The sequence below is a fragment of the Ambystoma mexicanum genome, chromosome 1q (genome assembly GCF_040938575.1).
Source record: "Ambystoma mexicanum isolate Mex_15411 chromosome 1q, UKY_AmexF1_1, whole genome shotgun sequence".
Lineage (NCBI taxonomy): Eukaryota > Metazoa > Chordata > Amphibia > Caudata > Ambystomatidae > Ambystoma > Ambystoma mexicanum.
In genome coordinates, this window is record NC_090922.1 from 207,890,995 (window position 1) to 208,035,173 (window position 144,179).

Genomic DNA, 144,179 nt, shown 5'->3' on the forward strand with positions numbered 1-144,179 from the left:
TAGAAGCTACTCAAGCCCTGCAATCAGAGCTGAAAACTCAGGTCTATATATATCACCAAGAGATAGGCGCTGAAAAGAACAAATCTGAGAGATTGGAGAAGGAAATGGCTAGATACAAACAGGTTTTGAGGCACCACAAACAGTTAGAGTATGCAAGGGCACCCTCCGACCATGGTTTGATGGCCTCCTTACAGGGACCTCAAGCCAACTCACCACATTATATGCACACAGTGCTGCTAAATACATGCCTGCCACTTTCCAAGAACAGGGAAACCTGAGGCAGCTGGACTGAGCCGGAAGGCCAGTCCCTATCAGATATTGCCGGATATTCATCTTTATCCAGATTTAAAAATACCCTAGCAGATACCAGGAGATCTCCTATGATGAGAAGATCAGGAAGTTAGACTGGCAGAAACATAAGTTAAAAAGGGACCACCTCAAAACCTCAAAAGAGTATTTTGAAAACCTTCACACACTCAGGGAGGTGGGGGGAATTCTCCACCATGCCCAGAAGAAGGGATCAGGAAGATGAGTACTCCCCTGTGCGAAAGAGGGATCCCAAGGTAAGTGACCCAGAGAGCCCACAGTACCCCATGGGATAAAAGACCAGACCAGACCTTGTCATTCGGGGAGGGATTCCCAGTCCCGTGGAGGTAGGGAGCGCCTAGTGGACCGGGAGTGAACCACCAATAGTAGCAGATCTGAGTCAGAGGGCGAGTGGACTCAGGTGTAGCAGAAATAGAAAGCTACCAAACAGAAGAGAGGTCTTTTAAAAGACCCAATTCGGCAAATAAAGGCCATCAGAAGCTTTATGACACCATATCACAAGAATGCCACATACTCTGTCTGGGAGCATCTAGAACTGTATGACCAGATGATGACATCATTTGGCATCAGAAATGATCAGCATTCCATGGAGTTTGCCAAATGGACATTCTCCCCAGAATACTCCTGCTTCTTTGCAGGTTTGGAGGATCAAGATTTCCAAAGATGGTCCACCTATAAGGCAGCTATCTTAAAGCATTTCTCTGTGCACAGGAACCCTTAGGGGGCCGGCAAGGCGGCCTACAATCTGCAGTGTGGAGAAGACCCGGCACCTAGAGAGTTTGTGCAAGAACTGAAGCGGGCATTTGCCCAGACCTCTAGACGGTGCGCACAAAGAGCTGGGAGTTAATTAATACTTATTTCCATGCACTCCCAAAATACATAATGACCCAACTGGTAAGGGACTTCCATGAGCATAGGACCCTGGATTGGGTGATAGAACAGGCCACCCAGATCCATTACGTCCAAAAACCACCTGAGAACAAAGATAACCCCAAAAACCCCAACCCATCTAACACACCCATTGCTGCAAAGGTGGCGGAGTGTTAGTCACTGGTATGGGGAGTGCGTAAAAACAGAGCGGTCCTTTTGTGCTGGGTATTTGCTTGAAGAGCTCCGGTTTGGAGCCTCCACCCGAGCCTCCTTTCTGTGAGGGAAATTAACTCTTTAAACTGATATGACCACCTGCTGAACTGTACCAGGCAAGGGGACCGATCAATCAAAAGAGCGGGGAGAACACACCGCCACGGACCCAACTGTAAAGAAAAGACAAGAGATGAATATGCTAACGGAATCAACCCTGGCTTTCCCCAAAACCATTACCCTTAATAGAGTACCTGAGTGAGTTCCCCTTATGCCGTAAAAAAGGACCTGGAGCAACCTATAAAGCAGAAGAGACTTTAGGTACTAGCTAAATGTGAAAACTGCCCAATGATGGTAATCAAGGAATAATACTTTACCACTGTTGGAGGCGAAAATAGTGCAGAGAATCCCGGGCAACAACGAAAGCATAAAACAAAAAAAAAGGAAGGTTAGTAGGGTAGCTATCCCCGGACGGAACGAGGGTCGCACTGGTTTCGGGATGGTGCACCACAGCAAAGCGTTCCAAAATGCACTTTAGGAATGAAAGCAATGTAATCCAAAAGATGGGGTAACAGTTCGATGAAAAAACAGGACTCAAAAATGAAGAATTGGCCTTACCAGTGTTATTCCCCAGGAGAAGGCACACACTCAAGAGTCCGTGGACAAGTGAAAGATGGTATTCATACAGGAAGCAACTGTAGCAAAGTCATAAACCAGGAGTGCAGGAGCAGGCAAAAGGTCTGGTAAACGAGCGGACAGCAAACAAAACCAAATCACAATCCAGGAGTCCAGGAGCAGTCAAAGGGTCTGGTACACGAGCGGACAGCAAACAAAACCAAGGCAGGATCAAGAATTAGGAGTCCGTGTGCAGGCAAGGTCGGTACACGGGCAGACAGCAAACAATCCCAAGGCAGAATCAAGATTTAGGAGTCCGTGTGCAGGCAAGATCGGTACATGGAGAAAAGGGGAGACTTCCGGAATTAAGGCACAGAAAGTAGCACTTCAGAAAAATGCCGGCTGCAACTATAAACAGAAGCGGTGTTCTGAAGAGCTGCCGTAGGTTAAGTAACAACAAGGAGGCGGAACATAATCGAAAACGAGGCTCCCGTATTAATGCCGGAAACTACAACCCATGTTAGGTTTTCTGGGAAATGTAGTTTATTGCAGCTATTCTCCATGGCAGCTGCCACCGTGCGAAAAAAGGTGCATGACAGCACAGTAGCCCCTTATAAAGAGCATCCACTTTCTTGTTCCTCCTTCTAGCTTTACATAGAGCTCCCCAACTGTCCTTGTTAACGCGGGAGACCGGGGGGGGGAAACGGGGCAGACACCGGGATGTGGGATGAGGCGAATGTCGGGGTGTAACACAGAGTTGGAAAAAAATATATATTTTGCACTTGGAAATGGGGTGAGGGGTATAACACTTCTCCCACTAATCAGCAGAATAAGAGGCAGTGGAGACCCTCTGACCAAACACAATCGGTGATAGCCAGGCAGGGTATCCAACCAACTCTTCACCTGACCCAGCCACCTATATCAGCCCAAGATACAAGGGTAACAGCCCCATCTTGGAATATGTATGGACTCCCCCGGCACAAGAGAGGGTCCAATCAGGTAAGTACTGCCCCAGGAATCCTCCCTCAAAACTTCCCTCAGAAGGGAAGAAATACTCCACCCTCCAACTTAAGTTTCTTTCCCAGATACCCTCCAAGCCCCAATTTCCAGAACAATCCTCCTCTCTCTGTGTGCTTTCAGGACAATAGATCCCAAAATCAGGGAGGAGGGAGACCAAGGACAGATGGTTATCAGGGAAAACCTCAAGACCTGAGCTACTCTGGGAGAAGGGAAAGCTACCCTTTCCAAGAGCAGCAAAGGTATCAATCTAGACCCCCCTATCAACCAGAAAGGATGTCTCAACTGGAGCACCAGGTCCAATTTTTGACACAAGACCTGGGTCGCATGTTGAGGGCTCAGCAGAGCCCTCAAATGGAGATGGCGGCCCAGAACAGTTCATCACCCAGTCCTGGTGTCCCGGAGCAATGGCGGTGAGAAACCCTTGGCAACCACCAGGTTCTAGGGGAGGGGGAGCGGGTGAAGAGGATGCAAAGCCCTAGAGAAAACTTCATTTCTCACCCAAGAAAAACCCCTAAAAAACTCTGAACACAAATTTCCTACCCCCGAAAAGCTGGAACCTAGGGAACAGAGGGTAAGTAGGAGAAATCAAGAGACAAAGAAAGCCCACTTCGTGGAGGAAGTCCGAGTCACCCCGTTTGGAGGGATTGAATCCCTGGAGGATCCATGGAAGAAAATCTTTTCTTTCAGCGATGGAGGGACCCCTCCAAAGGAATAATGGGTCCCAAAAAACCCTAACTGAGACTGAGTAAGTATGGAGACTGATCCAGAGCAACCAATTCTTAAACCCCAACAATGGGCCTCATTACGACCCAGGCGGTAAGTTACCACCTGGGTCGTACCCTTACCACCATGGTGTAAACTATGTTTACACCATGGTGGATGGCGGATTTACCGCCCCATTCCAAGGTGAGTGGGGCGGTAAATCCCCATTTCCCATTTTACCATTCCCATTTTTGCCCCATAGGGCATAATGGGAGTGGGGAAGGCGCTAATTACGCCACCGTAAATTACGGTGGCGTAATTAGCACCATGGTCCCTTAGCGCCATGGATTTTAACGCCTGCAAAAAGAAGGCGTAAAAATCACCATGGCGCTAAGGGACCTTGTAATCAGGGAACCGTCTCCATCGAAGACAAATTTCCATTGCTTTTCTTTCTTTCATATTGTTTCTGTGAGTAAGACCCCAAATCCGATTTTCCCTTTGTGTTCCCACTGCCTGCCACTGGCCTTGCATTCAGAGGAGTCAAGTCAAATTAATGTTTGGAGGGTGAGGTTTGCTGGGAGAAAAGCAAAACCCGGTTTGAAATCACTGGGTGTGTTGAATTGTTCTTTTCTTGTGTTGGTGGGTGATTTACAAGGAATTAAATGTGACAGCAAATCTCTATGTTAGTGCCCTTACAGAAGTTATTTTGTTTTTGTGTTGCCCCAACATTGGTGGCTGATGTAATCTATTTGTGATATTTGGCTAAATAAATTAATTAATAAATATATTCCTAATACACTCCGGACTGGTTCCTAGACCATTGTGGCACTGGGTATTTGTTGGGTTGTGTGCAAGACGGGTTGGAGGTCTTATAAATAAAGACCCTGAAATCAATCAAAGTGCTTTATTGTGCACCACATTCATTGTTGGGGAAAGAGCTCCCTGACTTGGGTGTGACCGTGTAATAAACCCGACAATGCGCCATCTATGACATCATCCTAAATTGCAAACTGTAAAACCTATTGAAGGGAGGGCTTGGTTAAGGGAACATATGTACCTATATTCTACATACGGGTTATCACATAATTGGCTGTCCCTTATCTGGAGGTCACACCTCGAACTACCTCTAAATACATATAATACTGATTATAGCGGAGAAAATGGCATCAGATTGGTCTATGCAACATTGTATAGTAGGTTGTCCTACAGAGCCACTGATTGGTTGACATTCTCACCCAACCTTGGACTTTCGGCTTGCTAGCAGCACGCAAGAAAAACAAAACCCAGGTGCTTGAGTCACATCAGATTACGCCCCGCTTTCCCCATTAATCCATCATCTCTCATCAATCCGGCCATGAGCCAAAGTCTTCTCATCTGTAGTTGACCTTGTAGTCTGCTCACTGTTCTAGGACATTTAAGGGAGTGTAGCACATTGCTATTTTCATCCAAAGCTTAATGAATAGCCCTTGTTTTTGACTTCTGGATCACAGGTGAGGAGACCGCAAATTTGTCCATTTCGAACTTCTATAACTGCTATTTGATTTAATTATACTTGGTGTAATTGCTCCTCTTTGCCTCTAGAGACCAGCCACTCCATCTTGTATAGACTTTATACACTTTTAAGTGTCCAGTACTTGGCTCTTGCAAATGTTTTCACCTCCTTTAATCTAAGCGAAATATGTCTCATGTGCAAGGCTTATCCATCTGCCTCCCTTTGTGCCTTACAATTATTCCTCAAAATAGCATCCATGATCCCAGGCCAACATAGACTCCTCTTTATTTTGCACACAAAGCTGTTCTCCAGCGTTTCCTGATCCTGCATCTTGGTCTGTCTCTGAGGCAGCTAGGTTGAATTTGACACAAGCTAACGTCCATTTTCCTATCATAGCCAGCGTTGCCACGTTATGTTTTCCTCTCTAGCAAGCCTCTATATATCTCATCTACCTAACGTTACTGCATATTTACATTTATAGCTCAGCAAGCTACTTTATCTTCTTTGTATATACGATTACTTTATTCTAAAGTACATTTTTCTCTTGTTGCTTCGGTTACATCCTCACTCTTCAGTATTTTCATATTGTTTTGGCATGTCTTCATATATCTTCTTTATGACATCAGTGTGCCCTCTTCAGAATTCACTTAGCGCTCCATGATGTCGAATGGTTTGTGCAGACATCTTTCCATGCAACATCCTTCTACTCTTTCAGGGCGAGGGTACATTCTGTATGGTTGTCGGAGTGCATATCTTCTCTCGTACACTTGATGGGGTAAAGGGACAATACATGGGGGCCATTTAGGGCTCTTCTCCTGCTGTTCCAATATTACAGCAGTGAGGGGGCAGGAGTTAGGGAAAGCATGTCCACCTGCTCCTCTACAAAAGTGCACTTCAAACAGAAACAACACACAGATAATGGAAGCCTCTTGCTTCAGTTGATTTTTGACACTGACTTGCCAAGGGTTCAAGAGTCAGACAAGCGGTGGACCAGAGGAGCATCTCCTAAGAGAGCCAAGGACCAGAGGAGAGCGAATCACTGGATCAGCCAAGGAACATAGGGGCGATGACCAGTGGGACTCCTAACCAGGGTTGGACTGGGACAAGAAATAGGCCCGGACACCCAAAAAAAAGTGGCCCACCCCTCGCCTCAAAAAAGTGGCCCTCACCTCACGACCCTTGACCTCTTATGACATCATCGGAAGTGATTTCATTTGACCCCACCCCAAAGTGACATCCCGGGAAGCGATGAAACACGACCTTTCAGAAAAAAACATGATATTACAGCAACTTGCGAAAGGCAAAATACATAGTCCGAAATTGATGCTTTTTCTACTCTAAAATTGGTCGTTTATCACAAATATCACTGTGGGCCTCATTACACGGTAGGCGGTGAGCCATGGCGCTATTAGAGCCATGGCTCATGCCGGTAAAATACCGGCACCGCCTTGGTGGAAAGGGGATTTACCGCCCCATTCCAAGGTTGGAGGGGCGGTAAATCCCCCTTCCACTATTGCCCTTCCCCATTCCCATTTCTGCCCCATAGGGCTCTATGGGAATGGAGAAGGTGCTAATTACGGCACCGCAATTTTGCGGTGCCGTAATTAGCTCCGAGGGCCCTTTGCGGGTTGGATTTTAACGCCTGCAAAAAGCAGGCGTTAAATCCCCCAACCCGCAAAGGGACCTCGTAGTAAGGCGGTAAGGATTTACCGGTACCGGTAAATCCTTACCGCCATCCGTGCAATGAGGCCCTAATACATATTTATCACTAATACAACAGCACAGCAACTCTAGGGGGCACCGTGCCCCCTGGAGTGGCGGCACGGCAGCAGCCCCGGCCCCTCAACTTTGCATGCTGCAGCAGCATGTGAATGATGCATGCATCACAATTTATGATGCACACATCATGCATGCAAATAAATCATCAAAGCAATGTAACATGTGTTACCTTGCTTTGATGAATTATGCTGTTGCAGGTATTTTTTTTTCTAAAATATATATATATATTTTTTCAAAATCTTTTATTTTTTGAATTATTTTTTTTTCCAAAACGGCCCAGGCATGGCCAGAAACCGGCCCCCACACCCCATGGAGGATTCCAGCCGGCCACAGGCCGAAAGGCTGAGGGGCCACTCCAACCCTGCACCTAACCACAGAGCTTTGCATGTACCATTGTTTTACAGTCCATTGTTAGCTTTGGCTTTTGACTGGTCCTTATAAGCCGAAAGTATTGCATTCGAGAAAAGCGAGGATATGTGAGAAGAGACACAGAATTTGAGTGTGTGGTTTCATTATTTACAACCCATTGACTGCCCAAGCAATTTAGTTCCCATTCCCACCCACTACTGGCTCCTCCCTCCCTGCCTAAAACACATCCTGATGGGATGTCTTTGGGCTAGCTCTATCAAGCAATAACATCAAACGTTGGTCTGCCAGTGTTATTTATAAATAGTCTGCTGGGAGTTAAGAGTTAATGGTTTAATTACAGCTACAGGTTTAATAAAAATGTCTAAAAAAGTGTGCACCACTTGATTTATATATGTTCCTTGCACTGTGTTCCTGTCTGAACAAACATTGACAAAGTCAACAGTTTTGGCTTGTGTATGGTATTAGCTAGGCATATGCCAAACACTCATATGTCTGGATAATCACACCATGTTCCAGCTGTTGCATCTTATGGTCGTGTAGTGCCATTTTTGCAGTACCTGGCCTATTCCTTGCCTACACAAAAGCCAAATCGGTTGTGTTTGCCAATGTTTGTATTTATTTGGAGTGCCCGCAGCCAGGTGTTTACTGGCAGCTAGAAAGTGTATTGAGGTTAAGGTACAGGTATGGACTTGCTCAAAGAAATGAATTTCTGCTTTGCTCAATTACTCTTACTGACCAATATAAGTAAGAGAAGAGGTACAGTAATGAACAATGAACATTAAACTGACATCTGTCATAGATTAACTTGCTGTACTATTAATGTAGGAAAATTATATGTGTACCTGCTGCCAATGTATAGTGCCCTATACAGTTCACATTTTATTGCCAATCAAAATATTTTCAAACTATATATGTAGTTGTGTGTTGTGTAAATGATTCACAGATAACACGCATAAAAATGTTGTAAAAAGATGTGTGTCAAATAGTATCTTGTTTAGTATGCATGCAGTTGCACCAAAGATTTCTATTTATGAAAATATTGTTTTTAAATGCATGCAAGGGACGAATATAGTGACAATTATTCCAGCAAATGTGTACTCTGGCAACAATGCAAAAAGGTACATAGAACATTGCAAACCAAAAGTCAAGCCCTGACCATCCCCACCCTGTTCTTTCCCCAATCCCACGCTCATCTGCCTCACAATCTCACTCTGTCCTTTTTGGATGCAGCCAGAGTACCCCTAGTTCCCTTTTTCCACGTCCACCGTTGGGTACTATAGTCTTACATTCATAACAGAAAAGCAAATGCAAGTGCCATTTGCTAAGAGATAGAAAGTGGGTGAATGCAGTTGCTCACTCTGGGCATAAGACAACATGTGGCTGTTGTGGTGCTAATCAGTGCTTTAAGTGAGGTTGTAAATTGGCGGGAGGGCTCGCTACACCCCCCAACAAGAGCCCTCCCCCCAGCACTGGCCAGTGCCGTGGAATAGGGCACCAATGGAGCTGAAGGGCACTGGGGAATATTCCGGGGGTTCAGGACAGTGTAACCTACCCAGAAAACTTGGATGCCTTAGGCAGCCGAGCAGCAAAAAAAAAAAAAAACAAGAAAGTTTGGCGCCGTTTTCCCAGAGAAGCAGCTTACCTTACACTTGGCACCAAGGGCGTTGCTAGGGGGGGCTAAGGGGGCTATAGCCCCTGATCTTTTGGTTGTAGCCCCGGATAGAATCTCAGGAGCTACAGCCAAAAGACTAGCGAGCCCCCAGTCCCAACAGTTCCGACAACAGCGTAGCCCCGGGTCTTTTCCAGACCTAGCAACTCCCCTGCTTGGCACACACCAGGATGCCAGATAAGTCAGGGACAAGCCCAAGAACAGGAAGAGTAGGAAGAAAAGCATACTAGAGGCCACACCAAGGTGAGAACCGCTGTCGGCGCCAGCCGGCTAGAGGGGCAGTAAGCCCATGGAATCATGCATAGCCCATGGGCTATGGAAGGGGTTTTTAAGGAGGAAGCTGGGGGCACGAAGACAGTTCGCTTTGGTAGTCCGAATGGAGCACCAACACAACAGTCCTCCTGCGTTCACAGGAGACTTCTTTCTTTTCCCAATCCCATCCAGAAAAAAGAAAAGGGAGGAGAAAGGAGATAAAAAGGGCAACGAACGGGGCCCACAAAGTCGTGGGGAGAAGTTGGTGGCACGGACCAGGTAGATGCCCCCTGGTCCCGGTGCCCAAAAGATAACAGGATAAATACATTTACCAAAATGTGTTGTATGATGTAATTTGTTCAATAAAAACCACAACCTTTTATTGCCAACCACAAGACAATGCCTCAGGTCGTCATTGTGCAACACTAACCAGGGTAATAGGTCAGCCGGCTCTGGCTCCACAGATTATTGCATTCAAGGAGCCATGGTTAAAGAATTGCCTTGGGGGGTCACTGACCTTCCCAAGCAACCTTTTAATCACACAGTTGCTTGGATGCAATGGGCTGCCTGCTGTGTGATGTCCCTTTTATTCCGAAACAGGAGGAGGGCACGGTTAATGGGCTTCCTGCTGCCTGTTAGCTTTTTAGTCAGAAACAAAAGGAGAGGCTGGCCAAACCAGCCCTCCTCTGTTTTCTTAATAAAGGGACATCACACAGCAGGGTTAGCCGATGAGCTGCTCGGTTACACAGCTGACTTCAGGTGTGCGCATTTCGGATTGGAAAAAATAAAAGGCGATGCAACGCTCGGCTAAACGGCTGACTGAGATGGGGTGAGCCCAGGCATGGCCCCAGTACGGAGCCCATCTCAAAGAATGCTGGGGCTTGGCTCCGGCTAGTCCCGGCCCACTTAAAGTTCTGGTGATAACTTTGCAACAGCAGTCCTTTCCTAAACATGCGGACGGTACACTTTATGCTGGTGGATGTTTTGTATTCACTTTCCTGGCTCTAGTAGCGAACTTATTCTCTTTGAATTTTCAACAAACGGGTGTACGCGTGAATGAAAGGCATTTGGACGGGATAAAATAAGTATACTTTTTTTTGTTCTTGGCCCAGCGTGGCAGAAGATGTGGGGTGAGTCCTGGCAGACGTTCGCGCAGCGCTCCGTCTGCTCTGCAGACATAGAGAGTTTTCCCTTGATCCCTTGCAGCAGTGCACGCCTGGCCTGCCAGCAGCCACACCCTCCTCCCTGAACTCCGCTCACAACAGCCTGCCTGCTCTCAGCACCAGTCGCTGCCCGTTGCCGAGAAGCAAGGACCTCGCTTTCCGCTTCTTCTGCCCAGCCAGAGCGAGGTACGTTCTCCCCAGGGATAGTGTCTTGCCCTTATAGAAATGTGTATGCGTGACCTATGACCCCGGATACGTATCTATACGTCCTGCATTGACTTTTCTTCCTCTTCTGTTTGAGCGCTGCATTTTGCTCGTGGTGCGTGGGATACAGTATAACGTTTTCAATATTTGTAAAGTAGAATGTGTTATTGTACATTTACATCAGGAAGGTTTGGAGTCGGGATGTACGCTCCACTCATTTAACATGCACGGACAAGCTGGTATGTAGGTAAGATAGTGCGAGGACGTGCATTCACAGTAAAAAGGGGTGGGGCACGTTTGGTATCTAATCGACCTCCTTTACAAGAAAAGCAGAAGGTTTTTGAACAAATCGAGGAAGGCTGTTCGTTCAGAGTTTAAGACGGGGGTTGGGGTGAAACGTGAAATCAGCATTCGGTTACAGAAAGTGCATCGTCTCTCCCCTCCCAGCCCCCCCCCCCAGCCGTAGAACGTTCTTAAGCTCCGTGAGACTGAGACGTAAAGCGGGGTTGGCTCCATCCTTCCATTGGAGTTGGTTGGACTAAGCACGCTTTTAGCAGTGGCAAAGGAATGCGTTGCAAAAAGACACACTCTAAGAGAGAGGCAACAGATTCCAATGAATGCGCAACCCCACTTTGGGTACCAGCCCAGCTGCATTTCCCCCACCTGCCTATAATTTGGGCCCATCGAGTGCGAGTAGCTTGGGGCACACACAGGAAGACCAGAGATGGCAGGAGCAGCTCGGACAGTATGAAACAGCAGCCTATGTTTCGAAACTCGAATACACCGTCTGCGCCTCTAGTTGCAATCATTCGGGTCAGTGGGTAACGGATTCGTGTTCGCTCTCTCTTTAACACTTTGCTCTGAATCAAAACACAAAGGCACTGTGCATCGGGAATGGTAAAAATAAACATAACTGATCATAACTAATGTTTGTATAGTGCTTGCTACTTTGCTTCACAGAACTGGTGTAGAAATTGGGCGTGTTAATGATGCATAATCTATTAAACCGGCTGGCAGACTCTCCCGCACGTGTTCACCAGAAGTGTGCAGACCTCAGCAACAGGCGACGGAATGCCTGCACCTGAACGTACAGCCATCAGTTAACATTAATGGCTGTAGGGCGGAGGTGCTTCAGATAGATAAGCTATGGTATTAACGCTTGCTTGTGTTCTCTCCTGGGGTAGCCCGTGGCTTAATGGGGGAGGGGAGGAAGCAAACATTGTTATTGATTACATGCAGTGGGGCTTCCCTCAACCAGCAGGGTCCCGCCCGGGATGCTTTGAGGCCAGTCACTGTGCTTAATGTCATTTTGCACGCGGGAGGTGACATCACTATGGCCCTGAGTAATCGGAGGGCTCCGAACACAGACCTTTACCCAATTGTAAGGCCCTCTGCTACGTGTCCCACTCGCTGGCATATTGCTGCTCATGTGTCGTGCATGACAACTGGAGCCAGAGCTGTTTTTTCCCACTGCATGCCGGGATTTGTAGGAACCTACATAGAATGGGAAAAACAAAACTACAGGTCCCAAACTGCAACGTGGAGAACCAGGTCTTGCTCGAGGTGTCGATCATAACGGTGCAACTTGGCAGCTATTTACCCTCCTTCAACCCCACCTCCTCCACACCTTTGCCCAGTGCTCCCTCTGACTCAGAACCCTCATTGTGTTCAGGGATCTGCTCAAAAACTATCTTCTTGGTTCTAGGGAAATTAAAAAGGCCCTGGTGGCCATGTTTCACAGCACCACAAGTGATAAAATGGGAGGTGTCGGGGCAGTTGTCATTTATGCTGATGCTTTGAGGGGGCAGGATTAGTTGTACCCAAAACTAATTTCTGAACACTGATTGGGAGGATTCTGCTCCTGTTTCTTCTTCATTTTTATTGTGTGTTCTCGTTTTGCATTTCAAGTGTGGCAAATCAACTTGCACACGGGCATATCACTGCATGTCTAACATGACTTTGGGCAAACAGAATTCTAAAATATTGCGCTAATACTGGTACATGGTGGATGGTTCTAGACGCAGTGATTAGTAGTTGGGAGTCAATTTTACCCGTCCAAAGTTACTTAAGAATTGTGACGGTAAGTAATGGTGCATAACAAGTTGCATAGTCCACTGATTACTTGCATGTGGTCTGATTATGCATGGTCTTTCACCGTGTCTTGCTAGTATCGTTTTAAAAGCCACCAGTGTTTTTTTTATTCTGCAACACCTCACTTTACTTCTTCGCACTCCTAGGCTTCCATTCACGAGGGGGAGGAACAGAAAGCTACAACTATACACATTTTTCACAACATGGCACTATAACGATTAGTATATGGTTCGGTTGATTTATTATGTGATTTGTAAAAAATGTTAAGTCAACAATACAAAGCAGGGTAATATTTGAGCTGCATTTTTCACTTGTCTGCCAGGACTCCATTCTAGCAATGCCCCCTCAGTGCCACCCTTATTGTGCAGCTGGCCCCTTACCCTGAAATTGTAGCTGAGTGGCCCTCAATTTCCAACGCTGGGTAAATCCAGAGAAAAGCAGGCTTCTAGCACACAGATACTTGGGGTACAGGGAGAGCAGTGGTTGCAGCAGGGGGCAGGATCTACTGGGACCAAAAAAAACATACCCAAGCGGTTTCACTTAAAGACGTGGAGATCCGTTTTGAGAACGTATATGGTTTGAATGCACTCCCTCTACTCCTTACCATATAGATCCTCCAATGGGACCCCAATTACCAGCAAAACAAGAGGTGATGGATGGAAGATTTAGAAGTATTCGCACCCGGGCACGGGCATTCAGCCAATCGGGTGGCTGGAACAGTGGGCGAGAATACACAAAACCTGCATGCTGTTCCAGTACCCGAGGCACTTCCTTAGGCATCTTTTTTTTGTTTTTCAATGCAGGCAGGCAACGGGGAGCCTCTCCCTGTTTCCCCTCCACCCCACTTACCTGCGGGTCCGTTGCATTGCACTCTGGTCCCGCGCTCCTCCCATCTGGCCGCCATAGACATGGAAAGGGGACTTGGTCCTGTTTACGTATGACAGTGGCCATCTTTTTTCTTTTATGTTTCATAGGGAGATCGGCTGCACAAGCAGTGCAGATCTCCCGATGGAAAATTGTGAAAGCCATTTGCACCCCGGACGGACCTGGCCTTTAACGGCCCACAGCCCAAGCTGAGGCCCTCGTTTTGCTTGGACCTGCCTTAGCTCGGGCTGACGGGCCGTTAAAGGCCGCGTCCACCCTCCTGGCACTGCATGAAATCTTTACTCTTAAACCCTGGCATTGCTCTGGGCAACCCTCCAGACCACGTTCTTCGCCTGCCCATAATGCAAAAGATGAACGAGCCGAAATCCCCATGCCCCCCCACCCACCTCCGGGACCAGACACCCTTCCATCAAGGCAGGCATGGTTTATGGAGAAACCCTTACTCGTTTCTTTGACCTCTTTGATTTCCTTTTCACCAGCCTTGCATCAGCCCTTCCCATAATTCACAGGTCTGTTCCTTACCCATGATTCCAGGATGTATAAGTTTTGGGCGTGGCACAATCTTTCGCGGCCGAATTGACCATGGTCAATTCGGCTGTGTAGCCAATTTTGCTGCAGCAAAAACGCCCTAAAAAAAAAAAAACATCACACACAGCCCCCACCCTCTCCCTACTTACCTTTTTGCCGTCCTTGAATGTTTTTACCGTACACTACGTGGGTCGAATCCGACGCCGCAGGGCCCGCTTTTCATTTTCTATTATTTTTTTGTCCCCCGCCTCCAGACCTCCGGAAACAAGGTACATCCCCGCTACCTCCAAAGGCACTCACTTCCAAACATGGGGAACGGGGGACACCACCGCAACCCCCGCTCACCATGTTTGGTAGTAATTACCCAAATTGGTCGTTTCAAAACGAATTTGGCCAGTTGTACCATACGGTCAATTTGAAACGACCAGTTTGGGTGATACCTCATTCCAACCAAAGACAGCGATACTTTACAGAATGACTCCCTGAATATCGTTGGATAGAAAGCGCCAGAGGCCCCTGGTCGCCTCTACTCTGGTCCAGTGTCTTCGAAGTCCTTTTCGAGACGGCAAATATGTCCATCTCTTGACTTCAGAAGAAATGTGTTTCTCACATCCTCTCCCAACGGCCCAAGATGTATTCACTCCAAATGACAATGATGTCATTCTGTGTGGTGTGTGGAATTCTGGAATTTTCGATGATATAATGGCGAGCAGAACAGAAAGATTTCTTATTAAACTTTAAAAGTTAAATGGGATTGTTTGCAGATGTGAGCGTAAGGAGAAGCGCGACGTCCAAAGCGCAACGATGACCCAATAGACGAAGCCTCCAATGTATTTATAGCTTAAAGGCGATGGAGAGGAGGTTCCGAGGCCATCAGCGGCCCAGCAACTCTTTTTGGAAATCAGTCCATGGGATGTCCCAAGCACGCTTCGGAAGGATGAAGCCTCTTTGTAGGTGCACTGATTGCAGGGGTGCCCGTGGGTGGAAAGCCTTTATAGTCTGGGAGGTTGTGCCTCTGTCACGGGAACGTTTTGTGCAGGTTTGGGCTCTAAAGGGGATTGTGTGGAGAGGATGATCGAAGGAGCATGTCAGATTTTTCCTCCACACTGAAACAGTCTGGAGAATTCAGGGTAAAGGGTGAGCTGCGTGGAGAAGGATAGTACACAGAGCTGAAATGAACGCCCCGCCATTACGGAACATGGCCTCTTCAAAGTTGACAGTGATTGGTCTGGGGCAGCAATTGCGGAAGAGAAGAACTCTATGATCAATGGACGCAGGGGGGATCTGGGAGGTGTCAAGGCTGACGGATCAACAGACCACTCGGGACCCTAGGTACAAGGTTCAAACGGGTTCGTTTTACAACTCGCAAAACCAAAAGGTGATGGCTGAAAGGTTTAGAATTAATCTTAACCTCTGGCATTACTCTGGCCAGCCCTCAAGACCATCGTTTTTCAGTCTGCCAAGCCGCTACAGATGGGGAAAGAACATATGGAACCAAGCTGCACAACAAGGCTGAAACATGTCTGGGGTTGCTTGTGTTTCTGTGCAGAGGGGACCTGGCCTAGCACTAAGGGATGGGCTGCTCTGCTCCCATTGGTGGCAGTACCTGACTGATTTGCATATGGCTGGACCCCTTTTGCAGTGGCGCAGACGAGTTAAAAAACGGTGGTGTAGTAGGTTGCCCAGAGCAACGCCAGTGCTTCAGATTTATTCAAAACCATCCACCTATCACTTTTTTAGTTATAATTTTACAACTCGAACAGGCCCAGGGATTGACGTGGACTTGGTCAGTGGATGCAGGGTTTCCAAAAGAAGTCGGAAGTAACTATTCAGCTTGCATGAGAACCGCAGTCAAGCAGTCCATCTCTCCCTTCACTTCCCTGGGGCTCGGCCTACTGGCGGTGAGACTGCCACTCCACGTCCCCTGCCCTTCTTTCTTGGCTTGGTTGGTGCTCGCTGCTGTAGGTCCGCAGGCTCTCCCCACCTGCCAGACTGGTGGGGCCTGGACTTGCTCAGGTGTTGCCACACCTGGGCTGTGTCTGGCCAAAACTCACTGCTGCCAGGGAGCTTAAATATTTATCTCTGGAATGCTGGTTGCCAACTCTGCCGCAGTCATTGACAGCATAGGACAAACAGGCAATCTTCCCACTTTTCTTCCTCTTCTCCCCTTTCATCAGCATCCTACGATGATCGAGTCCTCTTTGCCTAACTTCAATTCTTCCAGGTGTGATGTTTGGCTTTGCATCCCAGTGTGTTCTTTCAGTAGGGTTCTATGTTCTTTCATCGACTGTCATTTTTACGACTGCCTTTATAACGAGTATACAATTATGAAAAAGGACATCCACATTTTCTGGGGGTGGGGGTTCCTGCTCCCAAGGCCCCCCCCACCTATTTTTAACTATTCCTGACCCCCCCAGCCCCTTATCCCCCCCCCCGACCCTCCGAAATTTCGTTGAGCTTTTTCGTAATTCTATACTCATTAAAAAAAGGTAATCGTAAAAATGACTGTCGATGAAAGGACGGTATACCCTCAGTAGGTCTCTTTGATTTTCATTGCTTCCGATTTCTCCCTTAAAGACAATGTGCTCCTTTCTCTCCGCTCTATGCACCCCTCCTTGGATCTCTTTACTCTCTAACACCTTTTCCTTTCACTGTTCTCCTTATCAGCTCTTTCTTTGTTGTCTTTCCGTTCTCTGTTCTCCCTTTCGCATCTGTTCACTTATTCCCTTCTCGCCCTTCAAGTCTTTTCTGCCTTCACTGTTGCTTCTCCATTTCAGATCTACTTCTGCTTTTTGCTCCCTCATCCCACCTCCATAGTTATTTCACCTTCCACCCTCTCTCCTCTCCCCTTTGTGTCTATTCCAACTCTGTTCCTCCCTCCTCTCCACACAGTATCCTTTCCTTTGGCTCTGCTATTCCCTCCTGCTCGCTCTGCTCTGTTCACCTGCCTCCCTTCGTTCGCTCCTTCAAACCCAGCTTACACTGCCTCTCTTATTTGTCACACATCTTCTCTGCAGGGTTCGAAATTGAGGGGAGCTGGGAGCTATCTAGCTCCTGCTTGTAGCCTTGAAGAGCCTGGTTAGGGTTTCTGACACCAACAGAGCTACTTTTGCCTCCCCAAACCAACGGATGCCGAACAAACACACGTATGTAAATGTAACTCTGCATTTGGGACAATCTATAAATGCACATTAGTGTAAGACTATATGATATTTAAAGCTATGGAGCCATAAAAAATTAACAGAATATGTTTGCATCTTACATGGAAGTAAGATGTGCGGATGCTATGTACTAGCACCTTGTTGCCCAGTGGTAGCTCCTGGTAACTGCTTAATCCTGGATACCCAGGAGAATCTTTTAGCTCCTGCTTATCCAATCTCAATTTCGACCCCTGCTCTATCCTCCTCATTTTGTATTAACACAAAGATTTTACACAAAGTTTACACATTTTTCATGTTGACAGTAAATTATGATCAAATAATTGTTCTTTTAGACTGCGTGCATTTGATTGTTTACATATTCAGAGCTTAATTAGCGCAACCTTGGATAAACCCCCCCCCCCTTACAGTTAAGCAATTTCGTCTGGGGACTGTACCATGCAAAGGAGAGAGTAGCAAGCATGAGAGTAGCAAGCATGAGATGCCATTACCAGGGCATTTGAAAGTGCACTTGCCCTATGATGGCAACACCTGGGCATGTGAAGTTCCAGCTTGCGTAGGGCGTGTATCCCAGGCGGAACACCAAGGGTATAGTGGCATTGATTTCCACATTTTGCAGCAAGAAAAAGATCACATGGCGGCCCAGCAAGTGTATGCTCATTTCAGTTCTAGGGAGCGACTGACCTTCAGAATCCCATTTCTGATGCCCCTTTAGTGTCCATCAGTCGCAATGGAATTGGCTTCATGCTAGTGATGTGCGGGGCTCAGAGCCTCTGCTTCTGTGGGCACTGGAGATCAAAACCTGACATGGCTTTTTGGATCACACTTATTTTAAGAAGTGACAAATGGGTAAAATACTTATTTTTTCTTTTTTAAGCCTTTTTGGCATCATTTCAGACTTTTTGGGGCCAAATTTAAAAGTGACACATGTTGTGCCTTTTTTGTTGGTGCAGAATACTATACATTTGGATTGTCAGAATAGGCCAGGACCTAACTGGCCTTGGGTTTCAGTTCAGAGATGCTGAAGGCTGCACGTGGCAAATGATAGTGGCGGCGCCTGTATACACCAAATGGTACCTCTGCATATTATGATTATCTGGTCTACGAGGCTATAACCGGCCTGGTCCTGGAGTAGCTCTGTGCAGGGGCCACACCTGGGGTATAGGAGGCTATAACTGGCCTGGTCCTGGAGTATCTCCGTGCAGGGGCCACACCTGGGGTATATGAGGCTATAACCGGCCTGGTCCTGGAGTATCTCTGTGCAGGGCCACACCTGGGGTATGTGAGGCTATAACCGGCCTGGGCCTGGAGTATCTCCGTGCAGGGGCCACACCTGGGGTATATGAGGCTATAACCGGCCTGGTCCTGGAGTATCTCCGTGCAGGGGCCACACCTGGGGTATGTGAGGCTATAACCAGCCTGGTCCTGGAGTATCTCTGTGCAGGGCCACACCTGGCGTGTAGGAGGCTATAACTGGTCTGGTCCTGGAGTATCTCTGTGCAGGGGCCACACCTCATGTATGTGAGGCTATAACTGGCCTGGTCCTGGAGTATCTCCGTGCAGGGGCCACACCTGGGGTATGTGAGGCTATAACCAGCCTGGTCCTGGAGTATCTCCATGCAGGGCCACACCTGGGGTATATGAGGCTATAACTGGCCTAGTCCTGGAGTATCTCTGTGCAGGGGCCACACCTCATGTATGTGAGGCTATAACTGGCCTGGTCCTGGAGTATCTCCGTGCAGGGGCCACACCTGGGGTATGTGAGGCTATAACCAGCCTGGTCCTGGAGTATCTCCGTGCAGGGCCACACCTGGGAATGTGAGGCTATAACTGGTCGGGTCCTGGAGTATCTCTGGGCAGGGGCCACACCTGGGGTATATGAGCCTATAACCGGCCTGGTCCTGGAGTATCTCCGTGCAGGGGCCACACCTGGGGTATGTGAGCCTATAACCGGCCTGGTCCTGGAGTATCTCCGTGCAGCGGCCACACCTGGGAATGTGAGGCTTTTTATGCACACACAAGGACTGGACTTGCTGTGTGAGGCTGATAATACCGCTCGGCTGGCCTAAGAAGGCAGGGCCCCTGGCATATGTTGCTTCTGCTTTACTGCCTCTGACCTGTCCTTGTGGCCTATAAATGCTGCCCCATGGTTAAAACTATGGTTAACTAATCGTTTCTTCTTTAATGGATTTTTCTTTTTAAGTAAAGCTAAAATGCTTTGGTTTGTTTTTAGATCCGTGATGCCTCTCCCTGAGAGGCCTCGGTTCCAGTGAGGGACTACCCGTGGGCTTTAGAAGCATGCATGCCCCTCTGCTGTTTGTCCCACCGTTTTAGATCTGTCGGTCAGGCTCTTCCCTGGCCAGTGGCCCGACTCCCACAGAATGCGCAGGCTCTCCGCACACGTTTTCGGCTCGCTTAAAGCCCTTGCCTGGAGAGGAGAAATAAAGATAATAATGTGACCAGCTCTCTACACTTCTTTCCCTTTTTCCCCAACAACCTCATTGCACTCCCCTTCCTGCTCTCCCACTTCTGCCCCCTGAGTCTACCTACCTGCATCCTGTTTGTTTATTGTGCTTTGAAGTGGCTTTATGGCACTACGAGGAGGCATCCATGTACGCTCCTCTGCCTCCCTTGCCATTTCCCCACACCACCTTACCTTCACCTGTTGCGCCTTGGTACGGCCTTTGGCAGCAGCCATCTTGCTTCCGCTTACAGCCGAAAGGGTGGCAATGCGCTCGTCTCTAGAACAAAAGACGACGCCGTGCAACACGGGTTCCATTCTCAGCCGGCTGCATAGCAGGTAGAAGCCGCACACTAAGCGCTATATAAATCACCCGCGATTTAGTACAGACTGCTTTCACAGTGAAGACCTTGTGAAACCAGCTCTACTGTGACAAGACCACACAGACCAAGAAGAATACAAACCCACGACTACACACTCAACCCGAGAAGATGGAGTAGTGAGGCTCAAGCCTCGGTATCCAAAAATCACCGCTGATGGATAAAAATCCATCAGCAAGAAGAAGGACAAGTGCTCAGTACAGACTGCTCTGGATGTAGGTTACCATTCAGCCAGACTCTGCCCTTTTGTCAGTTCCTTAAGTGGCACTACAAAATGAGCGGGGAGGGAGTTTTCAAGGGGGGGTGGCCTAAATGCGGGGGTCGCCTGCTGGCCTGTTAAGCCACGCCCCCTTGAGGGTCCCCGGCTCAAAGGGCTACTGGCACCCCTGCCAGGCAGCCTTTTGTAGAGATCAGCACCCTTCTATTGCCTGGCAGGGGACGGCGCCTCGCCTATTCAGCCTTAATGGTGGCGCTGTCCAGGGGAGGGGCAGCGTCACCATTAAGGCTGAAAGGGTGAGGCCTCTGGAAGCTGAGGATTTTTTCCTAAGACTGAAATTCCCCTGATTTAGAAAACAAGGCCTCTGCTTCCAACTCCCTCCCGTTTCTCTCCATAATGGTGGCGCCGGGCAACGGCCATCTCTTGTTTAAAGGGATGCCTTGCAGGTGCGGTGATGCCATTATGGCTGAAAGTCATTTTTTTCTGAAGCCTGAAGCTCTTGCACACGAGCCAGAGCTTCAGGCTTAGAAAACGAGCCTTTTTCGTGTAGCGACTGGTGCTGCCAGGGGAGATTAGTGGGCCCTGGTAGAGGCCCGCCTCAAAAGGAGATTTCGGAGCCGGCCCACTTCTAGCCCTGCCTATTGAGCACTCGAGGCACATTTGGACAAGCCTGCAGCGATGGGAAGCTATACCAGTGACTTCCATGTACAACATGCATTTAACATTCAATCCAACAGGTATATAAACAACTGGATCAGAGATGCAAACTACGGAACTCCTGGAGGAGGCTGGCACTTGGGGGCTGAGCAACGTGACAAGCTTGCGACTGGGGCTCGGTAAGCCAAACTAGCAGCAGGGGGTACTGTGAAAGGTTTGTGCTGTTGCCTGGCACTGCCAGGCTTTGTGGCGCTTACATCGTTGGTGGGCAGGGTGTGGAGCTGCTGGTACTGACTCCCCTTCCCTGTGGGGGGGGGGTCTGGCGGTGGGGGTGCGTTCTGGAATGGCTTTGCCAACGGGCTCCCGGCCTCCCTCCCTCCCCTCCTCCCCTCAGACGTCACCACATTTTAGTGTCTGCTCGAGGTCTTCGCTATCTCCTCGGCAGGCAGTATATTTAGCCCGTAGTGCGTCCTTGTCCCGGGATACCCAGGGAATGCGGCGGCGTGACAGCAGTCACCGAAGGGGGCGCACGCTGCAGGGGATCTCGTGACATCACAGTGCAGTACAATTTGGGAAAGCCTGGGGCCCCCGAAAATAAATACTCCTCTTTACCTACGTGTGTTGCGTCTAGAGCCTCAATATCGTGGGGAGACGCAGCTTAGCTGCACCTCACGGTGAGTGGTTGACCACATTTGAGAGATGTGGGCCTTCCACTGACGTTCTCGCGTGAAAGGTCTCCACACCCACCGCTCACCGGCATAGGATTGTGCATTGTTGCATGGAGCCCAGAAGTAACACCAAATGACAAGTGTTAAACAAGGTAAGTGTGTGTTGGGGTGCTGCAGGGGTCAAGTCCTAAAAATAAAAGTGGGGGGAAGTCATCAACAAACGCAATTGGGATGCGATGTCGCCAGAAAATAGCATGTCAAGGAGAAATATGCAAATTTATTAAATTGGGTTTGCATAACCACCCAAATTGCACAAGACGAATGGCACTTGCCTTTCATAAGATCAACCCACAAAACCAAGAGAGGATACTGTCTTCTGATAGAGTTTTTGGAAACGTTATAAGGTGAGCATGTTTTAAACTCCAAGAACCAATACAGATGTTTCCCTGGAAATTGTAGTACAGAAATGGGACATTTCACCTTTAGTTGTTGGTGACCTTTCATCAGGTTACATAGCGCAGCGGTGAAATCTCCGGCCTGCAAGCAAACCTGACGATTGCAGTACTAGGTCAGCTTTAATTCATAAATTCAAGGAAGGCTTTCAATGTTTCTCATCTTAGTTCGGGGGGAGGTTGGGGGGGGACTGAGTGCACCCTCTGAAAAAAGTGGGTGGACTCCGTGTACCCGTGGCTTTTGCCACGCTCATCTGTAATCCTTCTGCACGCTCCCGAGTGCCCTAAACTCTGGTCAAGTTCCCAGGCTGGTGGTGTGACCTCGCATCGCAGAAGGGCATGCATGCATCGCCAAAGTCCCAGAACTGTTTGATTTTCACCGAGGAAGACGAGAATGTGCTGCACGTTTGCACGTTTGGGGGAGTGCGCAGAAAGACCGTTTGGGCGGGGACCAGCCTCGGACTCCTTATCTAGAATGTTTCCCTCTCCGGAGGGATTCCCGGCCCTGCTGGGTGGAGAAGGCGGGGGTGTCATTTTGGGAATTCCTCGGTGGCCGCATTTATTTATTATAAACCATCCCCGCGAGGCCGGGCTGTGCTTGCCATATAAGGGCCGGGCGCTGCTCCTGGCGCTGCTCTCGCCCCCCGCCCCTCCCCGCTCCCCGCGCAGCCCCGCTGGCCCCTGTATAAACTCTCGCGTCTGTTTACACGTCCCGCTGGAATCTCGGCGTGGAGGCGTTAGAGAGGTTGGTCCTTGGCGTTTCCCGCAGACCCACTGTGTTATATAACTGGCCGTCCATTTCATCCAGCTGCGCCGCGTTTTTGACAACCCATCCTGGCAGTGACGTCAATTAATGTTAGTGGGGCAGAGGGCAAACGGGGGTGGAGGCAGGGGAGTATCCAGCATTGAAAAAGTGTGAAGGGGGTGTGTGTGTGGGGGGGGGGGTGGTTTAGGGAGGATGGGTGGGGACGAACCATGAAAACGTCCTGCTACCCTCTCCTTCCCCCCACAAATGCAGTACAAGTAATTCCATATGGTCTCGTTCGCTCCCACAAACCGCCCACCCCTGCCCCAATCTACTTTTTTGGTAACATTACTGGCTAATGGCACTTTAACACCACAAACCCCCCCCCCAAAAAAAAAACTGCAGAATCGTTACAGATGCAGTGAACTCGTCTATTAGAGCTCTGTTCAAACGTACCTTGCATATGGATTGCACCAACAGAAATTACTTCACAGAAAAGGCCATTGCAAGGAGCATCATCAGCCTTTGATACTTAAGGCAGGGCTGGCCTTAGCGGCAGCAGCACCCTGGGCAGAATTGGCACCCGCCTCCCTGCGCAGCCGTGGTTAACAGGGGGAAGGCTGTTGGGGGGGGGGGGGCAGGAGCGAGACATTTTTTAAACTCCCCGCTCCGGTGCCTGGCTGGGAGTTAATCGCTAGAATAGGGCGCTCATGCATATACATGGGAGCCCTATTCCAATGAAAACCGCCTCGCTCCTTCGTCAGAGCGGGGAGGTAATCTTCTGAATAGGGCGCTGATGCAAAGCGGCAGGTGTTTTGGGGCTCCTGAGGTGTCCTTTTTAGAATGTTAGGGTTCCACTGAATCGGTTTTTGTGGAAATTGTGAGGTAGTGTATTGTGTGCGACAGGCAGACAAGTTAGGGGAGCCTGTGTTCCAATATCCAAGGTGGTGTTGATTATTAAGTGTTGTGCACAAGAGTTTTGCACGTCAGTGAGGCTGACCCAGAATGGGTAAGTCTCTATCGGGTCCTGCTTGAGAGGGTGGCACACTGATTAGTCTTTGCGTCCAGATTTATGACGGCTGTTATGTTGTTAAAATCCAAGTGGCGCATGGCAATGGGAGTCGGAGGACCCTGTCGGTTCATCTGAGTGGTTCTGGTGGGCCTTACGAGTACCAGTCTAGGGTATCACTACAAAATACCCCCACCAAAAATATCACTTTACATATGGCCGTTTGTCTCGCCATAGGCAATATTTTTTGTGGGGATATTTTGTGGGTGCGGGGGTGTCCCCCCGCACATTTTAAAATAATGCAGAGGTTGCAGGGGTTTCCCCCTCAGGGCCATGAGTCAATATTGCCACAAAAATATGGCGATATTTTTGTATCAATATTTTTGCGGGGATATTAACACATGGAATCCCAGACTAGGGTAGCTTGAGGTTGAACGTGCTCCTTGGTCCGGTCCTTATAGGGTTGTAGCCAGGTTTTTGATAGATTTTCCCAAGACTAGGTATCCGTCCTCTTTGCAGAGTCACCTGGGCATTGTGTTCCATAGTTTGGTTGATAGGAAAGGGAATGAGGATCTTCAAGGCACTCGATTGGTCAGCTTCAGAAGGATGAAGGGCCAAGCGCACCCCTGCCAGAATTCCAATGTGTAACTTTAGGTTGCACTCGGAGTTCCGAGATGAAGTTGTGATTAGTCTGAAATAATGCAGCCAGAGATCCTTGGTTTGAAAAAACGTTGCCCACACTCGCCCTGCACTGCCAACCCCATTCTGACTCCTGAATAAAGCGTCCTCTTTCAAACTTGGGGCTTGGCTAACTCGCATGAATCCTGGCCTCAGGACCGCAAATAACCTGCAAAAAACTACAACCTGCCTCGGAATGAGGTCCACTTTGGAAGAACAAGTTACTCCAGCATCGTTAAAGCATAAACATTGGCTACGTTTTGGGTGTAGGTGCGTTAGCTGCATGGAAATAAAAATGTTGCCAAAAACTGAAATTACAATAGATAAGAATTGTGGTAAGGGGAAGGTGCAGTTTGCAATTTCCGTACCTATTTTCTGTGAGCAAAGCTTTTCTCCTGCCCGTGCGCGCATGTTGGCTGTGCGGCACTAAACCTAATTTTTCCTGTTGGAGGTTCGGGCAGGGGCACTTGCAGTAATCCTGCCTATGCAGCAATGAATGATATCTTTTGTGAGGTGAGCTCTTCTGCCCCCAAACTACCGCTTAAGGTTGTATCTTGCTTTTTATGTGCATATTGATTGTTACAAAATATTTGAAGTTGTGGGTCAGCGGAGGTGAGGGGGCCGACTAGAGTGACCACATAACTAAGTGTCACAGACACACCTTTTTCCTTCCTTTATTGAGCCCTGGAACAATACCAAGAATATGGGCAAACAGCTCTGGGCACTAACCCACTGCTGCTTCTTTACACAATGTATAATAATGGCCAGGAGGAAAAGCTGTTGAGTTGTGCCCAGTAAGGGCACAGATTTTCGGGTCCTTGCTTTCGGGACACTTCAGTCGGCGTCTTTGTACTGGCATGTAGTTTTCATTTTAGACTATTAAGCCATGTTTACAAGTGCTATGTCATGATGAGAAATGGTTTACCATCTCACACGTGACATGCTCTAATTTGAGATGTCTTTTAATCTTCTCGGTGGGTTAAATATGCGATAGTTACCTGCACTTAGTTGTCGTTTGAAGGCATGCAGCTTGTTTTGTATGATGTGCATACAAGCAAGAGACTGGATACCTTTAAGGCGAAAACGACACTCATAGTACACATAATAGTTTGCACTCAGCAAGAGAATGTGTTCTTTTAACTGAAACAGACATCACCCCGGGTTCAGCTTCAAATAATATACAGCTAGAGATGGTGTTTAGCAGAATGACATCCTACAGCTGCACTTCAAATAATATGTAGTCAAAAGCAGTCAGTTTAAATGAAGAGATTTCACTCCTTGCCCGGTTCCAAATGATAGGTAGTCCAAGGCATTCTGTTTAATGGATGAGAACACCCAGAGGCTTGTGAGGACATCTGTATGTTGTCGGTGGAACTGTACTCTTAAATATCCCTGATGGTTTGTGGGGACATCTGGATGTTGTAGGTGGAATTGCAGCCGTTGCTCTCCATAATTGTTTGTCAGGACGTTAAAAACATATTACGAATTCAATCTTAGTACCATCGCTTCCTATATTGTCATAAAAAGTACTGAATTGCTAAGCGCTGTCTGTTGTCAGTTACACGTGGTGGTGGAGGGTGGCAGCAAAAGAGTTAATCTGAAGTGCACAGAGAATGCAGGTGATAAGGCGGCTTTCCTCGCCATCACATGCATCCCACAGTTCAGGGTCCAAACATCAGAGCTGCCGGCAGCCCGCTCCTCAGGCACGCACAGGCTCCTTCTCATATGTGAAACTCCATCCCAAACACTCGGAGAGAAAGAAGTTTACACTGTGTCCCAGCAGAAAGGAGGAAATGGCATACCCTGCCAAAGCAGAAAATGAAAAATGCCTGTTCGCTTGACTGTGCCGGCGAGGAATCCAGCGCTCGCTTCTCCACAGCCTTTCACCTCAATCCAGAGGCATTCCTCTGGACTTTGCTGCGCTGCCTGCACTCATTAAGTTTCACATCAAATGTGAAAGCGCTGCGTTTCACGTCTCTGCCCGTGAAATGCCCCAGAACTCCTGATGCCAACTTAAAGCCGAAGGTGCTAGTTATACCCAGCTTGCGTTCTCACATGCACATTGTTCCCAGAATCCTATTGTGTTCCTGAAATGAAGTAAACACGCATGTCAAATGTATAAATGCTCCTACAGCTCAGCACAAGCCAATTTAACAGGTCGCTGTGCAGCAGCATAGGGTGGTTGCTGAGCCATTTTCTAAATAAAAACGCACATTTGCAAAATTGATTTCATTCTATGAATGAATAAAGCCATGGGTTAATTGGCAGAACCTGTTTTTCCCCAAAGGAGCACAGAGGCAAACTGGTTTTCATATTTAAGTAAAATCAAAACAAGCTCCCAAAATGCAAATTACTTTACCTATTTTAAACAATGTATCATTTTATTTGGAAGATGCATGGTATCTTTCCCATTCAAAGATGGCCGACTTGTTTCCAGAGAGCTTCCTTAGAGACAGTCATCCAAGATGGCTGTCTCCATGGAAGAACTCAAACAAAATCAAAGAGTTTCTGAGATGGGCAGGAATGGGTGGGATTAGCCGTAGGGATTACAATGACTAGGGACAGGAAATGGGAGGGATTACAACTGTGTATCCCTCCTCGAATGTATCTCCATTTGAAAAGCATTACAGATCCTCATTCAAAGCCCATATTTGAAGCTCTTCTGTTAATGACAATAGTTTCGGCTTTAAAGGTAGCGCTTTTAGCGCCACCTAAATAGTTCAAACTAAAAAAGGTGCTGTAAAATGCTGCTTACCCATACTTGAGGCGAGGGTGGGGGACATTTCTTCCCCCATAGTTATAATCAAAAGTTGGCTTCCATGAAACCACAGATAGGTTCCCTAAGAACTGCTGTTTGGATAATAAAAGTATTTTCTTTTGATTGGGTATTTTCACAAACAAATAACCCCTTGAAGATATATACTCTGCCATAAATCTAAAAAGGAAGGGCACGCAAATTGCAGGATATTTGGGCGGAGAATCCAACAAAAAACGAAACCCAGCTTTAAAAAAAACCTCTGGAATTTGAGTTTACTTTAAAATATATTTTTTTACTGTTGCATATTAGTTTGTAAGCAGAACATTTAGCAAAAAAAAACCAGCATGCACGTGGGAAGCCTGCTTTTAACATAGATTGGCTCCACCCCAATGATTTCATGGCCCATCTATTACTGTGGTGTCGTCTTCAGGCCAGAAGAAAGAACAGGCTCAGCAAATAAAGGTATTGTAAACGCGTGTGATTGACTGCTAGACACAGGAGCATCTTTAGGACCCATGCTAGTGTTCTTTTTCGTTTAGGGGGGGACAGGCTACCAACTAGGGGGGGCGCAACAGCAATTAGGAGTAATTGCCCCTTTGCTCCCCCCTGGGAACCTGCATGCCCCATCTTTCCACAGCACACTTCGCCTAGTCCAATGTTCTCAGTCACAGAGTGTGAACCACCCAGCTGTGTGGCTTTGGACGGTGAGTCTAGTCCTGTTGTCTAAGAAATTACCCACCTAGACTACAGCAAGTTTATAAGTCATTTCGAAAAAATGCCCCCTTTTTCAGGCTGGGCGATATTGCAATTTATTTTGGTTTTCCTCTTTTGAAAATTGTTTTGCTTCCCTGGGGTGTTTCACCCCTTTCCATTTTCTTCCCCAGCCTCACCCTTTTACACTAACCCTTTTCACGACGGTCCCCAATTTTGTTTAGTAAATTTTTCGATTTTTTTTTTTTTTTTTTTTTTTTTTTTTTTTTTTTTTTTTTAATTTATTTTTATTTTTTTTTAACTGATGTTTTGTAGGAGATGGATGGACTTGCCTGGAACGGGACTAAATCGTGTCATCAACAGGTCATCTGGCATGCATAGGAGAATGAAAGCAAAGAAGGCCTTTCAAACTCCACAATCAGACTCTTTTGGACATTGTTTCATTTAATTCTTTTTTCCAGTGCCGAATTTGGGATTTTCGGCAATTACCGTTTATTGAGTTTAGACCAAGCCTTGAGAAGCAATGGAGCGCTTCACTGAGGTATACAACAGTACAGATGCATAACAGAGCACTTTTCAGAGGTAACAACAGAACAGATGTACAGCGGGGATACGATACAGAGGGGCACAGGGGTGGATGGCGTCTTGCGAGTGAGGTGGCGCCCGCGCAACGCGATCGCCTAAGTGTTGAGGAGGAGAGATTCCTCGAAGAGGTGGGTCTCGAGTTCTTTTCTGAATTGTAGGACTGAGTCTGATGCTGATGGGGAGGATGTTGCATAGTCTTGGGGCGTTGTCAAAGAAGGCTTGTTTTCTGGTCCTTTCCTTTTTGTAGTGTTGGATTTCAAGCCGGCACGTGTTCTGGCTTCTGATTGTGCACTGTCCGCCAGAGATGCCGAGTTTCTCAGCGAGGTATCTGGGTGCCTTATGGGATACTGCCTTATAGATGATGCAGCAAGACTTGAAGGTGATTCGTGCGTGCAGTGGGAGCCAGTGAGGGTTGATGAGGGCCGGGGTAATGTGTTTGTATCTATGTAGACCCTTTATGAGGAATGTGGACGCATGTAGGATATTTCCCAGGAGCACAAGGAAGGACAACGGGAGGCCTTCGAGGAGGGCATTGCCCCCACTCAGGTGGGATAGTTCCAGTGCTTGAATGGTGGATCTAAAGCTGTCCAGCAGGAGGAATGGCTTGACTTTCCACAGAAGGGAGAGCCGTTACCAAGCTGTCTGTTTTCTTAGTTATGTGTACCATGAAGGAGAGGTGTTTGTCAATGTGAAACCCGAGGGACTTGACACAGGAGGTGAGCTCAGGTCTCAAGCCTTTAGGGTTCATGGTTGATGGCCAGGTCTGAATGTCTGGGTGTTCGGTGTTGTTGGTGAGGAGTAGGAATTCGGTTTTGGAGGGATTGAGCTTCAAGTGTGCACTGGACATCAAGACTGGATCAATCATAGGCAGGTTTTGAGCCTGTGGATGTCCATGATGGAGTTGATATTGAGGTATAGCTGTGTTTCGTCAGCATATTGGTGGATGTGATTGTTGTGTGTTGCTAGGAGGGCTCCCAGCAGCTCCATGTATAGATTGAAGATCACTGGGGAGAGGATGGAACCCAGCAGGACTCCACAGGTGACCTGTAGCATTGGTGATCTACAGAGTCCATCTGAACAAACCGCTGGCAGTTGGCAAGGTAAGGCTTGAACCAGTGCAGGACAAGGTTGCTGATCCCCATGCGCTGGTGTAGGATGCCTGTGAGCGCCTGGTAGTCTACTGTGTTGAAAGCAGTTAAGAGATTGAGTAGAACCAGGTGGCAGGGGTGGCCGTCGTCAAGTATGTTGAGGGAGTCGACCACCTGTATGTTTGACGTCTCCGTGCGGCATCTGAACTTGGATTGGTAGGTTTGGAGAAGACTGTTGGTGTTGCTGCAGTTGCACGACTACCACTGTCTCGGTGATCTTACTTAGGAAGGGAAGATGGGGTGATAGTCACCTAGGTTGTCGGGATCCAGAGTGGATTTCTTTAGTAGAGGGAGGATTTTCCCTATCTTTAGGTTCAATGGGAAGCTGCCTTAAGTTAGGGATCAGTTGATGATCACCCGATAGGGGAAGAGAGCTTCTGCCGCAACAATCACTTCTTTGGTCGTAGAGACCTATACCATGACATTCCTACAGTCCAGTTCATCAGCTATGCGCAAGACAGTCCTTAGTGCCCCAAGGCCATGTAAATGCCAGACAAGCACTTTATAAATCCCATGAATCAAAGCATAACAACATTTCTTGGTCCAATGCCAATGGAAACTACACTTGACAACCGTCTTGAAATGCGGCCATTGGTAGGCAGTATCTCTTCATTTCTATGTGTTTGTTAATGCTCCTGCCTCGCTACCACTGCCTACCCACCTTTTTGTTGTGACCATATTCCACGCTCCAGAACCGAAGAATACTTCTATGCCTACTTTTGCAATGGAAGCTTCAATAAATGTCGGCTGACCTGACCCTCTTATGATAATTACCTTATACTGTGAACGCTTCTCGTTCTATAGGTCTTCTGTATCATTAACTCTCCTTCGCACCAGGGAAAGGCGGTCTGGCCAATTAGAATCCACCTTTCCTGGGCGTCATTCTGCCGTCACCGGCCGCAGAGGTTGAAGAAAAAAAGTGCAAACAAAAACCACTGTCATTAAAATAGGAAAGGGACTGGATTCCATTTCGGATGGCGGCGGCCATTTTTAAATATGTTTTTCATGGTGTGCTTGCGCTGACCTCATCTCTCGCCAGAATAAAAAAAGAAAACTATCAGCACCCCGCGAAATCCTGGGGTGCAAATAGCTTTCCACGCTATAAAGCTGTCATTCTTTTGAACTTTTTCTTCTTCCAAAGGGAGATGTGCTCTGCGCAGAGCACATCTCCCGTCGGAAGACAAACAAAAATAAAACTACATGCACCCAAGGTAATCCCAAGGTGCGAGTAACTTTCACTCCCCGGCGGCGGAGCGGACACAGGATTTAACGGCCCGCCAGCCTGAGCTTTGTAGGCCCTTTTGCTCAGGCCGACAAAGCTCGGGCTGGTGGGCCGTTAAATCCCATGTCCACCCCGCCGCCGGGGCATGAAAGTTATATTAATGCCAAAACTCTTGAATTTCCCCACCTCTTGGTGGTTGTATTAACTCTTGCCACCCCTCCATTCTTTAGAGTCCATCTCGTACCTTCTGTCGCTATTTTGCACATCCCACCCTGCATTACATCAATGGTATTCAACATATTTGCCAGTGTTGGGACTATTGTCCAACTCCACTGTCTCCTTGTCTATATACCATTTGATTCCTCCCAATGGTTTAATTTCCCATGCAATGGCCACTTGCGCATCAACACCTTCCCATGGCAAAGGCACGTATGCTCCCAGAATGCCTTCTGGGCAAAAAGCAGTTTTCTTAACCAATTGTTTTTCAATGAATGACTACCGCAATGTGGACATACTACAATGACGTCAAGCAAATCTACTTCTCGGGGGTGCGTAAGGGGCCGCGTGGGTTTGTGTGGAATGCCAAATCTGTAGAAGATGGCTGCTTGGTGCAGTGCCATGTGCGCCTTAGCAGCAGTGGCCTCTTCCTAAGTAGATTAAAGTGAGGTGTGTGCAGCACCCTCTTCCATTTCTCACCCATGCACACACCCTACAGCAACCCTACTCCTGTCATGGAAGGCCACTCTTATCTCTATTTATAAAGTAGCTTAATGGGGCACCCAGGTCAGACAAGTCAAGGATTGAGAAGTATGCAGACTGTGGTGTGCAGTACCCTAGAATAGATATGGGAGAAGGAAAGGAATGTTTAAACCTGTGATAAAAATAGCAGGATTATACTATGGAATGTCATCTGTAGGAATGCCTTCCCATGTACCGGTGATGATAGAATGTGTCTTAGGTCAGCAATGCAAGTGCAACCTTCTGGATGAAGAATTTGCTGGTGCCAGGCGTTCAGCAATGAAGTCCTCGTGTCCTGGCAACGTAATGGGCAAACCCCCAGCACCAAAATACAATCGGAAACCCACCGACGGCTAACAAAGTATGTTCGGGGGTGGGTGGGGGGGTGGTACGAGGCACAGAAAATGGCCAGCCCAGAACAACTGTGCAGATGAAACCGCTCTGAAGTATTTGAGCTCGTCTTAGTCTGAGGCAGAGCAATTACTATATTTCTGAATCCTGGACTGGTGGGAATGTATTACAGTATGTGTTGCTTTGAACTCGTATTACTGCCCTCGGGGCACTTGAGCATGCGATACAGGTCGAGGTGAAGTTGGGACAAAGGGAAGGAGTGTGACGGGTGTCAGTGGGAGGGGAAAATTGGCAGATCACCTTAAAAAAAGCAGGCCTCAGAATTTGCACTTTCCACTAGCTAGTGATAATTGACTCTTGGTAAGTAAGAAAGTGTGCAGAGAATGATGGGGCAAGTGACTTCTTTTTTTTTAATGCCTGGCTAGTAGCTTGCAACCTTAAGGTCAACAGAAAGCTCTGCATGGCGTGAGTTGTAAATCGGAATACTGCGAGAATGGGATTAGAGCCGAGCGGCCCCAAGGAAGTGGTCATTAAGATGTCTGTAGAAAGGCCCTTCTTGTTCCTTGGCTGTGCCGCAAAGGGATACACTCGTAGAACCCAGCAATGAAGTAAGTTGGAGGGAGAGTTGAGGGAGCTGCCAGGGACATGCAATAGTCAACATGGGAAATCCAGTTTCATGGAAGGCCTGGGGGCCGGGCTGAGAGAGCCTTGTATCCTGCGCTGGCCATGCCTGACCCTAGGATTCTGGATGGCTTCACTTGCTTCTGTCCCACTGAACTTCGCCCGGTGAACATTGAGAGTGAATCCTTGCACATGTGTGGTGTTCCCTGCCATTGGGTGTTAGGGAGGCAGAAGGCAGCAAGTGTGAGTATCATGTCGAAGGCCTCCTCGGAGGCACAGCCTTTTTTCCCCTCAATTGCTAATGTGAGTGTCACCATTCAGATTATCTGCCTTGGTTGAAACTTGGTAGGCTCTATAGCTGGGGTCTGCATTCATTGGCTCTCAAGATCTTTTGGACTAAAACTCCAATCTGCCCTCGTCGGCATAAACAATGGTGAGGGATCAGTGGAGTCATAGTCCAAATCCTCTGCAGAACTGCAGGTTGCAGCCCCCTGTTCTGCCTGAATGAAAGGGCGTCTGGGGCGTCAATGGAGCATCTTCTGGTAACATGACCCTAACCGGGACACATCCTATATTAAGCGTCATTACACAGTGTACATGAGGCCACCACATCCAATTCTGTACAGGACTCCTCCACCTGAGGCTCCAAGAGCACACACTTGCCGCATACGTTGGGCTCCATCAGAGGCTGTAGCTCCAAATCCTCAGGATGGATATGTGAAACTAAGGGTAGAACTCCCCAAGCCTCGGTGTAAATTGGGTGTATCTGATGTGAGTCGCAGGCATGTATGGCCTGCGTGAAAAGCAAACATAAGGCTGTGCTACACCTGCCACCATGAGAGGGCTCTATGGGCCCACCTGAAAAGCTGCAATGCCCACCTGACTATCTGGCAACCGCATGGCTCAAGTGTTTGCAACGTTTGGCTCTCCAGATGTTCAGTTCCAGCACTCACATCAGCATAGCGAATGGCAGGAGGTTATTAGAGCAGTGGGTAACATCTGGTGATCCACAGGTTGCAGACCCCTACGCCAACTGTATGACCTTTGTTGGTCATAGGATAAGATGATGGAAAGCTGTGGCTCTTTAAACATGCAATTGGCCTCATTACAAGTATGGAGGTAGCCATGCCGCTATTAGTGTCATGGCTACCCCCATACCAGGTACCGGGTCTGGGTTCCCGGAATGGTGAAGTACTGGGACATTCCGATCTTGGTGGGCCTGGTAATTCCCCTTCCTGGGAATCCGGACCCGGTACATCCCCATTCCCATTCAATCCCCCATAGGGCTGAATGGGAATGGGGAGGATGCAAACAACGGGCCTGTCAATGACGGGCCCGTTGTTTGCATCCTGGTCTGCTTGCAGGACTCGCTACCAGGCGTCCTTAGCGGGTCCCGCGAGGAGACCTCGTAATGGGGCGGTAGAGGGATAACTGGGCCGGCATCTCTACCGGCCCCGTTAAACCTCTACCTCCTAATGAGGCCTAATATATCTAAGGGTTTATATTCAAGGACATTCGATAGTTCAGAAAATGCCCTTAGGTCTACGTCTTTGCGGTTGTAAAAGCACCTGGAAGTGGGTTGGGTGTTTTGCGGTTTTGCTCTTCACTGGTTAGGTCTATTTATTAAGAAAATATTACAGACCCTCACAGTGGATGGCAGAGGTTCTCTTCCTGCTGCTGGATTGGATACATTGTTGGCTGCAGTCGGACCACCCAAATTATGTCCTGTCTGACCACATTGTGGGTTCAACTTCATCAGCCCGTGCTTCGGTTTCCTCATCTTCCAAGTAAAAGGCATTGCTGTGTTGTCCCCTGCATAAAAGTAAAAGTTGCTGGTCGGCACCTGAAATGTTCATAGATTGCGTCAAAGGGTCACTTCAGAAAGTTGTAAGATGTAGTAGACCCAAGCTACTCCTCAATGATGACACCCAACAAGACCGAAACATGTCTGGGGATGCTTGTGGTCTCGTGCAGAAGGGATATGAACTAGCCGTTCGGGCGTGGGACCCAGCTCGATTTGCATATCCTTCTGTAATGGCTCGGCAGGCTGAAAAACGATTGTCTGGAGGTTTGCCCAGAGCCGTGCCTGTGGTTATGATTTATTCAGAACCTTCCAGCCATCACCTTTTGGTTTTGCTGTAGTAGACCATCATGCATGAACCACATTGAAGATGTAATGGAACATGCGCTATAACCATATACCAAATCTAGTCACGGGTGGAGCACCTAAAGCTGCTCTGCGTGGGTTAACGGAGGTGAATGCAAGGTGCACTGTGTTGCAGATTCATGCAAGGTGTAGTGTCTCACTGCTTTTGTAGGTTCATGCAAGGTGCAGTGTGTCACTGCTTGTGTTGGTTCATGCAAGGTGCAGTGCATCACTGCTTGTGTAGGTTCATGCAAGGTGCAGTGTGTTGCAGGTTCATGCAAGGTGTAGTGTTTCGCTGCTTGTGTTGGTTCATGCAAGGTGCAGTGTTTCGCTGCTTGTGTTGGTTCATGCAAGGTGCAGTGCATCACTGCTTATGTAGGTTCATGCAAGGTGCAGTGTGTTGCAGTTTCATGCAAGGTGTAGTGTCTCACTGCTTTTGTAGGTTCATGCATGGTGCAGTGGTTCGCTGCTTGTGCAGGTTCATGTAATGTGCAGTGTGTCACTGCTTGTGTACCAGTCTAACAGCCGTTTTACCCTATGATTGTCTTGGCCGATAAGAAGGCGATGTCGTGCCTTGAACACTTGTGCATAGGCGCGCTATAAATAAAATATCCTCTCACTAACGCAAGTTAGGTTTATCCACTGAAGGCTGGAGTGAAATGTAGATTTACTTTTGTAATTCTTTATACTTTTAAAGCTGGAGCAGTACAAAAAAAAATGCAGCAGAGATTCCATAACTTTAATTCCAGTACACCGTGCCAACAAAAATATCCCTTCAAACTGTGAAAGGAGGAAACCATTTTGGATTGATGTTGACAAGACCTTTCTTCTTTTTTTTTTTTTGGAATTAAAGTTCCAGCGAAAGAATGGCTCTGGGCTGTGTTACCACGGCTAGCGCGTGCCAACAAAAAGCCATCAAGAGGAATGCTTTGTCTAGCTTGGAAGAATGTTCCACAGCACTGGTAAAACTCCAGGAGACCGGCCGATTACTGAAAAATTAGCCAGATATGATGTCCATTCTTTTACATGGGCCTTTCCTGCCGTGTACCTCCTGTGCCAGGGATCCATATTTGGCAAGGAAATCCAGGCACAAAGAGGCAAAGTGCCTTGCTCCTCGCGACCTGGTGTGGCAAAGTGTTAAAGCTGGAACTGGATTCTTGGCACACTTGTGGTCTTTTATATGATACTGGCATGCCAAGCCAGAATGTTCCAATTGGGATGCAATATAACAGGGACCTAAACCTACACCAAATTTACATCACGGTGGAACATGGGAAGCTGCTCTTGGCTTCAACTAAGTCAGTTCTGCATCTGCTAGTTGCAGTTCAATTATTTCATATAATCCTAGTTTGGCAGCTAGCCAGTTTCAAAGTGGTTCCAAGTTTGACCAAAAAGGAAGGTTCGGTGCATGATCAAAGAGGACGTGTCTCAGCCTTCTACAATGTGGTCAGATGTCAGAAGTGGCAGACCTCGGGCTCACCCTCTGACAAACTGGCCTGTCGCCTGCTCCAAAGGCAATACAGAGACTCCATCCGCACCAAGAAAAGGTCCGACATACAGGCCCGCTTCTCTTCTGCATCCAACACCGCGTCTGAACTCTTTAAAATCTGGAGGGAACTAGCCAACTCCTCCCCAGTCTCCTCCTCACCTCTTCTGTACCAGGCCCTTTGCAACGCACTGGCCACACACTTCACTGCTAAAACTCAGGACATCCTGAGCACCCTTGTGTCCTGCTCCTCCTCCCCCACACCCACGCCTTTGCCTCATGGGCCTCCCTCTGCCTTTCTCTCCTATCACACCAGATGAGGTCATCAAAGTTGTACGCTCCATGAAGGTCTCATCCAAACAGGTTTCCCCTGATCCTCCAGAAATATTAAGGACAATATTGTCCCCCTTACCTCTGCACTCGCTGATTTCTGCAATCGCTCTTTTGCTACTGGATCTTTCCCATCCTCCCTCAAGCACTCCCTTGTGCACCTCTCGCAAAAAAACCTTAAGCGCACCCGTCTTGTCCAGCCAACTACCGCCCCATATCTATCGCCCCCTTCCATGGGAAACTCCTGGAGAAGCTGGTCTTCCCCCAACTGACCGAGCACACTGAACTTGTTGGCTGCCTCAATGACCATCAATCTGGATTCCGAGCATCCAGAGGCAAGGAAACTACTCTTCTGAACACTCGTGAGGAACTGCTTGCATCTCTTGATTCCAACTCTCCAGCTGTTCTCATTTCACTTGATCTCTCCCCTGCATTTGATACGGTCAAACACTCCATCCTCCTAAAACGACTCCATGATACCCTAGGTATCGCGGAGCAGCCACTCGACGTGCTGACATAATTCCTCCGTGACTGTCTGTCCCAGGTTATTCTGGGCTCCTTCTCCTCCCCCACCTCCACCTCCATCTGCGGTGTCCCCCAGGGATCCAACCTCTCTCCCTGGCTCTTTAATAGCTACCTTGCTCCGCTTGCACACCTCATTTCCACCTTCTCCCCAAACTGCCAGTGTTATGCAGATGACACACAACTTTTCTTCAAACGTCCCTCTCATCCTTTTCTTACTTCCTCCAGCATTCCTGCCTGACTGCCTATCTGCCATTCAGTCCTGGGGTACTTCCAATGATCTCTGCCTCAACGCAAGCAAGACTGAGATCCTTCCTATTGGGACTCCTGCTCCCTCTTTCTGTCCATCACTCTGGCCATCTTCTCTGGGCTCTCCCCTTGTCCTTCATTTTAAGACAGAAATATTGGAGTTTCTTCGACTTCTCTTTCCTTCATCCCTCACATTCAAGATCTTGCCAAGAAGTCCCACTTTCAACTCCATCTCCTGAAAGGAATTCTTCCTTTCCTCACTTTCCCTCAAAAGCTCAATGTCTCTACAGCTCTGGTTCTCTCTAGGCTAGACTACTGCAATAGCCTTTTCCTTAATCTACTCTCTTCTTCTCTACGACCCCTCCAGCTAATCCAGAATAGGGCTGCAAGTCTTATCCTTGGCCTCAAGCCAAGGCACCTCATCTCTCCAGCCCTTGATTCTCTCCACTGGCTCCTGGTTGCTGCAAGGATCAAATTCAAATCCCTCTGCATCATCCACACCGCTGTCTGGGGCCGGTGAGCACGCTATCTACAACTTGCTATCACTAAATACTCTCCCTCCAGATCTTTACGTTCCTCTGGCACGAACTCTCTTGTGTGTTAAGTGCTTTGCTAAACAGTGAGCCGGTGGCCGATCTTCCCTCAGCAGACTCCCTCCTATGGAATAGCCTCCCACTTCCTCTTTGTCTTGGCCGGATCTCCTCCAATTCTGAAAGCTCCTCAAGACTTTCCTTTTCACCACCTCCTTCCCACCCTCCCTCCCTCCTCTGTTAAATCCAATCCCACAGTTGCTGAGATTTGTGTCCAGGGCCCTTATGTGTCCTCCCGGTGCCTGGCCTCCCACACCCAATTGCCTCCAGCCCCCCTCCAGCACTTTGCCATGGCACCCACTAGCCTATGTCCCCACAGGCCTGCACTTATTTACTGGCTGCTGACACTCCACCTAGGCGTTGAGAGCTGCTCACTCCTAGCTCTTGATACACCCAGCACTACCTCCCCACGCCCTCATCCCTTCTCTCTCTCTCTCTACACTTGCAGGTTGTGAATGCTCGCAAGGTCGAGTATGTCTGCCTCTATCTTTCTTTGTTGTATTTGTTCTTCATATCCATGTCCCCGCCCTGTTGCACTGTGGGCGCTTTGAAACACAATTTACTTGATGTATAAGTGCCTTACAAATGCACAATAAATAAATAATAAATATATAGATGTCGGCGTTGGAGTCAAACTCGGGTGACTTGACGTCACAATCACCACGGATAAGCTTCAATGGCTGAGGAAGGGTCTGTCGCCCTTACCTTCCTGATCTTTACCTGAAGGAGCCTGTTCCTCATCAGCCTCCTCGGATGGTGAATTCAGACTGTCCAAAAGACCGGTAGCCAGGACTAATGAGGCAGCCCTACGTCTGTAGTTTTTAAATAAAAAATGTTTGTTTCTGAGTTGGCATTCTTCCCCATTTTAACGTGTTCTCATTTTTTAGTAATCAAAGGAATTAAGGTGCAGGGAGTGAAGAAGCCTTTTGACTAAGATCGCAACATGTAGTCCACTGTGGAGTCCGCATTGGAAGCAAGATCACGTGAGGCCATGCTGGCCAACGGGGAAACCCTAAAGATGCCGGTGCCACTGAAATGCCAGCGGGTTGGGACTGAACCATTCTACTGGTGCAGTGGCGAGAGATGGAGGGAAGATCCGTGTGGCTGATCTCATCCTACCGTTCTCTGCTGCCTATTGAGGGGGTTGAGTGCTGGTCCGGGGAGCGCATGGGGAACTGCTTCCCAGCCCCCCAGCAACTAAGCGCTGAAGAGGAACCCATTCCCTTCCCTCCTTTTAGCCTCTCAAAGCTCACACCCCTGCAAAATGGTTTGGACCTTTGATGGCCCTACCTGGCAAATGATGGAAGCAACTAGCAAAATGATGGCAATACCTAGCAAAACGGTGGGCATCCATAGTGCCATTATGGCAACAGCTGCCAAGTGCTGCTGATGCTTGGCATATAATATGACTCCCATGCCAAATAATAGCAATTGCATGTGGTGTAAGAACCGGGCCATATTATGGCAATAGACGGCAAATGGTCCGCACGCCTGGTCCGACAATGCCAGTATCTGGGGTCAATAGTGGCGGTGCTTGGTAATCTGTCAATACCAGGCCATCCATTATTGTAACCTCTTGCAGGTGTTGTGAGCAGCTGACCCTTGGTATTCATGCTAAGGTTAGTGGTGCGAGCTCTGGGAAAAGCAAAGATGGGAGTTCTGTAGTTTCACCTCCTTCCTGTCTGTCAGTTACGGGTCATGGTTCCAGAGGGTCACCCCTTTCCAGATAGGTGATTATGATCTATACATGTATTTTGCATTTTCATACGTTTGGCCCATTAATGACCCATACTATAGGGTCTTACAATGTGCATACCCAATGCACTTCAGGACAAAACACAACAAATGACAACTGAAATGTATTTCATTGAAAAATAATGCAAACCGCAATTGTACAAAAATCACATGCTATTCCATTTCAAGTCTAGTGCTGTGTATTCTGTCCGGGGTGGGGTATATTCAATTATAATTGTGGGAAACGGAGATGCCAAAGACCAGCCACTTTAAACAAAACAAAAACGAGACTATTGCACATTTTAAAATTGCATACCTGGCTTTGCACATTCTTAAAATGGGTGTTGTATTTTCATCTTTGTGTGCACTGATCAAATAATGTGGAAGTTGAGATGCCAACTTCACCGTGGTGATATTTCAGCGACCCTGCATTCTGCTGAAGTTTGCAAGCAAACAGTAAAAACTCCAAGACCTGCTGTTCATTTAGCCATTGTACTCGGTATAGGAATCTGAGGGTGTCCCCTCAAAAAGGCAACAATTGGTTTTGGGGGTCTGTGTCTATTTGTCAGATAGCTAAGTCGTGGCATTGAAGTTTGCTTTGTCCTGACCTCCAAATAAGTTCTGAGCTCCCAAATGGTCTTCTTAATCATGTTGGAATGGCTCTCTGCGATCAGTGAGTACGCTTTGTCCAAACCAGTTTCTACCCACAGTGCAACCAGCGATGGGTTTTGCTTCAGGCGCAATACCGGAGTCTCCTTTGCCTTGTCCTTGTCCCTTTGGCACTATCTCTCTCCGCACTGGGTACCCCTCTGCAATGGGTCAACCGCAGCACTGCGCCTCCCTCCGCACTGGTTCTTTATGGTGGGTTGAGTTTATGGAGCACATTCTATCCGCGGTCAGACGGAATGCCCACTGGCTACAGGTACGAGAACGTATCGAATTCAAAACTATCCCCCTGACACACATGTCCGCTCAGAATGGCGCCCACATCTGTCGCGGACAAAGTGGCTAGATATGGAGCCCATCCGCTCAGCTAACAGGAACTTGCTCGCCACAACTAGATTTAAACTACAAAAAGCAGGTGGCAGCACCCGCCTCACAATAAACAATTGTGTTCGAGCGCTATACAAATACAATATCAATAGCTGTGAAACATGGAATGCCCGACCAGCCAAATTGAGAGCAGAAAACTCCTTCGGGATCTTTCAGAAACAATTAAAAACCCACTTCTTCACAGAACTAACTCGGGCCATTTCCCCTGCTAATGAGATAAAACCTGAACCCAAATGACAGAACCTTGGTTAATCTACCATGTATGTTATAACTGGATTGTCATGATTCCTCTCCTTGCTTATATACAAATCGTGTATCTAACTGAGTTGACATGCTAATAACCTGTACTTTGTAATTAACTGAGTTATAACCTGTACTTTGTATTTGTGCAGCTAAGTGAGATTTGTACCTTTTTATGTAAGATAAGCGCCCAGATGCCCGAGTGTTAGGCGCGCTATACAAATATCAAAATAAACTATTTTCCTATTCTTAGCGCAGCAGGTTCTGTCGGTGTCCAAGCTGATTGGAGCGAGTGTTACAGGGGTCTGGGGCCAGGTAGCTGAAACATCACCACACACCTAGATTGTTTGCCCCCGGTATGACCTGTCTGCCCCAACAGTAACAGACTTTGTCGCGACCAGAAAACACGGTAGTGTACGCAGAGCAACTATGCCACTTGCACACAGCAACTTCCTGGCTGACAACCGAACACTGCACCTCTTCAATGGAAACCGACTAAGGTAAATATCGAAAAAGGTGACATAGCCATAAAAAGTCACCTATTCAAGTTAAAGTGCCGCCAACAATGGATAAACATATACTTAATGATGGGCAATGAATTAGTACAGCCCCCTCCACTTTCTGATATCCCATCCTAGGGCACGAGCCATAAAACAGTCCTGTTAGGTCTGCTCTCAGTCTTTCTAATCCTCGCATGTCACCGCTAAGTACAACTATGCATCGGGATACTGATGGGATGAATGGTCCCCCCCCCCCCCGCTTGAAACCAGATCCCCCTTATAAATTAAAAAGCAGGGGAGCATTCGCTTTGGAAGCCGCATTTTTTGTAACGCAACGAGGAGAAGGAACGGTGACTGGAGATCCCAGGATGGGCCGTTCTCGCAAGAACGGAATAGGTGTGAGATGGCTCACAGGTTTTTTTGGACATGGGACTTTGCAAGGCGGGATTGGCGGAGCCACCCGGGAAAGGACCATGGGTTAGGCCAGGCAGTCATAAGACCTGAGCGGGGGCTGGGGGCCACCCGATAGTTTGACTCCAATTATGCAACCATATGTTTTCCAATAAAATGTTATATGTTTCCAACTTTCAGAAAATCTCTGTCTCTATCATTGGGGAAAGCAGGGTAGGAAACGTTATACGTGTTTACTGGTATTATGTAAGGGGGCCAAAGAGTAGGGGTTAGCCCCGCTATGTAACACAACAAGGAGGAGGAGCGGTGACTGGAGATCCCCTCGCGCGCGAAAGCTGATGGCAGGGACATCACCTTGTCTGAGAAGCAACTCTAAAAACAACAGTTGGCTTGGGCGTGGGCAAAGGGGAAATGTCGCGGAAAGGATAGACGTTTCGCTCAATGTGTGACTTGTTAAAGCACGCAAGTGTTTTCAGAGCCAACCATTAAATGCTTCCAAGTTAAGCGGTTGCTGTTTTATTGTTCAGATAAGAGGGGGTAGGAGGTACTCTCCTCCTTTTGCTACTGTCATCTGATGAAGAAGTCCAACCAACTTGGGAAAACGGGCCCTTTTTAGCTTTGGGCACTGTTTCAAATGCTTCTATTCCAGTGGAGAAGGGAGCAGTGGTTGCGTGGGTGGTGCCCTCCCTTCCCACGCTCCAAAACGCTTCTCGAGTCATGTTGCTCGTGCAACAAGATTCATTGCCTTTTAAACCTTAAAAACCAGCATTCGTGTGACCCAGCCCGGTGGTTCTCATTTTCTCCACCTCGGTTCCAATACCCTCGGATCGGGTACTTACTGACTTGAAAGAGAAAACGTTAGAACGCATTGTATGGCGATATACCAAAATCACCAAAAAAGGCCTTGGCACTGAGGGGAAAAACCCATGGAAGTTATTAAGTGTGTGAGCACACATATCTGTTGCACACATATCTGCACAGCGGCTGCTCAACCCGCAGAGTTACATTTCCAACTTTTCCGGCCCTACCTAGCAAGTGGTAATCTCTGGGGGAACACAGGCAATGCACTGCCAGCAAAGATGCTGATTAATGCTGTGGGAGATCCCTGTGCATTTTGAACCATTGTATTCACGTTTGCCTGGACATCCTAGTTTTTCCGTATCTGGTCGGATTGGGACATCTTCCCAACGAACATGTTTTCGAACCACTTGAGCGTTCTTCCGTCTGGAAGGGCCTTACATGTGTATCCATGAAAGTCTTTTTTCCCCAGCACTCGGGGGCATTTCCTCTGAAATTAACCGTGTTTATAGAAAATGCTTCCTGCAGGGAAGTCTTTTGGAAAGTCTCAGACTGCATGCAAACCCATCGACGCGCTGTAGAAAGTGTGATGGGCGGACAATACAAGCTTGTTTGCCGGTTTTGAAAGCACAGGGCGATTCTACATCTTACAGATGTGTGAGAGCACGTTGGCGCTCCAGTTGCCGGGAGAACTGGGTAGTTCTGTGGATTGAGGGCTGCACCGTGCAGAGATGTTTTGTGATTCCTTTCTGAAGTGCAGGAGTGGTGGATCTAGTCTACTGTGAGGCTTTTTCAGCGCCTTGATGCATAGCTTGTGACCGCCTCTCTCCCCTTTCCCCCCCTGCCTACTTCTTGAGTCTGCAGTGACTTTGAAGTGATGTGGCGTCCTTGGGTAGTGGAGGACCCCAGACCCAAGCTTCACTGTACAGGTAGGATTATTATTCCTAGTTTCCAGATGCATAAGGTGCAAGGGGTCAAGTCCTATACAAAAAAAAAAGTGGGGGGGGGGTACTCATAAACATACCAATTGAATGTGGTGTTACCAGAATTAGCATATCAAGGTGCCCTCTGAAAACAGTGGGGGGGACTTCGCCACCGACGTGTACCCTCGACTTGAGCCCTGAATGATGTCCAAGGTGCAACAAGCAGTGGATGGCGGACCACTGGCCACCCACACCCTGCCCGTCCAATCCTTCTTCTCCAACTGTCACACCTAGAATCTCCACTCACACACCCAAGTTTCCATGCTGTCTGGAATCCTACACACACTCTCTCTCACTCTCTCTCACTCTCTTAGGACATCACTGACTGGCTCATAAGACCAATACACCTCTCCCTCCTTTACACCCCTCCCTCTTTTACACCACACCACACTACAACTGACATTACTAAACCGCAACACCATCACGGAAGACACAAACCCACGTCACTTCATTGGTGGTCTTCAGTTAGATGGCATCAGAGTCCTGCGGCGAGGGCAGCAGCAAAAGGCAAAATACCCCCTCGCCCAAGGATCCATCCACAAGTAAGTGTAGCCAGCAGGCAAAGGGGCCGGCTTTGAGGAAGCCATCTGTGCAGTGACAGCAGCCCGGCAATGGGAGCTAGTTTTGACTAGAGTATTTTGGTGTTTTAAGACGAGCTGGGTTGCAAATCCATCGAGCTTCATACCGGACAGGAAAATGGCGACCTAGGATTTTCTGGAGCTAATGTTAATGAGGGCGAAGTCTATGTACATAGGCTTCAAATTTAGGTGGCCGATTTGACATTCATGCTTGAATGATGTCAAATGTTTTCTTAGAACCAATTGATGTTTTTGCTAACGGGGACTATTGGAGGCAAATGGGATCTATGTGATCACTGCGCCGCCCATAATGTCGACTTTCATTTTACTGACTCCCATTATGGAGCCCCCCTTCCCACTTATCTTTCCAGCGGCACCGATTAGAAGTGTGCGGCCGTCTCTCCCGCATCCCTGCGGTGTCCGTTCTCACCCAAAAACTAGTGACGCAAGGTCTGTTTTTTTAAAATTGCACTTTTCTTATTGAATTTTCACCCACTTTCATCTAATGGAAGCAGGGGACACCCCTGCAACCTTTGACCCCCCCCCATTACACCGACTAAGGTGAGTGGGGGACATCCCCCGCAACCCATGCTCCCCCCTAGTCGCAGTAATGGGGCGCAGTTCTATTAGTGGGGGACATTTTTTAGTCGCCGTCATTGTGCTATCCCATGCAAATGCATATCGTTAGCTAACTAAAATCTTGATACCCGGGTTGCAGAGGAGCACCAATGAAAAAGTGGCCACAGTTGCAAATGGCAATTCATCCTTTTGTGACAGACTGCTTGAGTAGTGTCCAAGGGGGACACTTTTGATAAAATGTGATGCAAATTGTGCATTTTAAAGAATATTAATTTAGTAACACTGGTCAAAACTACTTGCCACATGATGAAGTAACTCATCAAACTGGCCCACATGGGCCAAAAAAGTGGCCCACTTTGAACCAAAAAACTGGACTACACTAGCATTTTGCGTTTTTGGTTCGGGCATTGCCCTATACACCGGTCAGAGCCTGGCAGTGAATCCGTGTATTTGGAAGTAACGTCTTCTCCCACCTACGCATGAAGGGTCTTCTTTTTGCAGCTTCCTATATCTAGAAAACCAGGCAGAGTGTTTAATCACAGTGTTTAAGCCGGCCGGCCCAGCTTGCATTGCCGGGCCGGCTCCCTGTTGTACCTCTGCAGGCTCCTTGCATTTACAATTCCAGAGGGCGGGGCGGGGGGGTACCATGAAATGAGGACTCCATGGTCGGGCTTAGGAGTGAGGGCTTCTGTGGCTATGTGCTGCTTGCCTCCAACCTGTGCACTCTGTCTGTGGTCGTGCAAGTGAGTAGGAGGAGAGTGATGACTAACTGCACTTGTATAGCACTCTCTCCGGAAAGCCGTCTAGATGCTGGTGATCTCTCACCACATTGTTGGAATAATTCATATTTCTTTTGTTTACATTTCCCTGGGGCAGAGGTACGAATTGGACCAATGGCATCATTTCAAGCTTCTTGTAGCCTGTACTCAGCCACAGCCGTTCCATTGAATGGCACAGTACAATTTTGTAGTTCCTTGTGACCTTTGACACCTGCCATCGACACCCTTTTGTTGTTGCATCGTTTTCGCCTAACCCCTTGCATCCCAAAGCCAGTGGCATGTCAATTCTCCTACCTCTAAAAAGAGGACATGAGAATTGTGTGTGTTCAGATGTCTGATGACTTCCAACTCATTCCCACTTCAACACATTCCCACTGAATGATGGCCTAACTGGTTAAATTGATGGGCACTTTTCATGTTGCATCGCAGCTGGATCATTGGTTACACTCTCCTGCTGCCTTTCTTGATCTATAAAGAGCTGCTAACAGAATGGGGGAGCAATGCAATTCTTCTGATTTTCTGTGCGATGCCAATTCTGTCCAGTGCCTCCCTTCCCTCCTCACCTCAACCTTCTGCATGATTCCTGCATCTAGCCAAAGGCCTCTTTCCCCTCTTTGGAGACCATTTCCAGCATCGTGTCTATGTGAGACATGGCTGCCCTTTGTGGGAAAGGGGGGGGGGGTGTTTTGTCTCTGTTCACTGTTCCCTGCTCCTCCAGCCAGCAAGCGTGCATTGCGCGCGAAGGACCGTCTGAGGCAGTGGAAGCTTTTTTTTGTTTGTGTTCCTGTGTCTTGGCTGATGTCTGAAATTCTGTGCGTGGTGAAGGGAGCGCCTCGTCTGGAGATGTATGGAGTTTGTGATCAGTGAGGGTGTTCCGCTTTGTGGTTGCCAAATCAGTCTGTTCATAGTTTTCTTTGTTTGAATGGCCTCTACCTGTATAATCTCTGCTATCCAGAAGCTCCTCCGGTTCCGTTTTTCATTTCAGTGGGCAGTCAGGTTCTACCTAGTTTGTTTGTGTCAATTTGCTCTCGGCAGATTTCTTTTTCCCTAACACATTTCCTCGCAAATAACATATGGGTGGGCCCACAACCACCCACCCCTACAAATCCAGTACCATAATTAAATACCTAAACCCACCCCCCATATATATTTGAGAGGAAATGTGTTGCAAAATTGCAAACAAATCTGCCAGAGCAAATGGGCTTGTAATAAATGGGCATGTACAGGCAGTCTGTGGCAGCGTACAATACCCAAAACAAGGTGGTGGCTGGAAGGTTTGGAATGAATCCTTACCCCTGGCATTGCTCTGGGCAACCCTCCAGACCATTGTTCTTCCCCTGCCCAGATGTGGTTGCTGTCCCTGTTGCGCCTAGAGACCCACACTACTCCTCACTGATGAGGCCCAACAAGGCTGAAACATGTTTGGGGATGCTTGTGGTCTCGTGCAGAAGGGATGGGCCCTAGCAGTTCGGGCTGGACAGCCCCTTTTGAGGTGGGACCAAGCCTGATTTGCATATGGTCTCCCCTTCTGTAACGGCTTGGCAAGTGAAAAACGATGGCCTGGAGGGTTGCCCAGAGCAATGCCCGAGGTTAAGATTAATTCTAAGCCTTCCAGCCATCACCTCTTTGTTTTTGCACTACGCTCCATGTCCTAGGTTTTCCCACTGCCCTCCCTGTCCTAGGTTTTCCCCATCAGTCGTTTCATGTGCATCTCTGCGGCCCAACGTCCTTGCTCAAGGCGGCTGTATTCCGAATAGGTGTGTCCGTTTGCATCTTTTATTCGTACCCAATCACCAGGGTTTATGTTTTGGATCGCTATAGATTGTCTGGCGTCACTCAAGGCTTTCTTTTCGTCTTCACGGGGCCTTCTTCATCTTTTGCTTCACCTGCCCCGGGGCTGTCATTGTCCCTTTTGTGTGGGTTCACCCATCTAGGCGAGCAAGATATTTAGACGGAAAACTGGGAGATTCTGATGTTTTGGGGCTTGGGGGGGTGGCCCTGTGTACTGCATGGCCTTATGAACGTCTTCCTTGTAGTCTTGTCCGTATGCTGCTTTGTCAGCGTCCACGCACACACGAAAAAAACCTTCTTCACTTTAAACACATATTTCAATAGAGCACGAACAAAAGGCCATTCTTCCAATTTATTTAATGAATCTCTACAAGACATAGTTCACCACAAAACAATATCAGCTAGAAACAGCAATGCTAAAATGCAAATGCAATACCCTGTCAACGTTGCACCACGCAATCATCCTGTATCAAACACCCCTACTGCATTAATTCATACAATATACCATTAAAATGATAATAGAGGGTCAGTATGTCCACCTCAAGTGCAAAAATACAATAACAAAGAAGTATTGCACCATTCCTTTGTCTGCGTCCTGCTGGTGTGGCTTTCATGCCCCAGGTTGATTAGTCCCGCCCTCAAGTTTGCTGGAGGAATTACACTGTGGTCCTCCTGAGTGTACCATGCAAGTAAATCTCTGCAGGCACCTTTTGGTAACATTCTAGATCGAGACCTCCGCTCAAAATGTAGGCACATACTGTTAGTGTTTTGACTTCATTCCTTCTCTTGCAATTCCTCTTGTGCAATTTCTTCCTTGGTTGTCCTCTTATTCAGTTAGTTGCGACAATGATCTCGCCCTTGAGGAACATGCCACCCTGTTAGGTGAGATAACCGTCTAGTTGCTGGCTCTGTTGCCCGAGGACAGGCTCGATAGAGTAGGTGCAGTGCTGTGTGCGCTAATGCTCCTGGAGCCTCCTATGTTACAGTGGGGCTTGTGATCTGTCCATAGACTATATTTCATGCCTCATCTGTATTGTCAGAAGAGATGGATATCACATGTGCAAGCCAGCTTCTCGCTTTCTATGGTTCCATGTGTTAATATCCCCGCAAAAATATCGGCAACCCCCTCATTATTTTTAAAGGAGCGGGGGACACCCCCGCCACCTCCACTCCCAAAAACCCAAAAAATGCCCCCCCACCCAAAAATATCGCCTATGGCCGTTCCAGACGACTATATATACAGCAATATTTTTGGTGGGGATAATATGTAGTGATACCCTTTCTATGACAGGGTCCTTTTTTGCTCAGGCTCTGTTGTTGCTTTGGATGCAAAGGCATCTGGATTCATCCTGGCGAGTGTCGTTTTGTTATGCCCTTAGCCTGTATGACTAGCATCTACAGCAATCCTGGCGTCTCTCTTGGTGTCAAAGGGTTTCAGACAAACCCTGTCGTCTGTGTCACCATAGATTTGCTTGAAGCCGTGTCACCATTGATCTGACCAAGTATAGTGCTCTTCTTGGTCTTCGAAGTTTGGGAGCTTGGCATAATAGTCGACCATTCTCATGAAGATTTGAGTTTTTTCCTTGTCAGGTTTTAGGCTCTTCGTAGATGCCTTTCACTAGGCTTTCTTTGGCATCTACCCAGTGGTTGGATAAAGTGGATCCTAGGAAGGCCAGGAACTCTCATTTATCTTTTTGTTTTAGGTGACAACCACTTCCGCTCATCCTAGACAGCACTTCGTCTAGCATTGGATCGTCTTCCTCCATACTGGTGCCGCCCACTGATCATACTTAGGCCCTTGAGCTCTTGTCGTTCGTCCTTGAAACACAGAAGCTTTAGAACGAAGTCCAAATGGCATTTGCTGGTATTGGTAGACTCTGAATTGGGTGATCAGTGCAGTAGGGGGTTTGGTGTCAGAGTGCAACGTCACCTGATGAGAGCCACTACTAATGTCCACTTGAAGAAAACTGTGGCCCCACCCAGTGAGAAGTCTAGCTCGGACATGCTTGGTAGAGGGAGGTTGTCTCACATAACTTCCCGATTCAGGTTGCAATGCTCCACAAAGAGTCTGAACTTGTTTACAAGTTTGCTTTTTGTGATAACCGTCTGGGCTGAGCCATTCTGTGGCTTCAACATACTCTGATTCCAACTCTGGTCAATTCTGTGCGCAGCTGCTCTAGTTCTTCTTTCGTCATTTTGCATACTGGTCTCACATTTTGTTTGACTAATGTTGCCACTTTTAAGTTTTATCTGGGGCTTGTACCGCTTTAGCATGCCTTTCGAGGGCTTGAAGGCTATGTGGGGTTTGTTCAGGGTGTCTTCTAAGGGTATAGCGTTCTTTCATCGACAGTTGTAATTTTGATGGGTTTTTTTACGAGTATTTTTTTACCGAACAGAACTCATCGGAATATACAGGAGAGTTGGGAAAGTGCATATAAAAAGTGGGGGGGGGGGGGATGGGATCGTGAATAGTAAAAAAAATAAATTAGGGGAATGGAGGTTTAAGGGACCCCCCCAAATTTTTTAAAATAACTATTTCGATGTTTTATTCTGTAAAAAATACTCTTTAAAAAACCCATTGAAATTACAATCATCGATGAAATGACATAGAACCAGCTAAGCTGTCTCCTTTAACCAACATGAATTGTTCAGATACAGTTCGGTAGAGTTTTAGATCCATCTTAGTTTGGTGCGGCCACCCTATGACTGTGTCTCCTTAGCTGAGAAGTGAACCTTCCCTGTAATTGCCCAGTGTTTTAACTGGAAAGTAATTTCCACGCACCTTCTGCACGGCAGAGAAGATTCTGGTGATTTTTACATGTCCATCCCTGAACACTGCTTCAAGTTCTTTAATTTAGTGCTCTTGCACACTGTTGCAAAGCGACCTGTCTCTTGGCAGTTTGCACCGCCATTCCCCTTGGTTAGAAAATCTCTGGTACCCGCACAGTGGTTGGAGCTCCTGCAGCAGTAGCACCCTTTTGTAAGTTTCCTGTCCTGTGGTTGTCTTGGTGTGTTTGCACCTGTTTGTCTCACAAGGTTTTCTTCATTTATTCTTTTGTCCGGTCTCCGGTGGACCCTTGTGTTATTTCCTTTTCATACATTTGCCGCTTCCTCTGGGCTTTGGCTGATTTCTATGTCTTTGTTTAACATTGGGGTTCTTCGCTTTCAGAAGTTTTCCTTCTGTTTTGCTGCTGTAACATCCTACTAGTAGAAGCTGTTAGAGCATCATGTCCGTAGTGGTTCAGATTGGTAGGGATTTGTCCAGTTCCTGCCAGCTGAAAAGTCATCTGTGCTCCCATCTGGATTTTGTCTTTAGGTATGAAACGGTCTGTGCCTGAGTTTGTCAGGACTCACCACTTGGGTCGTCTCTGTGGATAATCCAGGAGCAGGCAAAACCCATTAAGATAGTAGAACTCGAAATGTAGATAACGAGTTCTTCCTACCAATGTAGCCCTCTGTTGATTTAGTTTAACGAACAGAGGAACCTATTAATCGCAAAAGAGAGGGACACACTACCGACCACCAGCTGCAATGCAAAAAGGACAGGTCAATACCCAAACCCAGCGCAAGTACAGATCAAGAACAAGGACGGTATATAGGACTGACATTTTGTGAAAGAATTCCCTGATGGAATTGGAACAGGTGACTGGTGCAGCAGTGGGAGACCTTCGGGAGTCTGATGGCAGTGTGAGCCTGCCCAATGAGTACAGTAAATAACGGTGTGCCCGCAGAACTAGGGTAATTATAATGGTATAAGCAAAAAGTAACAAACACCTCTTACTACGAGTATTGGGGTCAAGAAAGGCAAACTATCCGTAGTCTGGAAGTCCAATAGTCCAGGAGCCTATGATAGGAGATGAAACCAAGCCGACCGCACAAGGACGCTAGTAGCAAAATGCTGGTGCTGAGTGTTCAAGGAGGCTCACAATGAAGAGAGTCTCTAGTCCGTGTGCAAAGCTTTTGGGTGGCGTTCCAGGAAGGTAACCGTGGAGTAGAGTCGGATTCCAGGGGACGAAGCAGGGTCTGTTAATGGGCGAGAGGATCCAGGTACAAGGGAGCACGAAGAGCAGTCCGTAACACGAATTCCGAGGTCAGTTTACAGTACGGGCGGCAGTAAACAAAAGGTAAGGCAAGGCAGTCCAAGTAACGTAGCAGGTCCGGGTATCGTAGATCAGCAGACAAGGAGCGTGCAAAGGCAGGGTCAAAAGCAAAGCACTGGTCGAAAACGAAAAAAACAGGATTAGCAAAACACATGAGGTCCAGAAAACTTTCATAATCAGATGCGTCAAACAAGGCTGAAGGCGGTCCTTAAGTCTTCCGCGTCACGTGACGGGGAGAGCCGTGGTTTCCTCATCGGAGCGTGTGACGTAGGGTTTCCAGGGCAATTTTTACGCATCCGGAGCGGCGCTCTGTTTGGAACACGAATGCCTTTTCCTTGCACTGAAATGCTCCCGTGTAGGTATTGGGTGACTTGCATCATGAGCATGGTTTTTCCCCTGAGCACGAGAGACTCTAGACCAGTATACAGGCGGTTTCTTGACAGATCGGGTGGGTGGTACTCTTGGAGCTACCTTAAGCAAGGGTTGATGGCTGGAAGGTTTAGAATTATTCTTAACGTCTGAGCAAACCTCCATACCATCGTTCTGTAGCCTGTCAAGACGTCACAGGAAGATGTAAGACAATGTGCAAATCAGGCTTGGTCCAATACTAAAGGGGCAGTCCAGCCAATCTGCATTGTCCATTCATGGACCACAAGCAACCCAGACATATTTCAGCGTCATCTGTGAGGTGTAGCTTGCAGTGCAGGCTGGATACTCTTGGAACTATCTTCGAACAACTTCTAAGATTTCACTGGAAATTCTTTAGTGTAATGGTTGCCCAAAGTCTCATCCGTTGGGTGCAGAATAGGCCATGCAAGGAGAGTTCAGAGTATCTTCCCACCCTCTTCTTGGATACAATTGAAAATGCCTGCTGGAAGAAAGCCTGACTGCTGCTGGTCACCGGCACCCAGTCCAAGCTGTGCAAGTGTCCTTGACAACCTTCCTGGCTAGGAAGGGCAGAAGACAAACTCGCCTTTCCTCAGGGATTCCAGGTAGGGTCCACGAGCACTGCAAGAGCCAAAAAGGAGCTGCCTTTGGCACCCTAAGCAACTCAGAGTTGCTTCAAGCTCCTTCGATCCACTGACATTGAGGCATTGTGTCGAGGGCAGCAATTGATCACGGTTTTGAACCAACTCTACACCTCGAAGCACTGAAGCCACGTTTTGCTTTCCTCACATGGAGACCATATTAAGCCTGTCCCCCAATCTTGAAGCCAGGAGCGGTTGCTGTTTGTTGAAATGCACTGCTTTATTGAATCCCGTTGAGCCAGTTCACCAGCCTTAACCCAACTCAAAGCGCCAGAAAAAGCCCAGAAGTCTGCCACGACGCTCTAGAGATCCTGGAAGAAGATGATACAAAGGTGTAAATTGGTGGTTGTGTTTTGCTGGCATTGTTCTATGAGCCCTAGTGGCGTTTCACTTTGCTCGAGTTTACAAGACTGCTTATTTGCAGACCCCTTTTCTTCAATGCCCAAAGTTCCCTTGTTCTCTAGGTCTGCAGCGTTCAAAATTGCTGGGAGCTATTTGGTTTGAGCTTCTAGCCTAGGAGAGCCTCTTTAGGTTGAAACCGTGAGCTACCAGTAGCCTTTTGGCTCCTCGGGCCAACTGGTGCCTTACAAACATGTGCATGTTGAATTAACTTTGAGTATTTGCAAATGTTAATAAAGAAGAATTGGAACACATCTAATACACTTTTAAACACAGTGGATCATACATAATAAGTGGCGTCTCCTGGTCCCTCCATGGTAACTCCTGCTTACAGGGTAATGCCCAGCACCCAGGCGCTGGTTTTAGCTCCTGATCATCGAATCTTAGATTTGAACCCTGCGTCCTATATTCTATCCTGTGTATCTCACTACAGGGGAGAGCGTTTATTGGTTTTAAAAGTTTCTCTGTTCTTTTTGATTTAATCAAAGTATTCTTTTTATAGTGTGTTTGTTTAGACATTTCCGTACTTACCTTACTATTGATGTTTTGGATGCTTCCATTCTGGCTCGCGCCCGCCCGCATTGAAAATTGAAGCCATGCTGTGTTAAAAGGTGAAGGAGGTGTACCAGTCATGCTGTGCTGCTTTCATCTCTATGATTGAGACCCCTGCGGTCCGAGTAGTAGTGTGCGGCAGAACACGAGCTGGGAAGCCGTAGTCCTCCCTCTAGTCCTTTGGCACAAGAAGGGGAAACTGGGACAAAGCCGACAGGCAAATGTGACGTAGCAGGGGAGCTTAGAAAATGCCCGCTATAGATGGAGCTACCAGCCAGACTGGGAGCGCGCGCCTCTGTGCTGGCTGCCTCTGTGCTTGAAGGATTCCGCCCCAGATAACATTTTTACAATCAAAACAAATCTCAGTTTTATTCAATGTTGGAGAAAAAAAGCTTACTCTTAATAGCTGAGCTTTGCCAAATTTGTTGGTGGGCGATGCTGTGTGGCAGAGTGCCTTTTGGACATTGCCATGGAAAGTACTCCTTTGCAGGCACTGGCATGGAAGAGGAATGCGTCACTGCGAACAGGGAGGGGCAGAGCAGCTTCCAGAAAGAAAAGTTAATTTCGCACCGCCGCCAGCTGTGTTTCTTGGCTAGGAGGGCATTCCACAATGTTCTTTCAGGTGTACTATAAACCAGTTACTGGAATATAGCATCCGATTCCAAACCGCTGCTCAAATCTTAAATGTTGCACCCCTTTGAAAAGAAAAACAATCTTTATGGTCTTTCCTAGAGAATAAGAAACATCATTGTGAAAGGGATTTATCAAATACATGTTTGGCCTTGTGGATTCGGGTGAATTGACGTGCTCTGTATTACCAATTTGCGGTTTCTGAAAGGTCATGACTTGACCATTAGAAAAACAGTTGGGATATAGAATATATGTATGTCGTAATGCTTGCTGTGTTATGTATGGACCGTTGTATGTGTCATTGGGGACATTTATTGCGATCTTTTGTTCATGTTAAAGGACATTTGTACCGCGCACTACCACCACCGACGTGGTCCCCTGGCGCTCTGGCGGCTCTGAAAAAGGGGAGGAGAGGGGGTGGGTTAGTGGGAATAAGCTGGAAAAGTGCAAGAGAGCAGTGATGTGCTGTTGGCAGCCTCAGCCCGGTGGGTCAGTTGGCTGGGCTTGGGGTGTTTTACGATCGATAGTCGTCGCAAGTCTGTGTGGTTTGTTTTGTTGGTTGCATTGTTGTGAAGTTTGTGCGGATTGCTGCGTTTAAGGCTTGTGGTTGTCTTTGGTCAGAGTTTGAGAGGTGTATGCAGAGGGATGTAATTGTTAGTTGGTTGGTTAGTTGGCATTGCTGTCCCTGCAATTATGGGATTCCATCTAGGTGCGGCACATGCTGATATTCACATTTCTTTCTAGATGCGACGCAAGTGTGGTGCATGTTAAGAATAGAATTTAATCTAGATGCGGAGCGAGCTAAAGTTAAGAATCCTGAGTGTGGCACATGCAAACAGTCACATTTCTATATAGATGCGACCCGAGCTAGGGTTCAGAATTCCATAAGAGTGTGGCACATGCTAATATTCAAAGTCTTATCTAGATGCAACGCAGGCCAATATTCACAATTCTGTCCAAGTGTGGACGTGCTAACATTCACGATTCTGTCCAAGTGTGGACATGCTAATATTCACAATTCTGTCTAGGTGTGGACATGCTGATATTCACAATTCTGTCTAGGTGTGGACGTGCTAATATTCACATATTTGTTCATGTTTTTCCCATATAAATGTTTTCCAAGCATCTCTTTTCTGAGAATGTTGGGGCAGGTCTTTGTACTTTAAAAGAAATAAAAACGCAGATGCAATTTTGTGTGGTTTCCATGAGTGAAGTGTTTCATATGACCGGATTCAAACATTTGTATATTCATCTTTTTAAAATTGTTGGTAATTATTCACCAATTTGATGGACATTACGGTTTTGCTCTGGTTTCGTCCTGGCCAGTAGAGGTGAGGGAACCAAAAGTTCCACTTTTCTGGCTTTTATGCAGAGTACAGTGCCTTTTTATTGCGTACGGGTTCTACAAGAGTGAAGGGGAGTGTTTTTTTTTTTGTTCTTCTAATTCGTGTTCTTTGGACTGCAAAGAAGCTGTTTAGCCCCTTTGCCGGTACCCGGCCAACCTTTTGGAAAAGGCGGATGAGGCACGTGGGTAGCCCTTCATAGAATGCAGAAATAGTCTGATATTTGAGGCGGGTTTTCGCCAAGACAGTGGCTTCCAGGCTGTTCTAATCTCTGTTGGACAACAGGCAGGCAGCAGGAATATGCAAAGGACCGATTTTATTTATTTATTTATTTATTTATTTGATCTGTTGGCGATCTTTGACACTGTAGAACATGTCAAATATGCGACCTACCAACAATCTCTACATCCAGAGTATTGGTAGCAGCATTGTGAATTTTACTTCATCTGGGCCACTCAGCGCTTAGTACTCCTGCACCAGCAGGGGTGGACTGTGAACCAAAAGAAGCCCTGGGAATAACGTTCAAAGCGGCCCCAAAGTACATACTTTCAGCAAGTCCAACCCTTTCCCTATGGGAAAATGTGGAAATATCACACAAGAGACCCAGGGTGCAGAGGCCTACCGGGAAATCTCCAGAGTCCTCTATAGTCCACCTTGTGTACCAGCAGCTGATCGCATAGACCTCAGTGTTCTGTGTGTAGTGAATTGTGCAGCATACAATATTGGAATTATATTTTTGTCTGAATCGTTTGAACCTGAGTTATCCAACTCCAGGCCTCGAGGGCCGGAAGCATGTCGGATTTTCAAGATGCCCCATATTAATATTCATGAGACACATTTGCATACAATGCTTCTAAATGTATGCACGTTTCTTCTCATGAGTATTAATGAGGAATACACTGAAAACCCATCAGAATTCTGGTCCTCGAGGCCTGGAGTTGAACAACCATCCTTTAAACACTGCACTCCTCAGCATTTGTTCGTTTCTTGTGTGTCCTCTTTCCCACTACAGTGAGCCCTGCCATTGGACAGCCTCTTACATATGGATGGCTCTGCCTGCAGTGGGAATGCTAGAGATGAGCTAAAGGGAAAGAGGGCACAAGAGACGCCAGCGGAACATAGCACTACAGAGCGGAAACTTCAGGGGAGCCCAAAGAAGCTATTGGAGGGGCATATCCGTGGTGGACTGCTTGTGCGTGGTAGCACCAGAAACAACAGTGCCCTTAACATGCTTGCCCTGCATCCTCCTGTTTTGCTTCCACCAGTACAACAATGGGTGCCCGACACCCAAGGGTTAGATGGTACATCAGCATATTATTTTTTACGGGCGTGTTTTCACTATTTAGTTTTATTTTTAGGATCATTTGCCTGTTTTTAAAGAGTAAGAATGGATGGTACGTCTCTCCTCTGTAGGGCTGATTATGCTCAAGACTTTCAAATTAAAAAGGCCAAGATATGTTTATTTTTGCATTTATATAGCGCCTTATATACCCTTGGTATGGGCTGAAGGCGCTGGTAGGTTGAACGCCCTTGGGAACCGAAGTTCAGGTCAGTAGAGACAGTAGGGAGCGTCAACGGCGCATGTGCGCACCGGGTATGTATGCAGCTGGTGTGGTATTCGTGAAAAAGCTGCTTCTTAGTGGTAGGTGTGGTGGTTGAGATCAGAGGTATGTGTTCGTTCTGGCAGGATTTATCCAGACCGACTGTGGCTGCGTTAGGCCTGAGGAGAATGCCTGGCTGGGGGGGTGTGTAACTAGCAGTGTTTACTTAGAATGATTGGGAGTGAGCGGAAGATGTTAGTATGAGAACAGTTATACCGAATGGTGTCATAGTATCTCTGTGTTCTAGTTGAGTGGTGGTGTAAAGAAGAGAGTAAGCGTGGGGTGTGATATGGTGGGTTACATGCTTTTTCAGACGTTCCTTGCATTCCAGACCGTACTATGTACGTTGCACAGTTCTATGCGCTCCATTCTGTTGTATGTACTCGCTCCTGGGTCCCATCCGTTCCCGGCACCCATCCGTTCCCGGCACCCATCCGTTCCCGGCACCCATCCGTTCCCGGCACTCACCAGCTCCCCGCACTCGCCAGCTCCCTGAACTCATCTGTTCCCTCACTCATCAGCTCCCTCACTTCTCCGCTCTGTGCACTCATCTGCTCAATGCATTTGTGTTTTCCACCCATTCAACTCATCCGCCCCCTGCACTCATTCGATCACTTCATTCATCCGCTCCCCGTACTCGTCCACTCAATGCATTCTTGTCTTCCACGCATTCAGCTTATCTATTCCCCGCACCCATTCGCTCCGCACACTCATCCGCTCTAAACACTCATAATCCGAATCTAATCCTGGGCTATAAATTCGTCCGCTCTGTAACCTCGTCCGCTCTGTAACCTCGTCCGCTCTGTAACCTCGTCCGCTCTGTAACCTCGTCCGCTCTGTAACCTCGTCCGCTCTGTAACCTCGTCCGCTCTGTCCCTCATCCGCTCGATAGCCTCATCCGCTCTATACATTCATGCGCTCGTCCGCTCTATGCGCTCATCCGCTCTATGCGCTCATCCGCTCTATGCGCTCATCCGCTCTATGCGCGTCTATATAGTCATCAGTTTTTCCACTCATGTATTCTTTCACTCAGTGCATTCATCTGTTCAACATGCTTCATCAATTCTAGCTATTTCATTGAAGCCATTCGTCTCTTTCCCTATTCATGCATTATGTGCAGTTCAGCAGTTTACATCTCATTACAGTTTCCCTATGATTTATTCTTATTAACCGCTTTACTGTTTTGAACTACATTACTCGTTTAATTCAGTATATAGGAAGTGCCCCTGCCGATCGAACTGTATGAATAGGCAGGTCTGAAAAGCGATTGCAAAATTGGTGGACCCAAAGCCTGGTCTTCCAAACCTACAAGGAATGGTCCGTCCCCAATGTCCCATCACTTAAGAAGCTTGTATCCTAGGACAGTGTTCTCGCTTGTGCCACAGACCAAATCCGAACCATGGATGCTCAGCAGGCACCTCAAGCTATAAATGATGGGCAAAGTCGCCCACTTGGAATAGGACAGGTTGTCTCCCACCTTGCATCGAGGAAGCCTCCTGTGAAGCTCCCACTCTACATTGCTTGGTTTATTTTACTCCCTACTTTTTAATTCCCATCCCGGGTGTGGGGACTTTCAGGAAAGAGAATATATAATCTCATTTATAACCTTTGTAATCCTTTTTTAAAGTTATTTGCCCCTAGAAGTAGATGCAAATAAAAAGATGCATTTTTACCTTAAAGTTCCTCTTCAAACCGGGCAGTAATGGAGCTCCTTTCTGCGGCATTTCACTGCTGGTACCAATGATGCAAAGAGGTCTGTGTGGCTGGAAGCAGGAGGCAGGCTCCTATGTCTCCATTGGTTCCTATTTTCGTAGGGAAATGTTTACTCCCTAGGTTTATTTTGGGGTGGGGGGCAGCATTTTTCTGTTTTAGGAGATAAAAATGGATGGTACTCCACTTATCTGTAGGGCTGGTTAAGCTCAACATGTTGACATTAAAAAGGCCAAGATCTATAGCAAAGGCTGCTTTCCTCCCCTAGAGTATCATAACTAAGGGCTGATTCACAAATCCCCTCCCACCCCCAAGTGGCACATTGTCATCTATTGGATTTCTACCAGAACCTAACCGTTTTGGCTATCAATAAGATTGGCCCTAGCCGTATGGTAGCCATCTACCTGAGGGATTATGTTGACCTTGCTGAAACCAACGCATAACTAAATGCTGTTATCCAGTTTTAGGAGCAATGTCCAGAGTTCTTATTGTGCCTAGGTTATACTGCATCAAATCACTGCAGTGGTGGCTTGTCTGTGGAGTGGTGCCTGGTTCATCTGCCAGGGGTATCCAGACTTGAGCCTGCTGGAGGAAGGTAAAAGGGCGAGGTGTACTCTCCACTGAAATAAATGCCATGATCTGCTCCACTTGTTGTTTTGAAGACTTCTTCCTGAGCTTTTGGCTAATGATAAAGCTGCCTTTGAACACATGCCCCCTCCTAAATGTTTGAATGCATGTTTTAGTTGCCTGAGAACTGTTAGATTAACTCCAGGTAGATTCAGCTAGAATCAGTCGGTTGTATCGCATGAGTGGGTCTGTGTTCAGAGGGGGGGGGGGGGTTCGTAATGTCGGAGTACTGTCTTCACATCTTATTAGGGCATAGGATTTTGTAAAGTAAATGCCAGGCAGGAATTGTTCTTAAAAAATGTGTGAAGGTGACTAGATATAATCAATTTTGACTGCCTTCTGACAGAAGCCTTTCCCAAAATCTGTTCTTTTTTTGCTCTTTCAGCCCTGCCCCCTCATAGCCCAGGGTATAAAGCACCTGACCTGTCCCATGATCCTCCTGTCTATATCAAAGGATCCGAGATGATCTTACCACCAGGGAGGGAGAGAAGGATGTTAGTACAGTGATTAGGAAGAGTAGGACTAGGAGTAATGAATATTACGGAAAACAAGCAGTGAGCTCGTATTAACTTTGCCCTTACAAAAGGAACAATGTTCAACAGGGAGAGAACCTCCCGAAACGAAGGCCATGCCAAAGACTTCCTACCCAGTGGCAGGTGCCATCATCAAGTCATACTGCACTCCAGCCTGTAGCCCCTACAGCCACATCTCCATTGGGCTGAAGAAGCAGAGATGGACAGTGGTAAAAACCAGGAGCTAAGAGTGCACACATTCAGAACCCTACCTCCTTTGAAAATGGGTCCAGTTCTCCCACTCTTTCTTTAACTGACAGCGGGGTCACATGTGAACCGTTGGCTCCATATCCCTGATTATTATGGTATGTTTTCTTAGCATATTTTTAATGATGCTTCTAAAGTCAATGTGCCTCTTTCCTCTTAGACCATCAAGCAAATTTGAAGATCAGTTGGGTGATTATAGGCAAATGATTTTTTGCTGCAGACCTGACTATTGTGCCTACAATTTGTGTAATCACAGGTCTCACACATTCTTAAAAATCCCACTAGACCTTCAGGGCGGGTTCCTTAGTTTCAATACAAACTTGGAGAAAGGACATCCCCCCCATGGTGACGGGTAACAAAATATTTACCAGTGCGTTGTATGAAATGGTGCATGCCATCTTAAGCACACTTCATATTTGGTGAAATGCTGCCACCAAAAGGCCAGCCATATCCAGTGAAACACTTGTTTGCCATTTACTGCAAACACATTTTTTTTGCAGTAAATGTCAAATAAAAGCTTCAAGCATCTCCATTCTTGACAGCAAGATTGGTACCATGCAAATGGCACTCGCCATTCACAAAATCTCTTTGCCAATATGAGTGGGTGAGCCTTGAGTCTGTGTCCTGCCCTTTTGAGTCAATTATGAGTAATTGCAGTGCTGTTAGGAAGGTGGGCCCCAGATCATAGTCATTGTATTCTGCACTGAATAGTGCTTTATCAAATTATAATTGGTTATTTATAACACGCTTAATACCCAGAGGTTTCTAAGCACGGACCCAGAGATCAAACCTGTACTGCTCAGCCTCGTTTTGCTTACAAGAGGAGCGCGTTGCCCCTGAGCTACCCTGCCGAGTCAACTAGTGACCTGCAATCATCTGGCAAAGAGCTGGCAAGATTTTCTCTGGCTCAGACCTTTATTCTTAAGATGGACCATCCACTTGAAATGTATCCATCCCCTACTCTGTGTGTTATGTAGTTTGACATTTCCAGGATCCGATTTTCCTCCCAATGGAATTCTCTTGTCTGATGGCTCTTTCCACAGGTGGAAGCAAAGAGGAAAGGTTTCGGATGAGCTTGTGTTGGCCCCCTTTTCGTTAAACTACCTGTTTGTGCTCTATGTTGAATAATGTGTTCCAGTTGGTAATCCCCTAATTAAGGGCATGTAGCATGTACCTGTTGTTGGGTCCCATGCCAACCTTGTCTTAGTCAATGGGATAAAGGGGGGGTGGGTACTTCATTTTTACAACTAAAAGAAACGAAGCTCTACATTTGGGGACTAAGGAATCACTGGAGTGGTCGTCTTTGCTGTAAAGCAGCTTCAGTATGACATGGGAGATGCTCCCCAAGGTGGCTTTTCACTTGGCGAGAAACCTCCAGAATATTTGCTTGGGGTCAGCACTCTTTCCATTTGACCAGACAACCCTAAAGCATTCCAAGTCGTGGGTCCACATGGTGTTCCTATTTTGAAGCCACCTAAAGTTCCTTCTAGGGAGCGCTCCCGTTCAGTGGCAGTTCATGGGGCCAACTAAATCCCGATTAGCCAAGTAATTTCGTTTTAAGCGTCGCCGAGCGGATTTGCCGTCCTATAGGGGAATCAGTCAATCTGCAGCATTGAATGCTGGGCGTGTTGCAGCTCTTGGGGTTTAGGGGCAGAGAGGAGACGCAATGCTTTGTATAGCCACTGTCGGGCAGTTGGGCTTCCCCACAACCATCTCTCTGATTTTACCAACCTGGTTTTGGATATTGCACTGAACATGTGTGTTGTAACCTGACGACCTTCCAAATTCCAGAGCCCAAAAAACATTTACGGGGTTCCTACTTCCCAATTTCTGATGCCTCACCCGTCCCCTCTGCCCCCCATTTTCACTAACTGGTCTTTTACAGAGCATCTGGGATCTTCTGGCCTATTCCTCTGAGCTGCAACCTCGCTTCCTCCAATGGTTGGCCTGTGTCCAATATCCTCACGTCTTGTATATCCCGAGGTTCGGAAAGTGCTAAGGGTTAATAACTGCTTTTGCCATCTGAACGCCCCTCAAGCCATAGGCAAACCCCCCTGATCCATCCCACCCCTCCCCTTGCTATTTAAGATTCTTCCCTCCATCGCATCCCCTGCCTAAACATCTGGCTGTTTTCTGCGAGGAGCCCACCTCCTGCCTTTGCCGCGGTTGCCTCCCAGGCCTCTTTCGACGCTCCCTCCTCTTCTGCTCCTCCCATTCCCTTTTCCCCTCTCTCCATTGCTCACATTTTCCAGTGCATCCAGTCTGCGTACGTCTGCCTGGGTTCCCACATTTTTTCTAACCAGATGGAGACTGTCCAGGCACAGTTTGGTTTTCTCCCTGGTGGGCACTTGCCTAGTGATAAAGGGATAGAAACACGTCAAGTTTTGTAGCGTGGGGACCTCATTGAGGGTTCGCCTGAGGTCTCCATTGCTACCCCTGTAGTCTCCTTTTCCACCCCTAAACATTTTTTTTTTTTTTTTATAAGTTTTTTTTTTTTAAAATGTAAGCTGCTGGGCTGGCTATTGCCAATGCAATTTGGCTATTTGTTTCTGGAGTGGTTGGCCTTCTTTTTCTCACCCCTTAAAACAAAAAACGGGGGGTTGCCCTAGTGTTAACACTTTGAGCACTGACCCTATATAAGAAAGAATGGAAATAACAAATACTGTGTCTTTCTGGAGTTATATACAATAATTTCTAGACTCATTAAAGGTTTATTTTAGACACACTTCAGAGGGTGAGTCCCTGATTTAGTCTGTTCTTAAATGCCTCAACTCAGCCTTTCATCCTTCTGAGTCGATAAATGAGTACTAACACAGGTTGGGTGTTATTGTTATGTATATTTGTTCTATATAAAGCGCTTAAGCGGAAGTGCTATATAATATCACATGCTTGCATTCACAGTAATTTGGTAATATGGGCCTATACACACTGATACTAACGATACATATGGTGATCCATTCTTAAATGAAATGTATATCACATTATAGTGATAGCGTAAGCATATTATTCGCTTCGTACTTGGGAACAATGCTATGTGATGTCCCTAACTGTTTTCTCAAAGGGCAAAAGCTCCTGTTCCTTCGCATCCTGTGATGTAACTTCGGGGTTAGGTCAAATGACATCACTTCCTGTGATGTCATCAGAGGTCAAGGGTCGTGTGATGTCACTTCCGCTACCCCTGGCATTTTGGTGAATTGACGTCCCTGATCGTGATGAATTGCTTTGGTGCCTAGCGTGGGGGAAATGTGTCTTGTGCTCTCAGTGGAAACACAGATCACTTTACACTACTCTTCATGAGGGTGGTGGGCAGTGCCGGCCCCAGGTGCCAGTGCCCCGTGTGGGCGCTGCCACATCACATAATGTAAAGTAGGACTTTAAATTGTGTGAGCTGGCGGCGGCCTTTTGTCAGACAATGACGTTCTATTAGGGAGTGACGGAGGCATGGCGCCATTGCCTATTTGAGAATCATGCAGCGCCTCTGTCACTCTCTAATAGAAAGTCGTTGACTGACACTTTACATGACAGTGTTGTGTAAAGGGTGCTGCCAGCTCACACAATGTAAAGTGTCATGTTTATTTGCGTGCCATTTTATTTGCGGCACCCCCGTGTGATCGCATCACTTGATAGCCCCTTGATCTGGCTGTGGTGGTGGGGGTGATTGTGTTTGGGGGAGTTGGAACTTCATGAGGTTGGCGCAAGAAAAGGTGATTTAATACCCCCTACTCCTGTCCGACACATCCCGTTTCCCAGGCGGAGATGTAAGGGGCTTGAAGATTTTTGCCCCCTTCGTCCCCCTTTGTTAACATGCTGTCTGTGCCAGGGTGGCAAGGACAGCACCACCCCCTGACTTGGGAGGGCTTAATCCCTTCCACATGAGAAGGTTGCAGGCAGAATGCAGAACTCTGCCATGATGTTCAGCTTGTTCTGATGGGGAAAGGGGTGCAACCCTGTCAAATTCACCTGGGAGATTGGGGTATTTACGTTTTAAACAAGTCATTAATGTGGTGCCACCAGGAGCAAACTTCCAGAGGCAGAGGACCAAATCCTGCCCAGGCGATATCAATATATACCTCTATGCATCCCTGCCTCCATTTCAAAATGTAAAACCCGGAGATCTACGTCACCGGAATTTCCGCCCACACGGTCCCAAGGCCACACCCACACATTTGCAAGGCCACGCCGACACATTTGCAAGGCCACGCCCACACATTATCAAGGTCATGTCCACATATAAAAAAAAGTGGAGAAATGTTACGCTGACATGGGCCGGATTTGCCCACCTCCCTGTGTCTCCGCCGACACCTCCATGTAATCGGCCACTAATTGTCATCTTGTAGCCAATCACATGGAGGCGTGGTGGAGATGCTCAGATGACCGGACAACCCAGAGACTCCACGCTCTTCCCCGGAGAAGACAGTCTGCAGCCTAAACCTGGAGGTTAGGCAGGTCTGACCCCATGAGGAACCCAAAGACTTGCCTGCTGTGCCAAGCCTTTAGATGGCCATGCCTCCAATGATTAGCATATCTCTGTGAAATTAAATATTCCCTGAAAGATGCATCTAATGGGCCAAAGCCAGGTGAATTGGCTGTTCAGCCCCCTGGGCTCGGAGGAGAGGGGGTGGTTTGGACAAATGTCGTGACTTGGCAAACTGGCAGTGCTTGAATGTCCAGTCTGAGTCGATTACATATTTGGCTCTGGAGAAAGAAGAAGCGTCCAGGGTGCTTTTCTTGAGCCTTTGAACTAAAGGTGCGCTCTGTAAAATGCAAACGAACTAGTGGTACGGTGTACCATTCTTCATATTGCACTTCCATCTCTGGTTTAGAGGAGGAGGGCTGACAGCCCAATCGGTTAAAGGTGGCAATGTCGCTCGTGTTGGAGGGCGTTTTGTGCTTAAAAAAAGAAACGTGCAATAGTGTCTTTAAAAGTGTATCTTTATGGATGTAATATGCGGGTAAATGGCAACTCGATTACAATGTAACCATTTTGGAAAAAGTTGCTGGAGCCGGTGTTGTATTAAAATGAAGGGGGCAGTATACATGTCTATAGGGGCCGTCTGCGCTGGCTGTGCTCCAATTTGGGGGGAGGTGTTGGCTGTGAAATCACTAGTTATCCTTTGTATCCTCCGTCAAGTCATGCAGTAATGGGCATGAGACGCAGCCCGTCCACATCGATATGTGGGAAGGCCGCCATTGCTGGCTCTTCCCCAGGGAAATGACGTTGTTGTTAGGGAGGGGTAAGTTGGGGATGGGCAGTTCGATGTATGCAGTGTAATAAAGAAGACGTTGCGAGAGAGAGTCTCCTGCGTATTCATTAGTGTGAGTGTGCATGTGGTATGAGAGCCCGACTGGACTTTTACAATGGCAACTAAGGGCTAAAATAGCAGTAAAGCGCGTTGGCGCCCCTCACAGGCACGGACTGTAGGAGATGCTACGCAGTCAATGGCCTGGCTGCACGTGCAGATTCTGCACACCTCTGCTCCATGCAGCCCCTCCGCCCTCCCCTCCCCCCCCACACCTACAAGGTAGGAAGCGGCCGCCAGGGCCCAGCAGCGTGGACACAACACATCAAAGCAGAGCGCTCCAGGAGGAGCCGCAGCGAGGCCCCGACATCACCAGGAAGCACAGGGGAGGCCGCAAGGCCATCCCAGGGCACGACAGACACTGATCCCTCACAGCTTCAGCACATGGCGCAAGGCAAGTGCCCTGATACGGTGGCCTGACACTGCCACGTGAACAAGGCACCCCGGGGCGGCGGCCAAGGCCTCCATGTTCACCGGATATAAGAACATTAGGAGGCTCTAAAGGCTCAGACAAACCGAGTACCAGCATAATCACGCACGGCAGGGTGCATCCAGTCCCTAGGGCCTGCCACAACACAAGCTTGTGGACACACACAAACACAGCCTAAGTCCACGTGCCCGCAACTCTTCACATCAAGCAAGGTGGTACACCAACAGAGCTCATCATGACCGATCAGGCGTCATCCTCGGCGCACACAGCGTCCTCGTCGGGCATGGATGGATCTGCAGCGGGCGCCGTCAACCAGACACCAGTGACAGGAGGTACAGCACAAGTGATGCACATGCCTAGTCCTTTTGATGTGCGTGACGCCACGAATCTGGGGCCCCGTTGTTCCACATGGCTAAGGGATTATACATTTTACGCTGGAGCGTTGGGCCTCACAGACGATGCCAGACTAAAGTATACCTTGTCGATGGCCATAGGGCCAGCAGTTAGAGACATAGCAGGAGAACTGGTTAACTGGGACACTGCAACATACAAAGAAATACGCTGCAAACTATCTGAATACTTTGCCCTGCACACCAATATCGATAATGAGCGTCATGTGTTTCACACCACCAGAAAAGAGAAAGGTGAGTCGCTTGATAACTTTGTAATGTGCCTTCACATCAAACTGAAACACTGCGAATTCAAACGAGGAGGCCCTACGGTCGCAGGTAATCGCGGGCTGTCTATCCTAACCATTCAGAAAACAATTGCTTCAGAAACGAAGGTCATTGGAAGAAATACTGGCCTTAGCGAGGATGGAAGCAGCCGTAGAGTCACAACTCGACAATATGGGCAAGATGACCCTACACCAGCCCGCAACGTCTGCAGACATTGTCAACAAACTAGACACAACCACAAATCCAGGCGTAGGGCGTTCTGATGCCACATGTTACAGGTGCGGCTACGAATATCCGCACACTGGGGAATGCCCCGCGGTGGGTCAGCAATGCGCCGCTTGTGGAGGGATGGACCTTTTTAGGGCCGTATGCAAGAATGCACCCCCCCCTCCGTTTTCAACAGCCCGAGGATGCAAAAGCGCAGGAGGGCTCCCACCAAGCAGCAGGGCAGATTGGGACCCCAAAGCGTCACAAAGGGATGACAAAGAGCGCAGAAGCACATAAGCCCGGGAAGACAGAAGACCCTTAGAAGGAGGGAGACGCAGTCCGAGAAGGCGATTTGTCAGCTACATCGAAATGCGCTCGCCTTCAGCAGCAAAATCCCATCGTCGGAGGATGATCAGAGGAAGAAAGGTTATATCTGGGCCCTCAACAATGAAACGGCCACCCAACACAGCCCCATCCTCATGCTGCACGTAAATGACACACCCCTAGAGTTCCTGATTGACACGGGCACAGCCGTAAACATCATCAGTGAGCAGGCCTAGAACTCCTTAACCCGACCGCTGGTGGACATCTGTCCCTACGGTGCAACAACACAACTGCCATGTAAGGGCACCATCACTGCCTGGTGTGCACACAAGTCACACGCTGCGAAAATTCCCCAACATATCCTTAGGACGGAGTACAACAGCGGGTGCATCCGGAGTTTCAAAACAGTAGTCGACATGGGCCTAGTACACATTTTATACCAAATCATGGCACACCCATATTTTGCCAAACCAGAGGTGGTTCAGGACACATTCCCAAAGCTGTTCAAAGGACTCTGCAAACTAAAAAACAGGAAAGTTCACCTACACATCAACCCAGACGTGCCACCGGTGGCGCAACATTATAGGGGAATACCGATAAAGACCCAGAGGCAGGTGGAAGAAGAGTTGTACAAATTGATTAAGCTGCAATTAATTGAACCAGCACAGGGGCCAATGCCGTGGGTGTCTTGTCCCAGTCCCGAAAAAAAATCTCCAGATGGCTCAATACGCTTATGCGTAGACATGAGGAGGGCAAACGTAGCCATCGAGCGATAGAGACACCAGGCGCCAAGGATCACTGACATGATCCACCTCCTCCACGGAGCCAAGGCGTTCTCAAAACTACACTTTACAAAAGGCTACCACCAGATTGAAATAAGGCCCGAATCGAGATACATCACAAGGTTTGTAACACATCTGGGCCTCTTTCAATACAAGAGGCTCAGCTTCGGCATCTCATCAGCCGCTGAAATATTTCAGGAGGAGATCCACAGTCATTCGTCATGTACCAACTGTCTAAATTATTCCGATGACGTGCTGGTGTTCGGAAAGACCAAGGAAGTGCACGATGTAGATTTACATCGAGTGTGCGCTGCCCTGGAGACAGCAGGCATCACAGTCAATAAAGACAAGTGCGAATTCGGAAAAGGCTCTTTAAGGTTCTTCGGCCACATTTTTTCAGACCGGGGCATGCACCCAGACCCAGACATGGTCACTGCTGAAAGGGAACGACAGTCGTCAATAACCCGAAACGTGTCATACTCCAAAATCCACTTGACGCGCCATGGGCACAGGATGAGGAAGCCATGGAAATACACTGGTCAGATGAACCATACATAGGAGATGCTGAAGCCTCTGAAGAAGAAGTAGAGCGACATACACCAGAACGAGAGGGACCCTCAACTCCAGTCAGTCACCGAAGGTCTCAGAGAAGTCGCATGAAGCCCCAAAGACTCATAGAAGAGATGGGGTAACTGGCACAAGCAAGCTGGTTCTTTAATAAGGAGTGAGATGTTAGGTCGTGCAGTAATGGGCATGAGCCACAGCCCGTCCACATCGTTGGGTGGGAAGGCCTCTGTTGCGGCTCTTCCCCATGGAAGTGCGGTTGGGGTTAGGGAGGGGTGAGCTGGGGATGGGCAGTTCGATGTACGCAGTGGAATAAAGAAGACGTTGCGAGAGAGAGCTCCCGTCTCCTGCGTATTCATTGGTGTGAGAGTGTGCATGTGGTATGAGAGGCTGGACTGGACGTTTACATCCCCTACAGCCACCGGAATTTTATTGTCTCGCACCCTTGTGGATCACTAGTATTTGTACGCTTGTATTGCGGAAAATGGAGGTACTGTTTCACAATATACCGACTATTTATAGGGAGCACATTTTTCAATTTCCCACTTTTGTAGGACACCACCTGCTTCATCATTAATTCTTTTTTTAAGTCAGTTGTAGGACTGACTTTTTGTGTGTTATCGTATATCAGAAATCACGTCTAATACACGTCACCGTCGTGTTTTATCTCCATTCTTTGTTTCTTTTTTTTTAAGTTTACTTGTTTTTAACTGTTAGATAACACCTATGACCCACGCTCACTCTTGCCTCCCTGGTGTGAGCCCGCCCCCCCACCACCCGTGTGAGGCAATATCGAGAGCGGGCAAACGCATCACAAAGCAGTGTTTGAGGGCAGCTGAGCCTAAAATGTGTCCATCTCGGCCTCCGAATGCTGAAATGTGGGCAGCTCCGGAACCGCCAAGAGACCTGCGGAACCGGCATGCCTACTGCCCGCCACGGCCTGTCCTAGGTTTTGAGAGGCCAAGTGCGGCATGTTAAGTGCGTGGCCCCTTAATTTGCATGGGATGACATCACATCACTTGCTCTGTAAGACCTGGAAGCTGTATGTTTCTCGTCCGTGCCAAGCAACCTTATATGTCCATTATTCATGCTTCGTGTATCTGAGCAAGAATGGGTTAACGGTGCACGTCCGTCTAGCGAACTGTGTTCAGGCGTCAGGATAGCAAGTCGAAACTACACCATACCAAATGGAAAGCAGCTCACATTACACAGCCATGCAGCCTGTAGTACACCTCAGTGCATAACAGGTCACTTTAGACAGCCTTGCAGCCTGTAGTGCGGGCACCTGAGCATGGAAGCTATGTGCAGACACCTCAGTGCATAACAGGTCACCTTAGACAGCCCTGCAGCCTGTAGTGCGGGCACCTGAGCATGGAAGCTGTGTGCAGACACCTCAGTGCATAACAGGTCACCTTAGACAGCCTTGTAGCCTGTAGTGGAGGCATCTGAACATGGATGCTGTGTATAGCAGCCCATATTACACAGGCATGCAGCCTATATTGCAGGCACCTTAGCATGTAAGACAGTGCAGACTACTCGGTGCATAGCAGCTCATGTTATGGAGCTGGAGCATGGAAGCTGTGATTTGCTGCCTCAATGTATACACTAGCTCGCATTACGCAGCCACACAGCACACACATCTCATTTGGGCATGGGTGCTCTCCTTTCGCAATCACCCAGTTTGTGGTGCACCTGGACATGTGACGTGTGCAAATACCTGGACATGTGACGTGTGCAGACACCTCAGTGTAAAACAGATTACATGAGTACCCAATCTGTAGTGCAGCTGCGTGGGCATGGAAGCATTGTGCAGACAGCTATTTCTATATAGCAGCTGGAATCTGACAGCCCCACCCATCCAAAACACATGAGCAGAGTTCAAAGAACATTGTGCATTAGACAAATGGATATGTCAGATGAGCGAAGACACGTGTGTGTAAATCAGCTCACCAGGCACAGGCACCCCAGCCTGTAGTACTTACACCTGGGCATGTGGCCTGAGTGCCTATACCTCTGTATAAATCAGTGCAAGCTACACAACCTGTAGCACAGACTCCTGGACATAGGAAATGGGTTCATATACTTCTTTCTAAAGCAGATGAAGGTACAGACACCTGGACATGTGAGCTGAGTGAAGACATCTGCTTGTGCATCAGCTCACCGGGCAAAGGCAACCCAGCCTGTAGTACAGACACCCTAGACATGTGGCCTGAGTGTACACATCTGTATGAAGCCGCTCAAGCTACACCGGCAGCTCAGCCTGTAGTGCAGACACCTTGAGATGTGGACTGGGTGCGGGCCGATGCCTGTATATTTGCTGTCTAGTGCTTGTAACCGCAAATATTTTCTTTTAGTTTTAAAAAAAAAAATGCACACCCAAGTCAGTGACTATGTATTGGAGAACCACCCCAACCCCCCACTATGTGGTCTGCCACACCACCCGTGTTGCGGATTTGCCACGTCTTAATCTATATATAAGGTTGATTCTTGCCCCTCGCAACGCGATACACGTTCAAATCTGCCACGCGCTAACGACAGTTGTCTCATCCAACCATCATGGTTCCCAGCTGTGCATTGATGGAATCGCTTAAGGTCCAGCTAATTAGTCAAATTTCAGTGCCTATGCTTGAAATGCATTTTCTGTGTAGTCTCCATCCTTAGTCTTGAGATGAGGGGCAAGTGACCTGAATTTGAGGTGGGAACTGTTGCCTCCTGAAGCAGTGGTGCAGGAGTGACCAATGCAGTGTGTCTGTGCGTGCACCTGGTCCACGGCGCGGCGATGCTGTGGAATGACTTGGGTAATGACAAATGCAGCACCTGGAGTCTACACGGGAGACGCTGGTCAAAGTATGATAATCGGGCAGATGGTGGCTATCTGCCACGTGGCTGGGAGGCCTGCCAAAGGGAGGCGGAGATGGAGCAAAGGTGTTTAGCTATTTTGCTGGGGAGGTGGGCGATTGAGAACAAGCAAAGAATCGTAAAACGGGTGAATATAGTTTTGTTTGCCTAGACGCCTGGCAGGAAAGAACATTCGGTAGGCAGACAACCAAGAGAGCTCTCATTCTCAGACTTGCAATATCTTTGCAAAAAGGATACAGTCCCTGGGTAAACTGGGGAATAATTGGGATGTAGTTCTAGACAGTGGTCGAAGTGTACGAAAAGAAGTAGTGGAACTAAGTTCCCTACTGGCCTGCACCGCTCAACACAAACCACATCGCCATCCTCCTTCCCACCCACAATACAAACTACAAAACACATGCGACTGCTGTTCAGGGGAATATTCAGTGGAGTGAACTGAAAGTGCAAGTTTCAACTTCTTCCTACACTTTTATTTTAAAACTAAGCCATTCTGGAATTTATTTATTTTAAAAATAAAAATATTGGAACAGTAGAGCTTAAATAAAAGAAGTATGAGAGCACCGCTCCCGCCCACTTTGACCACTGGTTCTAGAGAGGATGGACTCACCCCTCCCCCCCCCCCTGCTTCACAGCAACTTTCTGTCTTCAGGATTGCACCTTGCACGCTTTTCCCAACTAGGCATCAGGTGAGCCTTGTGCTGCGTGGTCCCCCGGGTCCCCTTTCCACCATCTTGCCACTGGTTTAGCCATGCCTGCCGTCACGAGCTCCACAACCCGAGTCCCAGCTTTCCCTTCCCAGGTCCTGCCTCCCGAGCACTCCCCCAGCCCCTATCGGCCCACCCATCCTTATCCTGACCTGCCCTGGGCAGCCCACTGACTGGCAGCCCACTTCCCGGGAACCCCCTGCAGCTAAGGGCCCCAAGGCAAAGGGTGGCTCCTACATTGGCGGCTCCAAGGGGGTATCTACATGAGCCAGTGAAGCCGGACGTCAACCGAGAGCAACAAAAAAGTTGAGTGCAGCAAAGGTGCGGAGTTGAGCAGTCACACTACTCCTGAAAGCCCTGCCACTCTACATTACCTACCAAAAACATAGACTGCCAGGCGAACAACACTTACAATACCCATTCTTATATAGAATTGTGACCATCAACCTACATCTGTTCGAGACAGGATAGCAATTGTGCCTGCGTCGCATCTAGACATATTTGTGCATGTTAGCAAGTTCCACACATAGAATTTCGAGGTTTAGTAGGAACCACATTAGAAAGAATTGTGTGCATTAGCCTTTGTCACATCTAGATAGGACTATGAATGATGGCATGTTCCACACTTGGATGGAACCATGATTGTTAGAACATGCTACACTTAGATGCAATCGTGAACATTAGCCTGCGTCGCATCAAGATAGAATTGTGAATGAATAAATGTCATCTTGTGCCACACTTAGCTGGAATTACGATTGTTAGCACGTGCCACATCTGGATTGAATTGTGAACATTAGCCTGAGTCACATATGGATGGGATTGTGAATGTCGGTAGGGCCCACACTTGGATGGACTTGTGGTTGGTGGCGGGCCCCACACTTAGATGGAATCCTATACATTGGCCTGAGTCGCATCCATCAAATGTCGGCATGTGCCACACTTAGATAAAATTGTGATTGATAGCATGTACAAATGATAGAAATGTGAATGTTGACATACCCCACACTTAGATGGAACCATAAACATTAGCCTGAGTAGCATCTAGAAAGGATTATGAATGTCAGCAAATCCCACACTCAGATGGAATTATGAATGAGACCATGTGCCACACTTTGTTGACATTGTGAACATTATCCTGAGTCACATCTAGATAGGATTATGAATGGTAGCAAGCCCCACACTTAGATATGATATGGCATTTATAACACGCCTATACACAAGTGTTTCGAGGTTCGACATGATGAAACCATGAATGTCAGCATTTGCCACACTTAGACATAATTGTGAATGCTAACATGTGCCTCGCCTAGACGGAATCATAGACATTAGCCCGTGTCCCATATAGATAGAACTGAATGTTAGCATGTGCCACACTCGGATGGAATCGTAAACACCAGCTAGCTGCACATATAGACAGGATCCAATGGTGGGCAGGGGCCGAATTTGGACAGTTGCGAATATTGGTGGGCATCATTTATGGAAGGGATTGTGAATATCTGCTGGTGCCGGAACTAGATTGACATGCAGTAATGTTCGCACGCCACACCTAGAAAGAACTCGGAAATTCAGCACATCGCTTCTAGACAGCGATGCCAATAACCAATCCACTAACAATTTCACCCATCTGCCTACACACCTCAAACTCTAACCAAACACAACCCTATACCACAACAAACCGCACAAACGTCACTACACCGCAACAACAAAACAAACCGCACATGGACTCACACAACGTCTACCGACCGGAAAACGCCCCAAGCCCAGCGAACAGTGTTAACCTTGTTCTGCCAACGGCACATCACTTCTCTCTTGCACCTTTCCTGCTTACTCCCACTAACTCACCCCCTTCCCTTTTCAGAGCCGCCAGAGCACCAGGGGACCACTGCGGTGGTTATAGAAGCGCGCTACAAATTTCCTTTAACATTTAACATTGAGATGTCTGCAAATTGTGGGCAGCATCTCCGGGTGTGACTACTCGTAGCAGAGGGACTCTAGCAGCATGGAAGGAGGCCGTGATAGATTGTTCTCAAGTCGGAGAAATTAGCAAATGGCTGGTAGGTCCTGTCGTGGCAGAGTGATTTAACTGCTCTCCCGGGAATTGCAGCTTACACATTGTTTCTCTGAGGGTTAACGTCACGCAGGCAAGTGAGTTGAAGGAACAGCCAGTGCCGAAAATGGAAAAAGTTTACTGTGGGAACCCTCTCATCCTTGGAGCGACAGGGTGGTGGGGAGGAGGGGGCGTGGCACAGAGCCAGGTCGCAATATCTCTTCATAGAACTCAGTCCTGATGATTTGCTTAAAAGCAAAGATCATTATGGGAATGTTCACAATTTTAAATTTGGAACATGTCTATTAGTGATTCAGTTAAATGTTAAAGGTATTTGTACCGCGCACCGTCACCAACGGAATTGGTTCCCGGGCGCTCTGGCGGATCTGCAAATGATAAGCTGGGAAGGGTTAGTAAGGTGAAGAGTGGATAGGATAGTGAGAGGAGTGGTGTTCTGTTGGCAGCTTCAGCTCGGTATACACCAGATACTGAGCTTTGGTGCGAGACTTCGATGTCAGTCCGCGTGTGCTGTTGCTCCGGCTTATGTGTTTTGCAGTGTTGTGAAGTGCGTGTGGCTTGCTGTGCAAGAGATGGTTGTGTGAGTTTGAGTGAAAAAAGTATGCAGAGTTTGAGCTTATATTGGTTAGTGGGTTACCTGACCTTTAGCATGCTAACATTCACAGTTTGTCTAAACGTGGCACTTGTTTGCGTTCCTAATCCTATCTAGATGCGGCGCAGGCCGATGTTCAGAAATCTGTCTAGGTGTGGGCATGCCAACATTCACAATCTCATCTGGATGCTACGTAGGCTGGTGTTGACAATTCTGAGTGTGGCACATGCTAACTTTCAAGTTTCATCTAGGCGCGGGCATGCTATCCTTCAAAGCTGTTTAGATGCGATGCAGACCGACCTTCACAATTCTATCTAAGTGTGGGTATGCTAACATTCAAAGTATCATTTAGATGCGATGCAGACCAATGTTCACAATTCTAAGTGTGGCACATGCTAGTCATTCAGGTTTCGCCTAGGTGCGGGCATGCTAAAGTAGATAGTATAATCTGGTGGAACAGCGATGTCAGTGGTGGGTCCCATTGGTTCTTGCAACCTGTGAGACAGAGGATGTCTAGCTTGTTCTCAATGATATAATCGTTTATTTTCTGGGCATGCTTGTTTAACGATCTTGTGTTTAACAACGCAATTTTTAGTTCAGAGGAACTTGTGGAATTATCTGTGTTTATTTGCTTTATGTTCTCCTTCGAGGCATCTTATTAGATAAAGTCTTGACAAAGTTAGTAAGTTCAAAAGAAATCACAGTAACTCAAGTGAGCTACTTTGTAGGGAGCACAAGCTGTTAGGCCAGTGCAGGGGAGTCGAGATCAACCCCAGCAAGTACTACGCAAGACAGGAAGCGCAACTTATTCAGTAAGAAACCCTTTTGTGCAAATAAAGGAAGGTGGGCTCTGCAGTTTTGAATGGACACAGAATTCACCCTAAAAAAAATTCTGCACTATGCAATACCTATATACCAGTTTGGACAGCTGCAACAAGTATGTCAGGGTTTGGCTGTTTCTGTTTTCAGTTTACCATGCCATGCCTATTATACTGAAAGTGTCTTCTTGTTGAAACGTGGGTTGTTTGTGCATGTGACAACTTGGCTTCAGGACAGATCTTGTTCTGAAGCCGAGTTATCACACACACGAGCAACCCGCGCTTCAATGCACAGACTGCTTTCCTAAGACTCTGCAGCGCTGCAGAGTCTTCTGAAAGCCGCCTGCTTGTTGAAGCGCAGGGTTTATTTTATTTATTGGGGTAAAACTCACGTGGGGGAGGGAGGAGAGCATACATTAAGTGCAAGTGAAAGGCTCACTTGTACTTTAAGAGAAGGTGCACAAGGGAGTGCTTGAGGAGAAGCGGGAAGGAGCCAGTGGCCAGGAGTGATCGCAGAATCTGCCAAGGCTGGAGCAACAGAGGCAATGTTAATGTTTATGAGGAGTAGGGGAAAAGCCTGTTTGGATGAGGCTCTCGCAGAGTGGGGCAATCCAGAGACCTCACCAGATGTTGAGGGAAAGAAGGGGAGGGAAAGAGAGGGGACAAGGGAGGCCTAAGTGCAGATTCTAGATTCAAGGATAAAGGGTTGCATGTCTGTGCGATAACACAGCTTCAGAGCAGATCCGTGAGTGTCCTGGGCACGCCCCTAGGTCTGGGGACAGGCCAGTGCTCCGGCAAGACCTCTCTTGCCGGAGCGCCACTCTTGCTTTGTTCTGGCCCATTTCCTGCACTGGGAACAGCAGGTCCCCTCCACCACTAAATATATTACACTCCCTTTAATGTTACGAGTTATCCAACACTTATAACCGCTCTTACTCCCATAGTAGGTCCCAGGGTGTTTTGTTGTGGATATCACAAAGGTTATGATCAAGGGTTTCTCTGAAAAATTAAGCCCAACTGGGATCTTGGGGCAGTTTGACACTAGGGCTGTCCTTCTCTCGCTCTACTCCCGTCGGCTTTCCCGCCTCCCTAACCCAGGTGTGCCTTTCTGGGTTAGTTCTACTGGCCGGTGCCTTCCAACTGCCTTTCTCCAGCTTAAGTTGAAGGTGCTTTCCCTAAATTGATGGCTGGCTAACTCCCTGGAGGCCTTCTAACTGTCCCTCTCCTAGCTAGCCACTAGTGGCAGACTCTGGTCTTGAGTACATATACAATTTTGTCAGGCTTTTCCAAATGTTTTCACTGGGCTCAGTAGGTCTATTGAACAAGAGGCACCATGTTCTCTTCTAGCAAAAGCCAAAGCAAGGAATTTAGAATTGTTGTTGTGTTCAGGTTGCTTTTTTACAGAGGCCAACCTGGCTGTCCGATTTCGGACCAGCTGAAGCTCTTTCAATTGTTTTGTTATTCATGGTCTGTCCATAACCTCCCAGGCACTGTTTGGTACCTAAGGCAGTACAGACGATGGAGTGAACTAAGATTGAAACATTGCATTGGCACATGGTTGGGATAGGCCTCCACTCCAATGGGACTCTGGTGCTAATCACACCCTCCAGGATATTGAGGCATGAAATGGGAAATTTTGCACCATGAAATGGCACATTTTGCAGCACAAACCTTTATTTATGGCAGCATTTTTGCAGCACATTTATTTTATTGACTGGAGGGTGCACGAGTGGCACATTGCAGGAAAGAGGCAGTGTGCAAGGCTACAAGGGAGCCAGTGTGTCATTATTTGTTCCTTTTTTTGTATCCATTAAATAGTAAGAGTCCCAGATGTCTCGGTTTTGGGAGAACAGTTTTTGTTTTGGCTACGTTTTCTGGTTTAATGTGCATGCCTATTTAATATTATTAACGGTATTCATCATTATAAGTTGCAATGCTGTAAATATTCCCCTTCTATGTTCTCCAATCCCCCACACCTCTCACTGACACACCTCATACGTCTCACCAATTCCCCATCACAACTTGTATTCCTGAACCTCTCACTTAGTCATATATACTCACATGCTCTATCACACTGCCAAGTCATAATTTGCACTCTCCAGTCCCTGCCAAACACCAAACCATACTCCCAACTCGCACCTTACGCTCCCCAATTCCTCCCGCAGTATACAGTCCTTTATTCTTTTGTGCTACTTCTGCATCTTTCTCCCATTCTATCACTCTTCCCTCATCTTTTCTCCCAATCTGCAGCTCATTGCCACTTTCCAGCCAACCCCTCTCTGTTTTTGGCCCCCTGACGACCCTGAGCCCAAGCTTCCTCTATTTTCTGTAACTCTGCTCCCTCTCCGATTTCTGGCCCGCCACCCCATTGCTTCCTCTCTGCTCTTACCCACCGCTTCCCCCCTCTGTCCCACTGATCTCCCTCTGCTTACTTGACTACCACTCCACAGCTCATCCATCACCCCCCTTTCTCTCCTTGTCCTCTCATATTGTGACCATTTAAAATATTTGGAAAACTGTAGATTTTGGCCCAGATCCTCAAAAAATGTGGCACCTAAAAATGGAGCAGAGGGTATGCTATTTTTAAATAACCCATTTTCGGAAATTAGAAGGTCACCTTATTTTCAAAGGTCACCTGCGCATTTCTACGGGGCTGAGTTGTAGCGCAAATGATGTGCTGGGCAGCCGCTTGGAATACGCTTGGGTTGGAAGTACTCTCCAGACAATGTTCTACAGGCTCCCTGCGCATTTCACTGTGACGGGACCTTAGGGCCTGCCACAAAATGCGACCCCGAAAAAAACACCTTTCTATCCTGTTCGAGGAACAGAAATGTAAGTTAGATAGCAGCTGTCGCACTTAAAAGTATTCCAGTAGTTAGTAAAGACCCTGTCATCCCTGTGCACCTATTCAAAGCGGGCGCATAGGTTTTCCTACAATTTCTGCACTTTTAAAAGCACATCTTGTCAATTTGCAATGTGCTTTTAAATAGGCAGAAATGCGCCCGGATTTGCGCAAAGGGGTGAAAAAGGCCATTTCAACGGGCATATATAAGATGCACCCGTTCAGATGTCCTTTGTGAATTGGACTGCTCTTTATTTTGCAAGTGATGAGATAAAACTGGACCCTGAGGTTTTTTTTATCAAAACAATAGTGTAAAAACACCAGTTTTAGCGCTTTAAAAATAAAACGCCCGTTTTCGCAGCATTTTGCGGGATCGCTAAATTGCTATAAACTGGAGGCTGTAGCTAACGAGCCAAAAAACTGCTCGTTGGTCCAGAGGAATTTCGTGAAAATGGAGCCGGACTTCAGTGTTCACATTATCCAGATTCTGAGCTCTGTAATTATAGGTGCCCTTATTGCCCATTTTAGTATTCCTTATTTTTTTGTTAGACTTCAGAAGGATAAATTGCTGAGTTTGAGCAGTCGTGATTTGAACATGTGACTGCTGGTTGTGCACAGATTGCTGAAGAATGCGCGTGGTCAGGCGGTTCGCAGAGTGCCTTCGCATTAAGCCTTGATGTGTGGGACCTAACGGGGGCCGCTGAGCTGTGCCTTGGCAGAGGAGGGAGAATACCTCTCAACACCTGCAGGCATTTAAACACAAAAAGGCATTCGAGACCAGAGTGGCAGAATGATATTTCTAGCACATGGACATAGTTACTTTGTCTCACTGTCATTTTAAATATTTTTTAAGATCCTTTCGTGCATATTTGTATGCTTCTTCTCACAATGCCAGGGTAAACTGGTCTTTGGTTTTCCACCATTCCTTACTTAAGGTTGGTTACTCAGAGTTTTTCAGTTCTGTCCTGTCCAGGTTCATATACATTGAGGTTTTTCAGTAATCCTCTTGGGGTCTAGGATGTTCAACATTCTTACCTGGTTCGAGGTGACCTGAAGATCAATTGACATAATTGTCAGGGTTTCTGGACGCTTTATACAATCTTTCCATGCCCCCTTCAGAGGTTCTAAGCATTTTTCAAAGTCCATCAGCCTCTCAATACAAAATATCATTCCTTTCTCCTCCATCGTCAGATGACTAGTCACTGCCTTGCCGCAGTCTCTCTCTTCATCTCTTGAGGTTTGATTGGCAGGAAGCTGGGGCATGCCATTCTTTTTCTTTTGAATCCTATTGCCTCCGGGAGTTTTAGATCTGCTCCTTTTCCAGCACACTCTGCTTTCTGTACTCTGTCCAATGACACGGAAATGTCAGTTGAATATAAATGGGGTCGGCCATCTTGGATTTTGTCACTCTTAGTTTGTGTAAGTCTCGCATGTAGCGGTTACATCGTGGAGCGCAAACGCTTATAATGGTTTCTAGGTACCTCACTGTTTATTGTTGGGGTTTATGGGGCTTCAGCTGATCGCTGCCATACGTACCTCTGAAAATGACACTTTTTGCAACCCTACACTATTTTATAGGAGTTGGAACCCGACTGATTTATTTGACATAATGTTGTAACTTATTTAAGCAGTTTGTTAGACTACCTATTAATGCTATTGTATTTAACACACCCTTTTCCTACATGTTTTCTCCCGTTCTTGTAAGGTGTACTTTGTATTGGCACATGGAGATCATTATTGACCTCCTCGCAACCAATTAGAATGTGCAGAACTCAGTCAATAACTACTGGTGTTGACTGCATTCTGACTTCAAAAGCAGACAGGGAAAACCCCATGCAATGTCCAGGTAAAGTTTATTTCAACAAGACACTTTCTTTCTGGGGGGACCTTTTTTTAAAATTATTTTTTGTTGTTGCAGAAGCATCCTCTTTAGCACACCAGAGAGAAAGTTTAAACATGGGGATATGTTTTCAATTTCTTATAGATACAATATTTACTTTTACATACCGCTCAATCCACTCTAGTTTAACAAGGTTTGCAATTAAGGAAAACCTTGCTTTTTAAACACTACAAAATAAAAACTGAATTTGTTAATTTACTGTACTTCGTATTAAAGTAATGCTTTTACTTCACCACCAAAACGCCAAAACATGTATTACTACTACTGCAATGTGCTAATAGCCTTATAAAGGGAGAGAGGGGTCCTTATCACTTGCACTTATTACTCTTGCCCAATTTATGGCCCTCTGCTTTGCCTCGGGCCATAACTTGGGTGTGGGTCATTATCTCACAATAATGCCCCTTCCCTCGGCTTATAAGGCTATAAAAGTATTACGAGTTGCAATAGACGGCTTAAACCTGTGTTTATACCTGTGTTTAGACTAGTTCAACGTGGTTACAATCGATGCACTAGATCTCACTTTAGTCTTTTTGCACAGTAATACAAGTGAGGCAGGTTGCATTGATCTCAAAATTCAATTTGAAAGTCTTTCATAGTGTAGTTTTTTTTTTGTATTCCTTTCGGGTTCTTTAATGTGTTCGTTCGGCAAAGCTAAATTGCCAAGAATGTCCTTGTAACTTTGAATTAGTTTTCCTCAACACGTGTTGCACTGTTCACCAGTTCCCTGGCAGGAGTTTTGGTAGTGTGACTATCCTCATAATTGGCAATGGTGGAAGAAAAGTCACAATCATTTGAGCTGCTGAAGTTATCATTATTTGAAAAGTCGAATTAAAATCTTAGGAGATCGTCCAGGATAGTCTGTGTAAACGGCAACTGAACTGTTCATTCATTTTTTATAAAAGATTGTAGTCAACGCCTTCCGTTAGGTCATACCATTCGTTACATTGCCCACCCCATACTCCCTCCTCTTTTTCCCCCATCAAGCATGGGCTGTCACTGTTAGCAGAACCTAATTACTTATGGCCCTTTCTGCAAGAGCCCACAAACGCAATAAACCGATGGCTGTTCAATAATCCTCCTCACTGACAAATCTCATTTTCTTTTTCCGGGCAGATGGCTAACTGAGTCATGTCTTTCAAATTATGATTTTTCCGAATTTACCTTCTACGTCCTTCCCCATGCATAATGGGTGATACCTCCCACCCCCGTGAGGAATTCGGCCATCCGCACAGTGGGTGTGTGCTCGCCTGGGCTTTTTTGAAAATGTATATGAAATTGAATAGTGGTAGATCAACCTCTGGAAAATGTGTGGGGCTAATCCGCACACATTTTCCTATGCTCACTGCAGGACATACTCATAGACCCGTCTACTCTGGGTACACAGCCTACAGGTACAGTCCTCCCTGTCATATTTAGTTGGACAGGTGGACTACATGATGCATTTCAGAAGAGAGGGCCAAAACCTTCCTCCTGCCATTGCCAGCCTAATTAACTATCAAAGGCTCCATGGATCCGCCCTGTCCTTTTATTTTAGCACTGCAGAATGGTGGCAGCAATTAACATAATTAGCATACTAATAGAGTATGCTTAAAACGGGCCCACAAGGGGCCTAGCTGCAGGGGAAAGCAAAGGAAACGGAAACCCCCAACAACCTTTGATATACACTGTGTCAACCTGAAGCCAGCTCCTGCCTCTCTGTATCAAGGGCAGTGACCTGTCATGTCTGGAACTATGTATTTACAGTAGTCATCCCTGCAGGGGGACACCATTAATTAGGTACGAGTATGAGGTTTGGCAGAGACCAAAAGTGGGGTCCCGCCGCAGCTTAAAGGGAGACCTGCTGCTTTAATCAGGAACCACAGAGAGCTCCATTAACTAGAGAGACCCTTTGATCCACAACAGACAGGAAGAAGGGGGGACTTAGTATTACATGTTTTCACCCCTTTACCTTTTCTGTTGCGAAGCACTCTGGTTATGACTTCATGTATACAGGATATAGTTGGTGGGGACCCAGGATTGGTTCATTAAGGTAGGCTTTGCCTACACCAATCACTGGGCCCATTTGGCTTTAAAAGAGGGCTGAGCCCCTCTTTTGGGCAGATCCTCTGAAGACTTTGCAAGGAGTAACAAGAAGAATTCATTTGGACCCTGACTGAAGGTACAGTCTGCCTTACAGCTTCTGCCAGTGGAGAAAGGCCAGGATTTCCAAAGAGGGAAGCAAGATCCCTCCCCTAAATCTTTCCCAGGGAATAGAGGGAGATACTGAATCCAAAGGACCCTCCAGCAGCTCCAAAACTGTTACCCAGCCAGCACACAGTGTGCCCTGCTAGGCTCTGAAAGCAAGCTTCCTAGGTCGGAAGTGCCAGAGAGTCCGAACCAAGGACAAGGCTCCTCAGCTTTGGGCCATCCGCCTTAAAGGACGACACAGGCCCAGTGAATAAGCTAGGATGAGTGCATCGACAATCATCAACCAGCGTCCGCCTTAAAGGACATTTTTGAGCAAATCAAGCCCCTCGAACTGCAACTGACTGCATCGCTGACTATTGTTACGTCACAGTCATTCACGCCGTCCGAGATGCCTCGACCAGTGCTTCAGACCAGCCGACCAGCACTGAAAAGATTCCTGCTCCCGAGCCACTGTGTAGGCCAACCTGCAGCCTTCTGTCCAGCCTCGCTTGCCGAACTGCCTGCCGCCTGATACCCACAGCTGTCTCCCATCTTGAACTCTGTCGCAAGGAGCTGCAAAGCACCTGAAACCGATTCGACCCTGTCGAGCGCCCAAAACTTCTACAAGCACAAGGTTAATTGTGGTGCTGTCCACCTGGCCCTTCTCTGAAGGCCCCTAGTGACATTGTATGACCCATTGCTCCCTTTGTGCTGAAACCAAGTATCCTTGAACTATTGAGATTAATTACTTTACTGACTACCCTCCTGTCAGTATCCAGAGTGCATTGCTTTTCCTTCTCGAAACTCTGTCCTCTGCATTCCTTTACATGGTGGGTTGTAGTGTGCTAGAACTGTCTGTTATAATAATAAAGTAGATATTTTTTATTCAACCTTGACTGGACAGTCCCTTTTATCATTGGGTAATAATTGTGTTTTCGCTGTGTTGCAACTAACCAACGATGCATGACCTTGCGGAGAGAACCGGTTTGATTTACATTACCAAAATTGGACAACGAGGTTTATAATTTGCTTGGGTTTCCAATCTGTTCGGATCCCTGCTGGTCTACTAGAGATGTGGGGCTGATTGATGGTTTAGAAACCGATAATCTTCCCTGGACCACTTGTGCCCCGGAACTGGATTAGTCACTCCCCCGCCCCCACACAATTCCACGTTTGTGTCCTGCTCACCCTCCCAGCTATTACTTTCCTGTGCCTCCCCATGTATTTTCAGTGCACTTTCCAGCCTAATATCAAAATATGACCTTTTTGATTTTGTTTCTCAAACTCTTCTCAAGTATCTTGCGGATACTTTTTGTTGTCACGTTGCAGGTTCAGTTCCACAAAGGCCAGTTCCGTTTTTCAGCTCTTTGTGGTTGCTAATGTGTGCCATTAAAATGGGCAATTTTAACACATAGGTGCTGTTAAGAAAGTTTGCAAGCACTGTATAAAAACATAAAGTATTGGTGAACACGCTTCTCTGAATCAGGCAACGTAAAAAGAGGCAATGTATTTTCAAGGTGTCATTAATCAGTTTCCCAACCAAAATGGCCGTCCTGGGATTCACTGAAGACTCCTCGCTTATAGTAACCAGATGTCCCGGCTTTGCTGGGAATGTCCTGGAAAAGGCCCCCTGTCTCGCTTTTTTAATTTAAATAACTCTGTCCCGGGTTTGTCAAAAAGCAGGGTGACCATTGGAAGAATCACAGCTGTGTCTGTATAAGTCGTTATTTATCGAAGAATTATAGTCCAAATTATTGTTATTATAGTTTAGCAATTTTTCATTAAGCCGCCAAGGCTTCAAACTTTTGGTTAGCAGCAACATACATTGAGTGCTCTTGCCACAGAGACCGCTTAGGTAAGGGCTTCATAGCAGGACCTGAAATAGCAATGACAGCAAAAGTTGCTTTGTTTTGAGCATGCTTAGTCACAAACAAATCTTAACAGTTTATATTCAGGGGAATGACTGGACCCAAACCCTGTCCCCTGCTCCCTTATATGCCCACTACTGGTGTGTACTCCTAGTATTCTAATTTAATGTTAAAGGGCACTTGTACTGCTCACAATCCATACTGGAGTGGTCCCCTGTCGCAGATCTGAAAGGAGGGTGTGGGGCGTTAGTAGGGTGTAGAGGGAATAGGTAGAGTGAGAGTTGCGATGTCCTGTTGACAGCTTCAGGTCGGGTTTCACTGTTCGCTGAGCTTGCGTGCGATTTACAGGTCGGTACAATTCCCATGTGCTGTTGTGCATGGCTATGTGTTTGTTGGTTGTTGCAGTGTGGTGAAGTACGTGCAGATTGCTGTGTAGAGATGTGGTTGTGTATGTTTGCGTTAGAGAAGTGTATGCGGAAATCGAGATTTTAGAGTTGCTAGTGGGGGTTTTCTTACCTCGTTGCTTTGGACTTCAGTGCTCTTCATCTCCATCATTCCTGTGTGTTGGACATTATGTGGCAGATTAATCGACAGGCACTGCACAGGGTGGTGGTTTTCCTCTGTGGGTTTTTAGTGGTTTGTGGGCATGAGAGGTTGTGACAGTCTCCCTCTGCCCCTGACTGGAAATGATTATTTAAGGGGTTTATTGTGCCTACCTGGGTTTCTTGTGCGGGGTGCTGCCTACTCACCAGTGATCGGGTGCCCTAATGCCTCTTGGGCTGCCAGTGTTCCTGTTTCCAGGGTATTGATTAGAGAGGGTTATTGTAGGGAGTGTTTCTTTCTTTGGCTTTCTCCCTGGCTTGTTCTTTCAAACTAAGTTTGTATAGGTGTGCTCTGTTGTCCAGCCACGCTTCGTTTTTCCTAGTCGTTCCTTTCTGATTCTGATGTGAAGAGACAAGTTTTAAGTAGTTTTCTGAATGTCAGGTGATCCTTTCTATTGCGTATGTATTTTGGGAGGCAATTCCAACCTGCTATAAACGTTTGTGGATGCATTGCACGTTTTGTGCAACTTAACCTCTACTCGTACATTTACTGGCCCTGGAGGATAGCTGGAGGGCAACATGCGTGTCATGGAAACAAGACCACACTGAGCAGCACAGGTTTGATGCCCAGTACCCGTGCTTAGAAGCTGGAGGCTGGCGTGAAGTGTGATTTTAAAAAAACGGATTTAATTTCACTGTGCTGTGTGCTGTTGGGGCCAATTACTCACAGTGCTCTCTTTAAGCCAATCATGCCCCTCATTTTTGATAAAAGATGTCCCTATTTGCATCAGCCAGCTCATTCTTTGGCTCTTTTTAGCCTCGCTCTTTCCGGGAAGCGTAACGTAGCATCTCCCACCCAGCATACATCCCCATGGCTAACAGTACCACTCCCAACGGAAAGCATGCTGTGCAATAAGGTGACGTAATACGAGAAGTACGTCAGCAGTGCTTACTCGCTGGTACTGCATGCCGACACAGTCAAAATATTCTTCTCAAACAACTCCCAATCGAGTAGCATCATTTTACTAACCATCACAGTGGCAACTTGCAGAACTCCCATGTTTCCCCTTCTCATGCGTGACGCTATCCGTCATATTTTGTTCTTGAACTGCTGAGACTTGTTGTTTTCCATTCCAATTCTACATTTTAAAAAAAACCTACAAGTCCCTCAATTCAGAAGAGGGAAAAAAAACAGGACTGGATGCCCTTCTCAGGCATTGCAAGTGGAGACTTGCGAGAGCCGGACTAGTGAAACCGATTCACGATGCATGCATCTTGCAGTGCCCCGCCTCAGCACCTGCTTCTCTTCATACCAACCCTTGCAGCGCATTGCAACATCTTCCCTCAGATCCTCTCTTTTGCACTTTTCATCACTATGCAAGGTGTATTGCCTGAACCGCCAGGATCTCATCTCGGATACTCTGGGAATCCGCAGATTCCTTGGCCTCAAAGGAAGGAGCGATTTTGGAACTAAAATCAAGACTATTGATGGTCTGGAATTTTCTCTAAGCCACCTACATGCCCTTATAAACTCACTGGGTGCTGGGAGGCTGGTGACTTTTTATGCCGGCACTGCCTGCGGTCTAAACCGATGGCCCTGCCTGTACGAATGTGTTTAAGGAGATCCAGGCTGGCAAAGAATGCAGCTTTGGAAAGCAGATTGCCTTTGTACTTAGGTTACAAGCCTCGACCTAATCTATTTAGGATTTGGTCACAGCACTCGGAGAACTTTCTAGCATGTTTCCTTTTGGGGCTGAATTAATCAATCACCCTGGTTAAAAGAAAGAGGAACTGGGCCAAGGGAATTCCTTGCACAAAAAACAGAAGAGTCTAGCCATGTGACAACAAGTTTACTGTTTTAATAAATCGATTAACAGGGTTCGAGAAGTGAACAATGCAGCATTCTCCACTGCTCACTCTCTATGATCACAAGTCTGTTGTCCAGTTTTGTTATTGTGTGACGGCGCAAAATAAAAATGCTTCCAAAAAACCTAAGGGGGAATCGGGATAGGTTAGTGAGGTAAGGTAGTCTATGTATACATTATATAGGCGGTTAATTTATCAATTGGATGAGACTTCTCTGGTGGCTCCTCCTGCGACCACCCTCTGCATGTTGCAACTAAGGTATTTTAGGTTACTGTACTGTAATTGGCTAATGCAACAAAGTGTGTGCTTAGGGTGGAAGGTGAACAGGGATTGGACAAGGAGGGTCTTCTCAGCCTTGGAGCTTTGGAGAGTTATCAGGCCAAGGGAAACAATTCAAGGTAGTGAGAACTGCCCGGAAGGTGCTGCATGTTCTCAAAAGTTACCATCTCCGATCCTCTAGGCCATGAGAAAGAACATTATGCTTTGAACCTGGTAATACCTTTGTATCTTCCTGCATTAGGTTGGATGGGAACAGCTACCATAGCCTGGCTCAAATTAATAAGCTCTGTTTCCCAGGTTCAGATCACGTGTGCAGGGACCACGCACTTGATTTCTCATCCTTGCATTTATTCGTTTTCAGCTTGTATTCTTCTGTGACATCATCAGGATAAGATCTGAATGGTTGTCTGGGTGAATAGCGTTTCTCACACCTGCAATACATTGGCGATAGGGAGGAGGGGGATAGGTGCAACGAGAGACACGTTTAGGACTCCCTCTTCAGGGCTGTGACTGACCAGCGCATCAGGGACCAGTTGGTGCTGCACAATCAAGAAGTACAAGAGGCAATTTATATGCCTAAAAACCCCTCCTTAGAAGCTGTCTTCAATTCTGGGACTATGGTACATCCACAAAAGGCTGCAGAAGAGGCAGGAAATGGCACAGTTAAGCATCACATCTCATCCAACAAGTATACTGAGATGCAGAAGCAATTCAAATAGCCCAGGCATGAAAGCTGTAATAAATCTATATAGGAGAAACCAATACCCAGATGTTTTCAATGCATCAGTAAGAGTCATGTTGCAAATCACTGCACGTGTCCAGCAGGAAAGCAGTATGCGGCTCATGCAATAAAGCGGGCACTTAGCCAACGTCTGCAATTCTGCACGTTCCAGAACAGAAGCAGCAGTGGGCAATTTGGATTGCGGCTGCACTGCAAAAATGGAGGAACTCCTCAGCATGGATACCGCATCGCAATCCTCTAGCGAAAGCAAGCCTTTCTGCATGGTACAAATTGATGGCAACTACACCAAACTGCTAGTCCACTTTGGGCCTGGTAACCAAATCATTCCTGAATCACTAGATTGAGATCCATTTCCTCTAGCAAAGAAGTCTCTCCTACCTCATAGGTATGTCTCTGGGTGCCTGTTGTGGGCATACCATTCACCTCCTGGGTTACAGCTACAGAAGGCAAGAGGAAGGAAAAGTGCATGTTGCCCCAGGGGTCCGCTGCTGCTATGCTGGAATGAACGGCATCTGTTGACAGTCAAGCTAGACCCCTGTTCAACATAACCAGTTATAAATGTATATCACCAGTGGCTTCTGCAATGGTCCATGCTAAAAAAGATGACTGCAACAGCTTATTGGCTAGTACCGCTAAAGGCAACCTGAAAACCGTTCCCGTTGCCCAAAACGATGCAGTGAGAGCAGTATGCGGGCCGGGCAGATCTGATCACATCACCAAGGCAAGGAGATCCTTGCCTTGGCTGCCAGTCCATCGCCATATATCAAATACTTTTCTTTCTCTCACCCACATGTATCTGACAAAGCGCCAGATGACTTGCTGAAACGGTTGCATAAGGCTCCAGTCATGCAAATTCTTCGTTCTAATGGACTTAACAAATGAGTTCTCCCTTGATACAGGCTGACATTTTTGGGAGGCACCAGTTTTGATGTATATGCACCCGGCCTATGGAATTCTATCGTGATCAGATTCGCATAGTGGCATTTCATGTCTCATCATTTTGAGAAGGCCATAAAGACTTTTCAATATGAAGGATTAGGTGGCTTTCTTATTTGGTGTTTTTGTTTCTGACCCGGTATCCTTGATTTGCGTATGCATGATTTCATTATCCTACGATTTTTTAGTCTTTATGTGCCCACTGAGGCACATGGGCGTGTTGCGCGGAATAAGAAATTAATAATAACATGGATGCAACAATTTACTTGTGCAAAATCCATCTGTGTTTCATGACAAGCCAGGGACACTGAAGGACTGCGTCTACAAAGCAGTGCTGTGCTGCCCATTAAACTCTTGGGGCCTGTTCCTCTTACTACAAGATGAGAACTTTCCAAACTACTCACAAGGGATTATGTGATAGATCTGGGGGGAGCCCCTGAATGGCTTAATCTCAGTGCCTTGATTCCCAAACCAAATGGCCAGGGTGTTCGCCTTTTGTATTGACCCTTGCAGTATTAACAGCAATGCAGTTCCAGATGTAGTCCCAGACAATTTCCCCCTCCCTAGCATCACAGAACTGGTTTTATTTCTAGACCATGTGAAATTCTTCACAAAATGTTCTTCCATTTGCATAACTGAGAGAGGGGAATGGGCACTGCTACAAATTCCTAATGCTCAACGGATGGGTTCTCTGAGTATTATATGTTCAAGGTGCTACCCAACCATCTACCCAACGCACTGGTTAAACCAATGAATCTGACTAGAAAGACTGAGGTAAAAATCCTCCGTATTGACCGCACTCTTTTATACAGCTGTGCTGAAAATACATTTGGAAACCAAGTGTCCAAGACAGTACTCCAATTATATGGTCACTCTAAACGTTTTAATCTTTTGCAGCCTGAGCAGACAGACGCCTTTTGCCACTCTGGCTTGATATTAGTAGACCGTTGACATTGCAGACATTGCATTACTGTCCTGATGATTTTACTCCCTAATATTTGTTGGGCTGTATTTTTGTTTTCTTTTTATCTTAATAGTACAGTCCAGATTTCGCCCTGAGGAAGGACCATTGCATTATCCTGTTTTCTGCCTGTACTTAAAATACAATGTTTTTCTAACATAACCTAAGCAATGTTTCTAGTGACCGTATACATGAAATTAAAATATATATATAATTAGGGTGCTGTTTGAGAAAATGTCTTAATGGTGTATAAATGTATTTGTAGTACAGCTGTCTAAAAGAGTGCAGTCAGTATTGAGGGTTGTTACCTCTATCTTAAGTGAATCTATCCTTTCAATGCTCCTGCATTCCGACTCCAGGGCACTTGCTGCTTTGGGCACCCTGGATGGGGTTTAGCAATACACAAGAATGCCGTTTGCCATCTCGTCTGCAGTCCCTTTCTCTCAATAGCAAGTCGCTCACTTAATGGCAGGTGCCCCAAATGTCATTTTCTTTCAAGATGACCTACTCTTGTACAAGCAATCCAAAAAAGTGCACAACACAGTCACGTATCCCCGTTTTACACAACATTCTAGCCAGCGACATAACCTTCGGAGCAGAAAAACACAACTTTTCGATGGACCGAGTTGAATGCCTCAGATATGAACTCTCTGCTGATGGAGTGCAGCCCAAAAAAATGTTGGCAGGACCATTTCAGGGTGCACATATTCTACAATGCAAAGGTCCGCTTTGCTCCTTCCTGGGTTCTACACAACATTCTGCTGCTGAACTTGGGCAAGGGTTCTCCACAAAGATGGAACCACTTGTTCGATCTTGAAAAAAAGAGACTGTATTGGACTGGTTGCCTGCTTCCCAATCTGCTTTTTCAAATGATTAAAATAGACCTTCTCCAAGCTCTCCATCTGCAAACATTTCAGGCAAATGCACTCACCATTCTAGCTGTTGACTGAGTGCTTGTGCATGGGTGCGTGGGACAACGGGTTGCTGTCACTGCCAGGTCCCGAGAGGACCCTCCTTCTCTTCCTCTTCTTCTTCCTCTTCTTCCTTCTTCTTCCTCTTCTTCTTCTTCCTCTTCTTCCTTCTCTTCCTCTTCTTCTTCCTTCTTTCTCTTCTTCTTCCTCTTCTTCCTCTTCTTCTTCTTGCTTCTCTTCCTCTTCTTCTTCCTTCTCTTCCTCTTCCTCTTCCTTCTTTTTCTTCTTCTTGCTTCTCTTCCTCTTCCTGCTTCTCTTTCTCTTCTTCTTCCTGCTTCTCTTCCTCTTCTTCTTCCTTCTTCTTTCTCTTCTTCTTCCTCTTCTTCCTTTTCTTCTTGCTTCTCTTCCTCTTCCTCTTTTTCTTCTTCTTGCTTCTCTTCCCCTTCTTCCTTTTCTTCTTCTTCCTCCTTTTTCCCCTTTTTCCCCTTTTTCCCCTTTCTTCTTCTTTTTCCTCTTTCTTCTTCTTTTTCCTCTTTCTTCTTCTTTTTCCTCTTCTTCTTTTTCTTCTTCTTGCTTTTCTTCTTCTTCCTTCTTGCTTCTCTTCCCCTTCTTCTTCCTCTTCTTCTTCCTTCTCTTCTCCCTCCTCTTCTTCTTCTTCCTTCTCTTCCTCTTCTTCTTCCTTTTCTTCTTCCTTCTCTTCCTCTTCGTCTTCCTTCTTTTTCTTCTTCTTCTTCTTCCTGCTTCTTTCTCTTCTTCTTCTTCTTGCTTCTCTTCCCCTTCTTCTTTCTCTTCTTCTTGCTTCTCTTCCTCTTCCTCTTTTTCTTCTTCTTGCTTCTCTTCCCCTTCTTCCTTCTCTTCTTCTTGCTTCTCTTCCTCTTTCTCTTCTTCTTGCTTCTCTTCCTCTTCCTCTTTTTCTTCTTCTTGCTTCTCTTCCCCTTCTTCCTTCTCTTCTTCTTCCTTCTCTTCCTCTTTATCTTCTTCTTGCTTCTCTTCCTCTTCCTCTTTTTCTTCTTCTTGCGTTCTCTTCCTCTTCCTTCTTTTTCTTCTTCTTGCGTTCTCTTCCTCTTCCTGCTTCTCTTCCTCTTCTTCTTCTCCTTCTTCTTCTTCTTCTTCTTCCTCTTCTTCTTCTTCCTGCTTCTCTTCCTCTTCTTCTTCTTCTTGCTTCTCTTCCCCTTCTTCCTTTTCTTCTTCCTCTTTCTTCTTCCTTTTCTTCTTCCTTTTCTTCTTCCTTTTCTTCTTCCTTCTCTTCTTCCTCCTCTTTTTCCTCTTTCTTCTTCCGTTTCTTCTTCTCTAGATACAGTGAGAGATGCTTGCATGTCTTGGGCCACAATGGCTGAGAAGTAGAGAATGCCATTCTTATTCTCTACGTGCAAGGAAGGTGCACAAACGTCTTTCCACATTCATCCTGCCGTCACGTGTGCTGAATGGACTTGATATTGTTTGGTGGGGGTGGGGTGGGGTCTGGATGCACTTTATTAATCCATTGTACTTCATATTGCTGCACCACGTCATGCACGACCGTAGCTGAAACTAGTACTGAAGCTTAAGTGCCATCTGAGAACCAAAAAGAAGGGTGGTGCTAAAGTGCCACATAAGCCAAAAACGGGCATCCCACGGGCACTGCTGCCATTTTTCCCGCCTGTACAACGGCACCGGTGATCTAGGACTTAGGGCTGTGTGCCTGGTAGATGGTACAGATGGGCTGGGGTTTCCAGGGTTTGAAGATGGGAGTGACCGGAAAGCACTGCTACCAATGCCCTCACGGGACAGAGGCTCCCTGCAGAACTGCAGACTGAGACTAGACGTGCAGTTTTCAATAAAAGAAAAACGAAATCCACTATGATTCCTTTGGTATACCGGCCTTTCATCGTGGGATGAAAGGACGCTGGGTTTTTCACCCTTGTCATTTCAACGTGAAAACTCTTGTAAGGGGGTTAAAAAAAAATATAAAGATGGGGTGTGGGTGTTCGGGATAGTTAAATAATTAAAGGGGTTGGGGGAACCCCCCAAAAATAAAAAATAAAATTAAAAAACGAATTTTCGCGTTGAAATATCAACAGAGAAAAACCCATTGTTTCATCCCGCTATTAAATGACATGGAACCGTTCTTTTAAGCTGCGCGTCCCTCCCATCTGCCACGTTTGGTGCCTGGTGGGGTAGCCGCTTCTCAAGCACAATGCATCATGTTCTGATGGTTGGTTCTGTGCCAAGGGCACTATATAGATGGCCTTTCTCACTCTCCCACATGGAGAAGTCTGTGCCTTTCTGTCAGTGGGTATTTTAGAGACAGGGCTTTCTCTTCTGGCCACTATGGGTCAGGTCAGACTGCAGCATTACATTGTAAATTGTGGTGGGCCACTGGCACAGACGGCCTTAAACTCACAAGTAAACTCACAAATCTGGAATGTGGTTGAAGTTTTTTTATTTGGAAAAGTTCTTAGTTTGTTGCCGTGAGGTATTCTGGGTTGTGGGGAAACGTCTAAAGGGTCAATTTAGCATGTCCCTCAGGCTCGCTGGGGCCCTCTCCACCATAGCCCAGACTTCCCTGTCACCCAAGTTCAATTTACTAGAAATACGATTTACCAATCTAGTATGACCTCACTAATGTCGAAGAGTCTAAAGGCCGAAGACTTTCCTACCCAACTCCCCCAAGGACTTCTTAAGGGGTCCATATGTTGACTTCAGGCAACGCACTATCTGTGGGGATGCCAAGAAAAGTACTGAAAAACTACAAAAGATCCGAAATGTGTGTGTGCGCCTCATTTTGTGGCTACCTAATTTTGCACCCATCTGGCTTTTTTTGTTGAGGTCCATTCGCTCCCTGTGTGCTTGCGCATTCCTTTTAAAATATTCCTGTGTTTTAAGTGCTTACATGAGTCGGCTTCTCCTTTCCTCTGCTTACTCTTAATCTAGCAGAAGTTTGAGATCAGAAAACTGTCATCTCTTGGCCGTCCCACCAGGGGAGTTGCTAGGTCTGGAAAAGACCAGGGGCTAAGCTAATGTCGGGACTGTCGGGACTCGGGGCTAGCTAGTCTTTTGGCTGTAGCTCCTGAGATTCTATCCGCGGCTACAACAAAAGATCAGGGGCTATAGCCCCCTTAACCCCCCCCTAGCAACGCCCCAGCGTCCCACTTATACACTGACTCACCCGAGGCAACAAAAGGTTTTCGTTGCTGACCCAAAATTGTGGAAGGGACTCCACGCTACAGGATCTCTGGAAGTATTTAGGAAAAAAAAACTGATCTCATTGATCTTTGTCCCATGACCTCTCACACATTTCCCTCGTTGGCTTGTCTTGGCACTTTCTTTGGCATGGCACCTCTCCTAGATACATGTTTGCCTGTATGGTTCCCTCTGGATATGCACTTAACAAATGACATGCGCTCTGCCCCTCCTCTTACTCTCTGCCCCGCCCCAGAAAGGTTCAAGCCCCTGAACCAGTCACAGCAACCCACTTCAAGTTAACTTTCTGAAAACGCTGTTGTGAAAGCTCTGCATGACTCTAAAATGAACTTTTGGTGTAGAAATGTGGATGTTTCCAGGAACCAGTTTCAAATGCACATCTGTAAAATATGCCTGTATTCTGGCAAGGAAATTATGTGGGTGTGTGCATGTTCACATTTGGTGTGGTGCGTTGTGCTGTTTTTGTGGCCTGATTGAGGTGGGTGTGTGACGAACTAACTTCTGCTGTGCAGGAGTACAAGGTGAGTATTTTTTATTTCTAAGTACTCGGCCCCACACTACCACTAAACCAACTATTATCTCAATCAGTAAGTGAAACGGGCCCAGCATACTGGCACACCTCCTTCGCCTCTTAAGGAAGCGTGGGGGCAAGGGCAGGCTATACTGAGGGGGTGAGCCAGGCAAAATACATGTCAAATCTAGGTTCTAAAAAACAACACATTAATCAACCTAAAAGGATAGAAAAATACTCATGTAACGAAATATACAGAATATGCAGATTTTTGGGTGAAACGGCATTCCGGGTATTAAGACGGGTATGCAGGCAATCTTTTTTCTTTGCAGCGATGTTCAAGTATATACTCTAAAAATGGTGAAGTGGGGTCTTACATTTTACTAGGGCCTTTAAAACAAGGCCAGTCGGACGGAACCACTACAGATAACTCAGTGTTGTTGTTTGGGCTCAACAATATCAATCCGGGAGTCTGGGCTCTTTCTGAGGCATTGATTCGACATTAAATTGGTGAGCTGGTTGGCTGTGTTTAGCACCCGGTGTGGCGCGACAATGGCCTTAGCGCGAAGAAGTGTGGGACAAGTAGTTGATATTCGAGTATTCGAGTCGGCGTAGCTACCAAGTGATTCATGCGGTTCATTAGTGCAGGGAAAACCACAGGCAGCTTTCCTTCCTCTGGTGCTGTGAGGCCACATCAAGGGCCTTCAGGGAAAGGGAGTCCTACTCTTCCCAGCCAGGACATAATCCTGGTTACCAGTGTCTCGGCAGGTAGTCTCCCAAGCAGCAGGTCACTCCTTCAATTGGGTGGGTGGGAGGCGTTCTCCTTCCTTGGAAATCTTTAGCATCACCTCAGTCGCTGAGGGCTTGGTACAGTCTGTACCCCAATAAAGTTCCACTGAAATTCTTTTTCAATCCAAAGATGATTCTATTAAGGAGGAGAGGGGTTGTACCCCTTATGTAGTAGTAATGGTAAGTATTTGCCTCACAATGTCCGTTTTAGAGTGCTTTCTCTGCAGGAAGTGGGAAGGGGGCACATGAAGTAAGGGTGGCTTAAGAATTTCCATGCTCGTGGAACACCTCTACTGCTTGTACTTCTCTCCTGGGCTGCGCTCCGTTCCCCCTCTTGCCCTTTGTACATCACATCAGAGACTCGCATTATCTCCCTGGTGTGGCATCCCCACTGTGCTGGCAGGGTTTCCTTTGAAGCGGTGGTCTCCTCCTTACACTTTGGGGTTATATCCTGTCCTCTTGGGTTTGTGTCAAGCCTTCCCAGGCATAGGACAAAGGAGCTGGTGGGCTGTGCTCACCACATGCTCCGAATGATGCCTCAAGCCCAAACAGATGCACAAAAACTCTGACAGTGTTAAGAGTCACTACCAACCAGTTTGACAATAAAATGACATCAGACTGTTTTGGCAATGTAGAACTATTTCCTCAGAGGTCATCAGACATAGCTTATCTTTTTTTAACTCAAACTGCCACCAGGCCTTTGGGAATCCGTGGTTAACAAGTTAAACCTGTTTGTTTACGTCTAAAGAAATTCTGGTTTTTAGTCCAAATAAATGACCGTGTGACGTTTAGAATAACTTTGGTTCGAAGCATGCCAGTAATAAATACTTTGAGGGCACGCACGTTCCCAAAATAGTGATGAATGTTCCCTCTAATGTGTAGACTGCTATCTTGTATTTGGCCACCAAGAACAGATTAACTCTTTTAGTGAACACATCAGCTGGGACAGTTTCTAAAACTGAAGCCCCATTGCTGCTTAACATGCTGCTGGCATACTAATTACCTGTGCCCAGGAGCAAGCATACACATGTCATATATGGCTGTAAATTCAGTTATGCACCCAATGGCTGGCATGCCCATCTGGATACCAACCCACCAACGCCAGTTCATAAAACACACAGCACTCTCTGAAGGTGAGACCGCTTAAAATACAGAGTCCCTGGTCGAAGTGAGCGCGAGCGGTCGGGAGCGGTGCTCCTCTACTTTTTTAAATTACGTTTTACAGCTCCTATACTTTTATTTTAAAAAGAAACCATTCCAGAATGGTTTCGTTTTAAAATAAAACTGTAGGAAGAAGTTGAAACTTGCACTTTCAGTGCACTGCACTGAACGTTCCCTTAAAGAGCAGGTGCAAGTGTTTGGGGGTGTGTATTGTGTGTGGGAGGGGATGTGGTGGTGGGGTTTGTGAGGAGCGGGATAGGCCAGCAGGGAACATAGTTCCACTACTTCTTTTTGTACACTTCGACCACTGACTGTCTGAAAGTGCGTCCGTTTAAAACACAGAGCACCTTCTGAAAGTGCGACCGCTTAAAACACAGAGCACTGTCTGAAAGTGCGACCGCTTAAAACACAGAGCACTGTCTGAAAGTCCGACTGCTTAAAACACAGAGCACTGTCTGAAAGTGCGACCGCTTAAAACACAGAGTACTGTCTGAAAGTGCGACCGCTTAAAACACAGAGCACTGTCTGAAAGTCCGACTGCTTAAAACACAGAGCACTGTCTGAAAGTGCGACCGCTTAAAACACAGAGTACTGTCTGAAAGCGAGGCCGCTTAGCAGATCTGACTTTCATGGCAGAATCCATTTACTAGAGCTCCTTAGATTTTTTTCGAAAGAGCAATTTCCCCGTAGCAGATTGAATGCATGTGGTTTGGTGTGTGCTTTTTCATTTGTGATATTTATGGTGTAAGTGTGGTGTGTTTTTAGTTTTAAAGTACCGGTAGGAGGGGGATGACATATGAGGAGGGAACTACAATGTTGTGGTGTTTGTTTGTTCACCCTTGTTTACCCACCCATTGACTTCTGATGACCATGCTAATCCCTATGGCTATACCCACACACTATCTGCCCCTCCCCGCCCAAAACCCATCCTACTGGAATCTCTTAAACTTGCTTTATCACGGAGTAACATGACGCTTAAGCCTGGTAGTGTTCTTTCTAAGCAGCCTGCTGAGAGTTAATGGCTTAATTCCGATGTAAACAGCTACTGATGTAGTAAAAATAGCTTATCCAAGTGTGCCTTCAGCCACTTGGTTAATCTGTTCGTTGCACTGGAGCCCTGTTAAAAACAAGGACAAAGTCAGCAGTTGTGACTTGTTTATAGGTGATGGATATGTATTTGACAGGTTCTGCCATTGTATGCCTTGGTAATCGCTTACCTTTCTAGCTGTTGCATAATTATGGACATGTAGTACCATTATATCAGTGCCCAGGAAATGCCTATTCCATACCTACACAAAAGCTCAACCTGTTGGCTTTGCCATTGCTTGTTATTCCTTGTTGGTGTTTGGGTGTGGGTATGTTGTGCCCTTTAGTTTGTGTCTGTGCATGGCCACTTGATAATCTTGTTCCTATCTTGTATGAACAAAGTCTCATTGTTCCTTTCTCTTGCTCTCTCCAGGGTACTTCAGCAATGCCCATTCAGCGGACTACCACAGTGGTGGGCAATAGACATGTTCTAACATCACCGGTTGGCATCCTCCGCCTCCTGGAAGCCCTTTTCGCATGTGTGACGTTCAGTCTCGTGGTGCACAAGAATGCCTGGTATGGCCACACTGGCGGCTGGTGCATGTTCTCTTGGTGCTTCTGCTTTTCAGTCACCCTGCTCATCCTCATGGTGGAATTTGCTGGGCTACAGAACCGCATGCCCGTTTCCTGGAAGAACTTTCCCATCACCTTTGCCATGTACGCTGTCCTCATGTGCCTGTCTGCCTCCGTGATCTACCCCCTGTACTTCCTTCAAGAGAATCGTGGAGGCCGCAATGAGACCCGGGATTACCAGATTGCTGCCACAGTGTTCTCCTGCCTCACCACTCTGGCATATATTATCGAAGTCTCCATGACCCGGGCCAAGCCGGGGGAAATCACTGGCTACATGGCTACAGTCCCAGGGCTTCTGAAAGTGGTGGAGACCTTCATTGCCTGCATCATCTTTGTCTTTATCAGCGATCCTGTCTCCTATGACAGCTATGATGCCCTGAAGTGGTGCCTGGCCGTCTACTGCATATGTTTCATCCTCTCAGTGGTAGTGATCATACTGTGCGTCGGCGAGTGCACTGGTTGGCTGCCCTGTGCCTTCAACAAGTTCCTGAGTGGCTACACCTTGCTGGCCGTTCTGATGTACGCTTCAGCGACCATCATCTGGCCGATCTTCAAGTTTGACTCGAAGTACCATGGCGAACCACGCAGGCCGTCCTCGTGCCGGAGCTATGGGCATACCCCATGCTATTGGGACAAGCTGGTGGCTATTGCAGTGCTCACCGCCTTAAACTTTATTGTCTATCTGATTGATCTGGTCTACTCTGCTAGGTTGATATTCATCAAGGTTTAACAGCTTCAGCTTTTGGGACTCTTTATGTGCCCACCAGCCTGCCTTCCCTCCCCCTGCTCCCCTTGGTCCGACCCAAGCAGTCACCCCTTGCCAAACTCCACCCCCCCCTCCATTATTCTTTGCTTTCCTGCCTGCTGTCACCCTCTTCCTGCCTGTTTGCTGTTCATTAGTACCGACACTACTCTGGGTACCCAGAGTGGTGCAACACCCTTCCACCAGAAGACCCATCGGAATGCACTTGATTTCATAGACCGCCCAGGTGCTTCAGCAGCGGTGTAGCTGGATGGGGAGCTCTTGTTTGACTAGAGACCAGAGTCTGTGCAACTTCTAGACAAAATAGGAATCAACTTAATCCTCTTTAAAACATCAGAATAATCTCCCGAGCCCGCCCCAGAGCACCCCCTACATTGTTACCAAGCTGTGGCTCTAGCAGCTATGGGTGCTTGTGATGAAACTGCTCTAGCATGGGCGGTGAAAGGGCTTTTTCTCCTTATAGTTTGGGCATGGTCTACAGATGATCTCAAATCATCCTATTTCCAGCTGTTGCTCTGGAGGTAGGGTGATCAGATGACGGCTTCTCACTAAGAGATGTTTTTTCCAGCCTTAAGCTTTGCATTTACAAATCCTTGTATTGGGTGGCTCAGACCAGTTATTTTCCCCCGAATGCCCCAGTGACATGGAGTCACCTGGACACTCTCAGTCGAGTGTCTGGTTAAGCTTTCACATCACGTTCCCTATTGATGGTTTTAGCTTTAAAGTGTTCCTTCTGAATTTGACGCCTCAGGTTTCAGGTGAGATCCCATCCTTGGCACTCTGTATTGCCTTGTTTTTGTTAACCTATCTTGACCTAGAAGACTGGCAGGCCTTACTCGTCCGTTCATTTCACACTCACACCAACGACTCTTAAATATGGGTTTTTGCATTCAAGTTAAGAAAAAGGTATCCTTGATTACAGCAGATCTTATTTTTTCTGTTTTTTTTTTTAGAAAACACTAGGTAATTCGTGAGAATTTAGTTGCCCGGTTTCAAATGAGCTCTGAACATTTCATAAATAGGGCTGCAGTGTCCTTCTTCGAATTTGTTATTCCAAACACATTGCTAGTTTCTCACTGGTGCTACCCAGGGGTATTCCCCCTCTGTGGTCCAATGGGTTAAATTGCCAGTTGGGTCTAGTTTCACTTCATTGAGGGGCTGTGCCCCATTGGTAATCTTTAGGTCCACACTCCACAAAAGATGCTTATTGAATTTGTCCGTCTTCATTGTTCAATCGCTGATAAGGCTCCGCCTCTTCGTGCCATGGTGAGTAGGGAAAGGTTGTGCTTCTGACATGCCATCCAGCTGGACAACAACATTCCACAAACATCTATTCACCTCAAGATCCGTTTCTTAACTCAAGATAGCTGGCATTGCCAAAGAAAGCAAGCTGTATTTCCGTAAAATAATACACTCCTTTCAGTGTTTTTAACTTATTTTGTTATAGCAGTATTTTGTTACAGTAGGCTTAGTGGACTTTATTTGTTGTAGGTGGCATGCCTAGCTTGAGGCCGGGTAGCATATTTCATTTTTTTTATCTACTGCCTAAAGCAACCTTTTTGCTGCCAGAAGAAGTTGCTCTCGTTCTGTTGTCTTGCTTTAGTCTTCTCATCCTATTAGCCCCTCTGTCTCAGTCTTTTTCTTTCGCTCAGTCTCGCCATTTCTCCTCTCCCTCCTCCACCGCTTCTGTGTATCATTCAACATCCTTACCTATTTTGCTCTCCTTTAGGCCCCCTTTGACCCTCCTTCAGGTTCGAACTGGGGCATAAAATTGGCTCGGACACTACTGAAAAGTGGCCAAGAGTTGCAAATGGCAATCAATTCCTTTTGTGACACACTATTTGAGGATTACAGAATATTCATTCAGTAACACTGGCCAAAACTACTAGCCGCATGGTGAAGTAACTTATCAACTGGCCCACACGGGCCAGAAAAGTGCCCCACTTTGACCCCAAAGAACTGGCCCACAATAGCATTTTGCGTTTTTGGTTCGGGCATTGCCCTATTGGCCAGTCCGAGCCTGCCCTCCTGTATATTCTGCTAGTCCCATATATTTACATTGGAAGTTCAAGTATGACAATCGCCTTGATGCCCAGCGTTCACAGGTCATGTCTAATACCCCCCAAGGTCGGACTTTTCCAGCTCCATTACATTTCGGTGAACCATGAGCTGGCACTTTTGCGAGTCCCATGAGCAATGATGTGTGCCTTTTAAGACATTTGTTTTGCCAATCTAGCCGGTGAAAATCAACCCACAACATGTTTCATCCATGGAATAATTTGGAGCAGTTATCAGGAAACCTTGTGTTTATTTTTTTATTTTTTGTTTAAAAAAATAAAACATTTATGCTTGCTCACATCTGCACAGGTCCGCTGGTTGACCTATACACAGTAGCTTCGTATTGTATAAAGTGTATAATTTTCAGCTACTTTCCTGGAGTATAGTTGGAATATTTTACATGTACATTTTTTTACCGTAGCTTTTTAAAGATTTTTTTTATATATAAAATGAAGTGACTTTGTATATTCCTGAATTCATTCACTTTTTTTCTAGCTATAATTTGTTCGACTTCCAGATACGATCTTGCAGATATATGAATATATACAATTGTGATCTTACTGTAGTCTTGTTCCTTTTTTCCATGTTGTACCCCCTTTGTATTTGTAATTTCTTTTACTTCCAGACACGATAAAGTATATATATATATGTACACAATCCTTGTGTGTGTGTGTGTGTTTTTTTTTTTTTTTTTTTTTTTTTGTGTATTGGTTAATTCATTGGTTTTGTTCGATTCACTGACTGGGTGGGAGGGCTACAAAAAAATCACTTGGGCAAATAGAAGCTTGTTGATGGCAAACCATGATTATACGCCACTCAGTTTGTATTAAATGTACATCGGGACATCTGCTTCCAAATGTGAGATGTTTAGACACATACATTGGTAGCTGGCTGGGCACTTGGACTGCAGTCAGGGCCTGATCACAAGTTGGGCGGTAGCTCTTAAATGCAGTGCTAATGATGTTACTGCCTCATTTAAGGGGCTGCCCAATCTCGAGTCTGGCGGTGTTTACCCCCGCTCAAAGTTGGGGTAAAGACGCCAGAAAATTCCCATTTTCGGTGCAATTACCGACAGCAGTATTACTGCGCTGCAATTGCACCAAAAATGTCCCCATGGGGTCCAATGGATCCCATGGGGAATGGGGACTAACTGCACCCAACCCGTGATCCTGCGGTAATACCGCGAGATGGGTGGGCACTAACGCAAATAAGGTTGGGGTCCATCTTGTGATCAGGCCCTAACAATGTTATTGGGCATTGTTTTCAACCATTTCGAGCAGATCCCCAACATTGGCCCACAGAGATCTTTATCCGGATAAGGTACCAATTGTGCCCTAGATTTATGTATGAGTTTGGCATTGCACCACTGTTTTTATTCTGTGAACAATTGTGAACACACAGAAGTACGGGAGGCAGGATAGGCTTCTTGATTACACTTTTATTTAATAACGAGTTCCCCAACCAGGTTTTTTCACCCTCTCAGGATCTCAGTAGTCCTTCTCTTTAAAAAAAAATGGGTTATTGGGGCATACGCCTGCCTCTCTTGTTGATCCGCATAGGCCCACCAGTTCTCTAGCTTCTGGTCGCTCAGTCGGCTGGCCGGAGAGAAAACAAGAGCAACAACCCTGTTTCAGAGCCTGCACTTCCTTTTGTAGCACGACAGCTAGCATCCCACCAATCAGAGGGAGACTCATTGGGTGGGTCCCAGGCCAGTACGTTAGTGGATGCACCGCCCCCTGTCATGGCCGCCATTCGTTCGGACCTGGTTACCAAGACCCCATTGTGTGCTGGAAAGGACGGGTCCGTACATGCCATGAGTGCGGCGTGGGAACACAGTGAAATCCAAAGAGGAAAAACGGTAAGGATGTGTCCGCTCTCTCATATTGCGCCTCACGACTCCATGAAGGCAGTCCTGTGGACCTGGTAATGAGCCTCTTCCTGGCGCACCATCACAGGGTCCCGGGGTGGACACTGCATCGGGATTACAAGAAACAGAGGGAAGGTGATTGTAGGCAGTGTACGGCACTGCTGCGCAGGGGCACCCCCGATAACTGAATGGGCTGACCTTCACAACCATGTACAGTAAAAGACTGTTCAACCAGCATCATTAGGGAGCCCCCTAAACCTGGTTAAGTAAATATGCCTGATAACCGAATGTCTGTTATCCAGTTTGCAGAGAGTTGGAAAACTGAGCAAAAAAAACCAACAAAGTTTGGCTTATCAGACTGGGAAACTTTATCTGGTATTTTTGTTTTTATTGGAATCGTTGCAGTATATACATTTCTGGCTACTAATATGCTGTAAAGCTTGTGCAGCATTCAGTTTGGATGAGACAGAAGCCCACCTTTGGTCAAGTTCACTTCCCACCCCTTTAATAGTTTGGAAGAAGATTCCATTCTACAGCTTTTTTGTTGCTACTATAGAAGATGAAGTGGGATTCCCTGTGCCTTCCAAAAACGTGTCTTATGTTCTGCCATCAAATGCTTTTTAAAATGGACATGGAGCCCCAGACCCAGCCTGTTGACTTATGTGCACTAGAAGATATGGTGAGGGGCTAATGTGTTCATTACATTATAAATGACCAACTAGTGGGCAGACACAGGGACTGGCATCAGTCTGTTTTTCTAGGAAGCAGCCTTCCTGTTGGCCTTAGACTGATAGTGGGTAAATGGACCATCGTTTTCAAAGGTGCAGCCTATAGGAGACCTAAACATGAAGCGACTCCAACTTTAATTTTTATCTCATTATATTTGAGGGGAGTGTCCAGAGATGTCACAGCCCTTTTGACAGTGGTTGGCCGGGCAGCTCCTTGCCTAGCTGCCATGGGTGTCTCACAGACCTATATCCTGAGATGTGCCGAGTGGTATTGGGAGGTTTGGAAATAAAGTGCTCTTTTCTGCTAGCTGCACTTCTTAAACTCAGGCGAACACCTTTTGTGCGCTCATGTATGTACGTTTCTTTTTCGATAGCACAGCCGTCTTGCTTTTGGAGGCCGAAAAAAACGGTATATTGGCATAAAACATACACCAAACACCCCGAAAACCAAAAGTGTCCCCGACACTTTAACATTAGCTGTTGTGATTACCCAACTCTCTAGTGCTCGGTTTATTGACATTAAGGACGAGGATCTGAGTCGGCCCTGCCTGGAGGTGAACCTGAGTGCTGCAGGTTGCGCGTGGATCGCTGCATCTGCAGCTGCACTGTTCTCACAGAGCGGTTTCTTTGACGATCAGCGGAGCCCAGCAAACCCGTCTTGAAAAAGAAGCCACTTAGCGTCTTCCAGGGAGATTGGCGAGGTTTTAGGTGCTGTTGGGGCACATCCCTCCATTATGCATCCTCTTGCCCCTAACACAATCCCTCCATTTCATGGATGCTCTCTTGTAAAACTTTGTGAAGCTATTCTTGTGGTTGGCAGCTTTTTCAGTTACATCCTTGGAGTTCAGGTACCTCCAAAATGTTCTGTAGGGGAATACACGTTGCCACGTTCTGGTTATGCAGTTTCTTTTTTCTTTCCTGCCAGTCTATCAACACAGTACATGTGTATACCTTTGAGTCCCTTCCTTTTATACTCCACATCCGGGATCAGGAGTGGACCATTTTCCATTAAAAAATGAGTCTGTTTAGGACTGAACACATGCATGATTTATTCCACTGTAGCCCCATGTTTATCCACCAAAATCTCCCTCCAATCGGTGTTTCCCCTCCACAGTCACAGGGACGTTTTCATATCTGCTCCTCTTTAGTGCAATGGGTGCATCATTTTTTCTTACCCTAGGGTATGACCTATAAATGGACCGTGTCTCAAAGGGTTCTGGAGCCTAACCTACTACATTGTTCCCAGTGACCTAATGCTAAATAAGACCGGACCTTCCCAAATAAGCCCCCAAGCACCTTAACCTACATCCTACTCCTGGTGCTATGCATATGAGCTCTGGGTCCTATGGTACAGGTTAAGGGCACGGCTGGATACAGGCCTCCATGAAAGAAAGGGAGAAGGAGAGACTGACAAACACCAAAAATGCAACAGAGCAAATCTTAACAGTTGTTGACAATTGCGACAACGTTGAATGCCACCAGGTGATCCAATAGACAACTTTGTAGAGCAAGTCGGACGAACCAATCAATTACCCCCATTCCAGGCAACCCATGAGGGCTGGCCCTCAGAGATTCTATGAAAATACAGCATTAACCCCAGTCTTCAAATCCGCCTGGGAAACCGGGAATGCATTAAACCTCCTCTCTTTTAAAGGAACGATAAATGAACATTGGCATAAGGAAGCCAGTCTTCCTAACCCTCTATTCCTATTGTCCATTTTGGATGGTGGGAAGTATGGGTCATCTATCTGTAACTTAATGGAACTACTGTAGAGGAGCAGGTGGATGCCTCTCCTCTGGTCCCCTCCATGAGTAGCAGATGAAGAGCTGCAATTGGGAACCCATGCATGAATCTATGCAACATTCCTATACTGCGTGAAGTGTATGAAAGATGATATGCGCTCAGGCAGCCATTCAGAATATACCCTCACGTAGAGGCAGGAGAAGAATGCTTCTATCTCACAACGGAGCTCCCAATGTGTCCAATATCAATTCCATCCAAGACCCCAGGGGATCTAGAGAATCTTAAAAAAATAACAGACCCTCCATTCGCTAACTATACATAAATCTTTTTAATACAATTCAATAAGAAGAGATACTGTACGTCCAATATTCATACAAAATTATAAAAATACATCCATGAAACATACAAACAAGGAATGTTTGCATATGTAAATAACCATAAAAACAAACATTGTCACAACATACAATGTCACAAATAAGCGTATATAATTCTTAACAATGATTTATGAATGCGCTAGTGGTGGTAGCCCAACTTGTACAAGTTTCTGTCCTTTCGGCTTAAATGCCCGACATTCATCAGGGTCAATTGGAACATCATAGGTTTAACAACTAAAGGATTATTTATCCCTGGTTGACACATGTATGTGTCATATTTTTTATCCCTATTAGGGAAGTCTTCCAAGGAACCAGGGTGAAAGAATCAACCAGGGATTAATTTTTGCTGTTATTTTATATCTATCAGTTTAAACATGCAGAAAGCTTTATAGAAACATTACACCCGCTACACGTGTGCACTTTCAACTTGTTCCCCTACGTTCGTCTTCCTTTACTTATTCTTAATAAATGTATCTCTGAGGCACAAAAAAATTGCAATGCATTCCCTACATGGATCAATGGACATCCGATTAGTTGGGTCACTTATGCCGATGACGTGGTTTTCATTGACTACACTCAAATTGGGTTGAAACGCCTATTAACAAATTTAAGCACTTGCCTGCATTCGATCAGTATGGAAATCAATGTCGACAAATCAAAGATCATCGCCTTTGGGCTTCAACTCGGCGGCAGAGGGAAACATTTCAAATGGACAGTGGATCGACAAGTTCTTGCAAGAACTGATATCATCAGATACCTCGGATGTTCAATAAATCAATCGGATAATGGAATTGGACCGAAGATCTGAAGTCCAAAATGAATACTCTTGCGCAACTAGGTGTCAAACTGCATGGTGAATTTGGCAAATTCACTCTTATGCCTGTGATACTGTTTGACCGCCAAAAGGTGGTGGCGGCGGCGGCGGCGGCGGCATCCACTTTTGGTAGTGAAGCAGGTCTTAACATAGATTTCTCATTATGGGCAAGCTGGAAGCTTGGTTCTGGAGGAAAGTGTTAAAGCTGCCAAAATATGTTTCAATCACTGCAATTCGTTTTGAATTGGGCCTCCAATCACTGTGTGCATCAATTCTATGGAAGTCCTTTGCACTTCACAGGAAGATGATAATGCCCAGACCCATAGCCCCCTATTGGATTCTAAAAGAAGTACCGAATAGACCCTATAATGGTCTACTCAAAGATTGGACTGAAATGGTACTAAAGAATCTTGATTATGTGGGAGCCTCGCCTGAACTGCTATGTAACAATCCTTGTGCAGTGTAAAAAAGGTTAGTAACTGTGATTGGAGTATGACCATTGAAAATCGAATGAAGTTGAAATCTAGTTTTACTCAAAGTACCTGCAATTTTTCCCATTGAAATACCATTGTGACACTCATTCAGATGAGACTCAACCTATTTCTAACAAAAGAAATGTTGCTTTTAAGGCACGACAAAAACACCACAGACAATAGTTGTCGGTTTTGCAACAAACATGTGGAGTCATTACACTATTTGTTTGCCAAATGTCCAGTGTTAATCGCAGAAAGAACAGTGGCTCTGGGGAAGTTCGCTCCTCCATAATGATTATATTGTTGAGTGGTGGTCTTCATTACTAGCTGGACGTACTTAAATGCTGATTTGTGCAACCATTGACTACTTGGACAGATTATTAGGCCAAGAAGATAAAGGACGAGTAATCTTTCCTGTTTTGGATATTTTTGATGGTTCAATCAAAATTCCCTTTAAGATGTTTTGCAGGATAATTGTTTTGATGTGACGTGAAAGTCTTAAATATAAAAGTTTTTGTAAAAAGTTTCACAAGAAACTATGACGATTAAAAAAAAAAAAAAGAAAGGTCTCATCTCTTCTTATTTCCTCCCGCTCAGAGTTTAATGCATGCCCTTGTATTGGATCTATGCCTCAGGAATCCTTAACAATTCTATATGGAGTGACAGCGTTTAGTCTTTCCATCCCTCGTGGGCCTGTGAAATTGAGGTATCCTTTTCTCTTCTTTAAAATCCCCCATAATCCATTTACTTTATCTCTTATAACAATTCTTCAATTCACAATCTTCTCTTGCAGCACCAATGCTTCTTGGTACTTGTTCTTAAGCTCTTTAACTTGCCTTCCTGTCCTTTTCAGAAGTTCTTATACTTGGCCCTCTTGGCGTATTCACAGTTCATATATTTCACTTTCCTCTTATTCAACTTTCTTTCTTTATCGCGGTTACTTTTTCTTTGATCCCCGCTGCATTATCTTTCAAAATTCAACATTTCACAGAAACTTTCAAATGTGCGACTTCGCCTCACAGGACCACTCTGTTACTTTGTATCCTTTCCTTTCTTCAATTGTTCTCTTCATTTGTGTTTTATCGGCCCACGTGCAACCATCAACTTTCAAATTACAGTCACTTCCCTTTTAACATTCCCTTCGATAACTAACTGGTCATTTTAATGGGATTTCTTTAATCTTTTTCCTGCAGCTCAAGGCCATTACCAATGCCTCCTCTGCTCCTCCCCAACTCTGCCGTTCACCCGAGAGGGGTGCGGGCTGCTTTCTAGCAACTTGAAGGTTTCTTTCCTCCACTCACTCTGCTTTGCTCTTCGAACGTTGACAGCGTCCCGAAAGCTTGGAAATCTTGCCTTGGCTTTTCAAACCCCTATTCCTGTTGATTATATGGGAAAAGACAGCTCCCATAATTCCTCCCCACTCTTTCTTAACAACGGTACTGCTCGAGGAAGATGAGGAATGAGACCAGAAAGATCATCTCCCCTCACTTGCATTGGCCCTGTCCCTGTAATGAGGCAAGGCAGAGTCAGGCAAGTAGCTTTAACAAGTTACACTTGCCACTTATTAACACTCCCTGTGAAGATAAAACCCAAGCACACTTTGAGCGAGGCTGGGTACAAGAAGGAACAGGTCTTCCGAGGCTGAGGCGAACCAGGCTGTGGAAGTTGGAAGGCCAATGGGCTGATCATCAGTTGAGAGGATCAAGAGAAAGCCAGGCAAGATTTCCAGGCTTTCGGGAAGCGGTGAGCGTTTGAAGAGCAAAGCTGAGTGAGCGGAGAAAAGAAACCTTCAAGTTGCCAGAACGTGGCCAGCAACCCTCCTGGGTGAACGGCAGAGTTGGGGAGGAGCAGAGGAGGTGTTGGTAACGGCATTGAGCTGCAGAAAAAAGATTAAAGATATCCCATTAACACAACCATTGAGTTATCGAAGGTAACAAAATTCTGGTTGATGTTAAAAGGAAAGTGACTTTAATTTGAAAGTTGAAGTTTGCGCATGTGCTGATAAAACACGAATGAAGAGAAGAATTGATGAAAGGAAAGGATACAAAGTAACAAAGTGGGCATGCGAGGTGAAGTCGCACATTCAAAAGTCTCTGTGAAATTGAGTTTTGAAAGATTTTGCAGCAGGGATCAAAGTAAAGAAAGTATCCGTGATAAAGACAGAAAGTTGAATAAGCAGAAAGTGGAGTATATGAACTGTGAATATGCCAAGAGGGCCAAGTATCAGAACTTTGGAAAAGGCGAAGAAGGCAAGTTAAAGAGATTAAGAACTACAAATACCAAGAGGCATTGGTGCTGCAAGAGAAGATTGTGAATTGAAGGATTGTTGTAAGAGAGGTTGAAATGGTCATGCAGAGGTTTGTGAATTCCTTGCAGTTTTGAAAGTCTTCGACAGTGAAAAAGATACTTTAGATAAAATGTGGGGAAGGGAACCCCCATGAAGGAAAACGAAACCGGCTGGAGCCCGGCAGTGGGAAGCCTGTACTGAACTTTGAGAAAGCAAATGAAAACTGAATATTGATGGCAAGGCAGGGAAAGCCTTACGGAAGTGAGTGAACTACCAGAAGATGGAATCCTAAGATTGAACTGTTAGATTGTACCTATAAGCGTGCAAGAGTGTGCGAGACTGATAGAATTGTGCCATCCATCTATCCTTTGTTTTTTAAGAGACTCTCTAGGCCCTGTGGGGTTGAATGAAGGGAGTTAATGCTGAAGCCAATATGACATTTCTTTTTGGACACTATTTCTCTTTTGTATTCCCTTAACACACTTGTCATTTTGAGAAGGAGAGCAAGGTTAGTTTTTTTTTTAGAATAGGTCTTTTATTTTGACCAGACTGACGTAGACTATTTTGTTTGTTTTAATGGTCGAGATTACTCCCATTCTAGAGATAGGGCACGATAGGCAGTTTCCAATCCCCTTCGAGTTGTCTGCCTTTGATACCATGCCTTCCTCACAATAGGAGGAAATTAACCGAAGTAAGGGATTAAAAGATCACAAGGTTGAATATTTATTCCATAGGAGCAGAGTGCCTATAGAAGCACAAGAACGACTGGAAGAAGAAAGAGGGTCACAACAGCCCTGAAGGGAGCTGCAAGGAATGCTGCCATCAGCATGGGCGGGTGGGTGGGATACAGAAGACATCAAGCAGAGGCTTGGGAACCTATATAGGCAAATGAGGGATAGAGAAAGGTATGTAACTCAAGAGAAAATGGAAAGCTCCTGATTAAAGAAAACTGAAGGTAGACGAGGGAATGTCATAACGGACGATCATAGAATGATGTCGTTTGACCAGGTTAGATCTTGATGATATAGAAGTAGACGAGTCATACAAGTTGGGGCATAATAATATCGCAGGAAGAAAGATGAGAAAGCACGAAGAAGAGGTGCATATGGATTTTCAAGAGAATCGAGCATGGATAAAGGGGTAAAATGATCAGAATTAGAGGACCCAATAGAAAATCCACCAGAACTGACACCATATACTGAACGACTGCAAGTACGATCGTGCAGTACAGGAAGTCCATCACCGCTTTATGTAAGCAGATTAAGGGCATTGCCAGAACAGAAACAAACAGGTGAGGTTGCTGCTGTGTGGAAGACGAGGAGGTTGGGTGGGTATAATTATGAATCAGGACTGTTGCAATTCCCACTATCAGAGAAATGTGGGGTGGGGGGTCAACCACAATATATTCCATGGCCCCAAATGTATAAGGAGAATTTAAAGTGCACATTACCAAGTTTAACTTCCGGCACGGGGAAAGTGGATTTCTGAATTAGAGAAAAGAACGTCAGGAGCAAGTTTAGCCAAAGGTAATATTAAAGGCCTATTATCAGCTTTTCTAGGGCAAAGAGCTGACAACATTTGGAAATGTGCAGGAATCCGAAAGTCACAGCACAAAACAAGGAGCATGATGGCGTGCCATTTAATAATTGTAGAGCAGATGTATGGTGATCACTACAAGTACAATGTCCTGATACAACGGACATTGGATCAATAATGACTAGGAAACTGGGAGAGACTGAAGACCCCATTGCCTTTATTCGGGAGATAGAGGATAGATGGAATCTGGAGACTCGCGAATCCTGGGATAATACATTTGCATTATTTTGTCATATATTATGTCAAGGGCTGCCAGAGCTGGTGCAACGTCAACTAAAAAAACAGGTGGGAATGGAAGCAAAACCATGGCCAGAGATACAAATGGCAATTGTGCATTACTGTAGAATATTAAGGGAGAAAGATGAAAAGAAAGGCGAGAGTAGGAAACGGGAGAGGCGAAGTTCGTGCAGAAAAAAATATCAAAGTATGCCATAGAAAGAGCGTTATTGACAAGTAATGAAGGAGGGACGGCACAAATAGTGCAGTTAACCACAGCAGAATAATGCGGCATACGTCATGGATCAGAACAGGTATCATTTTATGCTGAGAGGCAGAGGGAATGGGCCTCGAGGAGGAGGACAAGGTGGATTTCAATGCCCTCAAGGAAGGGGAGGATTTAATGGCAGAAAGCCACCACATTGTGGAGTTGTAGTAAATTAGGACATTCAGCCAGAGTATGCAGAAGCAGGGTGTCGCACCCCAGGAGTATCTCACAACTCCTTCCTGACCACGGAAGCCAAATGAAGTTGACCCGTCCCACATTGGTTGGCACGGTATCCTGATACTAGTAGGCACGGATAACCTCAAGGGGGCCAATGGTGGTGGGGGGTTAGGGAGAAGTTGTGGAAGGTAGGGGGTGTTTAGGTAAACCGGGCAGAGGGTTAGGATTCTTGAGTTGGCTAGGTATGGGGTAAAGGGAAAAATCATGCACATCATGGAACACAGTTACATAACGTGAGGTACCTCCTGCACCTTCTCCTAGCAGCAGTACAACATACTTCTTAGGATATTGCTTATAGAACCTGTATCACACACCTTTCAGTCCTAATCCAGCGACTAACAGAAGCACAGGATGTGTCATCAGGATTACCTTCTGACGACAGCTCTAGCACACAACATGAAGAGGGACAAACAGCAGGAAATCATAGTGTACATTAGGTATATCAAACAGCACCACAACTGGTCTTCAGGACACCCCTTTTCTTGCCACCTGGCAGAGGTGCTTTCCACAGAATATTCTCATGACTTGTAATGTAACTTGAACATGCCCCCTCCGGGAGTTGACAAGAGTAAGCCGCCACGAACAATACATTGTGTCCCTCACACTTCAATTTGCATACCCAAAACGTTCAGGAACTAAATCTCTGCTTTCCGCAGCTTGCACAAATTAGAGTTCATGAGATAGTGTTACAGCGCAGCGCACGTGGCAGCAAACACCCAGTGCCTCCGCGCTCTGCACTAATTAGCATTTGTGAAAGTAGTAGCGTTGAAATTCTTGTGACCTTTCGATTGATTCACAGTCTTCCCTAGAGCTCTTCACCCCTCCCCAGACCACCCGCGTACACTTAACTGAGGCCTGGGGGGGCGGACGGCAACTCCACAGGCAATCCAGCTCCCATGTTGAGCGGTCATGCCACCATCACCATACTGCTGTTAGTGCCTTTGTGAGAGACAGAGGGGAAACCGAGGCTCCACAGACTCCATCCACCATGTTCTGCATTTCCTCACTACCCGGGTGTCACAGGTTTCCCCCCTTCTCACCTGTCTGTGTTGTTTGTTTGTGATCTTTGAAGATGTCTTCTTTCGCACTGTTCGGGTTTTGTATAACCCTGTGTGTGGATCCTTGGGTTCCAGCGTGCGGTTCGTGACCCGACTCCAGGAAGCGTTCAGATGTCCGGGAAAAAGGTCCAGGAATGGGGAGGAGCGCACTCGGAGATACAAATGCGCTGGCAATCCAGGAAATGCAAGGTGAGGAAAAAGGGGAAGGATGAAGGAAGAGGAGATTCAGGGAACTGGGAACCAGGAATGAGAAGTATTCGCTGTTCGAACTCCGGCCGCACATGTCTGACTACTGCAAGCGGTAGCGTTGAGACGCGCAGGGCCGCGGGGGCATGTCTGCTTTGTAGAACGTAGTGCGTACGACGTGGAGACTGGCAAACAGCATTCTGCGTTCAGCGGCCATGTTGGTAGTACTGCTGAGTTCAGTCCCCCATGGGTCAAGGACCGCAAAGTCCAGAAGGGATGCGTACGGTGGTTCATGACAGCACGCCTCCTCCGAAACCCAGTTCCTCCGGGTTTGCCCGGGTGTATAAGCTGGTACCTTCGGAGCAGTCTGGGGGCATTTATGTTTGGGACTGGTTCCCAGGTGCGTTCACTAGGAGGATACCCTTTCCACTCGACCAGATACTGTGCTGTCCACGTTTGTACCGGGAGTCTCATATTCTGGAAACCTCATATTCTAACTGATCATTGACAATCACAGGGGTAGATCTTGGAGCAGTTCGGGAGGACTGGATGTATGGTTTCAACAGAGGTGTGAAAAACTGGGTGGATCCTCTTCCAGGATTCTGGTAGTTTGTGTCGGAAGGCCACTGGGTTAATGATTTCCTTTATGGAGAAAGGACCATAGTACCGGGGAGCCAATTTATTTGGTCGTAAGTGTCGGGGCAGAAGTTTCGAGGATAGCCAGACCTTATCACCTATCGTGTATGAAGGCCCTGGTCTTCTTTTGGAGTCAGCATAATGCTTGTTGCTTGTTCGGGCCTTTTCGAGGTGTTCTTTTGCTTCTTTGTGTACATTGATGAGGGTTTCAATCCAGGAGTCAACTGTAGGAACAGGGGTAGGATGTGGGAGAATGGATGGTAGAACCAAAGGGTGGAATCCTTGGCTACAGAAGAAGGGACTGGTTTTGACAGCCGAGCGATCCGAGTTGTTGTAGGAGAATTCAGCCACAGTATTAAGAGTGACCAATCGTCCTGGACCTTGATGGTGAAACAGCGAAGATATTGTTCCAGAGTTTGGTTCACGCGTTCAGTAGCTCCATTGGTTTGCGGATGGTAACCTGAGGAAAGGGCATGTTGGATTCCTAGTATGCAACATAATTGTTTCCAGAACTGGGATATGTACTGGGGTCCTCTGTCGGATATGATCTTGGAAGGTAGCCCGTGAAGTCGGAATATGTGTTCCAGGAAGATTCTGGCAAGTTCAGAGGAGGATGGTAGTTTATATAAAATTGTAAAATGAGCCATGTGAGTGAATAAATCAATGGTAACCATGATAGTTGTGTATCCCCTGGAAGGTGGTAATAATTCCACAATAAAGTCTGTAGCGATGAATTCCCAAGGTCTTGTTGGCAGCGCGGGTTGTAGCAGGAGACCTGCCGGTTTGTTGTTGCCATGCTTGTTTTGAGTGCAGACTGCACAGGTTTGGATGTAAAGCTGGACATCATCCTTCATCTTCGGCCACCAAAACTGTCTTTGTATTAGACGGAGGGTGCTGGTGATGCCACGGTGTCCTGAATGAAGGGTATCATGACACAGGCTTGTGATCTTTTGTCGTAGTCTCTGAGTGGGGATGACCAGGCAATTGTCCTTGAATAAATATCCGCCCTTCGTCTTGAGGTTCCATTGATTCTTCCCATTAAACTCCTTCCAGATTTCAGAGGACTGAGTTTGAATCCAAATATCTTCTAGGAGACTGATTGCTTGGGCAACGAATATTGTGTGTGGAAACATCTTTGGGAAGGATCGGTCTTCAAGAATTTCGTAGTCAGGACGCCGGGATAAGGCGTCGGCTATTATGTTGTGTGTTCCAGGAACATAATGGATTTGAAACTGGTACTGGGCAAAGAAGAAGGCCCAACAGGCTTGACGACTGTTCCTACATTTCAGGGATTGCAGGACTTGAAGATTTCGATGATCCGTGTGGACCTGAACTGGATGTTTCGCTCCCAGGAGTAAATGACGCCAGTCTGTGAAGGCTTGACAGATGGCTAGTAGTTCCTTTTCCAAAACAGAATAGTGGGTTTCGCTAGGGGTCAAGGTGCGAGAAAGGTAGGAGATGGGGTGTTCTAGCTGGTCATCAAATTCCTGTTTCAGGACTGCCCCAATGGCATAGTTAGAGGCATCAGTTTCCATTAGGAAGGGTCGATCAATGTCGGGTTGGGCTAGGATGGGGGCTTGTGTAAACTCCGACTTCAACCGTTGAAACGCCTCATCTTGGACTGCTGTCCAGTGAAATGGTGTATCCTTCTTCAACAATGTAATGATCGGATGTACAATCTCTGAAAAAGAAGGTATGAATTTCCGGTAGAAGTTAGCAAGCCCCAGGAAGGATTGAATTTGTTTCACAGTAGTTGGAACAGGCCAGGATAGAATGGAGTCCACTTTCGAGCGGTCCATTCCAATTCCCTCTGGGTTGAGGACGAACCTGAGATAGTGAACAGTAGGCACATGGAAAAGGCATTTCTCGTGTTTGGCCAGGAGCTTATGTTCACATAGGCATTGTAAAACTGCTTTAACATGTTCTTCATACTTCAGATGGTCCTTGGAGCATATCAGTATATCGTCCAGGTATACTATGATGAAAAGGAACAGCATATCTGAGAACACCCGGTCCATAAAACGTTGGAAGACAGCTGGGGCATTGGCAAGTCCGAAGGGCATAACTAGGTATTCAAAATGACCAAAGGGTGTTCTAAATGCTGTTTTCCATTCGTCCCCTTCCTTTATACGGATCAGATGGTAGGCACCTCTGAGATCTAATTTCGTGAACACTATAGCTCCTCTAACCGCTTCCAGGATATCCGAGATTAGGGGCAATGGGTAGCGGTCCTTGAGGGTGCATTGATTAAGACCACAATAATCTAGGCAAGGCCTAAATTCTTTGGTATCTTTTTTGGGAACAAAAAACTGCGAAGCCCCCGCCGGGGATTTGGATGGTCGTATAGTACCATTTTCCAAGTTGGTGTCCAGGTATTCTCGGAGGGCTCTTTTCTCAGGCTCTGATAGAATGAACATCCTTCCAAAAGGAATCACTGCTGAGGGTTCAGTATCAATAGCGCAGTCTTCCTTGTAGGTTAGTTTGTGTATCTTCAGGAGAACTTGACAAGGAATCCAGGGATAAACAGTGGGACATACAATGTTCTGAACCAAGAAACAAGGATCCTGCTGCCCAGTTGATGTAGGGGTTGTGCTTCTGTAACCAAGGCATACCCAGTACCATTCGGTAATGGGCAGATCGTATGATGTCGAATTTGATCCTTTCTTGATGGTGGTTTATAGAAAGCAGGATCTCTTTGGTTTGAAGGGTAATGGGTCCTGAAGAGAGAGGTCTTCCATCGATAGCTTCTAAAGGTTGCATGATGTCTCTTGTTTCATATGGAATGTTATGGGTAGTGACCCAATCATGATCTATGAATATCCCCATGGCCCCACAATCCACTAACGCCAGAATGGGATAAGATTCTTTCTTGGAAGGCGATAGAAAGGCCTGCAGAATCACAAGATTGTTTTGTCCAGGAGAGTTCAAGGATGGAATAGATGTGGAGCAAACATCTCTCTCCCGAAGCTGTGTTCCATCTAGTATTGGGAGCTGGCGTTTCCCGAACGCCATGGAGGGGCAATAGGGCACTCTCTCACAAGATGTTTATCAGAGGCACAATACATGCACAGACCAGTGTGTATCCGTCGCATCCTTTCTTGCGGAGTTATGGGTCCGCGGAAAGCTCCTAGTTGCATGGGTTCTGGGTCCGTGGTCAGGGAAGAAGCAGGCTCAGGTCTAGAGGAAGGTTCTGTAGATGTCATACCGCCGAGTTCCTGGCGTCTATGGAGCCGCTGGCGACACGGAACCTAGCTTCGTTCGCTTCGGCCACACCCCCTATTTCCTGGTTCCCTTTTGCTGATTCCGATTGGCTAGACGCTCCGCGGCCCGGTGTTTTAACCGGCCACTTCCGGGTCACGGACGCGTTGCAACGCTTCCGGTTTCATCCGTAGGCTGAGTTGCTTGCTACCTGTGGCTTTCGTGCTGCTCTCTCACTTGCTGCTGGTCGGGTCCTCGTACCCTGTCTGAACCTTTCTGTTATTCTTTCCGCTGTAACTGTCTGCCTTTCCCTTTCTCTTTTGGTTCGCAGTATTCTCCCTTGCCCTCCTTCCATCTTGCTTCCCCTCCCACCTTCCCATCTTCACATACCGCTTTTTTCCTTTTTCCGGTCTGTTACTCTCTCCGCTCTTCCTTCGCCTACCTTCAGTATTGCTTCTGTGACCTCCCGTGTACCAGACTCCGGCCTGTTCCCCTGGACTGCCTTTGCTTGCTGCATTAGTACTTCCTCACTTAGCCTGTGTACCAGTTCCTCGGACCTCTTAATGGACTGCCTGTGTTTCTGAGTCTTCACTCCACGTGTTGTCTCCAGCCACTGCTACCAGATCTTACCTTATAAGTACTCCTGGTTCCACGTCTACAAGACACCCAACGATACTACAGGGGTTTTTTGTGCCTAAGGCTTTTTCCCCTCTCGGTCGATCCCGGGGGTGGGCCCCCTGTTCTCCCTTCTTGGGGAGCACGGTGGCTTCCTTCCGGGGTCGTCCCTATCTTCATAAAAAAAAGGTGTCTACTCGAAGAAAAGAAAAGAAGGGTTCTTGGAAGGAAGAAGAAGGTGAGGAGTCGGGGGAGGGGGAGATTTCAGAAGCTACACTTTCGGACGAAGATATCACCGATCCCGGTGACAGTTTGCAACGCCAAAAAGAGATGGCCACCCCACAGCAGGTACAAGAACTCGTAGCCGCTGTACAAAGTCTAAGTCTAGAGATGCAGAACCTTAAGACTGCTAACGCCACCCTTCAACAGCGTATGACGGACAGAGAAAGACCTTTAGCCGATTTACCTCCACTTCCCCTAGTATCAGGGAAGTTTGATGGATCCCCAAAGAAGGTTAAAGAATTTCTGGACGCATGCAATCTTCATTTTACCTTTCGCCCTCAGACCTTCGCCTCAGATCACGCCAAGGTGGGGTTTATGATCACCCACATGATCGGAAATGCCCTGGCTTGGGCTACCCCTCTAGTAAACCAGTCAGACCCGGTTTTACAGGACTACGATGCCTTTAAGGCCCTGATTCAACAAACCTTTTTGCGAACAGAGAGTACATACTTGGCCTCGGAGGACCTCCTTGACATCCGTCAAGGGAATTCTGATTTACTGACCTACATCACCACTTTCAAACAGGCGGCTGCAGAGGCAGGTTGGCAGGAACAGGCTCAGTATGCCATATTTCGGCGAGGTTTAAGGGAGGAATTGAAGGACGAACTTGCCCGAATAGAAAGACCGGTGTCTTTCGCCGAACTTCTGACAGCTACCCTCCGAATTGACTTCAGGATGACGGAAAGACGTCAAGAAAAGAGGAAGAACAGGCTAAGCGTACCCCCTCCCATGGAGACTCCTTCACCAGCGTCTATACCCTTCCAACGGACAACTAAAGAAGAACCCATGCAGATTGGAACCACCAGAGCCCCACTGACACCGGAAGAAAGGAAACGGCGCAGGGAGGGTTCCTTGTGCATGTACTGTGGATCTTCATTACATTTATTAAGAGATTGTCCGGAAGTACCACCCAGAAGATCGGGAAACGCTCGCCCTCGGTAAGCATTGGGACGCATTACCGAGGGGCTGCTTTTAGTCCCTACGCACCACTTTCTGTATCCTCTACAGAAACATCTGAGGACTCCCGGTTGATGGTGCTCACAGTTTCTCTCAGAGTAGGCCCCAAAGAAGTAACCGCTTTAGCACTACTCGACTGTGGAGCAGCAGGAAACTTCATGGATACCCATTGGGCAGAACGACATGGAGTCAAGAGGATAGCCAAAAACGAAGATCAAAAGGTGGAAGGAGTTGATGGCGAACCTTTGAGCTCGGGTTTGATCACTCATACCACTAAAGCACTTACTTTATCCATCCAACAACACACCGAAAGTATCACATTCGATATTATCAGAGCTGCTCACTTCCCTCTTATCCTGGGTATCTGTTGGTTACGCAGACACAACCCCTGTATAGACTGGTCTAGAAACCTACTTAGCTTTCAGTCCTCACTATGCAAATCGGAATGTTTGCCAGAACCAAGATTCGAGACCGTCAAGACCACTAATAGCTGCGAAGTCAAAACGGTGCACTGTCTTCCCCACTACCTGAAGGAGTTCAATGAAGTGGCAACTGAAAAGATACCCGTAGAGCTCCCTCCTCACCGGCCTGAAGACTGTTGCATCGATCTCACCCCAGTTGCATTGGTACCCTTTGGTAGGATGTTTCCACTATCATTAGAAGAAAAACAATACCTCCGAAAGTACCTGGACAGCAACCTGGAGAACGGGCTAATTAGGCCTTCCAAGTCCCCTGCAGGGGCATCACTGTTCTTCATCTCAAAAAAAGATTCTAAGGAGTTGAGGCCGTGTATAGACTATCGCGGCCTAAACAAGGTTACCATAAAGGACCGGTATCCTATGCCATTGATAACCGATATCCTACAAGCTGTACAGGGTGCTACCATCTTTACCAAACTCGACCTGAGGAATGCGTATCACTTACTCCGGGTGCAGAAAGGAGATGAATGGAAGACAGCATTCCGGACTCCTTTCGGACTTTTTGAATACCAGGTAATGCCGTTCGGATTGGTAAATGCCCCGTCGGTATTCCAACGATTTATGGACAGACTATTCTCAGATCTCCTGTGCCAAACCACATTGGTTTATTTAGATGACATACTGATATACTCTCGTACACCTGAAGACCATGTGGAACATGTTAGGGAAGTATTCAGAAGACTACAGAGAAACCAGTTGTCGGTTAAACTCACCAAATGTGTGTTTTCAGCCTCCTCCATTCCTTATTTAGGATACATTCTGTCAGACCACGGAATCTCCATGGATCCAAATAAGGTGTCTTCCATCCTTGAATGGCCCTCACCCACCTCAGTCAAAGAGATACAAAAATTCCTGGGGTTAGCAAACTTCTACCGGAGATTCATCCCAAATTTCTCTCAAAAGATATTACCCATCACCTCGCTCTTAAAGAAATCTGCAACTCCATTTAAATGGACAACGGAGGCAGAAGACAGCTTTGGTACTCTTAAAGAAGCCTTCTGTTCAGCACCAATTTTACAACAACCAAACCAACATCTACCCTTCATTCTAGAGACGGACGCTTCTTCAGCCGCAATAGGGGCTGTGCTTCTTCAAGAAATCCAGGGTACAGAACATCCGGTGGCTTATTTCTCGAAGACCCTAAACTCCAGCCAAAGGAACTACTCGGTTATTGAGCGAGAACTTCTAGCCATGAAAGCGGCCTGTGTAGAATGGCGTCATCTACTTCAAGGAGGAAGGTTCCCGTTCACCATAAGGACTGATCATAAGAACTTACAGGTTCTCAAACAGTTCGAGTGTTACAATACTCGACAGGCCCGATGGGCTCACTTCTTCGCCCAATTCGAATTCAGCATAACTTACATCCCGGGAAAAAATAATGTTGTAGCCGACTCTCTTTCCCGCCGGTGTGATTACGTGTCAGAGTCAGAGACGAATCTTGAACGGATGTTTCCCCAGTCCAGGACTATCGGAATAATTTCTAAATTCCTTCAACAGGTACAGGAGGATTCTGGAGGTCGTTTTGAAATCGAAAAACACTCTAAGGATCTGGCCTATGAAATCAGGAACGGTCTTTACCTAGTAGGAGGAAAACTTTATCTACCCACTCCGGCTTTTCGTAAAACCGCACTTGTCTGGTGTCATGACTCTAAACTAGGAGGACACAGGGGTGTGGCTGGTACTCATGACTATCTTCAAAGACATTTCTATTGGCCTACAATGAGAAAGGATGTAGAGCAGTACGTTCAGTCATGCATCATCTGTCTGAGGAGTAAATCATCCCGAAAAAGACCAATTGGTCTACTGGAACCTAATGCTGTACCCAAGGGTCCGTGGAGCACAATTTCAACTGATTTCATAGTGGATTTACCTCCGTCTGAAGGATGCACCTGTGTCATGGTAGTAGTGGATTCATTTACCAAATTGGCTCACTTCTCCCCATTACCTGGCGTCCCTACGGCAGCCAAGATGGCGGAAGTGTTTCTCCAAGACATATTCCGGTTACACGGTCTACCTAACAAGATTATTTCAGACCGGGGTAGTCAGTACACCTCCCAGTTCTGGAAGGCCCTGTGTAGCAGACTAGGTATTGAAAGAGCTCTCACCTCTGGATTCCATCCACAATCCAATGGGCAAACTGAACGCTTGAACGGAACCCTGGAGCAGTACTTAAGATGCTTTATCAACAACCAACAAGACAACTGGTGCACACTACTCCCTCTAGCTGAATTCTCTTATAATAACTCCACACATGCAGCTCTGGGGTTCAGCCCTTTTTTTGGTACTTATGGTTTTCACCCTCGCTCCATTCTTCCTGTCTCGGGCCTTTCTACTAACGTACCTTCAGTAGATTCTTCACTCTCCCTCCTTAGAGAGACACACAAGAAGGTAGAAGAAGGCCTTAAGTCAGCCCAAGCCCGATATTGCATTCAAGCCAATAAACATCGTAGACCTGTACCAGGATGGGATGTGGGTACCCAAGTTATGCTCTCCACTAGATATTTACCTCGTTGGGTACATCCCTCCAAGTTATCTCCAAAATATCTAGGGCCATATGAGATCATACAGAAAATCAATCCTGTGGCTTTTCGCCTAAGACTACCCAATAACCTAAAAAGGGTACACCCTGTTTTCCATGCTTCCCAACTTAAGTCATTTCATGCTGATACATGGGCACGACAGGTTAGACAAACTCCCATTCCCCAGGGTTCCACTCGAGCTGAATATGAGGTCGCCCAACTCTGTGACTCCAGGTATCATAAGGGCAGGCTGGAATATTTGGTTAAGTGGAAGGGCTACCCTTCTTCGGAAAACTCTTGGGAACCCATCACACACATTAATGCTCCTGTCCTACTTCGCAAATACCACTTTTTCCATCCAGGGAAACCCGGAGGAGGAGCGTATAGGAGGGGGCATACTGTCATACCGCCGAGTTCCTGGCGTCTATGGAGCCGCTGGCGACACGGAACCTAGCTTCGTTCGCTTCGGCCACGCCCCCTATTTCCTGGTTCCCTTTTGCTGATTCCGATTGGCTAGACGCTCCGCGGCCCGGTGTTTTAACCGGCCACTTCCGGGTCACGGACGCGTTGCAACGCTTCCGGTTTCATCCGTAGGCTGAGTTGCTTGCTACCTGTGGCTTTCGTGCTGCTCTCTCACTTGCTGCTGGTCGGGTCCTCGTACCCTGTCTGAACCTTTCTGTTATTCTTTCCGCTGTAACTGTCTGCCTTTCCCTTTCTCTTTTGGTTCGCAGTATTCTCCCTTGCCCTCCTTCCATCTTGCTTCCCCTCCCACCTTCCCATCTTCACATACCGCTTTTTTCCTTTTTCCGGTCTGTTACTCTCTCCGCTCTTCCTTCGCCTACCTTCAGTATTGCTTCTGTGACCTCCCGTGTACCAGACTCCGGCCTGTTCCCCTGGACTGCCTTTGCTTGCTGCATTAGTACTTCCTCACTTAGCCTGTGTACCAGTCCCTCGGACCTCTTAATGGACTGCCTGTGTTTCTGAGTCTTCACTCCACGTGTTGTCTCCAGCCACTGCTACCAGATCTTACCTTATAAGTACTCCTGGTTCCACGTCTACAAGACACCCAACGATACTACAGGGGTTTTTTGTGCCTAAGGCTTTTTCCCCTCTCGGTCGATCCCGGGGGTGGGCCCCCTGTTCTCCCTTCTTGGGGAGCACGGTGGCTTCCTTCCGGGGTCGTCCCTATCTTCATAAAAAAAAGGTGTCTACTCGAAGAAAAGAAAAGAAGGGTTCTTGGAAGGAAGAAGAAGGTGAGGAGTCGGGGGAGGGGGAGATTTCAGAAGCTACACTTTCGGACGAAGATATCACCGATCCCGGTGACAGTAGAGGCCTTTTGGTAGGGTATTTTAGTCTTTTTCTTTTCCGCTTTTCTTTCTGGATACGAAAGTCAATTTGTAAGGAAAGATCCATGAGAGCCTGGAAGGAACCTGGGCGAGCTACCCTGGCTAGCTCGTCTTTTATCTCTTCATTCAAACCACTTCGAAAGAGGGTGAAACAGGATTCAGAGGACCAGTCTGCTTCCTTGGCAAGTTGGTTAAAGCGTGTCACATAGGTAAGCATATCCTGGGATCCTTGTTGGAAGTCCAATAAGCGCTCTTGGACACTGTAAACCTGTTCTGGGTGATTGAACATGGTCTTTAGCGCCTGCACAAAACCATCATAGTCATCCAGGAGATCATCACTCGAATTAACTAACAAAACACTTTCCTTGGTTGCAGAGTCACGTGACAGGACCCATTGTTTCAATGCTGCATTTTCAGCTTTAAGATTTTGAACTTCTGTTGTTAACTCCTGCATGCCACGCATGAGGTCTTGAACTGCAGCCTCCATTTCAGTAATTGTGTCAGTTTGTGGGCGTCTCAATCTGTCACAGGTTTCCCCCCTTCTCACCTGTCTGTGTTGTTTGTTCGTGATCTTCGAAGATGTCTTCTTTCGCACTGTTCGGGTTTTGTATAACCCTGTGCGTGGATCCTCGGGTTCCAGTGTGCGGTTCGTGACCCGACTCCAGGAAGCGTTCAGATGTCCGGGGGAAAAAGGTCCAGGAATGGCAAGGAGCGCACTCGGAAATACGAATGCGCTGGCAATCCAGGAAATGCAATGCAAGGTGAGGAAAAAGGGGAAGGATGAAGGAAGAGGAGATTCAGGGAACCGGGAACGAGGAATCGGAAGTATTTGCTGTACGAACTCCGGCCGCACACGTCTGACTACTGCAAGTGGTAGTGTTGAGACGCACAGGGCCTGCCGAGCTCCCAACAAGTCCCTTTTCCTCACAATACCCCCTCCTCTAGGGCCCTTCCCAGACCTGTTTATCCAGATGTGCCCAGTGAAATAGTCTTGCCAAACGGCCTGCATGCACCGCCTCTGAAAGTTCCCAAGAATCATCCTCAGGACCACAACCCATTCATGAAATTAAATACCAGAGCTGCTTGCCACGCCTCTTGGAGTCCAAAATGCACTGAACCTCAAATTCTTCCTGACCAGCCCGCATCGCACCCAGAGCCTTCCGTGTCACCACACCAGGAGCTGTGGGTTTAACCAAAAAAACATGAAACACAGGATGGATCCTCGTATGCGAGGGCAGACACAAACGTACCGCAGTTTCTGAAACACATTTCACAATCATAAAAGGCTCAATGAAGCGGGGGAAAAATGTACGAGACACAAACAACTTGATATGCTGGGTGGACAACCACACTCGATCCCCCACCACATATTTGGGACTGACTCATCTTTTCTGGTCTGCCTGCTTTTTATAGGCCGCCTTTGCTCTGTCCAGATTTCGGAGTGCCTTCCTACGTATACCGAGAAGCTCCTGAGTGTGCTCCGGCATTGCCAGAATCCTATTAAAGTCAGGATCCTCCTCTGTCAACATTTTACAATTTAGTCCACAAAAGCAGAAATGGGCGGGACATACCCAGCGAATCATGTTTGTCATTGATATAACAAAATTCTGTCGGCCACAAAGACTAGACCGAGGAGGATTTGCCCTCAGCCAGAAAACACCTAAGATATTGCTCCATAGTCTGATTAACTCTTTTGGTTTGACCATCCATCTGTGGATGATAACTGATGGATAGAGCACAGGAAATTCCAAGCAACTTACAGAAAGCACGCCAAAACTGGGATGTAAACTGAGAGCCCCGGTCGGATACTGTGGTTCTCGGTAACTTATGCAACCTCACTACTTTTGCAAAAAGTTGCTGAGAGTCCTCCGTAGACTTCATATTTAAAGATCCTGTGGCTGGGTGTTTTGAGGCGGAATGGAAGAGCCGCAAATGGTTAAGAGAACAGTGAAGGAGTTACAGGAAAAGGAGGAGCCTCAGAGAGGAAGAGGCAGTAGTTAAAATAAAGTGTATGAAGAGAGAATACGTGTCCTGTCATCCTTATTGAAAGAGTGTGAATATAACAACTGGCGACAAGAATAAAAGAAAACTAAGCCTCCTGTCCGTCCTCACTGTGCGGGGGAGCCAGCGTTCTTTTCAGGTGTTGAGCTCCGGCACAATGGCGCACTTTGTCCGACAACAGAGCAGAGGTCCTGCCTGCGCAGACCAGCACATCCTTTGCCGATCCTACAGTTTCCCAGATGAGCTGAGCCGGCATCCATGCCAGTGAAGAGGTGCAGGGCACGCGAATACAGGTGCTGTAGCCCTGCTTGTGCACACTTTCACCAGGCACTGGCAGTATATTAGAGCAGGAGAAAGCCTGCCAGAGCGCGTGCGCACACCGGGCTGGGTTGCCATGGCGAAAAGGACATAACGTGGGCAGAGGCCAATACCAGGGACTTAAATAATATTGATGGCCAAGCCAGAAGATGAGACGAAATAGGGGTTGCCATTGCACCCCAGGCTAATAGGAGGGGCTGCGTACTCAGCCAGCTATAGCCAGTGCATCTGCCATCACGTTAGGCACATGAGCACGGCGCTCTCATCCGGCCCAGGGCACCAGGGGCCCGTGACATTCACATGTGATCCCCTAGCGGCGCAGCAGCGAGAGGAAAACCACACCGGAGATCATGGTGGACCAGGCAATGGGCAGGGCACAGTGCAACAGTCCACTGGCAGCATCGCTTTCCTAAGGAAGCCAAGTACATTCACACTCCAGCCGCAGTTGGACAGAGGTCCTAGATGGGCTGTGTGGGTGGAGGATTTTGCGAAGAGAAATCGCTGGTGCTGAAGGACATTTTCATGAATCTGACAGGGACAGAGATCAATGGCATCATCAAGACCATCCCTGCAGAAGACAGAGACACATACGACACCCTTGTAAGGACCCTTGTAAAGTAACTAGTAATATAGCCAAACGGGGACTATGAATAGTATGTGTTCAACCAGTGTCATCAGGCCTCACATGAGACAGTAGAGGAGTTCATAACACAGCTCTGGCAGAAGTTAGTTCACTGCCAATTCTCAGCTTTTTCGGACGGTTAGGCGATCTGACTCCGTGTCATTGAGGATGCACGTCTTCTGTACTTTGCAAACAGCTCCTGTAGAAGCCCCTGATGATTGATGAGGTTATTGAGATGGCAAGAGTACATGAGAGGGTAGCGATACAGGCATCAGCCATTGAGAAACCGAATAAGAAATCGGAGAGGGACGACACAGTAGCAGCGTTCACTAATACCAGAGACACAGGAAGGAGCCTGCAAGACCATCAAACATCACCCAGAAGAACACAAAGGGATGGTTATCTGCAAATTAGGCCAGGGCCGCGCTCCCAGACACTGTGCTACCGATGAAGACAGATTTCCACCATGCAGGCCCATGCCTTGTGATGACCCACCGGTGCTCCAGATGTGGCAGGGAAGGCCATTTCTACGCAGTTTGTAGAGAGGGGAGACTGTTCCCACTGGCCTGCCTACCATATGTGGCACCAAGCACCTGGAGACAACCATACAGACCTACAACGCCAGCCACGCAGTGGAGACCACCCCAATTCTATTCACAACAGCAAAGGAGAATGGTGAGAGCAATGGAACAAGGAATGGACTGCGGGGACACACCTACAAACGACATGTCACCATAGCCAGAATTCTATACAGACTTCTACAGCTACCCGGATGACCCAAATGCAAACTGGGACGAATTGTCATACGGACAGGACCCTGATTTCCATGACAAGTATGTTAATCTTATACACAGAGAACTGCAGCGAACGCCAGAAATATTGGTGAGAATGGACTCAGTCACACACATATTCCACATAGACACTGGGGCCACTGTCAATATTATGGGGGAACAAGAACTTCTTCTCCCAGAAAGTACTCAAGACCCGAAGCCATTGTAAGCAAGGATCTTTCAATGGGGGGCCAACGTGCCACTCCCATCACTAGGGCAATTCAGGAAAACATTTTCGTTTAAGGGAAGGAAGATGGACACCGTCATTCATGTACTGAGGAGCCCTGTCCGAGGAAAGTGCCTGCTCAGCTATCGCACGGCCCAGACACTTGGCCTAATAGACATCAAGTTTCAAAACGACAACGTCATGATATGCCTCTTAGACTAATACCACAACCACATCATATGCCACCTGAAAAGCCCAGAAGTCGACAAGGAGATGATCAGGGACGCTTTTCCTGAACTCTTCAAAGGGCTGGGGAAGCTTAAAGACAAAGTGATCCGCATACACCAAGGACCAGGTCAAGCCCGTCCTGCAGCATCCAAGAAGTGTAGGGTTCCACCTGCAGGACGCCGTGTCCTGAGAGTTGCAGCAATTGCTGGACAATGATATTACTGAACATGTGACAGGTCTCACGCTATGGATCTCACCCCTGATAGTGGTGCCGAATGATGGCATGAGGGTGGCGAATACCGCCATCAAGAGGGAGAGAAATTTGGGCCCCAAGATAAAGGACATGATTGTCAACCTGAATTGTGCCACAAAACCTTCCAAATTAGACCTCAATCAGGGCTACCATCAGCTGGGACTGCACCCTGACTCCAGGGGTATAACAACGTTTGCCACCCATGCCGGTCTCTTTCGGTACAATAGGCTGAACTTTGCAATCTCCTCAGCTGCAGAGATTTTCCAGAAGACCATCAGGTACCGTCTCCTCCCGGTCAAGCTAGTTTTTAATTATTTGGCCGACATCCTGATATATGGCACCACCCAAGAAGAGCAAGATGAGACACAGGGCTCATCCTGAATTATGAAAAGTGCAACATCAGTAAGGACAAACTGAGGTTCTATGGACCACCAGGCCCTTCTTTCATTGTTTGGAAATCCGAGGACGAAGATGCTGCCCAGAATTGAGCGGTGGGGTATTCACCTCCTGGAATAGGATTACGCCATCACACACAGGCCAGGAGGAGACAGTAACCCGGCTGATTTCATTTTAAGACACCCGACGGCAGGAGATCGGACACCAAGGGAAGGTGACGCGGAATACCTGTGCTATGTCACAGAGCAGACTCTACCGCCCGCTCTCACAACCAAGGACCTGGCCAGAGCGACGCAAGCAGACCCGACCACTAAATGGGCCAAAGAACTCACTGTCTCGAATAAATGGAGAAACTAGAAACGGTTGTCCCATCATCCTGAAGGGGTGAGCAGGCTGGAGATTAAACGCACGGTGAAGATCAGCACACAGCTGGCGGTGTCCAAACAGGTGATTGTGTTGAGAGATGCCGCATTGTCTTCCATTCATCCCTCCAGAGTGGGTTGGTACAGTTGGCACGTGAAGGGCATCGGGGGGATAGAGGCAACCAAGAAATGTCTCTGATAGTCGGCGTGGTTCCCGCTCATGGGCTCAATGGTGGAGGATGTAGTGAGGAGCTGCCTACCATGTCAGTGTGCAGCAAAGAGTAACCCGCCACTCCCCATGCAACCTACGTACATTCCCGAGAAGGTATGGCAAGGAGTTGCAATGGCCTTTTATGGGCCACTTGAGACTGGGGACTACTTTTTAATAATTTACATGTTTTCTAGATTCCCCATCGTCAGACACGCACTATACACATTGTTCACACAGATTTTGGGGTTCATAGATGAAGTGTTCAGTGAGTGGGGCATCCCTGCCACAGTCAAAATGGACAATGTGCTGTCGTTCAGCAGCCAGGACATTAACAGATTTGCAAGGCATGTGGGCTTCGCACACCAGAGGATTACACCGCTTTGGCCACAAGCCAACAGGATGGCAGAGCGGTTTATGTCAGAGGACCATCCAGAAGGTGACGATTGAGGGCATGACCATACAGCAGGCACTTTGTTGCATGCTACGCCACTACAGGAATACACTGTATTCAGTGACCGGGGTACCACCCAGAGACTTGATGAGAGAGTACCAGGCCAAGGCATGCTTACCCCAAGGGGACCCCGGCCACGAGAAGCAACTGGAAGACCGGGAACATCTGGAGGATGAAGTGCGGAACAGAGATGCTATGGCAAAGGAAGCAGCAAAGGATAGAAGAGACCACACCCGGAACGCAAGGGTAAAGGAATTTGAAGAAGGGGAAGAGGTGCTCTTGAAGCAGCAGTTGCAGAGAGACATATGTAAGATACGACAGCACATGCTTCAGAGTGACCGATGTGAAAGGGACCATGGTGACGGCTGCCAACACCTAGAGGGCCATCACGAAGAATGAGTCCAAGAATTTCAAGCCATAAGAAGATCACAGACCAGAGTCTGGGATTCCTGAAGAGGGAAGAGGAGAGAGCGAAGAAGATGTCCTGATACCAACTGAAAGGAGTGAAGAGATTGACCCAGGAGAGAGGCCCAAACGAACGATCAAAAGGCCCTGCAGACTCATTGAGTAGGCGTGACCCAGACGTGAGGAGATATGTGAGGGGGACGTGCTGTGAGGCAGAATGGAAGAGCATCAAAGGGTTAAGAGATCAGTGAAGGAGTTAGAGGAAAAGGAGGAGCCTCGGGGAGAAAGAGGTGTAGTTAAAATAAAGTGTATGAAGAGAGAAGACGTGTCCTGTCATCCTTACTGAAAAAGTGTGAATATAACACTGGTGAAGTGGGGGGGGGGTCCATAAACCTGGTGAATCAAGAAACTGTGGGGTCTATTTTTTGTAAGTTGCATAGACACAGCAACACCTCTCTTTGGGTTATGGGATGGACTAGGGATGAAGTTAAGTACTGGTTTGATTGAAAAGGGATTGGCTTTGGTGAGCCTCTTTTCCAGGCTGGCTAGCATTATGTTTTAAGGGAAGTGTTATCGGGGATTTGAGCATACAAGTCACGAAATGCGGGAGAACTTATGCTGCAAAGGTAGGCCAGGGAAGGGGTGAAAACGGAACATGAAGAGACCTATCAATGCCAAGCTCATCTGAGAATTTAGGGGGTGGGGTGACTAGGGCTTGGATATTTTTCCTGAAGGGTGGCCTTATTTGAGGGTGGCATATTTGTTTGTTTGTCAGAGTTGCTGGGTAGAGAGAATTCCCTGCTTTGCTGTTGGAAGCGGTGGTCCATAAGAGAGGTGGTTATGTTTTGGCATAGCGAAATCTGCCTGTGAGGTCTTCATTTGTTCAGAGGAGGGCTGGTGACTTTATCTTGCCCCTTTTATAAAACAAGTTGTGACTGAAGTCTTGAGAAATAGGTTGTGAATGTTGAAGATTCAATTGGCACGAGGGCTGGTGCCAACAAGGGGCCAGAAGGAAGGCACAGGGCTTTAGCCTTAGGGCAAGTGACACCTATATTGTTCTGTAAAAAGATCATGCACTTGGGTCAGAAAGCACCAATGATTCCTGAGCTTGAGAGGAAATTGCCCCGCATGGCTATTGTGCTTATCCACCTACGTGAGAACGACTGGTCCGGGACAGCGGTTTGCCACTAATAAAAGCCTACACAGAGGGACCTAGGTACAAGATGTCCTAGGGCACATTTAGTGTGTTGCTGCTCCTCAGGATATGTATTTGACAGAAGCTGGGGTACACTGTGGCTACTGCCCAGGCACAGGGTCATTCTAGCTGAAGTCCAGGGTTTCAAGGGGATGTTGGTGCTGGGGCATGAGGAGATTCAGTTTACCACACTGTTCTTTCTGGCATATTGGAGCCAATCGTTCTTCCGAAATGTGCCTGTGCTATATGGTAGTCTATATGGATGTGTCTTGTGGAGAAAGGGTTCATTGGCTTGGCCGGGAAGAGCACCAATTGGAGACGGGCCTCCACAGTGACAGTAGGGTCCCAAGATATGTTTTGCATGTTTGTTGTGACTTTTGGTAGGAGGAACAAGACCAGAGAAAGTGTGGGATGATGAGCGGGATTTGGGTGAGTAGCTAATTAAGGTTGCCGAGGACCAACTGGATCCAAAGGATTTCAAAAAATGTCTGTCTTTTCACTGCCAGCAGCATCTGTGCGACTCCATCTTTCACTGGCCCCATAGTAATTCCATATGAGCTCAAATACACACCCACCTTTGTGCAGAAGAGGGATGTAGACTTTATTATGTGCGAGACAGAATTTACTGTCTTGATTATGTCTCCTCTGCTAAGGCATGGGTGATTGTGGAGCATCCTCTGTGGGGACCAAACTGGAGAACAGGTTATTTGGCCTGGTTCGTTTTCAGTACAACAGGTCTCGAATTGTTTGTAATGTGGTGAGCGTCATCCTAATTCAGTAACGGTAATCCAGACTTGGAGACGTTGCTCTTTGTCCTTGGAGAGATGTTACACCACTGCCGCACCCAACGGATGATGCCTAACAAGACAGAAGGACCCGTCAGCAGTGGTCGAAGTGTACGAAAAGAAGTAATGGAACTATGTGCCCTAATAGCCTGCCCCAGCTCCCCAGAAGCCCCATCAACAAGCCCCCTTGCGTACACAATACAAACCCCCAAACACAGGCACCTGCTGTTTAAGGGAACATTTAGTGCAGTGCACTGAAACTGCAAGTTTCAACTTCTTCCTACACTTTTATTTTAAAACGAAACCATTCTGGAACAGTTTTTTTTGTAAAATAAAACTAGAGGAACAGTACAACTTACCACCCCCAACCACTCCCACCCACTGTCTGGGAGTACTCGTGGTACTCTTTGAAGAGACACATTGCCTATGTTTTTAGTGCTGAACTGTCTTTGTGAGTGGGACCAGATAACTATGTAAATGGTTATTTCTCTTCTGGAATAGACTGCTGAGAACACATTTACTTGTAGACTCTCCTGAGCTGGCACTGCACCATAGAAAAGGGCTGTTTGGCCTTGTGTTTTCTCAGTGGATGGGCTCTCTCATTGTTGGCAAATGTTTTGTGTTGATATGTACTGATTTGAATCGTGGGTTATGGCTTTCGTTTGATCTTTAGTTTCCTTGCTGTAGACCTCTGCACAGTCTCCTAGGGGACGTGGAATGATTATGCACAACCATCACCCAAGAATTCACACCCAAGCCGACGCTGCGTGCAACTTCCTACTTCTTCCCGTCACCTGGTGGAAACATTGCTGTTAGCATTGAGCCGCAGCAGAGCGAAGGCCAGGAGCAAAGGCCTAGCTCGCTCTCAGCGGCTCCGCTGCGAGGGGACTTGCACCAGCTGACACGCCGTGCATCCCCCGCCCTGCACCTCGTAGCGCTGGAGCGCGCGAGAACAGCCGCCGACACAGCCACCCACCGCTCTCATCCCTCCCGCGCCTCACTGAAGCCATCTGGATCTCCAGGACTCCTGAAGCTGCCTTTGGCCCCCACGGCCCCCACCGCCAAACACGAGGAGCCAAGACTCCAGAAATCGAAAATGGCCGCCACGGCCGTTGCCATGACGACCATCCGGCAACATGTGCCAGCCAATGGCCATCGGTCCACCCACCAGGCCCGCCCCTCCACCCCTGCGTTAAATGGGCTGGAGGGACACCGACAGGCGAAGCCGCAGCAGAGCGAAGGCCAGGATCAAAGGCCTAGCTCGCTCTCAGCGGCTCTCCGCTGCTCGACCGCGCAGACCGCAGCCTCCAGATCCTCTCATCAAGGTAAGGGTCATGACCCGGCTCACCACCTGCATGCCATGCTACCCTGCACGCTCGCTACCAGGAACCTGCGGCTCAGGTCACGCATATCTGCCTACCCCCCGCCCACTTCCTCCCCTGGGGCTGCCTCCAGATTAGCCCGCCTTCGGGCCAGGATGTCCCGCTTTTACAGGGACCGCGGTAGCGTCATCCCCCATTGCCATGCTCCTGCACCTTGCAAGGCCCCTCCCTCCTTTCCAACCACTAATGCAGGGGCTTGCTCCCGCACTTCAACTCCATGGAAGGCCAACCACGCTACTCGCTTGCCTCCTTCCATCCAGCAGCAGAACCTGCGTCCACGCTCCCAACGGCACTCCGGTGTGGTGCCTCTTGCCCATCGGCTCACACCAAGATATGTGCCGACTCACCTCTTCACCTGGAACCACCCATCCCTGTCAGCCAAGCGGACCCTATTGGACCCTTCTCGTGTCACATACAACCGTGGTACCACTCCTGACCACGTTCAGCAATTCTTTGACCCCGCTCCTAATAAAGTGTCGTGCAATATTCTGCCATTATTGAGGCCTGCTGCCCCTGCTAATACTGATGCGCCTGTTTCAATGACTGATGCCCCAGGTAAAAGTGTTGCGCCCTGTACCTTGGTGCCTGCTTATATGACTGCTACCCCTGGTAATATTGATGCGCCTTGTACTTTGCTGCCTGTCTCTATGACTGCTACCCCTGGTAAAAGTGTTGCGCCCTGTACCTTGGTGCCTGCTTATATGACTGCTACCCCTGGTAATATTGATGCGCCTTGTACTTTGCTGCCTGTCTCTATGACTGCTACCCCTGGTAAAAGTGTTGCGCCCTGTACCTTGATGCCTGCTTATATGACTGTTAATACTGATGCGCCCTGTACTCTGTTGCCTGTTTCCATGACTGCTGCCCCTGGTATTAGTGCTGCCCCTTGCCCTGTACCGCCAACTCGCACTGTGACAACTCCTGCCACCACCGACCACACCCTGCAACCTAAGGACACCACATTATACTGTGCCTTAGTTAACGCACGGTCCCTGCCGGCGCACCCTCTCGATATTCACGACCTTATCACCTCTAATAAACTTGACCTACTCTTCATTAGTGAAACCTGGCTAAACGATAAATCTGGCCCTGCCCTCGCACTTGCCATCCCGGAAGGGTATTCCATCCATAGACAAGATCGCTCCACTCATAGAGGTGGGGGGGTGGCTGTCATTGCCAAGGAGAATCTACAATTCAGAAGGATTCAAGCAGACTTGGGTCATAGCTCTGATTACCTCCTGCTCAAACTCCAGCTCTCAGCTACCTGTACCATTGCTTTCCATGCGGTCTACCGCCCGCCTGGGCCGAGCACTGACTTCCAGGAAGCCCTAATTCACTCGCTCTCAGACAATCTAAAAAGCTCATCTAAAGTTATCCTCCTAGGTGACTTTAACCTCGGTCTCAATGACTCTAAGGACTCCCACGCCACTGCCCTCAATAAAGCTCTCTCCAACCTTGGGTTCTCCCAATCTATCTCCAGGCCTACCCACTCTAAAGGGCGGACGCTAGATTGGGTTGCCCACCACAACTGCACCCTTGAGGTCAAAGACATCTCCCCTATCCCTGGGTCTGACCACCATTGCATTAAATTTGACATCACCACATCAAAAGGGCCGCATAGGCCAGCGACTTCCCTCCCTGCCGCACTCACCAGAAGCTCTCGGCAGCTCACAAAAGAGAACCTTACTAAACATCTCCTCGTACCTGCACTATCTCCGCCCTTCTCTAATGATCCATCAGTACTTGCTAAAGACTTCAAAAGGATCATCACCAAGGCCGTGGACACTGTGGCCCCTCTTACCCTCAAAAAAGCAAAAAAGGTCAAACATACCAATGCCTGTTTCACCCAGGAGCTCTCACAGCTACGTCAAAAAAAAAGAGCTGCACTCTGCCTGGAAGAATAACCCCAAAGACACCACTAAAGCAGCCTTTAAGGCCCTATCCACTGAATACAAAATCTCCATAATCAAGGCTAAGGCGTCTTCCTTCAACACTAGGATTTCAGAAGCCAAATCAGGGACCAAAGAAATCTTCTCCATCTTTAGAGAGCTTGAGACCCCTGCGTCCCCCCCTTCTACTCTCCTAAAAGATGAAGCCTGGTGCAACAAAATTCAATCCGCCATGCTGGATGAATTGGACACTCTACACGCCAAGATCCTTGCACATCAAAAAGCCCTCAACAACCTTCTAGCCAAACCCACTGGCTCCCCTGCTCCACTAGCTGACACCAGCCAAGCCCCTCTGTTTGGGTTCAAGGACATGACTGAAACCGAAGTCGCTGCCCTCCTTAGATCCATCAAGCCCTCCAATTGTAAAGGGGACGTCTGCCCAGCCCAGGTGATCAAGGACTGTGCCCCTGCCCTTGTCCCCCTCATCACTGCCTTCATTAATGCTTCATTCAAGTCTGGCCATGTTCCAGCTGAGCTCAAGGAAGCATGGGTTCGTCCGCTTATCAAAAAACCCTCCTTAGACCCTTCGGTCCCAGGGAATTATAGACCCATTACCACTGTCCCATTTTTACTAAAAATCTTGGACAAAGCAGCTTACCTGCAAGTTCAAAAATTCCTCGAAGATAACCATCTTCTTGGTCTTCGGCAGTCAGGCTTCAGGCCAAGACATGGCACCGAAACGGCACTTCTTGACCTCAAAAACCAGATGGACGACCTCAGAGATGCAGGCAAACCTGCTCTACTCCTCCTTTTGGACCTATCAGCTGCATTCGATCTGGTGGATCACAAGACCCTATGCCACCATCTTGCCACCACAGCCAACTTCTCCCCGACTGCCTGCAACTGGATAACCTCCTTCCTGCAGGACAGAGCAATGAAGGTCTTCTCTGAATCTTCCTGCGCTGACCCTAGCATCATCCAATGTGGCGTCCCACAGGGATCATGCATCGCCCCCACCCTCTACAACCTCTTCACGAGGCCGCTGTTCAAGATCCTTGACGCCCTGGGCATCTCATACACGAACTATGCTGATGACACTCAGGTGCTTATCCCCATCTCCAGGGACTACCTGTCTGACCTGAACACGCTCAACTCCACTTACACCACGATCCAATCCTGGATGGCAGAAAACTGGTTATGCCTCAACAGCGAGAAAACAGAGCTTCTGCTGATTGGCTCCCCGTCCACCCTGGGCAAGCTGGACAAGCAATACAACTCCTTCACCATAGATAATATTCCTATCCCTGTCTCCCAAACAGTCAAGACCTTGGGTGTCTACCTGGACCCGAACTTGAACATGAACAGGCAGGTCAATGCCATTGCATCCTCCTCAGCCTACTACTCCAAACTGCTCAACGCAATCAGACCGTACCTCTCCCAACAGAATTGCCTGACTATCGCCAGGGCAATCATTGGCTCAAGAGTGGACTATTGCAACGCCCTTCTAATAGGGACGTCAGGAAAAAACCTAGCTAAACTCCAACTAGTCCAAAATAATGCCCTAAGGGCCGCCACTGGACTATCACGCAGGGACCACATCTCTGACCTCAGGCGTCAGGTCCATTGGCTCCCAGTCAAGGAAAGAATCCTGTTCAAAACCCTTGCCCTCACGCACAAATGTCTTCACGATCAGGCCCCTACATATCTCGTCCAGAGATTTTCTAAACCCTGTGCTTCCAGGCCCTCCAGAGAGGCCTATTCCAATTTACTAACTGTGCCAAAAACCCGCAGAGTGCGTGCTGGTGGCACAAGCTTTCCCACCATGGCATCCACCCTCTGGAACTCCCTTCCACCGCACATCAGACGACTCGACTCTCACACTGCCTTTCGCAAGGCCATCAAGACTAGTCTCTTCAAATAATGTGCCTGTTCTTTGTTTCGCTACCCTGGACCTATGTATCTGTAACTCTGTATGTATATTCTAAGAACTCCTCTGGGGTGGCTTTTTTGTAACCCTTAATCAAGCCTTCTTATGTACCACTTATCAGCGCCTCTATGCTTAGGGCTGCAGTGCGCTTTACAAATGTAAAAAATAAAATAAAAAATAAATTGTTATGGTACAAATTTCAATGAAGATAGATTTGAAAAAAACTGTGCGGTTGGTGTCTACTACAGCTCTCAAAGGGGGACATTTCCTATTTGTGAGGCGATTTACATTGCTTTACCACATAATGGGTGTCATTACGAGTTGGGCGGTGTTCCCTCGGAAAATCTGCCGGAATACTGTTCAACTGAATTACTGTTACTACCACTTGGTCTGGTAGAATTACTGCTGGATTACAGGTGGCGGTGTAAATCTCAATTTTTTATGAGTCTATAGGACTCTATACGACTTTTTTGATGGAATTACCACAGCTGTAATTCTACCGAGTTTGCTGATTTTTTTCATTTCAGCAGATAGTTGGAGAACTTACCTCCAGCATGACGCTAGAGGTAAATCCTCCCCTCCAGGGCCATACTCGTAGTATGGCAGACCGGGAACATTGGTGGTAATTCCATTGCCGCCAATTTTTTCTCGCTCCGCCATACTTTTGGTGAGGCCCACTGTGCCTGAGCATATTACGTGACATACTTCTCTGGTGAAGTGCAATGTACAGACCATACTATAGTTCTCTCAGGAGAGCTTTGCATTGGGGGCTTGACATGGACACAGCTCTCTTTACCCACTACAATTCTAGGAGGCGCCCAAACTCCCTTGTCAAGTTTACGTCACAAAACATAACAAGAACCTTCTAGAACCCTCAGCTTAGGCCTTCCGATGGAAAAAACCTCCTGTCCTATAAAAAGCGCTGCAAACCTTTACCACAACAGTCCATCGCTGGTGCAGTGTTCCACCTGACTTACCACATTACAAGTTCCATTGGGCACTGCACATAACGACACCTCCCCATATTCCTTTAACAGTCTCTTTTTACGTCTTTTTACGTCTTGGATTAAACCAGTTCTCTTTAGTCACATGGCCTGAAAGGACCGTTGCACTGAAAGGACCTTTGCACTGAAAAGTCCTAGACAGCAGTTTTTGTGTCTCTGTCCACGCATGTCAGCATGTCGGCCAATGCAATTCTGAGATACCAAGCATTACTACAGCCAAAGTGTTAAACACAATAAAAATGGCGGAAACTGCTGAAAGACAAAATGGTTAAGAAGAATAAACTGATAACATGTCACCGGATGGAATCAGTTGGGACAACGAAGAATGATTAAGACGAAAAATATGCCCTTGCAATCAAGTCCTAGAGAGCAAGTGCAAGTTATCTGAAGTTAATAGGTCAGTGGAAGGAAGGGTTGCAGATTATACCAGTGTGCTGATTGCATACTACAGGAGTAGCAGGCGTAAGAGTCTTTAGGTATTCCCTAAGGAGCCAGTAGTTGGTCGGCTGAATTGTTTTCTTACACTGTGTATGTGAATAAATTGAGCATATCTTTCGGGAATTAACTCCCTCATCGGGTTTGAATCAATATAGGTGTTAAAAATTCCTAGCATGTTTGCCATTCCCCTGTGCAAAAAACAAGGGAGGTCCTGGGAGTCCCGCCGTCAGACATTAGTCCTGGTTATGAGGGACTTACCCAGAGTCTTTAGCTCACTATCTTTCACAGAGAAGAAATATCCCAAACATATCAGTCGTTGTCCTGCTCTGGGGCAGTCCAGCACCGAAATGCTAGGCAATTCTCCTCTGAACAAGACAACCCTAGACATGTGTTTCAGCCTGGTTGGACCTCATTAGTAGGGTGGAGCTGTGCCTCTCTAAGAATAGTGAGCAGGGGGTTCACGCCTGGGTAGCCCTAGTAACTTGGGGTGAGACCAAAAGTCCATGGTGCCGAGTGCTGCAGCGGACCCAAGCAGCACTAGTGGAAGATGGCGCTGTCCCCTATATCATCACTATCTCAGACAGCATTGGGAGCAGGAACATGCGGAAAGTCTCCAGGAAGTGCTTACCCCAAATTCCCATCACCCGAAACAGTTAATGTGTGGGAGGGAGGGAGCGCTGGGTCATTGTCGGCATTGTTGTGATTGTTTTTGACTGACACACTTGTCCTCGAGTCTCAGATGATTGCTCTACTGCGCTAAAACACATTCAGAGTTGATGCTGGCAGCAAGGTATAATACATATTTCATTGCGAGCCTGCATAGTGATGGCCACTGCTCCATTTTGCTGTGCCAACAAAGCAGAGACTTCATATATATGGCCAGCCGTTTGTTATCGGCAAGATACTGCTCGAGTTTTTCCTATGTTGTCCTTGATAAGGACAATTGTTCTGCTGCCAGTACGTTTGGTCCAGATTTGGCAGAGACTTTCTGAAAAATGTACTTTGACTGAACCTGGGAAGGTCCTGTAGAAAAAGACAAACTTGAAATGGTGCTGCTGTTCACACTGGTAACAGATGGAGGAGATACATGTAGAGGCTGGGGATTTCCCATGTCCTAGAAGTGTGGTGGCAGGGTGTTGTCACCATTGACACTTTATGTGGTGGTGGATGAAGAGGGCATTTCTCCAGTCTCCTTCCTGTTAAGTTACAAGTGAGCTGCGCCCTCTCATGTTCGTCAATTTGGTCTAGTATCCATGTTTTGTATTTTACCATGATACTCTCCAAAAGAGGCAAAAACGCAGACAGCCATGTTCTGTAGCAAAGCTTTAAAATGATGGTTTCCATCACCTCTTCACACCAAACTATGTCTGTGTTTGAAAAGTGGTGGGATATGTTGTTGGTCAGACATATTGCCAAATGAGTGGTGTGCATTATGAGTTCAATCACAACATTTCCAATTGTGAAGATCACCGGGCGAACATTTCCAAAATACAAAATGTCTTTGCCAAACTAGAAAAAGTGATGAGTCAGTGACAGAGCTTCCTATGTTGGTTATGGTGTTGGCGGAATCTGTAGTGTACACAGAAAAGCTCGAGTGTCCATAAGGGAAAGTGGGTGAAAGGGGGGGTTGGGTCAAACTGCTGTGTATTTCCTCTAGTACTTCTAATTGTACTTGAGCTAGTTGCCTTACTCTGGCTTAAGTTATTTTTGTTTTGCCTAAAAAATGACACTAGTTGGTGGCATATATACTGTGTCAGTTGTGATGTGCTTTTGTTACACCTTAGTCGCAATTGTGATCACATGCCTAGGGCTACCAGGGGCACCATTATCATCACTAGAATGCAATGGCGATTCTTGCATCTTCCTTTTACTAGGGGCTGCCGGAGAAAATAATGGGTCACAGGCATCATTGCCTGGAGGAGGTGATGGAGAGAAAAGGCTGGCCATGGCCCTTTCCATCTTTTTCATCACCGCAGCGGAACCTTCTTGCTTTTTAGTTTTGGCTATTAGGTGGCGCTGAAAGCGCTACCGTTAAGCCGAAATTTTTGTCATTAAAATTAGAGCTTTAACATAAGAACTTGAAATAGGGGCTTTGAATGAGAGTCTCTAATGCTTTTCGAAGCAGATGACATATGAGGATGGATTTGTGTTGTTTGGCTAATCGCCCCACCCATTTAACGCCCATCTCTAAGTCAAATCTATACGATTTTCCTCCCATTCCCACCCATCTTCTCTCAAACCACACCACTTTTTCCACTCTTTACCATGCTGAATTTGTCAGCCAATTCTTTTCTTACAGAGCTGCCATCTTGAAATGTAGTTGTTTACAGTTTTATGTTGGTATATCACATCCAAACTTAGAATTTTACATTTTAATAAAAGTAACTTATAAAATTGCCCCATTTTTTTAGCATCCTTTTGATTCCTTTGTAAAAAAAAGAAATCCATTACACACATTTAAAACATCACTATTAATATATTTATCATAAAAACATGAGGACTTTATCCATCAAAAGGATTTATTTATATGGACGACTGCCCGTGTTATGAATTGCATGGCCATTGGCTGTGACATGCCGCTTTTCCCCTCAGTTACTGACGGTGAACAAGAAGATGATGTCTGTCACAATGTGTGCCATGGGCACATCATGCTGCATTGACCCACACGCTTGTTACATGTCACCCCCTGTAGGGAGACATGGTATCTCCCAGTGTGTTTGTGATATAGTTCCCCATGTGACCAAGTTAATAAAAAGTAGGAGATGTTTCCGGCTCGTCAGTCACTCCAACAAAGGACTCCAGTGTCATTCTTTTTGCACCATGCTGGTGCCACAGTGTGTGCTGTGGGCCCAAGGACGGGGCCCAACACTGGGACGGTGCCCCTGCTGGGCAACTCTGTCCCTGAAGGCTGCTAACGCCATGTGATCACGGCTGCTGGTGCAACCCCGGCCTGGGTGCCCCCAGAGCCGGGGCCGCTGTGTTCCGGGTGCCCACTGCCACGTGGGTTGCTCCGGTGATCCGGAGCGGGTGGGGTGACCCCCACTCATCTTCCCAAGGCGTGATGGACATGCCGATGGGCCCTGCCCGGTGGTCCAGGACAGGCCCCCAACAATAAATGAGGGCTGGAGCCCATGTGCGCGCAGCAGCGGGGAGGCTCTGCGGATGGCCCGGGGCCCGTTATTCATGGATACTGGATGCCTGGTGCCCGCGTGGGAGCCGTGCTGTGAAGGGGGATACGACCCCGCCGCTGTGGGGAGAATGCGGGTAGAAACCCGCATTGGAGAAGAGAGCCCCAAGAAGAAGTGAGGCGGCATCGGCCACATGTGTTGCTACGCCCCTCCCCCACCATGGAGGTGGCCTCTGCTGCAACAAAGGCGTGGAGACACTGGTGGCAGCGTCGGCTGCCGCAGTACATTAAGGAGTGTGGCGTCGGCCGCATGAGGAGGGAAGTCTGCCCCCCACCACCACCAGGAGGGAGGAAGCTGCCCCCCCCCACCACCCTGAGGAGTGAGATTGCCCAACACCATCGGTCGCAACGGGAGGAGAGCAGCGCCAGCTGCGGTGACTACGGTCTCTCTCTCCCCCCCATGAGGAGAACTGCAAAGGCGGCAGTGGCCGCGGATGGGGGAGACAGAGCCCCCGCCCCCACCACAACGCGGGCCCCCCCCCACCACCAGGGCCTGCAAGGGCAGAAACGTGCTCCAGAAACCAGAGCGGGGGAAAAAAAAATAAACAAAGGCAACGGAGCCCTGCGACGGGCCCGAAGCGAACAAAAGGAGGGGGTGTGGCCTTCCAACGCCTGGGCCCGGCGGTGATCCAAGAAAGCACAGTGGCCGCAGCAAGAGGGGCGAGGCCTAGGTATAGCTCAGGCCTGCCAGGGTGAAATTATCGATCAGACCAGGACAGAAATGGTGAATAAAGGGAGTTGCCACACAGTACCCGGCACGCAGGAAAACACAACAAAGGACGGTGACCGTAGTGAAAAGGGGGCGTGGCTATCACCCGGTGTCACGGGTGGAATCATGTTACCAAATCAGGCCATGGTCCCTGGAGGGAGCCACATGTCCCAAGTAATGCAGGGGTGCGGCAGGTGATACCCAACATTTTGTAAGTAGGGGAAACGGGACAATGTTACCCTGCAGTGCTTCTGCCATCCTCCACTAGAACGGAGCGCTGCACTCGTCAGCTGGGTGGCCACTCAAGCAAAAAAAAAAAGGGCCCGCAATCGCCCGGCCGCCCAGAGTATCAATTGAGTGTGGGGCAAATCTCAAGAGACTGAGGAGGGCCAGGAGCCTAGCACCACCCAGGTCCAGAACGGGCATGCCATGACCCTCGACAGCCCATTAGGGCTAGGATGCTCTCCGGGCCCATCAATGTGTGCTTCACAGAGGCTCTCAATTTGCCATGAAGAGCCAGGAAGAGTAGCGGCTCCCTGGGGAATGCTCGTGCGCCCTCATGGGTTTTGACTCTGAACAAAGATCCAGGTGCATGCCACCAGTGGACACGGCGGGGGAACATCAATGAGCCCGGCGCGAATAAGGGAGTGCTGGGAGTGATCCAGTGTCGAAACGTCCACCCTGCCATCATGCTCCCCGAGTCTTCCTGCAACCACCCAGAGATCAGAATGGGGTGGCGCCCTGGCGTTCCCAAGTGCAGCACTGCCTGCCCTGAACATGGAGCTGGCCTGTCATGACCACGCCAGCAGCCTGCCACGCTATCTGCCTTTACCAGCGAAGGACTAGGCCGATGCGGCCCCTTGTATCCCCAGGTGCGGCTTTTGCCGGCCACTGAACTATGGTGTGACTGTCATAAGCGATCATAGGCAAGGAGCCAGACTGGTCTCCTGCTACTCCATGGGTACGCCGTTGAACACTGTAGACGTCCCCATGAAGGCTGGGAGCCGGCAGACTTGGAGTTGCTTAAAATGGCCCAGACGGTGGGAAAAGTAAACTGGCGAACGTCGGTGTATGTAGAATGCTTTATGTGGTGCCAGGGTTCCTCAGTGATGCCGTTCAGTGACATGAGACCCACTCACCCAAAGGGTGCATGTCTGTGGGAGTTATGGTTTCTTAGTAGTAGTGTGTGTATTTTGTCATGGTGTTCCATTTATTTTGTTGTTATGAAAAAGGAGGAGTGTTGCATGTCACCCCCAGTAGGGAGACATGATATCTCCCAGTGTGTTTGTCTTGGTCACATGGTTCCCATGTGACCAAGTTAATAAAAAGTACGAGCTGTTTCCGGCTCGTCAGTCACTCCAACAAAGGACTCCGGTGTCGTTCATTTTGCACCATGCTGGTGCCACACCGCCTGCTGTGGGCCCAAGGACGGGGCCCAGCACGAGGACGGTACCCCTGCTGGGCACCGCCATCCCTGAAGGCTTCTAACATCATGTGATCATGGCTGCTGGTGCGACCCCGGCCTGGGTGCCCCCAGACCCGGGGCCGCTGTGTGCTGGGTGCCCCCAGCCACGTGGGTCGCTCCGGTTATCTGGAGCGGGTGCGGTGACCCCCACTCATCTTCCCGCGGCGGGATCGCCGCTCTGAGCGACTGTGTCGGGTGCCCCCAACATGCAGATGGGGCCTGCCCGGTGGTCCAGGGCAGGCCCCCAACAACGCTGACTGGGCCGTGACGTTGGTCGCCGTCTGTGTTGGGTCAAGGCTGCAGAGAGTTCTTAAACTGTATACTAAGCTCTGACCAATGCAGACTCAAGTCGAAGTTCAGAACCTGCCACGAAATACGGTGCGATCTGTCAACCAACTCTACAGACCGTATTGCCAAATGAAAAGCAGTAGCCTAGTGGTCAAATAGGTTTGACAAGTAACAGGGTTCTTGATATCATATAAATTACAATCAACTAATCTTGGGACCCCACACTCTCCCTGCTGGCTGACTCCACTCCTTTTCCTTTCAGCAGCCCTCCAGCTAACGGTCCACAGACACCTTTCAGAGTCATTTACCTTAGAACTGGATCACGCCTCCTCCATCTTGTCTGCTCCTCTCGATGTTCACAGCACATATGGCCCTCGTTCTTACCTCCACATTCGCTCACTCATGCACGTTCTAAGCAAGAGTCTGTCCATGCTTAGTATAACTGACACAAGCACAGGCACCCACACGTAGCTGTGTTGGGAGGATTAAAAGAGTCTGACCACCCTGTTTAATTTTATTTTTATAACATATTTGCCAGGTACAATACATGTTTTTGCGATGAAACATTGCAGTGCAGTCACATGGAGATCAGTGTAATGTGTCATTGACTTTTCAGTGTTACGGGCTGAACAGTGCAAGTATTTATGCAAACACAAGCAACATGCTAAAAAGCCGCCTGGAGCTGCAAGAAACGCAGCGATGTATGTGTGTCCCGTGTACTCAAGGAAATGGACACTTCGCACTGGTACGCTTTGGCGTGGATGCAGCGGATCACAGGCGCTAAAGTGCCTGAGTGTGGAATTTTTTTCAAATAGATTTTACACAGAACAATTCCGATTTTGAATGCATTCGTTTTTATTGCAGTAGCAGCCAGAATTCACCCATTTTTTTGGGGAAAGCACAGGGCCTTGCCCTGTCATAGAGCACTGTGAATCAGGCTGTTTCTATAAACCCTTCCTCCACTCTCTCTACCTCCACACACCCACCCTTTCTACCCCCAGTCTCTCTATCCCCACCCAACAAAGACCCACCCTACCCCCACTCGCTCTACCCCA

General features: G+C 47.3%; 1 protein-coding gene across 2 annotated transcripts; it reads left to right on the forward strand.

The window, feature by feature from the left end:
• The first annotated feature begins 10,500 nt into the window (after positions 1–10,500).
• MYADM (myeloid associated differentiation marker) lies at positions 10,501–101,389 on the forward strand. 2 transcript variants are annotated; one of them, XM_069637359.1, is made up of 2 exons: positions 10,501–10,654; positions 97,712–101,389. In XM_069637359.1, the coding sequence occupies exon 2, from the start codon at positions 97,724–97,726 to the stop codon at positions 98,639–98,641; it is 918 nt and encodes a 305-aa protein (XP_069493460.1). In that variant the 5' UTR covers positions 10,501–10,654; positions 97,712–97,723; the 3' UTR covers positions 98,642–101,389. The 2 variants fall into 2 exon arrangements, with proteins under 2 accessions (XP_069493460.1, XP_069493465.1); XM_069637364.1 differs by lacking the exon at positions 10,501–10,654 and adding an exon at positions 17,198–17,322.
• Positions 101,390–144,179: the final 42,790 nt, after the last annotated feature.

Coding starts and splice junctions, on each gene's coding strand:
- MYADM (XM_069637359.1), top strand. CDS start 97,724: ATGCCCATTCAGCGGACTACCACAGTGGTGGGCAATAGACATGTTCTA.